This window comes from Rhinolophus hipposideros (assembly GCF_964194185.1).
Source record: "Rhinolophus hipposideros genome assembly, chromosome: X".
NCBI lineage: Eukaryota > Metazoa > Chordata > Mammalia > Chiroptera > Rhinolophidae > Rhinolophus > Rhinolophus hipposideros.
Window position 1 is genome coordinate 50,509,027 of NC_138046.1, and position 144,179 is coordinate 50,653,205.

The 144,179-nt window shown below is 36.9% G+C and overlaps 1 protein-coding gene across 5 annotated transcripts; it reads left to right on the forward strand.

The window, feature by feature from the left end:
• Positions 1–34,525: 34,525 nt before the first annotated feature.
• RBM41 (RNA binding motif protein 41) lies at positions 34,526–103,073 on the forward strand (the record flags this gene model as incomplete). 5 transcript variants are annotated; one of them, XM_081044026.1, is made up of 8 exons in its annotated part: positions 34,526–34,569; positions 45,141–45,257; positions 45,651–45,843; positions 46,117–46,321; positions 48,111–48,182; positions 75,466–75,869; positions 98,936–99,083; positions 100,691–103,073. In XM_081044026.1, the coding sequence occupies 8 exons, from the start codon at positions 34,562–34,564 to the stop codon at positions 100,855–100,857; spliced, it is 1,314 nt and encodes a 437-aa protein (XP_080900152.1). In that variant the 3' UTR covers positions 100,858–103,073. The 5 variants fall into 5 exon arrangements, with proteins under 5 accessions (XP_080900152.1, XP_080900154.1, XP_080900153.1 ...); XM_081044028.1 differs by having other exon boundaries at positions 99,008–99,083; positions 100,691–102,690; XM_081044030.1 differs by lacking the exon at positions 34,526–34,569 and adding an exon at positions 34,844–34,983.
• Positions 103,074–144,179: the final 41,106 nt, after the last annotated feature.

The following is a 144,179-nucleotide window of genomic DNA, read 5'->3' on the forward strand; positions in this document are numbered from 1 at the left end:
ATTGTAAAAATTTACATTTTCAAGCATTGGGTCAATTTATATTACTATTGGCTGTATATGAATGTATCTATTTTCCCCACACACTTGACGACTGAGTATTACCATTTATTAAAAATTGCTGATTTGGAAATCTTGCCATTCACTACATCATGGATGGACTTTGAGGGCATTATGCTTGGTGAAGTAAGTCAGACAGAGAAAGACAAGTACTGTATGGTCTCACTTATATGTGGAATTTAAAGACAAAAACAAACCACGCTCATAGTTAAGAGAACAGATTGGTGGTTGTTAGAGGTGGAGGGTAGGAGTGGGTGAAGGGGGTCAAAAGGTATAAATTTCAAGCTATAAAACAAATAAGTCATGGGGATGTAATTTACAGCACAGTGACTATAGTTAATAATACTGTATTGCATGTTTGAAAATTGCTAAGATTATAGATCTTAAAGTCCTCATCACAAGAAAAAAAATTGTAACTATGTATGGTGATGGATGTTAACTAGACTTATTGTGGTGATCATTTCACAATAGATACAAATATCAAATTATTATGGTGTAGACATGAAACTAATGTTATATGTCAATTGTGCCTCAATAAAAATTGCTGATTTGGTGGACTAAAGGTAATATTTAAACTTTTTTATATGACGTTCTTGATTTGTGAAATGTCTCATTATTCTTATTTTTGTGCTGTAGTAGTCAGTTTCTTATTGAATTGTAGAAATAGATTCTTGACAGTTGTAAAATAATTAGATGCAATGAACATTACAAATATGAAATAGCAAAAAAAAGTTGTTAATATTTAATACAGCCTCAGTCCATTTCTTACCAGAAGAAATGAAAAGTCACTTCCTTCTTTCAAGTTTTTAGTTTATTTTTTGTTTATCACAGCAGAATAATCATAGTCTAAAAATCTTGTTTGTGTTTTTAGCTCCAGCAGATGTGCAGAATTCTGAATGCTCATTTGTACTCTCTGCAGTGGATTAACAAGAATTCCGGTAGGAGTTTATTTGTATACCAAGCTATCTGTATTGAAAGTAGAAAACGTGTTACACGTCAGGTTTTGGGCACCATAATCACATTCAAATAAGAGCTCAGTTGTAGGGGTGTTGCTTAAATCATGGTATGTATACATTAGTTCTAAAGAACTATAATAGCTGATTTTTTATAAAATGAAACACAGAAGGATAAACTAGAAACTAATGAAAATAGAGGATGTATAGGAATGGGGTAGAAGAGATAGGGATAGAAACAGGATTTCTCTGAGTATACCTTTTAATACAGTTTTGACGTTTGGGCTATATAAATGTTTAAATACTCAAACATTAGAATTAAGCCACAAATAATGGGAAGAAAGACAAATGCTAAAATTGGATATCAACTGAAGCCAAATAAACTTGTGTAAGTTAGAACATCATGCAGTTCAGATAACATTTGAACATCGTGTTCCTGATGCTGCGTCCTTACTAGGATGTAATCTTAAAGATAAAAAGAACTGCAAAGAAATATTGAACTTTCTTAATAGGTTTATTGTTAGTTTCAGAATTATGTTACATACTATAATATTACTACCATTTTATTATTTATATTGTAGGATAAAGCAAATGTATATTAGTGATTACAGAAACCAAAATTTTCATTGAAAGATAAAAGATACATATTTTTCCTTTCCTTCTTTTATATTTGTATTATACATTTGAATTGTAGTATGAACTCCTATTTCCTTGTTCTATACATGGAAAGGGCCAAGAAGCAATGAAAGATACCCCAGTAGCCATGAGCGCACCTAGCACCTAGATCTTGGTTTCTAAATACCGTTCCCATTAAAAGGAACAGGGCTTCCTGGGGAAATATTTGATCCCAGTTCTTAGGCAGGGAAAGTATAGGGTGAGTTTGGGACTTCTAATGCAAGAAAACAAAAATTGTTCAAAGACTAATGAGGTTACACCAGGACACAAGATTGTGCTTGAATGGGCTCCTATTGGTCAAATTAAGATGTTTTGAACATCAAAAAGAATAATGACAGTAATGTATTGTAATATACTTGTATGTGTGTGGGGGGAAACCCATGAGTCCACAGTGATACCAGAAAAAAGAGAGAGAAATGTGAGGTGCAAGGAAAAGTCTTTATAGAAGCATGTCAACTAATAATTATAGAAGGAATGATAGAATTAGAGAACCACCATTAAAAAAATTTCAACAGAACACTTTTGTTAAGCTTATCCTGATCTTGAATTCTTTGCCTCATTTATAAAATGTTTCAACTGTCAGTCATTTCTTGGCAGAAAAAAAAAATGCTCTCAGGAAATGGACCAAATATACATTACAAGTTATTGAGTTATTTAAAAAGACAGTTTTATTGATACATAATTTACATTACATAAATTTCACCCATTTTAATTGTATAATTTAATAAGGAAGTCACTATTTTGCAATCCTAGCATATTGATTGATTCAGGAAAGAGTCACCAATGAATACTAAAACCATTGAATTTAAGATCATTGGGGAACAGGATATTTACATGGTGTCAGAAGTATCTCTCCACAAATTACTTAAAAGTTCTAAAGGAGAAAAAGTACCTTTATAACAGAGCTGTCTGACAAGTACCACTTTAATCAAGTGATAAAATTTAATATCACCAATAGTGGGATAACTTGACACTATGAGCCTATTGATAAGAATTACACAATATCACATATGTAGTATTCTTATCAAAAATGTTTAACCTAAATCTAAACATAAGAAAATAATCAGACATTTTATGTGTGATACGTTCTGAAAGGTAATGTAGTATTCTAATAAAAATGTTTAATTGAGTCAAATCACAAGAAAATAATCAGTTTATGTGTGAGACATTCTGAAATATAATTGACTTGTACTCTTCAAAAGGCAGTCATGGGAAACAAAAAAAAAATCAAAAAAAATTAAGGGGATTGTCTTAGAGTAAAAGGGATATAATAATCAAGTCTACCATGTTAAATTTGATTAGATACTGGATCAAAACCAAGAAGACATTATTTATAATAATTGGGGAAACTTAAATATGGACTTTATAGTAAGTGATGTTAAGGATTTTTATTTTCCTACATGTGTTATTGTGGTTATGTATGGAAATGTTTTTTATTCTTGGAAGCTGCATGCTATATTACTTAGAGAAGTGTCATGTCTGTAGTTTTCTTTCAAGTGGTTCAGCCAAAACCATTTGTGAAGAGAAAGAGATTGAACAATTTGTAGCAAAATGGTAACAGTGGGCTAATCTAGGTAAAAGGTGTACAAGTTTGTGATTTTTACAATTCTCTCAAATTTTCTATAGATTTAAAATAAAAGTTGGGGCAAAATCATTTTTATAGACTTTGCCTAAATATGGAATTTAATGAGGCATAAATAATTGAGACAAATGGGGGCTAGTTAGCCACTCAAAGTTACTATTTTTAAAGATGTGGTATGAAAATTATACAAATTTTTGTATGGTATTCTAGATTCCTCATTCTCTACATTAATATATGTCATCAACCATGAACTTCTTCAGCTTTTCCTTCTAGACCTCCCTATATCACCATCCATCTTTACTTCCTTCTCTCCTGTGTTAGAGGAAAAAAAATGTCCTGTTCATTTCTAAACTGTGTTTTGAATCATCAGAGGGAGATTAAATTCTATATTGCTTTAGTATTAATTAGCTGAGGGGGAGAGGTTTCTAAGTCAGATAGATACAGGTTCAAGTCAAGGCATTACCTCTTAATAAGAGTTGTGTGACCTAACTGTTACTTAATCTAAGTCTATATACTCATTTTAAAAATGAGGGATAATATTTACCTTTAGGGATTTTATAAAGATTAAAACAAGCAGTGTTGTACTTTCCTTGAGCAGTGGCTGGCCGATGGTTGGTGGTTAGTAAATTATAGTGGCAGAACTGGTTATCAGAGTTTACTTTGTGTAGTAGAGAGAGAGAGAGAGAGACAGAGACAGAGACAGAGAAGGGTCAAATGGTTCAAAGGTAGCTATTAAATTGGGTCTAAAGAAGGCAATTTTAGGTTAATTATCATTGAACACCACTTACCTAAAGAAATTGTAAAAACAATTGAGATGTGGGAGACTACCAGTGGTTGGCAGTGAGAAATGAAATTACACAAAGTTTGACTGAGCTATCTGTTGAATATTTTCCTGCAATGAGCAATGCTTCTTGGGTGGAGTTGGAGGGGGAGGCATGTCAAAATGTAATTAGGGCTGTAATAAAAGATTATAGTGATTTTTTTCTCCTTTGTCAAAAATGAAATCTCAAGGCTTTTGGGCAGTGTTTTCTTACTAATAAAATTAAGGTTGTTAGCTTGGCAAATAATTTATATAAATGAAAAAACTGTGTCCCAAAGAGGTTAAATGACTTCTCTAGGAACATACAGATAATCAGTAGCAGAGCTAGGATGAGAATCCAAATTTCTTAATTACCGGAACAGTATTCTTTCTAATGGTATGCTCTTAAAAGAATTCTAATGTAGGCATCATTGGATATAAAAACAAATCATTTATTTATGTATGTATTTATTTATGTATTTATTTTAGTTAGTTTCAAGTGTACAAAACAATGTAATAGTTAGACATTTACACCCTTCACAAAGTGATAACCCCTTCCCCAATCTACTACCCCTCTGACATGGTACACAGCTGTTACACTTCCATTGACTCTATTCCCTGTGCTGTACTCCACATCCTATAATGATATATGTATTAAATTATAGTTGACATTCATTATTTTTCAGCTTCAGCTTTAGGTGTGCCATACAATATGGATAGACATAAAAACAAATCTTAATCATGTACCTAACAGTAGATGACGAGGGTATGATAATGGTAGTACTTTGGGTGGGATGTAAGTTCTAGGTGTCTGGGTAAACTTCTCAGTCAACACTGTAAAACGAGTAAGACAATGGAGCGTAATGATGACTGGAAGCTACTTTTCTGCTAAAAATTCAATTGAGCTAGAGAGGCAATGAGATCTCCTATAGGTTCTCAACTGAGACAAGGGAGGCCATGATGAAGAATAGGAAAGGCCTGGGAATTCTTCATACTGTGGGCTCCTTTTTGCTGTTCCCACACAAGGAAACTTCCCTTTTCATATCAGGAAATTACGTGATCAAGTAATGGACAGTGTCAGGGTTTAATGATCGTGTCTAAGATATAGACACGTGTCTCTCTCTCTCTCTCTCTCTCTCTCTCTCTATCTATATATCATATATATGATATATATATGTATATATATATATATATACTGTTGGGGTGGTTTATTTTGCTTTGTAATAATTAATGGAATCAGGTCTATTGGCATGGTCTGTGGTCTAAAGTTCAATTTTTCAATGAGTCCATTTATTCACATCTAAATAACAATTATAAAAAACTAATACGTGTGTTATCTTAACAATAGAAATAATATTTCTATTTAATTTTTAAAGATTTTTATTAAAATAGAGCTAGCATACGATATTATATAATATTAAGTTTCAGGTATACACCATAGTTATTCAACATTTATTTATATACCTAAAGAAGTGATCACCATGATAAGTCCAGCAATCATCTGACACTGTACTATGCTATCACAATATTATTGACTATATTCCCTATACTGTACATTACATCCCCCTGACTTACTTGTTTTATACCTGGCGATTTGAAACTTTCGTTCACCTCCACCTTTTTTCCCTTTTTTAACTTTTCAGTTACACTTGGCATTCAATATTATTTTATATTAATATCAAGTGTACAGCATAGTGATTAGACATTTATATAATTGAAGAAGTGAATCCCCCTGACTAGTCTTCTACCCACCAGGCACTATATATATAGTGGTTACTATATTCACTATGCTTAACTTTATAGTCCCATGTCTATTTTCTAACTACCAATTTGTACTTCTTAATGTCTTCACCTTTTTCACCTTTCCTCCAATCCCCTCCCATCTTTTACCCCAATAAATATGGTACGCATCTGACACCATACATAGTTATTACAATATTATTGACTATATTCCTTATGCTATGCCCTACGTCTCCATGACTACTTTGTTACAACTAATTTGTAATTCTCAATCAATTCCCCTTTTCCACCCATGCCCCTAACTTCCCTCCCATCCAGCAACCATCAAAATGTTCTCAGTAGCTATAAGTCTGCCTCTGCCCTGCTTGTTGGTTTATTTTGTTCTTTGGATTTCACACATAAGCGAAATCACACTGCATCTATCTTTCCTCTGTATATATCTACCACCTCCCTCTTTATCCATTCTTCCATCGACAGACACCCAGGCTGCCTCCAGATCTTGGCCTTTGTAAACAATGCTGCAATGAACATATGGATGCACACGTCTTCTTGAAGTAGCATTTTGGGTTTCTTTGGATAAATACCCAGAAGTGGGGTTACTGGGTCTTTCTTTGTCTTTTGTTATAGCCTTTGTTTTAAAGTCTATTTTATCTGATATAAGTATTGCTACATTAGTTCTTAGTTTGTTTCCATTTACACGAAATATCATTTCCATCCATTTACTTTCAGTCTATGTGTGTCTTTCGATCTGAAGTGGGTCTCTTGTAGGCAGTATATGTAAGGGTCTTGTTTTCTTATCCATTCAGCCACCCGATCTTTTGATTGGAGCATTTATACCATTTGCATTATGGTAATTGATAGATATGTAGTTATTGCCATTTTATTATTCATTTTTATTTTTTTTGTCTTAAGAAAGTCCCTCTAACATTCCTTGTATATTAGTTTGATGGTGATGAACTCCTTTAGCTTTCTCTTGTCGGTGAAGCTCTTTATCTGTCCTTTAATTCTAAATGATAGCTTCGCTGGGTAGAATAATCTTGGATGTCGATCCTTGCTTTTCATCACTTTAAATATTTCCTGCCAATCCTTTCTGGGCTGTAGTGTCTGTTGAGAAAGCAGCTGATATAGTCTTATGGGAGCTCTCTCGTAGGTTACTACCTGCTTTTGTATTGCTGCTTTTAAGATTCTCTCTTTGTTTTTAACCTTTGATATTTTAATTATGTTGTGTCTTGGTGTGGGCCTGTTTGGGTTCATCTTGTTTGGGACTCTCTGTGGTTCCTGGGCTTGTATGTCTGTTTTCTTTGTCAGTTTAGGGAACTTTTCTGTTATTATTTCTTCACATAAGTTTTCAGTTCCTTGTTGTCTCTCTTTTTCTGGTACCCCTATGGTATGCTTGATGTTGTCCCAGAGGCCCCTTAAACTATCCTCATTTCTTTGGATTCTTTTTTCTTTTTGCTGTTATGATTTGGTGTTCTCTGTCACCTTATCATTCATTCAAATTGCTGTTTTGATCCTCTGCTTCATCTAATCTACTATTGATTCCCTGTAATGTATTATTCATTTCCATTACTGTAGTCTTTATTTATTCTTTTTTTTGGGGGGGAATGAGAAAGTTTGTATAACTATGGTTACAGCAGAATTTTAAAAGATAAGAGACAATACCACAAACACTTTAAAACTAATCCATCTGTAACTACATATGAAATTGCATAATTTCTAGAAAAATATAGCTTTGCAAAACTTACTGAAACAAAAATGGGGGAACCAGATGTTATCTAGCAGAAAAATAGATTGCAAGTTACTGGACAAATGGACACTATTTGGCTATTATTGATAAAAATCAGTGATCCATGTTAATATATTATAATTTGCACCACTAAATCACACTATACTCTAAAACAACTCTACATGAGTTCAGTAATGCAGTGAAAATAATCTCTTATATATATGTGGAAAAAATATAGAACAGCTTTACGACTTGAGGGTAGGAAACTTTTTTAATGAAAAAAGCAGTACACACTAATCATAACGTAAATTGATGGATTGACTCGACTGCATGCAGTCTTTTTTTAAATCAAAAAACATAAAAAAGAGTGAAAAAAGGGAAAAATTACATATATGAACTGGGAATAGTTATTGGCAAATCAAAGGATCAGTATCTAGGACATAGAAAGGAGTCTTATAAATCAATAAGTAAATGACAAACTGTAGGAAAGGGTAAAGATACAAATAGTCACATCTCATAAAAGGATAAACAAATTTTGTGTTAAGTTAGGAAAAGATTGCTCTCTGTCATTAATAATCAAGGAAATACAAATTAAGGCCCAAGTAAGCCACAGTTTTATATTACATTACAAAAATTTTTGGCTTAAAATACAAAGTTTTGGGAGAATGTGGAATGGAACAATAGTAATATATACTCAATATTTGTAGGAAATAAATTTCAAGAACCCATTTTTGGAAAACAACTTTTCTGTATCCTGTGATGTTGATAGGCACACAGCCTTTGATACTGTCATCCTAGTTATATATATCCTAGGCTATCTTCTATATGGTTATACCCAGAGATGTGAAACAGAGTGTTCCTAAGTGCATTGTTCATAAAAGCCAAAACCGAATTAATGCAAATGTCCATTAGTTGCACAATGAAGAAATAAATCATAGCATTATCTCATACTTCAATTTAGTAGTGAGAATTAATTGAACTACAACTACAAGCAACAAAAATGGATACATCTTGGAAATAAATATTCAGTGAAAAGGACGTAGTTAAAGAAAGAGAAGGATAATACTATTTTTATAAAATTAAAAAAACAATCAAAATTAGCTATACTCCATAAAGAGAAATATGTGTGAGGCAAAATATACACACCCACACAAGCAGTGTTTGGGGAGTAATAGGACATTTAGGGTAGGAATTCTGCACCAATATACAGCTAACATCAGTAATACTAATAATGTTCCAATCATGTTTTTTTATGTTGGTTGGTGGACTTATGTCCATGGGAATTTAATCAATCAATTCCTGTACATCATCCGAAAATTTTCTGGTAAAATTTTAAATGTATTCCTTTCCTTCTGTGTGTGTGTATATATGTGTGTTGTGTGAATGTGTGTTTTTGTTTTATATTATATACACAAGTTAGGTAAAAGCATTAAATAAATAAATGTTATGTCAGTTACAAAATATATCTATTAATATGGAAATTATTCATACTTTGTTAAAATAGTTTACAAAACAATATACACAGCATCATTCTGTTCTGTGAAAATTTATAAAAATGTATATGTGTAAAGTAAACTTTGAGAGAAAACATGAAATATTTTGTTTCTTATTTTGGGGGATTTGGGGATTGTTTTATGCTATTTTTAATTTTTTTACTGCTTTCAATTTATTTTTCCTCACATAATGTGGATTAATTCTAAAATAAGAAAAAAGGACATAAATATAAAATTTTGTATGTAAGAAAAAGATTAATCCTAGTCAAAAGAATTTTAAGCAATACAATGGAGGAACTGAGGCTAGAAACTAGGCTCAGGACTGTCTTAGAGAATTTGATTTTAAAAAATTATTTTTTATTAGTTTCATGTGTAAAAAACACTGTAATAGTTAGACATTTATCATTTATACACCTCAAAAAGTGATAACCTCCCTCCCCCAATCTACTACCCCTCTGATATTGCATACAGCCATTATATTTCCACTATCTCTATTCCTTATGTTGTACTCCACTTCTTGTGAATATATATGTACATATATATATATATATATATATATATATATATATATGCATGCATAATTATAGTTGACATTCGTTATTATTCAGCTTCAGGTGTACCACACAATAATCAGGCATCTACAGCATCCCTGAAGTGGTCTCCCTAATAAGACAAGTGTCCATCGGATACCCTATAAAACCTTTACAACATTGTTGATTATATTCCCTAAATTGACTTTCATATCCCCGTGGCAATCTTGTGGTTACCGATTGTGCTTTTTAATCTCCTCACCTTCTCCCTTATCCCTATCCCCCCATCGAGCAACCCTCAGTTTTTCCTCTATGTCTCTGAGACTGTTTCTGATTAGTTTGTTCATTGATTCTATTCTTTAGATTCCACATATAAGTGAGATCATATGGTATTTGTCTTTCTCTGTCTGACGTATTTCACTTAGCATAATGTTCTCTAGGTCCATCCATGTTGTTGCAAATGGTAAGATTTCATTTTTCTTTATGTCCGAGTAATACTCCATTGTATAAATGTACCACAGTTTCTTGATCCAGTCATCTACCAATGGGCATTTCGGTTGTTTCCATGTCTTGGCTATTGTGAATAGCACTGGAATAAACGTAGGGGTGCATACAATTTTTCAAATTAGCATTTAGGAATTGTCTAGATAGATACCCAAGAGTGGAATTGCTGGGTCATAAGGTAGTTCCATTTTCAGTTTTTTGAGATACCTCCATACTGTTTTCCATAGTGGCTGCACCAATCTGCAATCCCACCAACAGTGCACAAGGGTTCCCTTTTCTCCACATCCTTGCCAGCACTTGTTGTTTGTTGATTTATTGATGATAGCCATTTTGACTGGGGTGAGGTGGTATCTCATTGTGGTTTTTATTTGCATTTCTCTAATGGTTAGTGAGGTTGAGCATTTTTTCATATGTCTGTTTGCCAGCTGTATGTCCTCTTTAGAAAAATGTCTCCTCTTGTCCTCTGCCCATTTTTTAATTGGATTGTTTGATTTTTTTTGGTGTTGAGTTTAATGAGTTGTTTTTTATGAATTTTGGATATTAACCCTTTATCAGATTGACAAATATCTTTTCCCATTCAGTACACTCCCTTTTTGTTTTATTGATGTTTTCCTAAGCTGTAAAAAAACTTGTTAGTTTGACGTAATCCCATATGTTTATTTTTTCTCTTACTTCCCTTGCCCAAAGAGATATAACAGTAAAAATCTTCCTCTGGGTAATGTCTGTAAAGTTTCTTCTATATTTTCTTCTAAGAGTTTTATGGTTTCATATCTTACATTGAAGTCTTTCATCCATTTTGAATTTATTTTTGTATATGGTGTAAGGAGATGGTCCACCTTCGGGTTTTTTTTGCATGTGTCTGTACAGGTTTCCCATCACCATTGATTGAATAGACTGTCTTTACCTCAACATAAATTCTTGCTTCCATTATCATAGATTAAATGATCATATAGGCATGGATTTCTTTCTGAGCTCTCTATTCCTTTCCATTGATCTATGTGTCTGTTTTTATGTCAGTACCATGCTGTGTTGATTACTATAGTCTTGTTGTATAATTTGATGTCAGGTACCATGATACCTCCCTTATTCTTATTTCTCAAGATTGGCGAGGCTGTCTAGGGTCTTTTATGGTTCCATATAAATTTTAGGATTACATTTTCTATTTCTGTGAAAAATGTACTTGGTAGTTTGATAGGAATTGCGTTGAATCTCTATATTGCCTTAGGCAGTATGAAAATGTTAACGATATTAATTCTTCCAATCCATTAGCATGGTATGTGTTTCCATCTATTTGTATGTTTAAGTTCTCTCTTCAAGCTGTTATAATTTTCTGAGTACAGGTCTTTTACTTCTTTGGTTAAATTTATTCCTAGGTATTTCATAATCTTTGCAGCAAGTGTAAATGGGAGGGTTTCCTTAATTTCTCCTCCTGATATTTTATTATTGGTATATACAAATGCAACTGATTTCTGAATATTAATTTTGTATCTACTTTACTAAATTTATTTATCAGTTCTAGTAGTTTTTGGTGGAGTCTTTGGCGTTCTCTCTGTATAGTATCATGTCATCTGCATATAATGACAGTTTTACTTACTCCTTACCAATTTGGATTCCTTTCATTTCTTTTTCTTGTCTGATTGCTATGACGAGAACTGCCAGAACTATTCTGAATAGAGGGGGAGAAAGTGGGCAACCTTGCCTTGCTCCTGATCTTAAGGGGAATGATTTTAGCTTTTCCCAATTGAGTATGATGTTAGCTGTCAGTTTATCATATAGGGTCTTTATTATGTTGAGATATGGTCCCTCTATTGCCACTTTCTTAAGAGTTTTTATCATAAATGGCTGCTGGATTTTGTCAAATGCTTTTTCTGTATCTATTGATATGATCATATGGTTTTTATTTTTCATTTTGTTAATGTGGTGTATCACATCAATTAATTTGCAGATGTTGAACCACCCTTGCATGCCAAGAATGAATCCCTCTTAATCATGGTGTATGATCTTTTTAATGTATTACTGAATTCTGTTCACTAATATTTTGTTGAGGATTTTTGCATCTGTGTTCATTAGGGATATCGACCTGTAGTTTTCTTTTTTTGTGGTGTCTTTGTCTGATTTGGGGATCAGGGTGATAGTGGTCTCATAAAAAGTCTTTGAGAGACTTTCCTTCTTCTGGATTTTTGGAATAGCTTGAGGACAATAGGTGATAATTTTTTTTTCAATGTTTTGTAAAATTCCACTGTAAAACCATCTCATCCAGGGCTTTTGTTTGTTGTGAGCTTGTTGACTACTCCTTCAATTGTCCTGGTAGTTATCAGTCTATTCAGGTTATCTGTTTCTTCTTGAGTTAGCCTTGGAAGGTTTTATACTTCTAGAAAATTGTGCATTTCTTCCACATTGTCTAATTTGTTGGTATATAGTTGCTCATAGTAATTTCTTAATTTTTTTTGTATTTCTGTAGTGTGTGTGGTCACTTCTCCTCTTTCATTTCTGATATTATTAATTTGGGCCCTCTCTCTTTTTTTTTTTTTTTTGATGAGTCTGGCTAAAGGTTTGTCGATTTTGTTTATCTTCTTGAAAAACCAATTCTTGGATTCATTGATCTTTGGTATTGTTATTTTGGTCTCTGTTTCATTTATTTTTACTCTCATCTTTATTATCTCCTTCCTTGTACTCCCTTTGGACTTGTTTTGCAGTTATTTTTCCAGATCCCTTAAGTATAAGGAAAACCTGTTGATTTGTGATTTTTATTATTTCTTTGGGTAGGCCTGCATTGTTATGAATTTCCCTCTTAGGACTGCTTTTGCTGAATCTCATAGATTTGGGGTCGTGTTTTCATTTTCGTTTGTCTCGAGGTATCTTTTGATTTCTTCCTTGGTCTCATTGTTCACCCATTCATTATTTAGTAACATGTTATTCAGCCTCCATGTATTTGTGTGTCTTCCAATTTTTTTTCCTGTAGTCGATTTCTAATTTCATAGCACTGTGGTCAGAGAAGACACTTGGTATGATTTCAATTTTCTTAAATTTGTTGAGACTTGTTTTGTGGCCTAACATGTGGTCTGTCTTAGAAAACGTTCCATGTTCACTTAGAAGGACGTGTATTCTGCAGCTTTGGGGTGAAATGCTCTGAAAATATCGATTATGTACAACTGGTCCAATGTGTCCTTTAAGGCCCCTGTTTCCGTATTTATTTTCCGTCTGGAAGACCTGTCCCTTATTTTCAGTGGTGTGTTGAAGTCCCCTACTATGATAGTGTTACTGTTGATCTCTGTCTTATGTCAGTCAATATCTGTTTTATGTATTTTGGTGCTCCTGTTTTGGGCGCATGGATATTTACTAGGGTTATGTCCTCTTGTTGGATCGATCCCTTTATTATTATATAGTGCCCATCTTTGTCTTTTAATATATTCTTCCTTTTAAAGTCTATTTTGTCAGATATAAGTATTGCTACTCCAGATTTTTTCTCATTTCCATTTGCATGAAATATCTTACTCCAACCCTTCACATTCAGCCTGTGTATGTCTTTTGATCTGAGGTAAGTCCATCGTATACATCATGTGTTTTCTTGTCCATTCAACCACCCTATGTCTTTTGATTGGAGCATTTATTCCATTTACGTTTAAAGTGATTATTGATAGGTACATAGTTATTGCCATTTTGTTATTTGTATTTATGATCTTCAATAGTTAGATTGTTTTCATCTTCTGTTTACAGAAGCCCTTTTAACGTTTCCTGCATTGCTGGCTTGGTGGTAATGAATTCCTTTAGCTTATTATTTACTGGGAAGCTCTTTATCTTACCTTCAATTTTAAACGATAGCCTAGCTGGATAAAGCAATCTAGGTTGTAGGCGTTTGTTTTTCATCACTTTTAGTACCTCCTGCCACTCCCTCTTGGCCTGCAAAGTTTCTGTAGAGAAATAATTTGATAGTCTTATAGGAGTTCCCTTGTATGTTACCCATTGTCTTTCTCTTGCTGCTTTTAGGATTTTTCTCTTTGTCTTTAACCTTTGCCATTTTACCTAGAATGTGTCTTGGTGTGGGCTTGTTTGGATTCATCTTGGTTGGAACTCTCTGCACTTCCTGGGCTTGTATGTTGGTTTCCTTCACCAGGTTAGGGAAGTTTTCAGTCATTATTACTTCAAATATGTTCTCAATCCCTTGCTCCCTCTCTTCACCTTCTGGTATTCCTATGATATGCATGTTATTGCATGCACTTCATGTTATCCCAGAAGTCTCCAAAACCATTTTCATTGTTTGTTTTCTCTTTTTGTTGTTCCGCTTGGGTGATCTCTGCTTACTTGTCTTTTAAATTGCTGATTCGATCGTCTGCCTCATTTAACCTGCTGGTAATTCCTTCAAGTGTGTTCTTTATTTCAGTTATTGTATTCTTTAGTTCTAACTGGTTGTTCTTTATGAGTTCTTTATCCTTCTTTATATCATCAGTAAGCTCCTTAAACATTCTTATCATCAGTGTTCTGAATTCTGTCTCTGATAGGTTGGTTATCTCTATTTCATTTGGTTCCCATTCTGGAGGTTTCTTCTGTTCTTTTATTTGGGGCATGTTTCTTTGCTTCCCCGTTCTGGCTGACTCTCTGTGTTTGCTTTGATGTATTAGGTAGATCCCCCAGGGTTCTTGGTTTTTGCTGGGTTACCTTATGTAGTATGTGTCCTTTATACTTGACTTGCACCACTTCCCTATTCTCCTGTGTGTGGGCTCCAAAGGTGACCCTTGTGTTGTGTGCATTCTGTTAAAGTTGGTCTTTAATTGCTTTTGGCTTTTCAGTAGATGGGATTGCCTCCTAGGCTGACTAGTTGTAAGCACTGGCTGTACCCACAGTGGATGTGCTGCTGCGTGAGGGATGACTGCTCAGATAAGGCTTGGCCCCTATGGACTCTTGTACCTGTAGAGAATTCTCTTTGGGTGTGTCACTTGTAGGTCAAACCTGGGAATACTCTGATTTGGTCTGGAGTTGGCTTCTGGGTGTGTTGAATCTTGTGCCTCTTGGACTGGGCCCTGGTGTAGGGCATTTCAGAACAAAACAAATCCACAACCACAAGAGCAACAACAACAACAAAGAAAAAAACAGATATACTCACATATAAAAACAACTGATAACCCACACTCAACACAGGAAAAATATCAAAGGAAAAAAAAAAGCAGCGCCGGTCTTGGCTTACTCCCACCAAACAATCTCCAGGTGGTCCTCTGCTGTACAAAGCCTCCTCTGTGTCATGTGGAGGCAAAGATGGCTACCTGTCACCCAAAGGGTCTCTGGCCCTGCAGTTTTAGATGAGTGGTGCTATGGGATGTGGATAGTAATTTTTACAAAGTCAGTGCAGTTTCTGCTCTTGCCTGCACATAACCCATACTGAGAGCACCACAGCCAGCCACTGGGAAGTGGGTTTATTCCCTTTGCCCAGGTCTCCTGAGTTTTAGGGCACTTCTTCAGTCGGGGGTGTGGAAGACGCAAGATTTCTGAGCTGCTGAAAGTCCAGAGGTGCCTCTGCCACCTGCTGTTGACCTCTGCGTGTGTCTCTATAGCTATAATTGTCCTGCACTGCAGCCCAGAAAAGGTGTGGGCTGGGATGAGAAGTGTCTTCCATCCTTTATTCTCTAGGTCACAGCTGTGAAGTGGCTTTTTCTAGGTCCTGAGCACTATAGCTCCTCTGTAATCTGATGCTGCTCTTGAGTTCAGGGACCAGCTTGAGACTCTGGAAGGGCGAATATAGGATTGCTGTGGGAGAATAGGGGGAGGGGCCCAGGTATGGAGTTTGCCTTTTGTCTTTTTTGTCTGACCTAGGGCCCAGCTGGAGATCTCAGCTGAGGTTACTGTCTCCAAGCCGGATATGCTGCTCTTTCAGCAGGAGAGATCAGCTGTGGGACACACAGAAAGAGCCCACCACCTGGCTCTTGTGATCTCCGTTCTGTGTCCTGAGGCCCCTGTGTCCCAGCAGCCACAGATGCGGGCTGCGTCTCTGCACTGCTCACTTCCCTTTTTCCCTGCTCGTCCTGTTTGCCCACCTTCCAGTGATCCTCCTACGAGGCTCTTAGCTGTTCTGTGTGATGAGCAGAGAGTCCTTTGATAGGTTATTGATGTTCAATTTGTGGTAAGTTCCAGAGGAGAACTCAAGAAGACCACCTCGCTACTGCCATTCCTATGACGTCAGTTACTGAGAATTGGATTTTGAACTAGTCTTTATATATGACTGGTTCTTTTTTAGGTTTTCTATCTCCATTTTTATGTTTCCTGTCTCTGTTGATGTTCAGCCTGAGATCATCGAACATCCTTACAATCAGTGTTTTGAACTCTGCATCTGGTAGATTGCTTGTCTCCATTTTGTTTAGTTCTTTTTCTGGAGCTTTGTTCTGTTCTTTTATTTGGGACATGTTTCTTTGTCTCCCTATTTTGGCTGCCTCCCTGTATTTGTTTCTATGTATTAGGTAGGGCTGTTGGGTCTTCCAGTCTTAGGAGCATGGCCTTATGTAGTAGGTGTCCTGTGGGCCCAGTGGCACAGTCTCCCAGGTCACCTGAGCTGGGTACTCCAGATGTGTCCCTTGTGTAGGTGTGTGTACCCTCCTGTTGTAGTTGAGCCTTGGATGCTGTTTGTATATCAGTGAGAGGGATTGACCCTCCATCTGATTCGTTGTGAGGACTGGCTGTGACTACAGGTGGAAGAGCTGTTGTGTAGGGGATGACCCTATGGAGCAGGAATCATTTTAGCAGGTTTCTGGTGCCTGGCCAGTCTTCCCTTTGGGTGTGTAGTCCTTGGAGGCAGCCAAGTGATGCTCCAGCTCAGTCCAAAGCTGGCCACCTGGCGTACCAGCCTCCAGGCCTCCTAGCAGGGGCTCTTCTGCAGACCAAGTTAAGCCACAGTCTGTGCCCTGCCCAGGGTCACCTGGAATGAGCCACAAAGCAATCCACAAATGACTGCCAACTCTGCTGGTCTTGGAGGTGCCTGGGAGAGGCCAAGCTCGGCATCAAGGCTGCTACCACCAATGCAAGGCTTGAGGCTACTCAGCAAATGGTACAGGGCATGTCTATGCTAGATGCTGCTTGTTTGGTGTTTGTGAACCTTTGAAAGATTTTAGGAAAATCCACAGCATGACCCAAGACAGGCTGTTTGTAGGGAAAAGCCATTGTAAATGGCCTGGGTGTGCCCAAAAGTTGGGTGGGGTGGAGTCTCAGGGAATCAGCCGTGTGGGGAAACTGTGTTATACAGGTTGATGGCACTCAGATATGGCACCCCCCCCTGCACCTCACTGTGCAGGCTGGGTGGTAGGAGGGTTTAACAAAGAAACAATGGATTCTGCTAGCACTTTTGTCTGGGAGAAAGCTGCCCCTCCAGCCATCTCCCTGAAGCCAGACAACTCAGTTCGTCCCCATATGTTCCAGGTTCCTTTCCAGCTGCTGCCCCAGTGTTGGAGTTCAGAACTTGTGAGTCCATCAGTAAGTAAATCCCTGAGTGGGACACTTGCGATTCTAGCTGGGCTTCATGTCACATATCCACAATCTCCCCTGGTTTTCACAGCTAGAAGTTATGGAGACTTCTCTCCTTGGCACTAGAACCTTGGGCTGGGGTTCCTGGTGTGGGGCTGGGATCCTTCCCTCCTCAGGGGAGGTGAGGGGACCTCCACAGCCAAGGAATCCCTCCTGATTTTTAATGGTGACACACAGGTATGGAACGAGTCCATTCTGCATCTCTGCCCCTCCTACCAGTCTCAAGGTGCCTTTTGTATGTCCTTAGTTGTCGGACTGACTTTCAGCTAGACTTCAGGCAATTCTCAATGATGGTCGTTTGATAGTTTACTTATAATTTTGATGTGGTCATGAAAGGAGGCAAGCACAGCATTTACCTATTATGCCATCTTGACTGGAAAATGTATAACTTTTTTACTAAAGAGAAATCTCTAACTTATATAGTATTTTTGAAAATGATTTTAAAGTTAAAATCTGTGTTTTAAAAGGTTTCTGAGAAATATTTTTATGGTTTAATATCCTTCACATTGCTGCACATTTTTTGTATCATAAAACATAGCAACTGTTGTGCTAACTGGATCACATATTTAACTTAAACAATTAACTTATCTTTAAAGGTGATTTGAAATCATACATTGTACTTTCAATACTAAAATGTAACACTGTCCAATCAACTTGTCAATATCCATGAGTAAGTTACAGAGAATCAGACCCCTTTCTTCCTCTAACCTACATAGAACCAACTGTGATGGGACTGAAATAGAAAGGGATCAGAGATAACTACATGAGTATTAAATTAGGGAGTCTCTGAACATGTGCTTATATTGACCAGTTTTCAAATTTGATATTTACCCATTGTTTAACATTATCTATTTCCACTTTTCCTCATGATTAGTATACATAATCGAGAGTTCAGAGTAACTATAGTCAAATATCAGTTCACTCTCTTGTCTTTCTCTTTGTGAAACTTTACAGCATTACTTCAAGGTTGGCTTGATGGTAATGCTGCAGTCACATATCTGTCTTCTGAGTTGGCAGTCACTGAAACTGCAGCAACTCCAACTCATCTGGGACAAGTTATAACAGAGTTGGCCATCAATCTGAGCTAATTTGTTATTCATCTTAAGTATGTGGAATGACTTATCTTAGAGGAGGGTGGTAAGGGTGATGGATAGGCATTTTTTGTTTCTTCATGTACCAAACCATTTAGTCCAGTAGTATTTATCAAACACTACAATAAAGGGATGGGCAGTGGCAAATCTTACCCTTGCCCTTATTTGAAAGTTCCCTGAGTATTTTCATGGCATTTTTCTTCTTTCATGAACTGTCCCAAAACCTTCACAACTAAAGTATATTTCATCCATATTCAGTGCAATCTCTAATGGGTTAGAACCCCATAATTAATAGCTGCTCACAACAGTTTGACTGCTATTTAGGGCAGAAAATAATCCTTAGAATAACTAAAAGGCCATAAGGAATTTTGTGATATTCCCCAAGGAAAGTCCCATTACTACTGGTCTGTGAAATTATTATTATTATTATTATTATTATTATTGACATAAAACATTCTTAGTCATCCAGTGTGATATAACTAATACTTGGATAAAATGCCTTCAGGATAATTTTAGAGAAGCAGCTTTTTGTTATATGTCATAATCATACTTTATTTTTACCCAATGTTAGTATTTATTGTTTGAGGGAATTATTTGAAATTGGATATTTTAGGGTTAGGTATTATTTTCTAATATTTTTTGAAATTGAGGAATATTTCACATATAACATACTAGTTTCAGGTGTACAGCACAATGTTTCAGTATTTATATACATTGGAAAATGATCACCACAGTAAGTCTAGTTTAGTTAACATCTGTCACTTTACACAGTTACAAATGGTATTCTTTTGTGATGAAAACTTTTTAAGATTCTACTCTCTTGATAATTTTCAAATATGTATCACAGTATTATTAACTATAGTCACCATGCTGTAATTTTAAAGAAGCTTTGGTCCATTAATGAATAAAAATATTTAAAATATTTTTATTAATTGCTTTCAGCCTTCACGTATCTGTATAATATCAAATGCTGAGATGCCAAAATATGCCTTTGAATTCCATTTAAAGTGTCTTCTTTCTCTTTCATCTTGTAGAATAGAATCTGATTTACTGATTGAGGTGGTTTCTTTTATCTCTTTTTCTTAAATTCTTTGGGAAATCTTGGTGACAGTGGTTGATTGGTGAGGTCATCTCTTGTGTTCTGGAGTATAATGTTCCACTTCAGACATTTGAGAGGCGAATGCTCTTGATCTGCCAGAGAAGTGGCAACACACAAAGACTCACTTTAAGGGTCTCTTAAGCTCAACAGAGACAAATACTCACTTGCGTCTCCCCATTGCAGTTAATTGAAAGGTAGTTTATATCTTTCCATTGTTTAATGAGCTACCTGCTCATCTCTGCTCCCCTTTACAGACAAAATAGATTCATTGTTACACCATTGTTGCTTGATTCTAAAGAATTTCTTGTAGGTTAGATTAGGGTACTAAGATTAAAAATGATCAAGTCTTCAGCTCCTGTTAGGAAAGAATGTGTGATGCTTAACATTTGCAGAGCTCCACTTCCCAAACTTTCTTTTCTATACATAAATCCAGATTTGAAGTACACTCAATACATCTGCAAAATTAGATTCCTCACTGTCCGGGGCCGGCCTACCCGGACCCGCCCAGACATGCCCGGACATGTTTGCACCTGGTTGCCCCTGGGCCAAGCTTAAGTTTCGATTCTGTTGTTTAAGTTTAAGTTTCGATTTCTCAGCCAGCCCGCCATGACGAAGCACCCTCTGATTGGTCGGTCCCCATATTGGGAGACCAGGAGTTTCTTTGATGTGCCTAAATCTATATATACAAGCTGTTACCTTCAATAAAGAGAGACTTGATCAGATTCCTGTCTTGTCTCCATTTCTCGCGTACCCCTTTTCCCCCGAGCCCCTATTTCTCCCCCAGGTCTTCCGTTGTCGATCCTGCAGGTCGGGACAACGTGGCGCCCAACGTGGGGCCTGGGTACGAGAAAATCCCTAGAGGGAGAGGACGCCTCATCAAGGCCAGCGAATCGAAAGTAAACCGTTCTGCCGCCGCGGGAGCCTGCCGCGCCGAGACAGAAGGTAAGAGGATAAGCGTCCGAAATGGGACAGGAATTAAGTCATCATGAGGTCTATGTTAAGCCAGTTAAAAGATGCACTCAGGACGCGAGGAGTAAAGGTTAAGAGTCAGGATCTTTTTAAGTTTTTTGACTTTGTTAAGGAGACATGCCCTTGGTTTCCTCAGGAAGGCACCATTGACTGTAGACGATAGAGGAGAGTAGGGGATGCACTTAATGATTATTATAAGGTCTTTGGACCTGAAAAAATTCCTGTAACCGCCTTCTCATATTGGAATTTAATTAGTGAAATGATAGGAAAAAGGGAATGTTGTCCGGAGATTGAAAACGCTATTCATCACACTAATTGCTAAAGGAAGACCCCGGAAACGATCCCGGTGAAACCTCGGTCAAAGCTGAGGAAGACCTGATCTCCTTAGAAAGTGAAACAGAGGGGGCAAAAGCCAACCCTCGTCCTAGTAAAGATACCCCGCCAGTGGATGTTAGACCCAAACTTTACCCCCCTTTAAAGACCATCGCTAATGATTCAGAGGAGGAAGTAAAGAGGTCAGGGGCATACAAGACTAAAACAAACTTACAGGATTCCTCCTCTTCTGATGATGAAAAGAGACAAAACAGACATTCCCATAAGACAAAAATCCGTAGACAACAAAATAAAGAGAAGAGGAGAGATAAGCAATCGCCTCAGATATTCCTAGCACGGGAGGTAGATCCCGACCCTTCTGAGGTAGATTGGGATGATTTGGCTGATAGAGCGGCAAAAAATCATGACCCTGACTGGCTGCTCCGCCCTCCCTCCTACAATGAGGCTTCTGCCCGCCTGCGGCCCCGATGGATCCTAATCGAGATCTAAAAACCCAGATTGTAGCCTTGGAAGAAAGGGTCCGCCTCCAAGCCAAGCGCCAGTCCTTAGTGGCACAGCTGAGAGGGATGAATCTAAAAGATCATAACAATGCTAGACAGGTCACAGCCTGTAATCAGGCCATCACCATCCTGCCTCCTTTTGTACCCCCTACACCCGATGCCCCTGTCTCGAACATCTTTGAGAGACAGTCCTGCACGCTGGGAGGCGTCGACGCCTTCCCGGTTGTTGAAGCTCAAGATGCTCAGGGACAGCCCCAACGCTACCACCAACCATAACTACCAGCACCTGAAGGAATTAAAATCAGCCGTCTCTCAGTACGGTGCCAGTGCCCCTTTTACCCTTACCATTTTAGACTCTATTGCTCAACAATGGCTGACTCCCCAATGGCTAAGATTGGCAGACCTTAGTAAAGGCTGTACTCGCTGGAGGTGACCACCTTCTGTGGAGAACAGAGTTCCAAGACCTTTGCCGAGATTTAGCCCGAGCCAATGCTAGGGCAGGCACCCCCTGGACTTTTTAAATGCTCAGTGGTACTGGAATTTATGCCACCATGAATGCCCAGCTTCAGGCTGACCCAGGGCTTTTTGCACAAATCTCATCTGCAGCCACGAGGGCCTGGAGAAAACTCCCCTCCAAGGAGAACGCTGGAGTTTCTCTTGTTAAGATTAGACAGGGATCCAACGAGGCCTTCTCTGATTTCGTTGATAGATTACAGACTGTGGCAGAGCGGTCCCTCGGCACCACCGCTGCCGCCATGGACTTGGTCCGAGAGCTGGCTTTTGAAAATGCTAACCCGGCTTGCCAAGCCGCTATCAGGCCTTTCAAAAAGAGAACAACTGATGTAACTGAGTTTGTTCGTATTTGCTCTGAGATTGATCCTTCTTACCAACAAGGGCTTGCCATGGCAGCTGCATTTAGCGGCCAATCGGTCACAGAGTACATAAAAAATAAGACAGAAACTAAGAGGCTGTTACAAGTGTGGAAAACTGGGTCATTATTCTAAAGAATGACCATCAAATAATGAATCTTCCCCTGATACGGCCCCCAGTAAGCTCCCTGGCCTCTGCCCTCGATGCAAGCGGGGAAAACATTGGGCTCGAGATTGTAAATCCAAGACCGACGCCCAAGGTCAGCCTTTGCCAAAGCAGTCGGGAAACGGGAGGAGGGGCCAGCCTCAGGCCCCGAAACAAGCTTATGGGGCAGTCAGCTTTATTCCAGCAACACCCAACAATCCTTTTCAGGACTTAGTAGAGCAACCCCAGGGAGCGCAGGACTGGACCTCTGTTCCACCTCCCACACAGTATTAACCCCCGAAATGGGAACACAAGCCTTAAACACAGGCGTATATGGTCCCTTACCACCTGAAACATTTGGATTAATTCTAGGAAGGAGCAGTGTTACCATGAGAGGCCTCCAAATTTACCCAGGAGTTATTGATAATGATTACACTGGGGAAATTAAGATCATGGCTAAAGCTGACAGTAATATTCTCTCTATCCCACGTGGGGAAAGAATTGCCCAGCTAGTCTTGTTGCCTTTGGTCAAGACTGCCCACAAAAGCCAACGGCCCAAAAGAGAAACAGGTAGTTTTGGGTCATCTGATGTCTATTGGATACAACCAATTACAAGTCAAAAGCCCTCTTTGATATTATGGCTAGATGATAAACCCTTCACTGGTCTAATAGACACAGGGGCTGATGTAACTATTATTAGATCAGAGGATTGGCCCTCCCATTGGCCCACCTCAGAGACATTAACTAATTTGAGAGGAATTGGACAAAGTAGCAATCCTCGACAAAGTTCCAAATATCTCGTTTGGAAAGATAAAGAAGGCAATTCAGGTCTCATAAAGCCCTTTATCATTCCTCAACTGCCCGTCAATCTCTGGGGTAGAGACTAGCTTTCCCAAATGAAAGTTATGATGTGTAGTCCCAATGAAGTTGTTACTGCACAAATGCTAGCACAGGGGTTCCCTGGTAAGGGCCAGGGTCTGCGAAACTCTTACACCACACAATAATCCTTCATTCCAAATCCCATAATCGTCCCAAAGCAACCGATGCATACCATCACCCAAATGACCAAGGTGTGGTACATACAAGTCTCACAAGATAAGATTATCCCATGAGCCTAACAGGAGGGGCGAGATGCTATTGTTCTAATGAGTCCATTACACCTGAGGGTAAAGGACAACAGTTGAGGCATGTGTCAGCAGCTTCTCAGAAGAGGAGGGGCACAGCTACCTCCTAACTTTACATTAGCTCATGGAGGTCCTAGGGGGGTCCTGTCTGGCTTAGGTTGTTTCTCCCGTGAGAAATCTTACCCGTCTTTGATTGCAGACCCTGCTTACAAGGACCAAACATGGAGACTTAGGGTAGCATAAACTCAACCCCAATGAGGGACAATCCCACAGGGTCACCTTTCCCTAAGGAAAGATTGGAGGGGACAGACTGCTAGGTTGCTGTGTGACTACAACTTACAATCTGCTTAACACCTCTAATTCGGCCCTTGCAGAAGAGTGCTGGCTTTGCATGCAGATGGGGTACCCTGTTCCCCTTGCCATACCCAGCCTCCCTGGAAACTATTCCATAAACGACAGTTGCCCACTCTCTGCCCCTCTTTTAGTCCAACCGGTCCAGTTCCATAACTCCACTTGCTTTAGTTACCCCACCTCTAATGATTCCTTTACGCTTGATGTAGGGTTCGTAGCTTTCACTAACTGCATAAAAACAATCAATATATCTATGTCCTTGTGTGCTCCTAATGGTTCAGTTTTTGTCTGTGGAAATAATAGAGCTTATTCGCAGCTACCTCGCAACTGGACAGGATTATGTGTATTAGCCTCCCTTCTACCTGACATAGACATCATCCCTGGGGAAGAGCCAGTCCCGATTCCAGCCATAGATCACATGTTTGGGAGATCCAAACGGGCTGTGCAAATTATCCCCTTGCTTGTGGGCCTGGGAGTTAGTACAGCTGTAGCCTCTGGGACTGCTGGCCTGGGGGTCTCCTTAACCCAGTACACCAAAATATCTAGACAACTTATCTCAGAGATCCAGACCTTATCTAGTACCGTTCAGGACCTTCAAGACCAGGTAGATTCCTTAGCAGAAGTAACCTTACAAAATAGAAGAGGTTTAGATCTATTAACTGCCGAACAGGGAGGCATCTGTTTAGCATTACAGGAGAAATGCTGTTTCTACGTGAATAAATCCGGGATCATCAGAGACAAGATCAGACAGCTGCAAGATGACCTAGAGCGAAGAAGAAAAGAATTGGCTGCCAATCCACTATGGACGGGATTGAATGGACTATTGCCATATCTCCTCCCCTTTTTGGGCCCGTTACTATCCCTATTGCTGATTGCCTCGCTTGGGCCTTTTTTATTTAACAAACTTATAGGCTTCATTAAACAACAGATCGAAGCCATCCAGGCCAAACCCATACAGGTCCATTACCACCGTTTGGAAATGAGAAACAAGGGTGGCTCATATTTGTCATTGAATGATATATGATAAGACCCCCTTCCCCTGTGAGATGGACTGGACAGTCAACGACGGGTATGACCAGGAGTCGGGTTCACGGTGATGTCTGGTGACAGGGTCACATAAATGCTAAGAGTCATGGTTGACTCACTGCTCACCCCACATCCTGGCAACCTAAGACAGACGCAGTCCCCGAGGGGCCATCTCTCTATTCCTCAAAACAAAATAAAAAAGGAGGACCTGTCCGGGGCCGGCCTGCCCGGACCCGCCCAGACATGCCCGGACATGTTTGCACCTGGTTGCCCCTGGGCCAAGCTTAAGTTTCGATTCTGTTGTTTAAATTTCGATTTCTCAGCCAGCCCGCCATGACGAAGCACCCTCTGATTGGTCGGTCCCCATATTGGGAGACCAGAAGTTTCTTTGATGTGCCTAAATCTATATATACAAGCTGTTACCTTCAATAAAGAGAGACTTGATCAGATTCCTGTCTTGTCTCCATTTCTCGCGTACCCCTTTTCCCCCGAGCCCCTATTTCTCCCCCAGGTCTTCCGTTGTCGATCCTGCAGGTCGGGACACCTCACTAATCTAACTGATGCACATTTTGTGCTCAAGTGAATTTCCTCAAGTTGGAGAGCCTCTCCAGATGAATTATATGTAACATGACTTAAATCACTCACAAATAGCAGAATTTATATGGTTTGTGAGATATACAGATTGCTCCCTAAAGCAATTTTCTTCCTGTTAATGACTAAAAACTGTAAATATACTGGAGCCTTGCTATAATGCTGTTTTTGGGTCCAGTGCTGTATGATCACCTCACAGCTAAAATGGCCTGATAATATTTCAGCAATGAAATCTCCTCAGATGGGATTAAGATAGGTCTGCCTTATTTTGAGCACTTTAGTGTTTGAAGGGACAACAAATAGGGTTATGCTGTAGTGCCAAGTATTAGCTCAGCATAATACTTTTTATTTAAAATTTTCACAGCATTTGACAAACCTCTGCACTGTAATAGAAAAAGCACTCTCAGATGACAGTCTCAAGATAATAGTCTAGGTATCAATTTAATTAGCTTTGGCCTTTGGTGATATTGGATGACAAAGTCAAGAAGTCAAAGGTGACACCTAGGTTTATGAGCTGAATATTTTGGGTGTTGCCTTTAACCTCTACAAGAAATTCAAAAGACATACTTGAAAAATTTACTATTTACAACATACTGGTTACCCAATAAATTCTTTTTTTAAATTAAAGTTTATTGGGGTGACAACTGTTAGTAAAGTTACATAGATTCTCAACTTTTTCTGTCTGATTTCCCTCAGCATAATAATCTCAAGATCCATCCATGTTGTCACAAATGGCACTATTTCATCTTTTCTTATGGCAGAATAGTATTCCATTTGTGTATATACACCACAACTTCTTTATCCAATCATCTATTGAGGGACACTTTGGTTGTTTCCATGTCTTGTCCACCATAAATAAAGCTGCAATGAACATTAGAGCACGTGTATCTTTACGCATAAATATTTTCAGATTTTTTGGGTAGATACCCAGGAGAGGGATTGCTGGGTTATATGGTAATTCTGTTTTTATTTTTTTGAGGAATCCCCAAACTGTCTTTCATAGCGGCTGCACCAATCTGCATTCCCACCAACAGTATATGAGGTTTCTTTTTTCTAGGGGCGTAATATTTAAGAAATCTTTTAAATATGCCAACGTGCAGCCTTAACCAATAGCTGTTTAACTAAAGCTATAGGATTATGCAAACATCAGACAATCCCGTATTTCCATTACCCCAGAAAGCTCCCTCTTACCATTTGTGGTTAATTGCCATTCCTACTCTGAACCCCAGGCAACCACTAATCTATTTTCTGTCCTTATAGATTTGCCTTTTCTAGAATGTTTATATAAATGGAATCATGTTATGTGTGGTTTTTTTGTGTCTGGCTTCATTTTTTCAAGGTTCATCTATGATGTAACATGTTTCAGTACTTCATTCCTTTTTATTGCTGTGTCGAATTCTAGTGTGTGGACTGGACTACATTCTGTTTTTCCATTTAGTCAGTTGGTTGACATTTGTATTTTATTTTCCAAATATAGTTTTAGCTCTTACATGTAGGTCGATAATCCACCTTGAGTTTTTTTTTGTTTGTTTTTTTGCATAGTTAGAAGTAGGGGTTCAACTTCATTTGCATGTAGATATCCAGTTTTCCCCATACCATTTGTTGAAAAAGACTGTGTTTTCCCCCACTGAATTGCTTGGCAATTATTTTTGACATTTGTCAAAAATAAATTGACCATAAATACAAGATTTTTGTTTCTGGACCTTCTTTCTGTCCTATTGATCTCTTTGGCTATCTTTTGCCACTACCACACTGTTTCTGTTACTGTAGCTTTGTGTAAGTTTTAAAATCGGGTAGTGTAATTCGTGCAATTTATTATTTTTCAAGATTGTTTTAGCTACTCTGGATTCTTTGCCTTTCCATGTAAATTTTAAAGTTTGTGTATTTTTACAAAAACAGCCTGCTGGAATTTTCATTGAATTAGGATTACATTGAATTTGTGGAGAATTGCCATCTCAATACTATTGAGACTTTCAATCCATGAACATGGAATATCTTTTCATTTATTTAGATCTTCTTTAGTTTCTCTCAGCAATGTTTTGTAGTTTCAGTGTACAGGTTTTATACTTCATTTGGTAAGCATATTCCTAAATTTATAAATTCTTATTGATGCCATTGTGAAGGGAATTTTCTTAATTAGATTTTCATATTGTTCAGTACAATTATTTTTGAATGTCAAAATGTGTATGGCATGTTTCTCTCCAAATTTTGACTGTTTAGTAGCATTTTATTTCTAGTATGATATATAATTTAATAGGCTTGCAGGAACCAGTTACAGATACATATCATGGATCTAGAACTCTGGGCAGTTAGTTGCCTAGGTACAGTTTTTGCCTTTAAAGAATAAAACTAACAAATTTAAAGAATGTTAATAAAGAAATTGTCCTGGGAATTCAATTAGAAGACATGACAAAATGTTTATAGTAATACAGCTCTCTTAATAATGCTGACTTGTGTTTCTTGACATTTTATTGATTCTTGAATTTTTTTATAAATGTAGTACTTTGCATTTAATATGCATCAATCAGCAAATTAAGTAGATTGTGCTTATGTTAATTCTTCTGGACTCAAGTTAATGGTTTGTTGCAGTGCTTATTTGTGCTTCTATCACATTGAAAATGTTGTGTAGGAGGGGAAATTGCACCCTGCAGTTAGTTTTTACAACAAAAAGTAGATATATTTTGCCAGGCTCAATGTATAGTTTTTCTAGCTTTTCAGGAGACAACTATTATTTAAATCACCTGCTTGTAAGGTGTGATCTTTAAATGTCTGTATGTCATAAGATAGAATGAGGTATTATACTTTAGAAACTGAATAACATTGGGGCTTTTCCAATTGGATGAAGAAAATTAAAATATATTGTTTCAAATTTTCAGTTTTTCTCTTATAAAGTTTTCCTTAAATCTTTGGCACCAGTTATTGCTTATCAACTAGTGAGCATTAATGAACACTAGAATAAATTACCAAGTTTATTTGTGTACATTAATGGAAAAACACATTATCATACTTATTTCAACAGTTTATTTTTACTATAGAAAGTTACTCTTTTATTTGTTAAACTTAATGGTGTTTTGTGTTGCTCTGACCCTGAGCAAATTTAAGGACCAACAAGTTAAATAAATCATTAGAATGGAACAGAAATGTGAATGAATATACTCAGTGTACTAATTTGCTTATAGGCCAGCAAAGACCTACAAATATCTATGCCCTCGATTTAATGATCATCCTGTATGACACTCTCAGGCTATAATGAGTAAAGAGCAGTTAACACTTCAACAAATGTCATGTAGACTGCTATTTGCCTGAAAACTAGGGAGAGCAAATCGAGACCAGTCTTGTCCACTGTTTTCATAGTTTTCCAATAGATGGATGCTTTTTTCCTTCTGTATTTTATAATACTTAAAGCTGTAAAAATCAATATGTAAAGTTTTATAGATTATATGTTGAAGGGAGAATGTAAGTTATTATGTTCCTGGGATTTTTTGACCTCAGATTAATGATGCGTTACTTTTTCCCCCTATAGGCAAGCTGCAAAGGAAGATAGAAGAGGTAACACAGGTTTTCAAGGATTGTCTTTTCAAGTAGCAGGAACACATTATCAGGATTGTTTTTGATTGAATGACCGTATCTTTAGCATGTTGTTTTTTGGGTTATTCATTACCTATAAGTTTTGATAACATTAAATAGAGTAGTAGTCACAGTTGGTATTTACTCTTTGGTTGCAATAAAGTGTGCATTTGTTTAGGGTTTCTTTTCCATTTAAATATTGTGTTGTTGAGAATTATACTATAGTTTGGGTTTTAGCATTAGCAAATCAAAACTATATTAGCCTTTCTGTGTAGACAGCAGCCTATTAGATGTTGACTCTGTGTAATTTGTGTCTTACTTTCCTAGATTCCATACTCTACCACCAGCACACATCATCCTTCTCATTCCAACCAGATCATAGAGAAATTCTCACCAAAAATGAAATGCCAACTAGTCTTTGCTGGTTGCCTGTTACGTACCGTAGTAGTGCTACATACTATAAAGCCTCTTTCCTCAAAGGAACTTACTGTCTAGTTTGAGATATAATCAATGTATGTCTATATAAAAACAATATAGACAATACAAGGAAGTGTGTTACAAACTACACAAAGTGTGTTATAGAAATTCAAAGATGGAAAGGAAAGTTAGAGTGGGTTTGGAACTTGAATTAAGTCATTTTTAAAAGGGCAAGTTTCAGTCAATTTATTTTTGATGTACAGTTGTCCTGGTGTTTTACTTGGTTTTAGCATATGATTTGTGTGTGTGTGTGTGTGTGTGTGTGTGTGTGTGTGTTCACTGGAGGAGCACTTTTTTATTAAATTTACTGGGGTGACAGTGGTTAGTATAATTACCTAGGTTTCAAGTTTACATTTCTATTAGGTTGGTGCAAAAGTAATTGCGGTTTAAAAGGTTAAAAATAATTGCAAAGGTTTAAAAAAACCGCAATTACTTTTGCACCAGCCTAATATAATACATCATCTATATATCACATTGTGTGCTCACTAAGCATATGATTTATAGTTTGTTTTTGTGTATTTATTTTTCAAGTAAAAGCCATGTTCTTAGCCTAATCTCTTATGTTTCATGTTTCACCTAAGTCATAAATAAAAGTGATGTTCTAAAAAGTAAAAATATAACACCAAAATAAACTCTTTGAAAGGTTTTTAGTGACTAGTGTTTACTAGTCACTAGAATTAGAATTACTGAGCTGAATTTCTGTTGTACTGACCACAGCTGATCATCCTGAGGGGTACATATTAAAAGAAGAAAATATTTTTTAAATGAGTATTAGTGATTTTCATCACCTTATGACTAAACTAAATATCAGAATTTAAATGGCCTCTTTTTTTCTTACCCCAAATTCTCGAAGTAGCAGCTTCATATCAAGTAAGTTTTTGTTACCACTGAAAAGTGTAGAATACAAAAATAATCCATAGATCATTTAATTTTATGATTTCTGTAGGTAAACGTCTTTTGGGTAAAATCTTGAATAATCTTTATTTTTGAGTCTAGTATTATTACTATTATACCCTAGATAAAGACATTTTCCCTATTGTTTTTAGAGATCTAACTCCTGTAAAGTAGTCTATGCATAAGTTAAGTTCCACATTCAGTTAAAAAATATACTGTATTGGAGAAAACACTGGATTTAGTCTTGTCCCTGTCTAGTGAACTAGACAATTACATTTAGACATCATCTATTGTTTATAACATGAAAGAATTGGACAATATTAAGGTTTTCCAAACTGAAAGAAATGAGTTTTCATTCTGTGGAAGTTTTGTGATTATTTTACGTCTTTACTTTTACAGTAAGTGCTTACTGTAAAATTCTTTAGTATAATAAAGAAAGAGGAGACTACGGTATTCCTATTGACTTTGCACTGAGAGTTCTAGTGTGTTTTTCTTTCCTATTGTTTTTCCCCCAGGATATAAAAGTGGTCAGTGGATGCAAGTGGCTTCCAAATCAATATAGTAACACTACAAAATTTACTGGTATATCTCTGAGGTTCCTTCTGACTCTGGTTCAACATGACCATGTTGAGTAAATTTTAACAGAAAGTTGAGAAATAACCTATTTTTTTTTTTGGATCATTTCAAGGCAAGATTTATATTAGGTACTGGAATCTTGAGTCCCTCCTAACCATTGTTAAAGACTAGCTAACGTATTAGCTGAAGGAGAATTCTTAAATTTGTCGTGTTGACACTTTCCCCATGCTTATCTACTCATTTTTTGTCATTTGAAAAGTATGCTATATTTATTTTCTATAAAAGCATCTATGCTATTTTATTTGGGGAATATGAAATACGTGCACAGTTGTTTATACTTCATATTAGACAAGTGATGCTATCCCATCTCAAGAAAAGATTTTGGCTTTAACATCTTCCACATCTGGAAATTATAATTGCTTCATAATGTATTCATCAGAAGTGTGCTGTGAACAAAGTACCTAAAAAGGACAAACCCTGAAAATATATCTATGTTAAGGAGGAGCTTCTGGCTTAATTAAACTAACTTTGTTAAATTATCAGAAAGACAAATGCGGCATATTTTTCAGTTTGTCATAAATTATTCTAGGGGTGAAATTCTGAAATTACTTCATGGTAATATCTCTGTGCTCATGAGTAACATCTAGAAATCTCAAAGCTTTTTATATACTGTCTGATGTCCTTTTAAAGCAGAGAGAGGGATGCTGTGGGAAATGGAATAGTTATTATTCCACAGTTAATAAGTTTGCCTGAGCTAGAAATAGCCTGGTTTTTCTTCTAATGCAGTTTTCTGAATGTTTTTCCCCTCAGTACCTACCTCTAGGGATGGCTACAGTCATGCACAGGTACATAGAGTAATATTTCCTTATGACCTTGCTTTTCCAGTTGCAATTTTAGCCTATGTGAATATATATTTTTAGCTATTCATTCCCCACTCATCCCACCTAGTGGGTTTGTAATATAGTATATACCACTTCAGTACCAATAGGCTGTATGTTTCATTAGAAGTTGTATACAAGTCTGGTGTGGTGGACAGTGTAGTTTTGTTTCACTCTTTGCCACCTTCCCAGGGGACAAACACACTAGCAATTTTGGTGTATTTTTTCCATTTCATTATTGATGACTGTTTCAATTGGACATTTTGGTTGAGTGGCAGAATTCAGCCCCACCACTGTATAGGACTTATCTGGTGCAGGCTATGATATGACCCACACTGATACTTTGCATGAGATTTTCAATCTGTTGGAAGTTCTTAGGATAAGAAGTGCAAAGTCTTCCAGTAGCTGCTCTTTGTTTTTAACCTCTAACTTATGCATGGCAATATGGCCAGTTTGAATAAGTCTGAACCTACTGGATAACCTTGGAATATTTGCTCATAGATGACCACCCTATTAAGTGACTTTAAAACTGTACTTTTGTATAGTACTTTACAGTGACCCTATTCTGAGGTATTATTTTCATTTTACAGATGAGGAAACTGGCCTAGACCAGTTAGAGGAGCTTACTGACTTTCACATAGTCTTGTAACTTACCAAAGCAAAAGTTCAAGTCCAGATTACCTATTATGCTATATTGTCAATAACCGGGAACTGAGAAATCTCAAACATTGTGATCCCCCCCAAACACATGATCTTTTTATTCTTTGGCTTTTTGTGATATAAAAAGGATTCCCTGTCATTTTTAAAAAAAGATTGACTAGGTTATATAATAACGTAATTCGAAATTCAAAGAATGCAAAAAAGATACACAGTGAAGAGTTTTTCCCACCCTTGTTCCTCACCATCCATTTTCCCTACCTGAAGTCATTCACTTACCACCAGAGGCATTTTATGCATATATGAGAAAACATATTTCTCCCTCTTTTACTCAAACGAAAGCATACTATATAAATCATTTTGTACCTTGCTATCAAAATAAATACATTTTAGAGATTGTTCAGTAGCACTCCATAGAGAACTTTCCCAGTCATCTCTGGGACTGCTGCATAGTTTTCCTTTGAATGGATGTATCACATTCATGGATATTTAAGTTATTTGCAGTATTTTGTTATTATAAAGAACAAAGTGGATATATATATACACAGTGCAGTGGATATATATACACATGTACATACTTGAGGATGCATCATATTGAGGATACCATTCATACACATTAAATTACTGTGCTAAAGGGAATGTGCATTTATGATTTCAGATGTATCCTCAGGTTACATTCCATAGAGGTACCAATGTATGTTCCTACCAGCGTTGTACTGAGAGTGCCTATTTCCCCACAATCTCAACAAAACAAGTGTGTTGTCAAACTTGTGGACCTTTACCAATCTGGTAGGTGAAAAATGTTATTTTAGTGTGCTTTTTAAAATAAACCTTTTTTTAAAGAACAGTTTTAGATTTACAGAAAAGATGCATAGTATGGAATTCCATATGCCTCCACTCAGTTCCCTTAGTGTTAACATCTTAACCTGTCTCTGGTATTTTGTCACAGCTAATCAACCTCATTATTAACTAAAGTGCATAGTTTATTCATGTTTCCGTTTTTTTTCTTTTACCTAGGGCCCCTTTTCTGTTCCAGGATCCCATCCAGGATACTACATTTCATTTTGTCATCACCATGTTTCTTTCGGCTGAGACTTATGTTTTTTACGACCTTGACAATTTTGAGGAGTCCAGGTCAGGTGTTTTATAGTCAGTGTACTTTGAGATTTCCATCTCACTTATGAGATTAAACATCTTTCTTTTCAAATACTTAAGGATATTTCTATTTGCACTTCTGGGAACTAGGAGTCCATGCTCTTAATCGCTATGCTGTACGTCTCTCTTGATTCACCGTAATTATCCGTAAAACGTTCATGGGCCTGAATACGTATGGATTTCTGATTCTTACGACATAAATGTCTTGTAAGTAAGCCTCTGTTACAGATAGAGGAGAACCATTGTTATAAGTGAGGTCATCAAACTTGTGTCTGATCACTCTGGCTACACCGCAGAGGATGGACCAAAGGCTCCACTTGAAATGACAGGAGGTTAGTAAGTCTGAAAACAGAAGCAGAGCTGATGGGGACACAACTGAAGGAAATTGGAGGCGCCAGAATTTGGTGATACTGGATGAGAGAGTCAAGAAGTCAAAGGTGACAACTAGGTTTATGAGCTGGATATTTTGGGTGCTGCCTTTAACCTCTACAAGAAACTCGAGAGAAATACTTGAAAAATTTACAACATACCGGCTACTGAATACGTACTTTCTCTTTCAGTATTTTTAGTTCTGCGCTACTACAATTCCCAGAGCCGCGCGCTCCACCACAATCCCCTTCGAATCTACCGCGCAGAGTTCTGGGAGTTGAAGTCCACGGCCTATTTACCCAAGTTAGAAATAGGGGCCTGTGGAAACATGAAGAGGTAAGGGTTTGTCTGAGAACAGGCGGCGAAGGAAGCTCTGTTCTACCATTTAACTTTTAAAATGGCTTGTATTACTTTGTGTTTGGGTTATGTCATGTTGTCGGGATGCGGTTTCGTGGGAGCGGGAAGACAAAGGAGGAGGGAGGAGGGGAGACAGGCTAGACAGGCCTGCAAGGGGAAGTTTAGGAAGGGCTGCCGCCGCTGCGGGTTCCCGTAGGAATGCCCTTCCAGCCCAGCCATCTAGGCCACGGCGCCGGTCCCGGGAGCTGGACAGATGCTGTGGCTTCTTTATGTTTCAGACAGACCCACCCAGGTGAAAGGCTCTTGGCGGACAGATGCCCTGCGCCGGAGAAACCCAGGCCAGCTCCTCCTCGTTCCCCTCATCTCCACCCTGTTCTCAGAAAAGGGCTGTGGGTGGGCGCCTTTATTTGCAGTTTTTGTGTATTAAAGGAGACTTGCTCAGGCCCCAAAAGCATGTAGCGCGTTCAGATCTTAAGGTAAGCAAGTATGCTTTGTTTCTACAAATTTAGAAGTCAAGTACGTACAATACCTATTCGGTGTATTACAGGAAAAGAATAGCACTGCTGCAAGCAGTTCCCCCTACTGGTTCTGCAGGAAATGGCAGTTTTAACTTGGGTCATTGTTGAAGGCAAGCTTCCCAATTATTGATAGCACACAAAGCGTTTTTAAAGGATCCTTATTAAAGTAGTTTTGTATTTTCCCTGCAAGTAGAATAATTTCTCTGGAATAGGGCGGTGGGTGGGCTCTATTAAAATTCTTACTGACACTGCTGTCTTGCACTGTCAGTTTCTGCATCTTTTAAAAACTGTTTTCTGATTTTCCCTGCCTCAAAATGACTCTTAAAAAATGTTTCTTATGATATGTTTCACACATGAAAAATTATGTATATATATCTATATCTATATCTATATCTATATCTATATCTATATCTATATCTATATATACTTTAAAGAATGATAATAGACCTACTACAAGCTTTAGAATTGGAACATTACCAGTACCTTAGAAGTCCCCAGTGCTTCTTGATTGCTTCTCCTCCCCCCTTCCCCCTGAGGGGACCACTATCCAGAATTTTGTGGTAAACATTCCTTTGCTTCTTTTAAAAAAAAATCATTTTACCACTTAGGAATTTATCCATAAACAAAATATTGCTCGTTTTATCCATTGTTCAACTTTATATAAATGGACACATATGAATTTTTCTGGGACTTGCTTTTTTTCACTCAACATTTCTTTTTGAGATTCATGTGTACTGATTTATTTAGGTATGGTTTATGTATTTCAAAGCCACTTTAAACTTAGGAAGAACTTTCAGAATTCTAAATAATAAAACTAAGATACATAAAAGGGATGTTTTAAAACCCTAGGCCTAAAGATACTTAAAGTTTTCCTGAAATACTTCTTAGTCTTTCTAGGGCATGAGAAGCTTGCTTGTATTTACCGGGGGCACTTTTCCTAGGCCCCAATAGTAAAGGCCTATTTTATAAGAAAAATCATTTTAATATTTATTTTCCTCGTGGAGTTAGCTTACATTTTTTGTTGTTTTTGTCTTTTATAATCTGTTGCCTACTTAAATGGCCTTGCTATTTCTTTAAACTCTAGTAAGAGTTTTCAATTATTTAGAGTTAGTTAGCTCATGTTACTAGCATTACCTAGATTTCCACCTAGGCTATAAAATGTTGTGACCCTTTTCATATTTGTTTCTGTGCTCTCTCCTTTGGAGATCTCCTGTTTCACAGCTTCAGACCCTGACAATACAGATGACTTGAGATTTACATGTTCAGCCTGAAACTCTCATCTATGCAACAATTCTCACATCTCTCACTTTTCTTTTAGTCAATATCACTTATACTGTCACCTCAGACTCAATAAGTCTTTGAAGTATTCCTGGTACTACATGGTGGTGTTTTCAGTTGTAATAAGTAGTTAACTCAACATGACTAAAACAATACTGACTTTCCCTTTCCCAAACCATTTATTTCATTTGGAGCTTCCTCTTTCCCTCATTGGTACCCTCGTTCTCTCAGTTTCATAGCTTGAATTCAGGGTTATCTTTGACTTCTCCCTTACCCCTACCTTACCTCCTTATGCTTGATACATTTAAATAGTTTTCCACCTAGTTCTTCTGGTTTCCTTCCTATTAATCCACAAGGCATGTTATACCCACATTCTTTTTCCTAAACCATGACTTGTACCGTGTCACTTAGCTACCTAATAAATTACATTCTAATACCTATATATTAAGGTTCAGGCTCCTTAGTTGGTATATTTAAGGCCATTCACAGTCTGAGTCTTAATTATCCCTCCAAGGTTATCTCCCAGTCCTCTCATACATGAATGCCAGCTAAATTGAACTTCTCATTGTCCCCCAAAACATCTCCTTATACTTGCTCTCCCTGTTCTTTCCTTCATCACACCCAGTCTTTCAAATGCCAGTTTAAGAATTACCTTTCCGAAGTCTTCATTTACCGCCTAGCTCCCAATTCGCTCTTCTGTAAACTCCTGCTGATTTGGCATAAGAGGTCAGACAGTTAAGTTCGCGAACTCATCCTAGAAAAGGTGCTACGTACCTCATTGCTGAATATCACTATGGTCACCTTCAAAGTACTCCCCTTGGGAAGCTACGCACGGACGCCAGCGCCTAGTCCATCCTTCAAAGCAATTTTGGAACTCTCTGGAATGGCCATCAGAGCTGTCGTCGTATTACCCTTGATGTCCTGAATGTCATAAAAATGTCTTCTTTTCAATATTTCCTTTACGTTCGGGTAAAGAAAGAAGTCATTGGGAGCCAGATCAGGTGAGTAGGGAGGGTGTTCCAATATAGTTGGTTATCTATGTACTGGCTAAAAACTTCCTCACAGACAGTCCTGTGAGCTGGTGCATTGTTGTGATGCAAGAGCCATGAATTATTGCTGAAAAGTTCAGATCGTCTAACTTTTTCATGCAGCCTTTTTAAATAGCAAACTTGGTAAACTGTCCATTTGGTACAAATTTGTAGTGAATAATCCCTCTGATATCAAAAAAGTTAGCAACGTCATTGCAACAAAGTTCGCAAACTTAATTGTCAGACCTCGTATGCTTCTCTGTATTGTTCTCTCCTCTCCTCCCCACTCTTACCCTCCCCTGCCCTCTCTCTCCCACCCACCTTCCTGCGATGCACACACAAATAACACATATACACATATATATTCCCTCTCCCTAAGTAAATTTCAAGCTGTTTGAGGATAGGGACAATGTCTTTTTTATGCTATATATATATTTTTTTATTAGTTTCAGGTGCACAAGACAAAGTAATACTTAGACGTTTATCATTCATATCCCTCACACTGTGTGAACGCCTCCCCCCCCATCCACTATCCCTCTGACATCGCACAGAGCCATTACATTTCCACTGTCTATTCCTAATGCTATACTCCCCTTCTTGTAAGTGTATACATACATATATACATATATATAAAATTATACTTGGCATTCATTATTGTTCAGCTTCAGGTGTACAGTGCAGTGATCAAGCATCTACATCATCCCTGACATGATCTCCCAAATGGGACACGTGTCCATCAGAAACCCTACAAAATCTTTGCAACATTATTGATTACGTTCCCCAAATTAATTTTCAAAACCCCGTAGCCATCTTGTGGTTACCGACTGTTTTCTAATCCCCTCACCTTCCCCCTTATCCCCACCGCCCCGCCCATCTAGCAACCCTAAGTTTTTCCTCTTTGTCTCCAAAACTGTTTCTGATTTGTTCATTCACTTATTCTTTTCTTTAGAGTCCGCATATAAGTGAGATCATATGGTATTTGTCTTTCTCTGTCTGACTTATTTCACTTAACATAATGTTCTCTAGGTCCATCCATGTTGTTGCAGATGGTAAGATTTCTTTCTTCTTTATGGCTGAGTAATACTCCATTGTATAAATGTACCACAGTTTCTTAATCCAGTCATCTACCAATGGGCATTTCGGTTGTTTCCATGTCTTGGCTATTGCATATAATGCAGCAATAAACATAGGGGTGCATAAAGTTTTTTGAATTAGAGTATTGGATTTCTCCGGATAGATACCTAGGAATGGAATGGCTGGGTCATAAGGTAGTTCCATTTTCAGAGTTTTGAAATACCTATATACTGTTTTCCATAGTGGCTGCACCAATCCGCAATCTCACCAACAGTGCACAAGCATTCCCTTTTCTCCACATCCGCGCCAGCACTTGTTGTTTGTTGATTTATTGATGATAGCCATTTTGACTGGGGTGAGGTGGTATCTCATTGAGGTTTTTATATGCATTTCTCTGATGGTTAGTGAGATTGAACATTTCTTCCTATGTCTGTTCGCCGTCTGTATGTCCTTTTTAGAAAAATGTCTCTTCATGTCCTTTACCCATTTTTTAATTGGTTTTTTTGATTTTTTGGAGTTGAGTTGGGTGAGTTTTTTATAAATTTGTGATGTTAACCCCTTATCAAATATATCATTGGCAAATATCTTTTCTCATTCAGTAGGATCCCATTTTGTTTTATTGATGGTTTCCTTTGCTGTGAAAAAACTTTTTAGTTTGATGTAATCCCACATGTTTATATTGTCTCCTCTTACTTCCCTCGCACGAGGGGATATATCAGTAAAAATCTTACTCCGGGTAATGTCTGAAGTTTCTTCTTATATTTTCTTCTAGGTATTTTATGGTTTCAGATCTTACATTTAAGTCTTTAAGCCATTTTGAATTTGTTTTTGTATATGGTATAAGGAGGTGGTCCAGCCTCATTTTTTTGCATGCGTGTGTCCAAGTTTCCCAGCACCATTTATTGAATAGACGGTCTTTACCCCACCGTACATTCTTGCCTCCATTGTCGTAGGTTAAATGGCCATATAGGCATGGATTTATTTCTGGACTCTCTATTCTGTTCCATTGATCTATGTGTCTGTTTTTATGCCAGTACTATGCTGTTTTGATTACTGTAGCCTTGTAGTATAATTTGGTTTCGGGTATGGTTATACCTCCCACTTTTTTCTCATTTCTCAAGATTGCTGAGGCTATCCGGGGTCTTTTATGGTCCCATAATTTTTAGGATTATATGTTCTATTTCTGTGAAAAACGTCATTGGTAGTTTGATAGGAATTGCGCTGAACATGTATATTGCCTTAGTCAGTATGGACATTTTAACTATATTCTTCCTTTCCATGAACATGGTATGTGTTTCCATCTATTTGTTTGCATCTTCTTTCATTTCTTTCTTCAGTGTCTTATAATTTTCTGAGTACAGATCTTTTACTTCTTTGGTTAAATTTATTCCCAGGTATTTTATAGTCTTTGGAGCAATTGTAAATGGGATTGCTTTTTTAACTTCTTTTTCTGATGTTTTATTATTGGTATATACAAATGCAACAGATTTCTGAATATTAATTTTGTATCCTCCTACTTTACTAAATTCTTCTATCAACTTTAATAGTTTCTTGGTGGAGTCTTTAGGGTTCTCTCTGTAGAGTATCATATCATCTGCATATAATGACAATTTTACTTTCTCCTTACCAATTTAGATGCCTTTTATTTCTTTTTGTCTGATTGCTGTGGCTAGAACTTCCAGCACTATGTTGAATAGAAGTGGAGAAAGTGGGCAATCTTGCCTTGTTCCTGATCTTAGGGGGAACGGTTTTAGCTTTTCCCCATTGAGTATGATGTTAGCTGTGGGTTTATCATGTTAGCTGTGGCCTTTATATATTGCGATATGATCCCTCTATTCCCACTTTCTTCAGGGTTTTTATCATAAATGGCTGCTGGATTTTATCAAATGCTTTTTCTGCATATATTGATATGATCATGTGATTTTTATTTTTCATTTTGTTAATGTGGTGTATCACATTAATTGATTTGTAGATGTTGAACTACCCTGGCATACCAGGGATGAATCCCACTTGATCGTGGTGTATAATCTTTTTAATGTATTGCTGAACTCTGTTCGCTAATATTTTGTTGAGGATTTTTGCATCTATGTTCATTAGCGATATCGGCCTGTAGTTTTCTTTTTTTGTGGTTTCTTTTTCTGATTTTGAGATCAGGGTGATAGTGGCTTCGTGAAAAGTGTTTGGGAGTCTTCCCTCCTTCTGGATTTTTTGGAAGAGCTTGAGGAGAATAGGTGATAATTCGTTTTTGAACATTTTGTAAAATTCACCTATAAAGCCATCTGATCCAGGGCTTTTGTTTGTTGGGAGATCGTTGATTACTGATTCAGTTTCCCTGGTGGTAATCAGTCCATTCAGGTTTTCTGTTTCTTCTTGATTAGCCTTGGAAGGTTGTACGCCTCTAGAAAATTGTTCATTTCTTCCAGATTGTCAAATTTGTTAGCATATAGTTGCTCATAGTAATTTCTTAAATTTTTTTGTATTTCTGTGGTATCTGTTGTCACTTCTCCTCTTTTATTTCTGATTTTATTAATTTGGGTCCTCTCTCTTTTTTTTTAATGAGTCTGGCTAAAGGTTTGTCAATTTTGTTTATCTTCTCTAAGAACCAACTCTTGGATTCATTGATCTTTTGTATTGTTTTCCTGGTTTCAATTTCATTTATTTCTGCTCTGATCTTTATTATCTCCTTCCTTGTGCTCCCTTTGGGCTTATTTTGCTGTTCTTTTTCCAGATCCCTTAAGTGTGAAGATAAACTGTTGATTCGTGATTTTTCTTGTTTCTTTAGGTAGGCCTGCAATGCTATGAATTTCCCTCTTAGGACTGCTTTCGTGGCATCCCATAGATTTTGGGTTGTCGTGTTTTCATTTCCGTTTGTCTCGAGATATCTTTTGATTTCTTCCTTGATCTCCTGCTTGACCCATTCATTATTTAGTAACATGTTATTCAGCCTCCATGAATTGGTGTTTCTTCCAGTTTTTTCCCTGTAGTTCATTTCTCATTTCATAGCACTGTGGTCAGAGAAGACAATTGGTATTATTTCAATTTTCTTAAATTCATCACGACTTGTTCTGTGGCTTAACATATGATCTATCTTGGAAAATGTTCCATGTGCGCTTGAGAAGAACGTGTATTTTGCAGTATTGGGGTGAAATGCTCTGAAAATATCGATTAAATCCAAGTGGTTCAATGTATTATTCTGTGTGGAAGACTTGTCCCTTGTTGTCAGAGGTGTTTTGAAGTCCCCTACTATGATAGTGTTACTGTTGATCTCTGTCTTTATGTCAGTCAATATCTGTTTTATATATTTAGGTGCTCCTGTGTTGTGTGCATAGATGTTTACTAGGGTTATGTCCTCTTGTTGGATCGATCCCTTTATTATTATATAGTGCCCATCTTTGTCTTTTAATATGTTCTTCATTTTAAAGTCTATTTTGTCAGATATAAGTATTGCAACTCCAGATTTTTTCTCATTTCCATTTGCATGAAATATCTTACTCCAACCCTTCACTTTCAGCCTGTGTGTGTTTTGATCTGAGGTGAGTCTTTTGTATACAACATATAGAAGGGTCTTGCTTTCTTATCCACTCAGCCACCCTATGTCTCTCGGTTGGAGCATTTAATCCGTTTACATTTAAAGTGATTATTTGTATGTACATAGTTATTGCCATTTTTAAATTTGCAGTTAGATTGTTTTCATCTTTCTTTTATTTACAGAAGTCCTTTTAGTATTTCTTGCAATGCTGGCTTGGTGGTAATAAATTCCTTTAGCTTATTCTTTTCTGGGAAGCTCTTCATCTCTCCATCAACTTTAAATGATAGCCTTTCTGGGTAAAGCAATCTAGGTTGTAGGCCTTTGTTTTCCATCACTTTGAGTATCTCCTACCACTCCCTCCTGGCTTTCAATGTTTCTGTAGAAAAGTCATTTGATAGTCTTATGGGAGTTCCCTTGTATGTAACCCTCTGTCTTTCTCTTGCTGCTTTTAGGATTCTCTCTTTGGCTTTAAGGTTTGCCATTTTAACTATAATGTGTCTTGGTGTGGACCTGTTTCGGTTTATCCTGGTTGGAACTCTCTGCATTTCCTGGGCTTGTATGTTGGTTTCCTTCATCAGATTAGGGAAGTTTTCGGACATTATTACTTCAAATATATTCTCAATCCCTTGCTTCGTCTCTTCACGTTCTGGTATTCCTATGATGTGCATGTTGTTGCACTTGATGTTATCCCAGAGGTCTCTTAAACCATCTTCATTGTTTTTTTTATTCTTTTTTCTTTCTGTTGTTGTGTTTGGGTGATCTCTGCTAACTTGTCTTCTATGTCACTGATTCGATCCTCTGCTTCATGTAACCTGCTGTTAATTCCTTCAAGTGAGTTCTTAATTTCGGTAATTGTGTTCTTTAGTTCTAACTGGTTGTTCGTTATGATTTCTCTATCCTTCTTTATGTCTTCTCTAAGCTCCTTAAACATTCTTAACACCAGTGTTCTGAACTCTGTCTCTGATAGATTGGTTCCACTTCTGGAGGTTTCTTCTGTTCTTTTATTTGGGACATGTTTGTTTGTTTCCCCATTCTGGCTGACTCTCTGTGTTTGCTTTGATGTATTAGGTAGATCATCTAGAGTTCTTAGTTCTTGCTGAGTTATGTTATGTAGTATGTGTTCTTTATATTTGACTTGCACTACTTCGTTCTTCTCCTCTGCGTGTGCTGCAAAGGTGACTCTTGTGTTTTGTATATTGTCCTGTTAAAGAAGATCTTTAATTGCTTTTTGCTTGTTGAGTAGGTGGGGTTAACTACTAGGGTGACTAGTTGGCTCTGCCCTCTGCAGGGTGTTTTGCTGAGTGACGGTTGACCACTTAAATGTGGTTTGGCCTCTATGTGCTCTTGTGCCTGTAGAGAATTCCCCCTGGGTGAACTTTTAGGTCAAACCCAGTAATACTCTGGTTTTGTCTGGAGTTGGCCTCTGGATATGTTGAATCTTGTGCCTCTTAAGGTGGGCCCTGGTAGGGCAATTTCAGTACAAAGCAGGTCACCAAGCACAACAACAACAACAACAAAGAAAAAATCAAATACATTCACATGTAAAAACAATCGACAACCCCCATTCAACACAGGCAACAATATCAAAGATATAAAGACAAAGCAAAACAAAACAAAGCAAAACAAAAAAAGCAGTGCCAGTCTTGGCTGAAGCCCACCAAGTAATCTCCAGGTTCTCCTCTGCTGTACCAAAGAGTCCCATGCGTAGTGTGCGGGCAGAGCCGGTCACTTGGTGCCCAGAGTGACGTTGGGACTGCAGATTTAGATGCGTGGGGGTAAGGGGTCTGGATGGTCGTTTTCACAAAGTCAGTGCAGTTTCTGCCCTTGCCTGCACATATGCACACTGAGAGTAACACCACCAGCCCTGTGTCCAGTTCTCCTGAGTCTTAGGGCACTTCTTCTGTGTGTGTGTGTGTGTGTGTGTGTGTGCGTGTGTGTGTGTGTGTGGCAGGCGGGAGATTTCTGAGCTCCTGAAAGCTGGGAGCTGCTTCTGCCGCTTACTGCTGATCCCCGGGAGTGCCTCCGCAGATGTAATTGCCTGTCCTAGGCATTCCAGAAAGGGTAGGGGCTGGGGATGGAGGGGTCTTCTCTCTCCCAGCCCAGCTGTGTCACAGTCCTCCTGCAGGCCAGAAAAGGTGGTGGCTGGGCCTGGAGGAGTCTCTACTCTCCTAGCCCAGCAAAAATTGCACTCTTCCCATCCTCTTCCCTGAGTCAGAGCTGCACGCCAGTCTTCCCAGAGCCTGAGCACTAAGGCTCCTCTGTAATCTGATACTACTCTTCAGTTCATGACGTCTGGAAGGGGTGGGGGTAAGATTTGAAGGGGCGGGGAGGGGCCCAAGTACGGAGTTTGTATCCTTTGTCCGGCCTATGGCCCAACTGGAGGACCCAGCTGAGGTTATTGCCTCAAATGCTGGGTATGCTGCCCCCTCGGTAGAGATCAGCTGTGGGACATAGGGAAAGAGCCCACCTCCTGGCTTTTGTGTTCTCTGTTCCATCCTGGGATCCCCTGCATCTCTGCAGCTGCTGATGCCAGCCACGTTTCCACCGCCGCAGATGTGGGCCAGTCTCCACAGCCGAAGGTGCGGGCAGTGTCTCCACTCTGCTCCCTTCCCTCTTCCCCTGCTCGCCCAATTTGCCCACCTGCAAGTAATCCTTGCACGAGTCACTTAGCTGTTCTGCGTGATGAGCAGAGAGTCCTTTGATGGGTTATATGTCCCGTTTGTGATAAGATCCGGAGGAAAACTCAAAAAGTGCTCTGGGCTGCCACCATTCCTATGACATCACTCGGGAATATGTCTTGAATATGTGACTCAGTTAGTACCTTACACAGTGTATTGTGTTTAAGTAGGTATTTAATAAATGTTTGCTGAATGATAAAGGGCAACCAATTGTTCAAGAATGGTCGTTGAACAAATGGGGAACTAATGATAGATAATATAGGTAAAGAATATATTTGGAGATTTCACTGTCTCTTCTACTTCTGTGTATATTCTCTTTTTAATTAAAATTTGTTGGGGTGACAATGGTCAACAAAATATATAGATTTCAGGTGTGCAATTCTGTAATACATCATCTATATGTATTTACCACCCAGAGTCAGTTCTCCTTCCATATCTACTGCAGGGTGAACAGCTGTGTGAAGAGTGATGAGCATGTCTTGGAAGAGTTGGAAACGGAAGGGGAGAGGCAGCTAAAAAGCCTCCTTCAGCATCAACTTGATACCGCTGTCTCCATTGAGGAGTAGGTATTGATTTTGCCAAAAGGTAGAGTATCATAGACCCTTATCTCCAGGTGACAGACCCCTGTTTACTTGCCTCTCCTTCCACTGTTTTTCTCCAAAAGCAGAAACCATTTGCATCTTTTTTACTGGTAAAGCTTCAGTACCTAGCACACTGTCTGATGCACAGTAGGTACTCGAGAAATAAAGACTTGATTCCGTCGTTTCTTAGTCCTGGATGGTGGTGGGACTGTTGGCGGAGTTCCATATTGTTCCAGTGGTGCTTCAGCCTAGAAATAGGATGTGAGAGAAAAATTGCCGAGGAGTTTCGTTGTGCCTCTTTTAATTGTGAGCCCCATTTCTGTGAGTTGTGGTAACTTGAAGATGTTCTGACTCTCTTCTCATGTGTTTTGCAGATGTGTGTCTAAGAAAGAGAGCTTTGCTCCTGGTACTATGTACAAGCCCTTTGGGAAAGAAGCAGCCGGAACTATGACTTTGTCCCAGTTCCAGATACTGCATGAGAAGGACCAGGAAACTGCTTCTCTCAGGGAACTAGGGCTCAATGAAACAGAAATCTTGATCTGGAAGAGCCATGCTTCAGGTGAAAAGGTGAGTGGGGCAATTTTTTTTCTCTGGACAGTCAAGGGCGAGATCTCTTCATTTGGCAGAGAACCTTTTAATTTTTAGTTCTCACAAAACTGAGCTTTGCGTCTGAATCTTTGGTTTCTAGGATAGAGACCACGGTAAAAGAGAAGTTGTCGCTTGCGTGTATAAATGCTCATTTCTGGGCCCTGATCATCTTCTTTCTTACTTGAAGCATCATACCATCACTTTCAGGGTATGTCCCCTATGATATATGCCATCTCATTTCTCTGGTTTCAGAGGACAAAACTGAGGGCAACCCCTGAAGCAATACAGAATCGTCTTCAAGATATTGAAGAAAGGATCTCGGAGCGTCAGCGCATTCTTTGCCTGCCACAGAGATTTGCAAAGAGCAAACAGCTGACCCGGCGAGAAATGGAAATAGAAAACTCCTTATTTCAGGGAGCTGATCGTCACTCCTTCCTTAAGGCTCTTTATTACCAAGGTATGTGGTCACCACTGACTTTGATATGTTCTTTCACTGAGAGATTTAACATCAGGGCACTAAATATGAAGAGTTAGTAAAGAGAGTAGAGGAAAGACGAACTATCACTACTCTTGAGGAATGTATAGTCCTGTGAGAGAGGCAGATATGTTGAGAGTTAGTTGCAGTTCATCATGGAAATGATTATTATAGAGATGCAAATAAAATGCTGAGAGAGCACTGAACATAGAGCACCTAAGTCTAGTTGGAGAGTCAGGAGTTGACATTTGTACTGAGTCTTGACGGATCAACGGACATTTGTCAGGTAAATAAGGGGGAGAGGGCGTTACAGATAATGGGTGAATAGGAACAGGATTTGAAAGGACCTGGTGTGTCTAGGGAACAATGAAAAGTTCATTATGGTGACGGTGGTATAAGACATGGCAGGGGATGACGGGAGATGACACTGGAAAGGTAGGTGAGGCTAGATTACAAAAGGTCTTTAGGCTGAAGTATAAATTAGCACAAAATACATAGATAAATGGTCTGTGTCTTAACCAGAAAGAATGAGTTTAACAGATAAGTTTTGCTAGACACTTTGGAAAGTGCACAGAAGTTTAAGAAATGATTCCTGACTTTGCGCCAATTACAGTCTGATTGGAGAAAGAAACATGGTATTTAGTAACAATGCTACGTACAGTTATTAAGTGCTGTAGGAGTTCAGAGGAGGGACAGGCCACTGTGCATTGCCATGGCTGAAGGAGGCCTCTCAGAGGAGGTAAGATTTAAATGCTTTTTTAATACTGCCTTTTCTTTAGGGAGGAGAGGGAAAGGCATTTCAGTTGCAGCAGATGGTGTGAGCAATATGGTGCGTTTGGGGGTGTTGTGATAGACGAGGTAGCTAAAAATTTTGACCTTTCTTTGGTGGGTAGTATAGACCTATACAGTTAGTTATTTGGTTAGTTACTTTGGCTATGGTTAAAGGTTTTTGAGCCAGGAGTAACATGATGAAAGTGATATTTGAACATAATTAAGATGGTGACCAAGAAACGGGATGAGAGCGGAAGAACTGGAAGCAGGGAGAACGACGTAGGAGGTATTACAGTCATTTAGGCATGAAGGTCTGGGCTAGGATGATGGCGGTGGATTTGGAAAGGGAGGTAGGTATGGTTATGAGACAGTGCAAAGGAAGAGTTGGGAAAACTTGTTGACTGAGACTGAAGGAGGAGGGTCAGTGAGAAGAGTGTGTCAGAGGCAGTCCAGGTGTTTCAAGGCTGTGTGACTTAACACTTGGCAAAATGAAGGACACTTTTATGGGGAAATTTTGATGAAAGGTGATGAGTTTGAGTTTAAACAAGTTGAATTTGTGAGAATGGCAGGATCATGAAATGCAGATATTGAAGAGGCAGTTAGAAATGCAGCAGTGACGCTTGGGGGAAGAGGTCAGAATGTGATCTACAGACTTGGGAATCACCTATGCTGAGATGAGAGGACTAGCCTTTTATGCAGAGACATTACAGCATACTGATTAAGAACACAGGTTGTGGAGGCAGACTGCCTAGAAAATCCTGGTTCCCCACTTACTAGCTGTCCGATTTGGGGCAAGTTACCCCCGATGCTTCAGTCTCTTTCTAAAATGAGAATGCTAATAGTACTGGCTGTATGGCAGGGTCCTTAGGAAGAGTAAGTGAGGTCATCCCTGTGAGTCACTTAGAGCAGTGCTTGGTATTTGGGGTGGCGGTGGGGGCGGGTGGTGTGTGAATCTGTTCTGTTTCCTATCTTTGAAACTCCTTGCTTTAAACCTTCACAGCATACCACAAAAAGACAAGTGCAGACAAGTACATGACCTCAATGAAGAGGAAGATAAAATTAGGCACAAAAGGCAAGTCGAGAGTTTTCTTACAGTGTTAGATTTAGGAATGTGACCTAGGGCCCCAGACTTCTAACTTGAGTGCTTATTTAATTCCATATCCAGTATATGACAATGTTTATAGGAAATGATCCAGAGGGAGCATATTATTCTGATATAGACTATTAAAGAGAGAAGTTAGTAGAAGTTGTAAAGTTTTTACATTTAGTGTTACTGATTTTTTTCTCTGTATTTTTAAGTTATTATACCAGACATAAAACAACCTTAATAGTTTTTAGATCATATTTCACAACTAATTCTGGATATTTCTATTAATCAGTAAAGTGTAACTATTTATGATGATGATGATGATATATAGCTAATATTTTCTTTTATTTTTTAAATGAACTTACAACAAAATTGCCTGATTTTTGGGGGGGTGTACAATTCTGTGATTGTAAATCATGGAGATTCATTTAATCACCACCACAATCGGGATAGAGAACAGCTCCATCACCCTAAAACTTCTTCATACCGTCCATTGATAGTCACCCCCACCTCCATCCGTAATCTCCAGCAATCACTGATCTGTTTCCCATCAGTGTAGTTTTGTTTTGTAGAGAATGTCATACAAATGTAATCACACAACATGTAATCTTTTAAGATTGGCTTCTTTCATTCAACATAATGCCTTTGAGATTCATCCAAGTCATGTGTATCAGTAATTCATTCATTTTCCTTGGTAGTGTTCCATTGTGTGGATGTTCCAAAGTTTGTTTATCCATTCACCCATTGAAGTGCATTTGGGCTGTTTCCAGGTTATGGTGATTATGAATAATACTGATATGAACATTCTTGTACAGGTTTTTGTGTGAACATCAAATTTTTATTTCTCTAAGGTAAATATCTAGCAGTGGGATTACTGGGTCAGATGGTAAGTGTTTGTTTCACTTTATAAGAAACTGCCAAACCATTTTCCAGAGTGGCTGAATCATTTTGCATTCCCACCAGCAATGTATGAGAGTTCCAGTCGCTCTACATCTTTGTCAGCATTTGGTATTGTTGGCATTTATTTTAGTTATCCTATTAGCTGTGACGTGGTATCTCATTATAGTTTTAATTTGCATTTCCTTAGTGGCTAATGATGTTGAACATCTTTTCATATGCTTATTTGCCATCCTTATATCCTGTTTGCTGTAGTGTCTGTTTAAATCTTTGCTGTTTTTTAATTGGGTTGTTTATTTTCTTCCTGGTGACTTTTGAGAATTCTTTATATATTCCAAACGCAATTCTTTGTTGCATATCTGATTTGTGAATATTTAATCCCAGTCTGCAGCTTGTCTTCTCATTCTCTTAACACTGTCTTTTGCAGAGCAGTCTTTTTTATTGTGGTAAAATATACCTAACATAAAATTGACCATTTTAAACATTTTTTTAAGCGTTTAGTTCTGTGGCATTAAGTATATTCACGTTGTTCTGCAACTATCACCAACATCCATCTCCAGAACTTTTTCATCTTCCCAAACGGAAACTCTGTCCCCATTAAACACTTAACTCTCTACTTTTCCCTCTCCCCAGGCCCTGGCAACCACCATTCTATTTTCTGTCTCTCTGAATATGCCCCTTCTAGGTACCTCGTATAACTGGAATCATACAGTATTTGTCTTTTTCTGTCTGGCTTATTTTGTTTGGCATCATGTCTTCAGGATCATCCGTGTTGTAGCATGTGTCAGAATTTCCTTTTTAAGGCTGAATAATATTCTCTTGTATGTATCTACCACAGTCTGTTTACACTTTCATCTTTCAGTGGACACTTGTGTTGCTTCTACCTTTTGACTATTGTGAATAACACTGCTATAAACCTGTATGTACAGGTATCTGTTCAAGTCCTGCCTTTCAGTTCTTTAGCGTGTATACCCAGAAGTGGAATTGCCAGGTCATGTGGTAATACTGTTTAATCTTTTGAGAAACCACCATGCTGGTTTCCATAGAAACTAATACCATTTTACATTCCCACCAGCAATGCACAAGGATTGCAATTTCTTTTTCTTTTTATTAATTAAACTTTATTGGGGTGACAATTGTTAGTAAAGTTACATAGGTTTTAGGTGTACACTTCTGTAATGCATCATGTATATATCACATTATGTGTTCACCACCCAGAGTCAATTCTCATTCCATCACCATATATTGATTCCAATTTCTCCATACCCTTGCCAACGTTTATTTTCTTTTATTAGTTATATATATATATGGTCATATGGGTGTGAAGTGGTATCTCACTGTGGTTTTGATTTGCATTTCCCTAATGATTAGTGATGCTGAGCATCTTTTCATGTACTTTTTGGCCATTTATATATCTTCTTTGGAGATATGTCTATTTAAGTCTTTTGTCCATTTTTTCAAAGGGTTGTTTGTTTATTTATTGTTGAGTTGTAGGAGTTCTTTATATATTCTGGATATTGATCCCTCATCAAATATATGATTTGCAAATATTTTCTCCCATTCGACGGGTTGCCTTCTCACTCTGTTGATAATGTCCTTTGATTCACAAAAGCTTTTATTTTTTTTATGAAGCCAATTTGTCAATTTTTTCTTTTGTTACCTGGCCTTTTGCTGTCGTATACAATAAATTATTGCCAAATCTAATGTCATAAAGCTTTTCACCTATGTTATCTTCTGAGAGTTTTAGCTCTTCCATTTAGGTCTTTTGTCCATTTTGAATTAATTTTTGTATATGGTATAAGGTAAGGATCCAACTTAATTTTTTGCATGTTAATACTTAGTTTTTTCTAGTACTACTTGTTAAAAAGACTGTCCTTCCCATTGAATGGTCTTAGCACCCTTTCTGAAAATTATTTGACCATTAATGCGAGAGTCTATTTCTAGATTCTCCATTCTATTCCGTTGATATATATGTCTGTCTTTATACCAGTACTGCACTGTTTTAATTGCTATGGATTTGTAGTAAGTTTTCAAATCAGGAAGTGTAAGACCTCCACTTGGTTCTTCTTTTTCAAGATTGTTTTCACCATTTGGAGTCCCTTGAGATATCATATGAATTTTAGCATGGATTTTTCTATTTCTGCAAAAAATATCATTGAGATTTTAAAAGGAATTGTATTGACTCTGTAAATCACTCTGGGTAGTACTGACATCTTAACGATAGATATCAAGTCTTCAATCCATGAACACGGAATGTCTTTGCATTTATTTGTGTCTAATTTTTCTCAATGACATTTTATAGTTTTCAGTGTACAAGTTTTTTGCCGTAGTGCAAATGTTTTCAATTTTGATATAGTCCAGTTTGTCTATTTTTTCTTTCATGGATCATGGGTTGTGTTTTTTCATGTCTAAGAACTTTGTCTAACACCAGATTATGAAAAATAATTTTCTTTGTTTTCTTCTAACAGTTGTGTAGTTTTATATTTTACACTTAGATCTATGATCCATTTTGACTTTATGTTTATATAAGGTGTGAGGTTTAAGTTAAAGGTTCACTTTTTTGCCTTTGAATGTCCAATTCCAGCAATAATTGTTGAAGAGTATTCTTTCTCCATTTACTTCTCTTTGCATTTTTGTCAGAAATCAATTGACCATATATGTGTGTGTGTGTGTGTGTGTGTGTGTGTGTGTGTTAACAATTCACATCATAATTAATGGTGAAAGACTGAAAAATTTCCCCCAATGTCAGGAATAAGACAGGGTTGTCCACTCTCGCCACTTCCATTCACAGTGGAATGAAATTGGAAGTCAATAATAGGACATTTAGGAAATTTGCAGATATGTGGAAATTAAACAGCACTCTACTGAATAACCAATGGATCAAAAAAAGTCACAAGGAACATTAGAAAATACTTTGAGATGAATAAAAATAAAACTTGGCGTATTATAACTTATGAAATGCCATAAAAGCAGTATTTAAGGGGATTTTTTAAAAATTAAAGTTTATTGGGGTGACAATTGTTAGTAAATTTAAAGGTGTAAATGCCCATATTATTAAAGAAGAAAGATCTCAAATTGATAACCCAAACTTCTACTTTAAGAAACTAAAAATTTGTCCAAACCCATAGAATGTACAATGAGAATGTACAAAGAGAGAACTGTAATGTAAATTATAGGCTGGGTAATTATGATGTGTCAATGTAAGTTCATTATTTGTAACAGATGTACCACTCTTGACAGGAGATACTGATAATGGGGGAGACTGCATGTGTAGGGATAGGGGAGTGTTTGGGAAGTCTCTATACCTTCCCTTCAGTTTTGCTGTAAACCTTTAACTGCTCTTAAAAAAATTAAAATTAAAAAAAGAAACTACAAAAAGAATAGCAAACTAAACCCACATCAAGCTGAAAGAAGGAGATTAATAAAGGTTAGAGTCAAAAATAAATGAAATAGAGAATTAAAAAATAGAGAAAATCAAACCAAAGTTTGGTTGTTTGGAAAGATCAACAAAATTCACGTCCTTTAGCTAGACTTACGAAGGAAAAAAGAGAAGATTCAACTTTCTTATACCTTGCTCTACTTTATTCTTTTTTGCGTTGAATATCTTTTTCCATCCTTTTACTTTCAACCTTTTTTAAAACTAAACTGTGGACAGCAACTAATTAGATCAGGTTTTCTTTTTTTTTTTTTGATCCATTCTTCCAATTAAGCAGAGTGTAGGATTTATATCTGCCATTTGCTATTCATTTTATATGTCTTGTATCTTTTTTATTCCTCTATTCATTTATTCCTTCATGTTAAATAGGTGTTTCCAGTATTCCACATTAATTAACTTGTCGTTTCTTTCACTATTTTTTTTTTTTTTTAGTTATTCTCTTAGTAGTTGCCCTGGGGATTATAATTAACATCTTAGCTTAAACACATTAGTTTGCATTAATACCGACTTAATTTCAAATATTCAAAAACTTTGTTCCTTTTTCGTTCTGTTCTCACCTTCCTCCTCTGTATGCTTATTGTCATACAAATCACATCTTTGTATATTTTAAGCCCATCAACAGTTTCATAATTATGGCGTTATGCAATTATCTTTTGTCTCTTAAGTCAGATAGGACAAGAAAAAGAGTTACAAAGACAAAAACATATATACTGTCTTTTATATTTACCTATGTAGTCAATTTTACCAGTGCTCTTTCTTGGTGTGTATGTGAGCTACTGTATAGTATCCATTTATTTCTGCCTGAAGACTCCCTATTGTTTTTCTCATAGGGCAGGTCTTCTCGTAATGAATTCTCTCAGATTGTGTTTATCTTGGCTTGTTTTAATTTCTCTTTTAGTTTTACAGCTTTTTGCCTGTCATTGAGTTTTTTTGGTTGGCATTCTTTCTTTTAGCACATCAACTATGTCCTCTCACTGCCTCTGTTGTTTTTTTCTTCATTCTTTTTTCTTTCTTCTTCTTAGATTGAGTAATCTTCCTCAGATAAGGTAGTCAACATATCTCCAAGTTTGCTGATTCTTGCTTCTATCAGCTCAGATCTTCTATTGAGCTTCTCTAGTGCATTTTTCATTTCAGTAGTGTATTTTTCAATTCCAGAATTTGTTTGGTTCTTTGTTATAATTTTTTTATCTTTTTATTCCTTATTTGGTAAGGCATTCTGGCACATCCTTTAGTTTTTTATGCATGATTTCCTTTTATTGTCTGAAGAACTTACAATAACTCTTGTAAAGTTTTGTCTGAGAAGTCAAATATGCTTCCTCAGGATAGTTTCTATCAAATTTTGTATATGGGCCATACTTTTTTATTTATATTGTGGGATTTTTTTGTGTGTTTCGTTCTTGTTTTTTTTGCAGTATCTTCATCTTAGCTCAGACTGCTGTAACGAAGTATTGTAGACTGGGTGATTTATAAACAACAGATTTATTTCTCACAGTTCTGGAGGCAGAGGCTAGAAGTCTGAGATCAGGGTTCCAGCACGATCAGGTTCTGGTGAGAGTCCTCTCCTGGGTTGCAGACTGCTGACTTCTTGTTGGATTCTCACATAGCGGAGAGCAGAGAGGGAAAGCAAGCTCCCTGATGACTGTTCGGAGCGTGCTAATCCCATTCCTGAGGTGGAGCTCCACCCTCATGACCTCATCTCATCCTAATGACCTCTCAGGTCCCTACCTCCCATTACCGTCACATTGAAGGGTAGGGTTTTGTTTTGTTGTTGTTGTTGTTATTGTTTTTAAAGCACCATCTTTCTCCCCACCAATTTATTTATTTATTTATTTTCCCCTTCTTCCGCCTCTCCTGGCACTCTGGTTCAAGCCGTTGTTTCTCAGTCTGGTTGTGTCGGGCACAGCTCCCTGGCTCATGCTGGTATTATGAGCCCTACGCTCCCCACAGCTGAGGCAGTCGGTCACCGGTTGTCAGTTGGATGCTCACAGCAGCTCTCGCCAGCTGCCGGTTACTCATGAATGCTGCCGGCCATTCACACTGGCCACCAGCCACTCATGGCAGCACACGATAGCCCGGCACACGGTAGCCCGCAGCAGCACCCAGCAGCCTGTGGCAGCTCACAGCTGCCCCTGGTTGCCCAGCTCCAGGGAGAGCTGTTGTTCACAATCTTAGCTGTAGAGGGCGCAGCTCACTGGCCCATGTGAGAATCCAACCGGCGACCTCTGCGTTAGGAGTACAGTGCTCCAGCCACCTGAGCCACCAGGCCAGCCCGAGGGGTAGGGTTTTAACATATGAATTTGGGAAGGGGTCACAAATATACAGTTTTCTAATTTTTTTGTTGAAAATTAGCCATTTAAAATAATACAATGTGACAACTCTGAAAATCAATCAACCCCCACCCACCCAGAGTTTGTTGTTGTTGCTATTTATTTGTTTAGTGACTTTACTGGACTGAGTCTATAAATTTTTAATTCTTTGTCATGTGTAGCCACTGAAGTCTCAGTTCAGTTAGCATAGTGGTCTGTTAATGACTGGAGTTTTCCTTAAGTGCCTTCAACCAAAAAGTCTCCCAGCCTTTGCCAAGGGGCCGTGTGTGTGTGTGTGTGTGTGTGTGTGTGTGTGTGTGTGTGTGTATGTTTGGTCACTCAATACTCTGGCAGTTTTCAGCTCTGCCTTAGACTTCACTTCCTGCTTGCGCAGACCCTCACAGTCAGCCAGAGGAGAGAGATTAATGACTTCTCGGGCCCTAACTTTCCTGGGCATATACACAGCACTGTACCTATCCGTTACCTTCTAGAGTCCCAGGAATATGTGTGAACTCAAAGCCTGCTATGAACATCTTGTTCTGCATTTTTTTTCTTTTTCATTAAGTTGTGGTAGGAACTTACCATGAGATTTACCTCTTAAACTTTTAAGTGTACAATACAGTATTGTTAACTATAGGTGTAATATTATAGGGCAAATCTCTGGAGTTCAGTCATCGTGCGTAACTGAAACTTTATAACTAGTGAGTAGTAACTCCCCATTTTCCCCTTCCGCCAGCCCCTGGCAACCATCATTATATTCTCTGCTTCTATGTGTTTGATTATTTTTGTACCTTATATAAGTTGTGTCATGTAGTATCTATCCTTTTGTGACTGGCTTATTTCACCTAGCATAATGTCCTCAAAGGTCACATATAGCAGGATTTCCTTCTTTTTTAAGGCTGAATAATATCCCATGGTATGGATATACCACTTTTCTTTATTCATCCGTCAATGGATGTTTGGTTGTTTCAATATCTTGGCTGTCGTGAACAATACTGCAATGAATATGTGAGTGCAGATATCTCTTGGAGACCTTGATTTCAATTATTTTGGATAAATGCTTATAAGTGGGATTGCTTTATCATATGGCATTTCTATTTTTAATCTTTTGTGGAACCTCCATACTTTTTGAAAATTATTTATTTTTTTTCAGTTACAGTTGACATTCAGTATTATTTTATACTAATTTCAGGTGTACATCATAGTGGTTAGACAATTATATAATTTATGCAGTGATCCCCACAATTAGTCTAGTACCCATCAAGCACTATACATAGTTGTTGCAACATTGTTGACTATATTCTTTATGTTGTACTTTACATCCCTGTGACTATTTTGTACGTACTAATTGGTACTTCTTAAGGCTTTCCCCTTTTTCACCCAGTTCCCCAACCCCCCTCCATACTGTTTTTCAAAGCAGTCACACCATTTTACATCCCTACCAAAAGTGTACAAGAGTTCCAGGTTTCCCAGATCCTTACTAAGACTTCCTTTTTTATTCCCATTGTGGTTTTGATTTGCATTCTTTGATCATTAGTAATGGTAAGCACCTTTTTATATACCTTTTGGCTATTTCTGTATGTTTTGTGGAGAAACATTTACAGTAGTACCTCGGTTTTCGAACATCTCCATTGACGAACATTTCAGTTTACGAATGCCATAATCCTGGAAGTAAATGCTTCAGTTTGGAGTTCGAACATTTCACGCGGCTTCCGCTGATTGCAAGATCCTGAGGCCTAGCTGTCGGCTGTTTTCAAATATTTCAGAACTCGAAAGGTCTTCTGGAACAGATTACATTCAAAAACCGAGGTATCACTGTATTCAAATACTTTGCCCACTTTTTAATCAGGTTTTGTTTTTTATGCCATTGAGCTGTAGGAGTTCCATATGTGTTTCAGATATTAACTCCTTATCAGATATAAGGTTTGCAGATATTTTGTCCCATTCTGCAGGTTGTCTTATTGCTCTATTGTTTGTTTCTTTTGTTATGCAGAAGCTTTTTAGTTTAATATAGTCCTACTACCTCTTTTTGCTTTTGTTTTACATGCTTTTGAGGTTATATCCAAGAAATCATTGCCAGTACCAGTGTCAAGAGGCCTTTCCCCTGTTTTCCTCTAGGACTTTTAGAGTTTCAGGTCTTAATTTTAAGTCTTTAATCCATTTTGAAATGATTTTCTGTGAGTGGTGTAAAATAAGGGTCCAATTTCATTATTTTGCATGTGGATATCCAGTTCTCCATGCTGGCACCCTTGTCAAAGGTCAGTTGACCATATATGTGTGGCTTATTTCTGGTTCTCTATTGTGTTCCACTTGTCTATATGTCTGACTTTAAGCCAGTACCATACTGTTTTAATTGCTGCATCTTTGTAATATGTGTGAAATCAGGAAGTATGATGCTCATTCCCTATATTTTCTTTTAAACTTTTTTGTCAGCCTCTTGTTAGCCACAACTGATAATGTCATTCCAAGCAGCTGCAATGTTAATCCCCATTGATTTGTTTTGAACAAATGCCCAAGGGATGGGCTTTTCCCACAGGGTGAGATATGAACCAAGTGAAAAACACCCTCAAATGGAGCTTTTCGTTGAGGTGCTGATGAAGGAAATTTCTGTGAGTACTGGGATCGTGTCTTACAAAGAATGGAAGCATGGACCAAGGAGAGGCGAGGAGTTGCAAAAGAAGATAGTTTATTAAAAGTAAAGAGTTGCAGCTCTCGAAGGACAGGGTGTCCCAGACTGGGGTGCCCAAAGTGGGACAAAAAGGCTTTCATTTTTATATCTTCCCTTGTCTGCTTGGAGAAGGGAGTTGGCGCCTTCTAATGGAATTCTTCTATCAGGGTTTTTGTTTTGTTTGTTTGTTTTTGTTTTTTGCCCATCCTGAAGGGATTAACAAAATAACCCATTCCCATCTATCAGATCTGTTCCCTTTGGCCAAAAGGGATTTATGAGATAAAGGCCCCGTTACATTTTGTCTTGGAGTGAATGAGCCATTTCAGAACAGGGAGTGTCAGGATATGGCTGTCTTTGTTTATTTCACCAGGGACCTTCCTGTCTACCTAACCACAAGCTAACTAACCTATCTCAGTGCTAGACAGGTCAAACAGTGACAGTTCTCTTAGGTTGGGGTTTTGAGGGAGCTCCAGAACTGCTCTGCTTCCTCTGTCATCAGTTAGGCTACTGTTTTTTACCACAACCATAGTTTCGAGATTATTGGTTTACAAGGCTACTGCAAAGGTGGAGAGAGGGAGGGAAATGGGATTATGGAAAGTTGAAATGCAGCAAATTTTCCTATTAGTATTGACACTTGGCTATTTTTCTTGAATAATTGTTCCTCATATTGTTGCAAACCTTTATTTAATTTCCAGACTTATCAAAAGTTTGATTTTGATAATATTTGCCAGTGTTCTTTCTGCTTTTATGGAGTAGCAGATTTTCAGAGGTCCTTACTCCAACATTCCAGAACTATTTTTTCTCCATTTTACTTTTATCCTATGTTATATTTGAAAGTGAATTTCATATTTTGTTTAAAAAAGTGAGTTTCTCATGGAATGTAGTTAGGTCATTTTTTTCATTTCTGTATTGAGTTATCATTTACATACCATAAAACTCACTCATTTTAAATGTACAATTGAGCGATTTGCAGTAAATTTACAGAGTTGGTCAGCCATCACAAAAGTCCGGTTTTAAAACATTTACATCACCCCAGAGATTGCTCTCAGTCCATTTCCACTCCCAACCCAGGCGGCTACTCACCTACACTCTGTCCTTATGGATTCACCTATCCTGGACATTGTGTATAAGTTGAATTGTATAATATGTGGTCTTCTTTAAATTCACACAATGTTTTAATTATGTTTAGAACTAGCACTTTTCCCAGTACTGAGCGATTTCGTGTGCCAGCTGAGCACATCTTCAGTAGTCAGCCAGGCAGTTTACAATTTCATTAGCCTTCACTTTCTCTTTGCTCAGAGACTCAAGATTAGTCAGACGTGAGAGCTTAAGACTTTTCTTGAGCATTCACAAACCTCTAGCCATGTGGACGTCCCTATGCATGTGTGTGGCCTGCTAGATTCCTAGAAATAATATTGGAGCTTTTCAGAGCCTCCTAAGGACATTTCATTTCCCAGGATTTCCTTCCAAGCTTTTTGGTTAACCTATTGTTTGCCTCAACTCAGCAACTGCCTCTGATTGTTTTTGACAAGAGTTGTGCGGGGAATCCCTCTCCTGGGTATCTACCCAAAGAATTTGAAATCATTTATACATAAAGACACGTGTGCTCCAATGTTCATTGCAGCTTTGTTTACGGTGGCCGAGACATAGAAACAACCAAAATGTCCTTCGATAGGTGAATGGATAAAGAAGTTGTGGTATATATACACAATGGAGTACTATTCGGCGTTAAGGAAAGATGATATAGGAACATTTGTGACAACATAGATGGAATCTTGAGAGTATAATACTAAGCGAAATAAGTCAGACAGAAAAAGCAGAGAGCCCTATGATTTCACTGATATGTGGTATATAAACCAAAAACAAGACAAGCAAATGAGAAACAAAAACTCATAGACACAGACAATAGTTTAGTGGTTACCAGAGGGTGAGGGGGGTGGGGGGAGGGAGATGAGGGTAAGGGGGATCAACTATATGGTGATGGAAGGAGAACTGACTCTGGGTGGTGAACACACAATGGGATTTATAGATGATGTAATACAGAACTGTACACCTGAAATTATGTAATTTCATTAACAATTGTCACCCCAATAAATAAATTTTAAAAAAATAAAAATAAATAAAAAAATGAAATAAATAAAAATAAATAAATAAATAAATAAATAAAAGAGTTGTGCGGAGAAAGGCTGGGTGAGCTTTGAGTCAGGCCAGATGAAAATAGCATTGCTTATGGGATCGTCCAGGGAACCAGAAGACAGGTCAAGTAATAAAAATTCTCTGCGAATGGTGCTTTGAAGGAGCTCCAATCCCATTCTTCCTTCTCCAGTGGCTGCCAGGCTGCTGGTTTCTACTATGATTTGAGGAGGTTGGTTTTCAAGGTTACCACAGACCTGGGAGAGAAAGATGCAAAAAGGGCACGTTAAAATGCCACAAAACTTAGTATTCTTACTGAGATTCACCTCAGTAATAAATCTTGATTTTTCTTTTCTTGAGTAAATGTTCCCCAGATTGTTGCAAGCCTTTGGTTAATTTCCAGAGTTCTGAAAAAGTTGGTTCTGACAGTTTCTGCCAGTATTGGTCATTGCTTTTATGGAGGAGAGAATTTTAAGGGGTCCTTATTCTGCCACCTTCACTGATGTCACCTCTCTGATGGCATCTCCTGAAGCTTAAAAGTTTGTGATTTTGATGAAGTCTTACTAATATTGTTTAAATAGTCACTTCTACTTTCAACCCTGTGACTACGGTTTCTTTCTAACCCAAGGTCGGCAAGATTTTCTCCAATGTGTTCTTCCAGAAGATTTATACTTTTAGCTCATACCTTATGCTTTTAGCTCATTTAGGTCTATGAACCATTTTGAATTACTTCCTGAATTACATATATGGTGCAAGGTTAGGGCTACATTAATCTCTTTGTATATGGATGTCCAACTGTCTTGGTACCTTTATTTGAAAAGACTGTCCTTTTTAATTATTAATTAAATGTCTTTTTTTACTCATTCTGTTTACTTTTCAGCAATTTGATTAGGCTGTGTCTGGGCATGGGTCTTTTGTTATTACAAATTCTGGGCTTCTTATCTATTCCACCTGCTGCCATGTACCTTTCACAGTCTTCAAATGCTCCAGACATTCTCTCTAGATTTTATAACTGTATTCAGTGAGAGGTACAGGGTGAAGTGTGCTTACTTCATCTTACCCAGAAACAGAAGTCCTAATGGCTAATAGTTTTTGAAGGCCTATTTGTGCCAGTCCTTGTGCTAATAAGCATTTTGCACATTAACTCATTTAAACCTTACAATATCCCTATGAGATAGTGGTAGTATTATACCCATTTTACAGATAACAGTTGAGCTTCTGAGGGGATAAGTTACTTTCTCAAGGTCGGTTATTAAATGGCTATGCTAGGACTTAAATTTAGGTCTGTTCTTATATGTGTGATATTGATCATGTCACTTGCATATGTGATTTGAAAATACTTTTGGTTTATTAAATGTGATTTTACTATATCTTGAGATAAATGTTTTGGGGCGAGTAACACATTTCCCGTTTTCTAACCTTAAAACAACATATATTACCTCTAGAAATATACTTCCTCTGGAATCTTAAACTCCAGTATATTACTCTGTGACCACAACCTTTTTCTAATCCTTTTGGTTCTCAGAACTCTCTTAACACACATTATACCATCTCTTCAACCCTGTTGAAATCTTCCAATTCCTTGACCTTTTACTTTTCTTCCAATCTGTCATTCCGTTCTTGTCTTCTTTTCCTTCCACATCTCACTTAGACTCCACCATCCATTATTTATCCGTGTTCTTGCCAATAAATCATTCTCCTTGCTTTCTTGTCTATGAATCATACCCACCCAGCAAAACCTCAATTCTGAATCAATCCAACTAATTGCCTTCTTTATTTCTGCATGATGGCTTTTGAGCACTACTAGAAAAAAATCAGATAACTGTTGATTAGCGCCTCTACAAGTTTCTCATTTCTGGTATTGTCTAGAGCCTTCTTCCGTGTTCAGCAATCTCTCGCCTAGTTCCTAGTCAGCTCTCTGTTTCATCCCTTACAAGTACTATTTGAGATCTTCATTACTCTTTCTTATTCTACTGTTTCACCATTTTTAGCAGTCTTTCTTCCTACTTCAAAGGAAACACTGCCATCCGCAAGAACCTTCTTCCACTTTCTGCCTGACGCTGCTAATGCTGCATCCTAACCCTCATTTTTTTCCATCCCAATTCAGTGCTAAGAAAGTCCTTATTGCCCAAGGTTAATCTTCATACGTTTGTTCTGGATCTTGTTCCTCTTCTTTCCCCAGGGACCTCAGTCAGTGATCCTCCATATTGCTTCTTTCCTTTCAGGATTTTAACATGATTTTGTACTGTTTTCTATTTTCCATGGTGTGCATACACCTACCATGAACTATCTTTAAAAAATGATAAAAACAAAAAATTCCCTTCAATTGTTTAGCAAACAGTAGATTTAGATCCTCTCACTTCACTATCTACAATAAGTATCAATTTAAAAAATGAAATGTAAAAATTGAAGCCCCCCAAAAGAATAGGATTAAGTACATGTTAATATTTTTGATATCCAAACGGGAAAAGGTGTTTTTTCCAATCTTTAATGAAAATTTTCAAATACACAAAAAAGCTGAAATAATTTTATCACAAACATCCATTATATCACCGACTACATTCTACCATTAATAGTCTATTTTATCATATATCTGTCTGTCCCTCTATCCATCTGTCAACCTATCTTACTTTATTAATGTATTTAAAATAAATTGTCAATGTAAATACATGCCTCCCCCTAAATATACCAGTATGCATCTTGTTACTTAGAATTAAATACTTACATTTTTCTTTGATGTAAAATTTGCATGCAGTCAATGTGTATACCTTTGTAGTGATGTGTTGGTAAATGTTTAACAGCCAGCTTTCCTGGAGGAATAAAAAGGCTCTGATTTGTATCATTTGCCAGTTTTTATGGTTTATACACTCCTACCTTGGCTGATTTTAATTTACCAATGTGTTATCACCGAATATGGAGTTGGGAAAAGAGGTGCAAATCATTAACCCATCTGCAGCATACCACTACATGAGGTGTAACCTAACTTTTTCCATCACTGCAGAAAGTTCCATCATACTTGTTAGTAATTCCCGCCCCTACCCTCCCAGAGATGACTAGTATTTTAATTTTTTTCACTATAGATTGGTTTTGCCTATTTTAGAACTTCAGCTAACTGAAACCATACACTGTGCATTCTTTGTGTAATGCTGCTTCAACTCAGCATGACCTTTTTGAGATTCATATCGTGTGTATCAATAGTTTTTCTTTATCCCTATAACAAAATTTCTTGAGAGAGTTTTCTATAATCACTATTATTTTTTCTAGGGCTGCCATAACAAATTACTACAAATCTAATGGCTTAGAACAATAGAACTTTATCTTTTCACAGTTGATAAAAGTCTGAAATGAATGTGTTAGCAGGGCCATGCACTTTCTGAAGGCTCTAGAAGAAGATCCTTCCTTGTCTCTTAGCTTCTAGTAGTTGCCAGCATTCCTTGGTGTTGTAGATGCGTCATTCCAGTCTCTGCCTTCATTCTCACATGGCAGTCTCCTTCTTTGTCTGTGTCTCTGTCTTCAAATGGCCTTATAAGGACACCAGTCTTGGGTTCAGTACCCATCCTAATCCAGGATGACCTCATCTTAACTAATTACATCTGCAAAGACCCTATTTCCAAATAAAGTCACATTCTGAGGCTTTGAATGAATATGGATTTTGAAGGTATGCTATGCTATTCAACCTAGTGCAGTCCTCCCTCTGTCTGGTCTCCAAAAATTCATATCCATCTCACATGTAAAATACATTCATCGCATCACAACATCCCCCCAAATCTTAACCTATTCCAACATGAAGTCTAAGTCCCAAATCTCATCTAAATATCAAGTCAAAAAGTCCCAAGTCTTATTATCTGAAGCAACTAAATGGGGTGTCCGTGAGGCTGTGAGTGTGTTCCATCCTAGGGCAAAATTCTTCTCTATCCAGAGACCTGTGAAACTCGACAAGTTATCTGCATCCAAAATACAGCGGTGAGACTGGCATAGGATAGGCATTCCCATTCTGAAAGAGCTAAAAAGGAAGGAATGCAGGGGTTACTGTTCTAAAGCAAGTTAGCAGCCTAGCACAGCAAATTCTGTTAGGTCTGTTAGCAAATTCAAGGTCTAAGAATAGTGAATGATCTGGGCTCAGTGCTCTGTCCTCTGTCCTCTTCTCTGGGCCCTCTGGTACAGCTCCACCTTCTCAACCTTGCATAGTAGCTGCAGCCCCATCCTCTCTGGCTTTTGCATCAATGGGTTTGCTCTCGGAGTCATGCTTCCTTCATTTTGTCCTGTCTGTGTCACTTTCACACCAGGCTGGCATTGTTTCTGCTGGTAAAAATTCTCAAAAACCTGTCTGTCTTATGTATGTCAAGAGATTCAAACCATTAGCTATGATTGCTCTCCACAGATCCTTTCTGGATAGCCCCTTCTCTCTTTTCCTGGCTTCTACTAAGATGGTTGCTTGGATCCATGAGTCACACACCTAATTTCTTCAGTGAAAGTTTATCTATCCACACCACTGGCCCTGTTTCCAGAGCACATTATCTTAGATGGACTGAAAATTCTCCAGATCATCGAATGCTGGTTCCTTTGTAAACAGATCTTTCCTCAATTTATTTCTTTCCTCTCTCATTTTATTATAAGCATCTGAGAGAAACCAGGCTGCATCTTCCACACTTTTTTTGGAAATCTCCTCAGCTAAATATCCAAGTTTATCACCTATGAGTTATACTTTCCACACAAAAACAGAACTCAATTTAGTCAAGTTTCTGCCACTTTATGACAAAGATCGCCTTTCTTCCAGTGTCCAGTAACATATTCATCATTTCCTTCTAAGGCCTCACCAGAATAAATTTTAATGTTCAACTCTCTAGCAACATTCTGTTCATGATGATATACATATTCTCTAAGATGATAAAGGCTTTCTCTACTGTCCTCTTTCCTTCCTTCTGAGCACTCACCAGAACCACCAGTATGAATATCCTTACTTCTACCAACACTCTCTTCAAAGCAATCAACATTTTGCTGTCAGGCAGTTCAGAAAGTCTTCCAGCCTCTACCCATTACCCAATTCCAAAGCCACTTCCCCATTTTTAGGTATTTGTTACAGCGGCACCTCATTTCCCAATACAAAATCTGTATTAGTTTACTAGTCTTTAGTAAAGTGCTATTTTCTTCAGCTTTCTATTTTAAAACATTTCAAATATGGAGAAAAATTGAAATAATAGTACACCCACATCCTTCACCTGCATTTCCCAACTGTTGGTATTTTGCCACATTTACTTTACCTCTGTCCTCCTCTACAGGAGAAGGTGTGTAGTTTGTTTATTTCTAAACTATTTGAAAGTAAGTTTCATACATTAAGAGAGTTACTCCTAAATACTTCATTATGTATCTCCTAAGAATGTAGATATTCTCCTATATAATCACAGTATTATGATCACTCTTAAAATATTAAACATTCCTACACTAATATTATCTACTATACAGGTTATAATTAAATTTCTCAATTTCAAATCCAGGATGCAATCAGGGATTACACGTTGCATTTAGTTTCCTTTAGAACAGTTCCACTGTCTCTGTGTCTGTCTTTCTATCTTTCAAGACATTGATATTTTTCAGGAGTCTGTGTCTGTGTTGTTTGTTTCATTGTGGTTTTAATTTCATTTTCTTGATAGCTTATAAGGTTGGAGACCTCACATTTATTGACCATTTGGATAGCCTCCTTTATGAAATGGCTACTTGATTCTTTTGCCCACTTAGCAAATGTGGAAATGTCTGTTTCCTCCCTGAATGTTTTTGCATCTGTCTGTATCTGTATCCAGATGGAGTCTTGGTTCAGAGGTCACTTTTGGCATGTATCAAAGCAATAGCTTAGCCCCAAAGCCCTGAGATGTGGCAGAGCTCAGTGCTACTACTTACTTTCAGTACCGTGACAAAGAGAGAGCTAGGAAAGTGTTATGGTTGTATGTCCTGAATATTCTATCGCCAAATCGCTTCTCTAATCTTACATGTATTTCTTATAAGTTTATACAAGTTCTTTATTATTGTGGATACTTATCCTTTGTTGGTTATATGTGTTGAAAATGTCTATTTCCATGCTGTGGCTTATCATTTCACTGCCTTTATGGTGTCTTAATAAATAAGTTATTCATTTTTATGTAATAAAATGTATTAATTTTTTCCTTTTTACTTAGTGCTTTATGTGCTTTGCTTAATAAAACCTTTCCCATATAAGCTCAAGAAGATTGTGTTCTTTATTCTAAAAGCTTTATGTTCTTTTTTTCTTTCACACTTACCGTGTTTCCCGAAAATAAGACCTAGCCAGACGATCAGTTCTCATGCATCTTTTGGAACAAAAATCAATGTAAGACCCGGTATTATATTATATTTATTATATTATATATTATATTATATTAATTACATTACATTACATTATATTTATTACATTACATTACATTACATTACATCACTACATCACATCACATCACAAAGACCCGGTCTTATATTATAGTAAAATAAGACCATGTCTTATATTAATTCTTGCTCCAAAAGACTCATTAGAGCTGATTGTCCAGCTAGGTCTTATTTTCAGGGAAACACAGTATATCTTTAATCCACCTGGAATTGATTTATGTGTATGGTATGAAGTGGGGTTTTACTTTCTCTCTCTCTCTTTCTGGATAGAGCACCCTCTATTCCAACACTATATTTTGAAAATGTTGTCACTGAACTGTTACTGTGTTGCTAGCTCTGTCATGTATCAGATGTTCATGTACACGTGGATGTTTTTCTGTGTTCTCTCTTTTGTTCTTTTGATCTGTTTTGGCTATTGCAAAATCAGTATCACACAGTTTTAGTTTTTTAAATGTCTTGATATCTGGTATAGCAGAAGAACAATTTCTTCTTTCTTGTTCTTCAAGTGTTTTGTCTACTTTTGACATTTTGCTTTATCATGGAAATTTTAGAATCAGCTTGTCACACATACAATCTCTCTCTGTTTCTATCTCTGTCTATCCCTCCCTCCGTCCCTCCTCTCTCTTGCTCTCCTGTGATTTTGATTGAGTGTCCATTGAGTATTTAAATCAATTGAGAACAATTGACATAGCATTTGCAATATGAATCTTCAAATGTGAATATGGTATACCTTTTCATTCATTTAATTATTCTTCAATATTTTCACTATTCTCTATTCCTTCTAACATTTTGTGAGACTGAATATTTTTTCTCAATTTTAAAACAGCTTTATTGAGGTATGTAATTTACATACGATGAAATTCGCCTATTGTAAGTGTTCAATTAGATGATTTTCAGTTAAGTTATTTAATACTACGGTCATCACTACAATCCAATTTTAGGACATTTCCATCTTCCTTGAGTCTGTTTGCAGTAAATCACTCCCATGTCTACCCAAGCCCGTCTCTATAAATTTGTTGTTTCTAGATAGTTCATGTAAATGGAATCTTACAATATGCGATCTTTGGAATCTGATTCTTTCAGGTAGCAGAATACTTTTGAAGTTTGTACATGTTGTGGCAGGTATCAGCAATTCATTACTTTCTATTACTAAATAGTTCTCCGTTGTATACGAGTAGATATAACACATTTTGTTTATTTCTTCACCCCTTGATGACATTTGGGTTGTTTCCACTTTTTGGCTATTATGAATAATGCTGTGAACATTGATGGCCAGGTTTTTGTGTAGATATGTTTTCATTTCTCTTGATTGAATGGAATTTCTGGGTCATGTGGTAACTATATGAGGTTGGACAATTAAGTTCGTGAATTTGTTGCAACGATGTTGCGAACTTTTTTTTGATATCAGAGGGATTATTCATTATGAATTTGTACCAACTGGACAAATATTTAACCAAGTTTGCTATTTACAAATGTTGAAACGGCTGCATGAAAAAGTTAGACGACCTGAACTTTTTGCCAACAATTTGTGGCTCTTGCATCACGACAATGCACCAGCTCACACGGCACTGTCTGTGAGGGAGTTTTTAGCCAGTGAACAAATAACTGTATTGGAACACCCTCCCTACTCACCTGATCTGGCCCCCAGTGACTTCTTTCTTTACCCGAAGGTAAAGGAAATATTGAAAGGAAGACATTTTGATGAAATTCAGGACATCAAGGGTAATATGATGACAGCTCTGAGGGCCCTTCCAGAAAGAGTTCCAAAATTGCTTTGAAGGGTGGACTAGGAGCTGGCATCGGTGCATAGCTTCCCAAGGGGAGTACTTCAAAGGTGACCATAGTGGTATTCAGCAGTGAGGTATGTAGCACTTTTTCTAGGATGAGTTTGCAAACTTAATTGTCTGACCTCGTATATAATAACCTTTGGAGGAGCTACCCAACTTCTCCAGTGTGGTTACACCATTTTACTCTCATCAGCAATGTGTGAGCATTTCTGTTGCTCTCCATCATTGTTATCACTTGCTATTATTGCCTGTTTTTTTTATTGCAGCCATTCTAGTGGGTATGTACTGATCTCATTGTGGTTTTAATTTGAATTTGTATAATAACAAATAATCTTGGATACTTTTTCATGTGTTTATTAGCCATTCATATGTCTTCTTTGATGAAATGTCTATTCAAGTATTTTACCCATTTTTTGATTGAATGGTTTGTTTTCTTAGAATTGGGTCGTAAGAGTTCTTTATGTATTCTGAATAAAAGGCATTATACGATAGAATATGATTTGTAAATATTTTCTTCCAGTCTGTAGCTTGTCTTTTATTTTTACTTTCTTAATGGTATCTTTAATTTTAATGAAGTTGAATTTATCAATTTGTTCCTTTATGACTTGTGCTTTTGGTATCATGTCTAAGAAATCTTTGCTGAATTCAAAGTCCCAAAGGTATGATCCTGTGTTTTCTTCTAGAATAGTTATAGTTTTAGGTCTTACAGTTAGATCTGTTATCCACGTTGAGTTAATTTGTATGTGTGAGATAAAGGTCAAAGTTCATATTTTTGTAATTGGATATCTGATTGTTCCAATACTATTTATTTTAAAGACTATTATTTCCCCATTGAATTGTCTTGGCAACTTTGTGGAAAAATAAATTGACCACAAAGGTAATGATTTATTTCTGGACACTTGTTTTATTTACATTGATCTATATGCCTATCTTTATGTTCTGAATCTCTTTATTGTAAGTTTTGAAATTGGGTAGTGTAACTTCTCCAACTTTGTTCCTCTTTTTCAAAATTGCTTTGTTTATTCTATGTCCTCTGTATTTCCATGTAAATTTAAGAAGCTGCTTGTCAATTTTTCTACAAAGAAGCCTGCTGGAGTTTGATAAGAATTGTGTTGAATCTATAACTCAATTTGGGGGAAATTTCCATTTTAATAATATTGAATATTCTAGTCCACGAACATAGAATGTTTCTTCCTTTATTTAGATCTTCTGTAATTTATTTCAGCAGTGTTTTATAGCTTTCGGTTTATAAATATTATACTTTATGAATTTCTAAATGATGTATTCGTTTTGATGCTCTTGTGGATAGAGTTGTTTCCTTATTTCATTTTCGTTTCTTTTTTTGATTTTTGGTTTTCAAAAACAGTTGACATTCAATATTATGTTAGTTTCAGGTGTATAGCATAGTGGTTAGACATTTATATAACTTACGAATTGATCTGCCTGATAAGTCCTCATTTCATTTTCTGATTGTTGTATGCAAGTATATAGACATACAATTGATTATTGTATATTGATCTTGTATTCTGTAACTAAATTCTTTTATTAGTTTTTGTAGTTTTATTGTAAACAACTTAGGATTTTCTACATAGACAATTGTGTTGCCTATGAATAAAGACAGTTTTACTCTTCCTTTCCAATTTGGAGGTCTTCTTTCTTGTGCCTCCTTGCACTGTCCAGAACCTTCAGTACAATGTTGAATGGAAGTGGTGAGAGCAGACATCTTTGTCTTATTCCCAGACTTAGGGGGAAAACGTTCAGTTTTCAACCATTAACTATGATCTTAGCTCTAGTTGTTGTTTTGTTTTTTGTTTTTTAACATGCTCTTTAGCAGTGTATTACTGCCTTATGGGTACTGTAACTTGTTACCATAAACTTAGCGGCTTAAAGCAATACAGAGTTCTTCTCTTACAGTTCTAGAGGTTGGAAGTCCTAAAAATCAGTTAGTCCACAGGGCTCCATTTCTTCTGGAGTTCTCTAGAGGAACCTTCGCCGGCTTCTAGACCGCCAGTATTCATTAGCTCATGGCCCCTTCTTCACGTTAGTTCAACCTCTATTTCCATCACTACCTCTGCTCCTCTGCTTCTGACTCTCCTGCCTCCTTCTTATATAAGGGCCCTTATGATCATATTTGGCCTACCTACATAATGCGAGACAATCTCCCCATCTCAAGATCTGTATCTTAATTCCATCTGCAGAGTCCCTTTTGCCATGTAACATTTTCACAGATTCCAGGGATTGAGATGTAGACATCTTTGGTGTGGGGGCATTATTCAACTTACCATGCTTGAGACTATGTTCTCTTCTATTTCTAGTTAGTTGTGGGTGTTGGATGTTGTTTATTGCTCTCTTCGCATCTTCTGTGGTGATCATGTGGTTTAAGGTCTTAATTTAGTAATATAATGTATTATATTAATAGGTTTTAGATGGCAAACCAATCTTTCATTCTTAGGATGAACCCCACTTATATGTGAATAATCATTTTTATATGTTTTGGGGTTAGGCTTGCTAATATTTTGTTAAAGATTTTTGTGTCTGTTTTCACGAGGGATATTGGTTTGTGGTTTTCCTTTGCTTGTGATGTCTTTGTTTAGCTTTGGTTTCTGTCTAATACTGACATCATAGAATAAGTTGGAAAATGTTCTCTCCTCCTCTATTTTCTGTAAGTGTTTGTGCAGGATTGACACTATTTCTTTAAATATTTTGTAGAATTCACGAATGAAGTCACCTGGATTTGGACTTTCTTTGTGGGCAGTTTGTTGATTACTAATTCATCCTCTACTTATTCATCTCTTCTCTTCTTGAGTCTGCTTTGGTAATTTGTATCTTTCTCTGAATTTGTCCATTCATCTAAGTTTTCTAATTGGTTGGCCTGAAGTTATTTATAATATTACCTTAAAATTGTTTCTACTCCTATAGGGTCAGTAATGATACCTCTTAAGTTTGTTTTAATTTGGTCACTTTTGCCTTCTCTTATTTTCTTGGTCGGTCTAGTTAAGGGTTTGCCATTTTGTTAACGTTTTCAGCTTTAAGTCTCATTGATTTTTCTGTTTTCTATTGTACTGGTTTATTCCCTAATCTTTATTATTTTCTTCCTTCTGCTTGCTTTGGTTTTGTTTGCTCTTTTTCTAGTTTCCTCAGTTGGAAGCTCAGGTTATAGATTTGAAACCATTATTCTTTTCTGATACAGGCTTTTGAAGCTACAAATTTCTCTCTGAGATTTGTTTTAGCTGCATCCATAAATTTTGATATGTTGTATTTCATTTAGTTCGAAATATTTTTAAATTTCCTTTGTGAGTTTTTTTTTACCTAGGGGCTATTTTGAAGTGTGTTGCCTTATTTCCAAATATTTATGTTTTCCCATCTATCTCTCAGTAGTGGATCTCTGATGTGATTGCATGTGGTCAGAGAAATACATTGTATGATTTCAGACTTTAAAATTTTTTTTAGACATATGCCCACATTGGGGCCTTCACTCTAATATGAGCATGGTGGATTCCCTCACATTCTTTAAGTCTTCTCTTAAATATCATCATCTCAATGAGACCTACCCAGACCAACATTAAAATTGCAACTGCTAATACTACCACCCCCTGGGCGGTGAGACCTTATACTGCTGTATTTTTTTTCTGTTTCGTAGCAATTATAACCTTCTCACATAACTTTCTAATATAATTCACTTAACTCTATGAAGGTAGGGATCTTTGTTTTATTTATTCATGTATCTCAAGAACCTAGAGTAGTGGCTGGATCATAATAGTCACTGAATAAATATTTTTGAGTGTAAACATTAGGATTCATCCACTTGGTCATGCATACCCTTTTTGTTCACTTTCACTGGAATGTAGTATTATTACATAAACTTAAAGTACAATTTTATAATTGATTCTTTCTTGATGGACACTTGTATTTTAGCTAGTTTCAGGCTATTATAAATAGCACTGATCTAAAGGTTTTTATTGTTGTATCCTGGGGCACATATGCCCAGTTTTTTCTAGAGTATGTGTGTAGGTGTGGAATTAATGGGTCATAATATGAGCATATAGTCCACGGTAGTAAATAACGTCATAATGGTTTGCACTATGGTTGCACATTCCTACCAGCAATGTATGAGGGATTCATTTACTCCATAATCTCACTGATGTATGATATTGGCATTCTTTTTAATTTTTTGCCAATATGGCAGTTTTCTATTAGTATCTCACCTTCTTCTTAATTAACATTTCCCTGAATTCTAATATGGTTGAGTAATTTTCCATATATTTATTAGCCATGTGTATTTCCTCTTTTGCAAGGCACCTTTTCAACTTTTGCCCATTTTCCTAATGGTTGTGTTCTTTATCAGTTATTTGGGCAGCAAATATCTTTTCCCATTCCAAACTTTTCTACCTCTTTATGATATTTTTGAAGAACAGAAGTTTTTTTTTATTTTATTTTAATGTAGTTGAATTTGTCAACATTTACCTTTAATGTTTAGTCCTTTTGGGACTTAAGAAATCCTTCCATAGTTATTCTTATACCTTGCTGGTGGAAATGTAGAATAGTACAACTCTTATAGAATGGAATTTAGTGCTATGTAGAAAAGTTACATACACATTCGACCCTTTGTCTCAGCAAAGCCACCGGTTGGAATCTATTTCAAAGATGTACTGGGAAAATACAAAATCCTTTATGCACAAGGCTGTTTGTCAGGACATTATTTATAACAGCAAAAACGACTAGATACTGACCAGTGTGCATCAGTAGGGAGTACTTGATCAAACTGTGGTACATCTACATAATGGAGTATTACACGGCTATGAGAAGGAACGGGAAGAGCTCTACCTAATAATAATGGTGTTATCTCCAGTATGTATTATTATTAAGTGCAGAAAAGTAAGTTGTAGAACAGTGCTTGTACTAAGTTACTGTTCAGGTAGGAAGGAGTGTATCTAATGAAATACACACACACACACACACACACACACGTTACGTATGTGTACATATTTACTTAAATTTCAAAAAAATGGAATCATAAAGCCAAAACCTAATAAAATTATTATTTATGGGGAAGGAAATAAATGAGAATGAAGAGGACGGAGATAGAAGTGAGACTTCTGTTAAGGTTTTGCACGATTTAAAAAATTTAATCAAAAAGGGAATTAAAATCAATCCCTAAACTTCATGAACAACCTGATACAGATGAACCTATGAATAAAGTTGGTAGCATAACCATACAGAGAGAACAATTATTTTAAATGAATTTAAAACAATATTTGTACATTCATAATGGGATATATTTAAGGACAACAGTAACTGCAAAGAAATATAAAACTGTATTCAGTGTGTGTTTTGTTTTCCTGATAGTCATATTAGTATTGTTATTGACATTTTAAAATTCTATAAATATATTGTAGGAAAAAGCTAATAAATAATTTTGTTAATATTAGGTGTCAATATTTTAAGCATATGTAAAAAAAGATACAAGTCTAAAATCAAGGAATTTGAGTAAAAACCTTATAATCTTGAATTTGAAGTGGAAATACCAGTATGAACTCAAGATTTATTTTTCTCTTTAAAAATTTTTTTAGTTTTTTTTAATAAACCCTGCTTTAACATTTTTTATATACATATTTTTTATTTTTCAATTACAGTTGACATATTCATTTCAGGTGGACAGCACAGTGATTATACATGTATATAACTCACGAAGTGATCCCCTGATAAATCCAGTACCCATCTGACACTATACATAGTTATTACAATGCTACTGACTACATTGCCCATGGTATACTCTACATCCCCATGACTATAACTATCAATTTGTACTTCTTAATGCCCTCCCCCTTTTACCCATCCCCTCCCCACAATCTGGCAACCATCAAAATGCTCTCTGTATCTATGAGCATGTTTCTGTTTTGTTTGTTCATTTATCCTGTTCTCTAGATTCCACATATAAGTGAAATCATGTGACATTTGTCATTCTCTGTCTGACTTACTCCACTTAGCACAATACTCTCTAAGTCCATTTCAGTGGACAAAATTTCCTAGTTTTGTCCTCTAAAAAGGCATAGAAGCAAAATAACTCAACAACAGTAAATACACCTAACAACACATTGTGCTTTCTAAATACTAAAAGGAACCAGGGGTTCCTTGGAGAAATATTCCAGGTTTGAGTCAGGAAATGTGCAGGATGAGCTATGGACAACTTGCTGTGCCAGAAAACTGAAAAGTAACACAGAGCTAATTTGAAGGGACTCTCACTACTGGTCCTAAGTGGAATAATTTGACCACAAAAAAAGAATAATGAGTACATTTAATTGAAACAAGTCAAATATAGCAAAATACATGATCTCACAATTTAAAATAATCGTTGTCACCATTGGACATTTCTGAGGTACCAACTCATTACTCTCATAGTAGGTAAATAAATGGGAAAGAAATTAAGCATTTTTCCTGTCTTTCCTGTATGAACTGTATATAGGGAAACTAAATAGTTGATGATGGTAAGTTCATTATAGAATTCCAGATAATAAATACAAAAGCAATAATGGAATTAATAAATACAAAAGAAATAATAGAATTAGGGAGTTCCATTTCACAACTCTTAATAAATTGATAGATCTAGGCAGTGGTCATCAACGGATGTAAAACCCATTAGGTGAAAGGTGAATTGAAAAACTTCATAATGGAGAGATCAAACTAACACCACCTGAATCCACTGATCAATTTCAGCATCATTAAAAATGGAACCACCAAACGTTATGTGCCTTATGATGGAGTAGGAAGTACACATGTGTCTATGGAGGATTCTTGCCTAAAAATATTGAGCCTGTATGTAATCAAACCTAGATAGGTACTAGCCAATGCAACTTGCTACAATGATGTAAATGGTCTTTTCTTTTCTGCTTGATATGGTATCCACTAGCCACACGTAGCTGTTGAGTATTTGAAATGTGACTAGTTTAACTGAGGAACTGACATTTAAAAGATTAATTTAAATAGATTTGTGTGGTCAGTGGGTACTGTATTCGATAAACTATTTCTAGATAGTTCTAGATTTAACTGCCAGATTGTAAGGAATGGAGGAGATTGAGGACAAGTTAAGCAATACCATGAAGAGCAATCAGTCAAATACATTTGTTCTGTGAACAAACAATGTGGTTCCTCTAATAAATCCATGGTATTGGGGGGAAATGGGTTGGAGGGGTGGGAAAGAAGGGCCACTGTTTTAAAGTAAAAAAGTCTTAAGAGATATCACAGCCAAAGGCTGATTTAGATCCTAAATAGAACAACCAAGTGTTAAAAGATATCTTTGAGATAATCAGGGCCATTTGAATATGAACTTGGTATTAGATAATACTAAAGAATTATTAGTAATTTTGTAAAGTGTGATAAGGTCATACAGGTTACATTTTCCAATGTACTTATCATTTAGGTGTATGTACTTGCATGACCCTGAGAGTGAGCACCTCCTTAAATTTTGCACCCCAAGTGCCTCACTTGCCTCACCATAGTTTCAGCCTTGTTTGGTTGTCGTTTGTCGCAGGTTTTAAACGCCTGGCCCCAGCAGAATTTCTATATCTGAGATCCAAGATTTAACTTTTATTAATTGTCAAAGATTGTATTGGTAGGCTTTGTAGAACTTCCCTATCTCTTTGTCTTGATCCAGATGAACCCCAAAAGAAGAACAAAGGTGATCCCATGAACAACCTGGAAAGTTTTTACCAAGAGATGATAATGAAAAAACGTCTTGAAGAGTTCCAACTTATGAGAGGTGAACCCTTTGCTTCCCACTCACTGGTCTCAGCTACATCAGTGGGAGATAGTGGCACAGCTGAGAACCCGTCATTACTCCAGGACAAGGGAAAACAGGCAGCACAGGGTAAAGGTCCCAGTCTCCATGTGGCAAAAGTTATTGATAATTCACCTGAGCAGTGTTGGACTGGGCCTAAGAAGCTGACGCAGCCAGTAGGATTTGTCCCAGAAGATGAGATCCAGAGAAATCGTTTGTCAGAGGAAGAGATCCGAAAAATTCCTATGTTTTCTTCATATAATCCAGGGGAGCCAAACAAGGTATAGGCTAAACCAAGAAAAAAACGGGTTGTTTTCATTTTAATTTACCTCTACCTAAAGTAATACTTTTAAATTTGCTTTGATTATATCAAAGAATTATGACGTAGGCATAGTGATTGTACTTTTTTGTTGGCCTTGACTATTCTTTCTCTGCATACTATGTAAGTAGTATTTCCTGTGATGTTCTTTGTGGGTTTTTGAGGTCCTAAGCTACCCTTAACATTTTGAAGAAATCTTGAAGAGACTCTAGTTCATACCTACTAGAAGCCCTAAATTGAAGGACAAGTAACCTCCAATTTCCTAGGGAAGTAATAAATTAAGTAGTATTCCTAGGACCACCATATCTGGTAGCCATGGTGCCTCTGGAATTAGTCAATAAATAATCAACTGCCTGGTTGTGAATACGGTTTCCTGTTATCACATGAGTTTTCTCTTCAGAATGCTGCACCTGGCTTTCATATGACATATGACTTAAGTTGCTAGTAGCTAAGCAGCAAAGTGAAAGCACAGGGCTTCTAAATTTTGAGAAGTTGGCAAATGTTTAAGTAAAGTTGTAAATAATCCTTGGTTTATATTTTTACTTCATAGCTATATATTCATAAACAACATATAATTTAACCTATTGTGAAACTGCATAGATGAAATCATGCTGTACATATCTTTCTACAACTTGCTTTTTTGACTCAATATACATAATGTTTTTGAAATTTACTTCTAGTGATAGAAGGAACTATGTAGTATTCCATTGCAGAAATATAGTAAATATAATTCATTTATTAATTCTCCTGAAGATTTTTCTTTTCATTTTTTGCTATTATGGACAATTCTGCAATAAGCAGTATTGCACAATTAGTCGGTTATAACCGGCATTTTTTTTTTTTAAGGAGTGCGCAGCTCACAATGGCCCATGCGGGGATCGAACTGGCACCCTTCGCTCTAACCAAATGAGCTAACCGGCCACCCCATAATCAGCAATTTTCTAATGAAATGAAATAGAATAGAAAATATCAAACTGTGTTCCATAGAGTAAGAATAATTAATGTTTCTTGAAGTTTTTGGTTTGTGAGCATGCCTGTGTGCATGGTGGTGGGAGGGCTGTATGTGTATGGGCCAGAATGTAATATGCACTTCTTCGTGTAGATCTTAGTAAAAAAAAATTGGAAGAATATTGCTCTGTTGCAATGATTTTCAAATGTTAGTGTGCACCAGAATCACCTGGCAGGCTTGTTAAAACACATTGCTGGGCTCCACCCCCCAGAATTCTTTATTCAGTAGATCTGGAGTACGGCCTGAGAATTTGCATTTTCAACAAGTTCCCAGGAGATGCTGTTGTTACTGGTCTGAGAGTGACATTTTAAGAATGACTATTCTACTTTGCATGCCTAGGAATGGAATTACTATGATACAGGGTATGTATATCTTCAACTCCATGTCCAGGGTTTCAGAGATCTCTTTCACATCTTCACCAAGACTTTGTAGACTTTTTTCATTTTTGCCAGTCTAATGTATTTGAAAGGTATCTCATTGTTTTAATTTGCATGTTCCTGATTTCCAGTGAAATTATACATGTATTCACACATTTATTAGCCTTTCAAGAACCTTCTGTGAGTTGCCTGTTCCTTTCTGTCCATTATTTAAGTTTTTCACATTATTTATAGAGATACTGTTTAAATTCTGAATACAAACCCTTGTTGCTTATTTAGCAAATATATTTTCCCAGTAGGTGGCTTATTTTTTTTAACATTTCTTCTGATGTCTTGTGTTAAGCAGAAGTTTCATTTTAATGTAATCATAGCATTCGTATTTTATTTGATGGTTTGTGCTTTTTGAGTCATTTTAAGGAAATCCTTCCCTATAAATCAATAAGAAAACACAAACAGCCAAATAAAAATGGTCAGAAGCTATGAATAGGCAACACACAGAGGAGAAAACATGAATGGCCAGTTAACTTATGAAGTCTCATTAGTAACCAGAAAAATGCAAAATAAAACTACTATGAGATACCATTTAATACCCAGGATGTTGGCATACATTTAAAGGCCTGACAATGCCAAGTATTGGTGAACGTATGGAATAGTAAGAACTCTAATATACTTCTGGCTGAATATAAATGGGTATAACCACTTTCAAGAACGTCGTGGCAATATCTACTAGAATGGGAGATGCCCACACAGGAAAAGTCAACAACCCCACTCCTACCTTTCCCAGAGGAACTCTTACATGTGCACATTCGGAGATGTTCAAAGGATGCTCATTGTGGCATTATTTGTTAACAACATACATGTTCATTAGTAAGAGAATGGATAAAGTGTGGTATGTTTGTAAAATAGAATACTATACAGTAGAGAAAATGAATAAAATATAACTACTGGTATCAACCTGGATGTAACTCCCAAACATAATGTTGAATGAAAAAAACCAGTTGCAAATTCTGGTTTCAACTTCAACATGAAAAGTGTTTGGAAGTCACCACTCTGTCTTACAACAAGAAAAACAGCCCAAAAACTAAAAATCAACGACTTTTTCTTGGACCCATCAGAGAATTGAAGTTCCAGAGCAAACTGCAACCCTGAAATCTGGAGAGAGGCAATTACAGAGAATCACAGCTCAGATCTGCTTATTAAGAGTGGAAAACACTGGAGCCATAACTGGTAGCAATACCTAAGTGGTAACTTTGACAAATTGCTTGAGGCACAGTGTAGATTAGTGTTTGAATAACAAACTCTTAGAGGCTGCCATCTATGAGGGCCCCACATTTTCATGACTTTTACCTCCAGGAACCCCGCTAGGTTCTCAAGTTGAAGAGCCAAGAAAAACATCTCCTGTTCCTGGCATGGGGAGGGGAAAAGGAATCATTTTGAAAAACACACAGAGCTTCTACCTAACAAAGGGCTATCCAGCAAGTGAAACAACTTTAACAAAGCCTTCTCCAGTGTGGGAAAAGGGAAATTATGTGACTTCAGGCTCCTCTAGCCTTCCTGTCTCATCTAAGAGAGAAGAGAAAAAATGCTGTGGAACACTTGTGAAGGGTACAGGCTGGGGACACAGGCAAGCTGAAAGACTGAGAATTATAGGATTGTAGAATGTCTCCCCTCACCCCACAGCTTACCACCACCTCAACAGGGCTTCCACATAATAATTACAACTGAACAACCTGCAAAGCTCAGAATCCATTTAAGAAGTTTTTAGGGAAACCCAAAGAAAATGGGAGACAAAAACAAGGACCTGAGAGGAAATGAAAACCAGTGACACCTCCAGCTAGATAAAACATTAAACACAGACCAACTCCTGGCCTGATTAACATAAAACCTCACACTAACGGCCTGTTTACTACCTCAGTTCCTATTACATTATACATCAAGTCTGGCTTTCAACAAAAAAGAATTATAAGGAATGCTTAAAACAAACAAAAACAGTCTCAAGAGACAAAACAAGCATCAGAACCAAACTCAGACATGACACAGGTTTTGGAATGGTCATATATATAGAATTTGAAATAACTATGATTAATATGCTAAAGAGTCTATTGGAAATCGTATACAACATGCAAATACAGATGGTTAATGTAAGCAGAGAGGTAGAAACTCTAAGAATCAAAAGTAGATGCCAGAAGTTAAAAGCACTACAATAGAAATGATTCCTTTGAGAGTCTCATCAGTAGACTGGATACGGCCAAGGAAAAATCAATAAGCTTGAAGACATGTCAATAGAAATGTCACACACTGAAATGCAAAGAGAAAGAAGACTGTAAAAAATGGAACAGACTATCCAAGAACTATGGGAAAATTTCAAAAGGTATAACATACACATTACTGGAATACCAGAAGGATAAGAGAGAGAGGAGCAGAAGAAATATTTGAAGCAAGGATGGCTGAGAATTTTCCAAAATTAATGACAGATACCAGATCACTAATCCAGGATCTGAGAAGAGAACACTAAGCAGAATACTGTGTTTCCCCGAAAATAAGGCCTAACCAGAAAATAAGCCCTAGCATGATTTTTCAGGATGACATCCCCTGAACATAAGCCCTCATGCGACTTTTGGAGCAAAAATTAATGTAAGACCCGGTCTTATTTTCGAGGAAACACGGTAACTACCAAGAAATTACACCTAAGCATATCTTGTTCAAACACAGAAACTTGTGTTTGAGAAGAGAAAGATAAAATCTTGAAAACAGCCAGAGGAAAACAACACTTTACCTATAGAGAAACAAAGCTAAGAACTGCATTGGACTTCTCATGAGAAACCATGCAAGCAAAAAGAGAGTGGAGTGAAATATCTAAAGTATTGGGGTTGGGGGACCCACCTACCTGGAATTCTGTATCCAGCAGAAGGATCCTTCCAAAGTAAAGGAAAATTAAAGACTTTTATCAAACAAAAACTGAGGGAATTTGTTGCCAGTAAATCTGTCTTGCAAGAAATGTTTTTTTAAAAATAGTTCTTCAGAGAAAAGGAAAATGATATTGGTTAGAAAATCAGATCTCTATAAAGAAAGGAAGAGAATAGAAGAAGGAATATGTGAAAGTAAAATCTTTCATTTTCTTATTTTAAGTGATCTAAAAGAAAACTATTCAAAGTAATAGCAATGTGTTAGGTAATTTTAGCATATGGATAAGTGAAATGAATGGCAGGAATGTTATAAGGGACAGAAGGGGGATTGGTATTCAGTATATATAACTAAGTTATAAGGTCTCTGCACTATCTGTGAAATGACATAGGGTTAATTGACAGTGGAATTAGATTACTTGTAAATGTGTATTGCAAACTCTAAGGCAACCACTAAAAATTATAAAAAGTATAATTGATATGATTAGAGAGGGGTGAAAATGGAATCATATAAAATGATACTCATTCTCTACAATCTTTTCCAGAAACCAGAAGCAGTTGGGAGCACTTTCTGACTCAATATGAGAGCCAGCCTCAGCTTAATACCAAAACCAGATAAAGACATATTACAATAAAGAAAAACTACAAACCAATCTCTCTCATGAGCATAGATGCAAAAATCTTAAATATTAGGAAAATCAAAATGTTTTATTGAAATTTTGACTGAAAAAAATAAAGCTGGTCCAACATTTCAAAATCAATTAATGTCATTAACCATGTCAACAGGCTAAAGGAAAAAAAAATCATCATTACTTCAATTGACATAGAAAAAGCACTGGCAAAATTGAACACCCACTAATGACAAAAACTCTCAGCAAACGAGGAATACAGGGGAACATCCTCAACTTGATAAAGAATATCTACAACCCACCAGCTAAATTCATACTTAATTGTGAGAAACCGGATGTTTTCCACTTCAATCAGAAACAATGCAAGAATATCCACTCTCCCCACTTTTTTTTTGATATTGTACTAGAAATGCTAGCTAGTGAAATAAAAACAAGAAAATAAAATAAAAAGCACACAAATTGGAAAGGAAAAAAATAAAAATGTCTTTGTTCAGATTACATGTAGGTCTATGTAGAAAACCCCAAACATTCAACAACAACAACCTAAAACAACTCCTGGAATTAATAAGTGAGTTTAACAAGGTTGGAGGATACAAGGTTTATATATAAAAGTCATTTTTTTTCCTGTATACCAAGAAATGAACACTTGCAGTTGAAATAAAAAACACTATTTACCACAAAATAGTGAAATAGTTAGGTATAAATCTAACAAAATATGTACAGAATCTATATGCAGAAACTATATAAAAGCCTGCTGAAAAATTAAAGATCTAAATAAATGCAGAGCTGTCCCATGTTTAGGGATTGGAAGACAATATTGTTAACATGTCATTTCTTCCCATTGGTGGTATATAAATTCCACAGTCCCAACAAAATCCCAGCAAGCTATTTTGTGGATATAGACAAACTGATTCTGCGTTTATATGGAAAGACAAACGGTTCAGAATATCTAACACAATACTGAAGAAGAAGAAGAAGAAAGACACAACTCTGACTGACACAACTCAACTTCAAGATTTACTATAATCAAGTACTGTGGTGTTGGTGGAAAAAAAAAAGACACATTGATCAATTATACAAAATATAGACTCCAGAAATAGATTCACACAAATATAGTGAACTGATTTTTGACAAGGGAGCAAAGGCAATTCAATGGAGAAAGGATAGTCTTTTCATCAAATTGTGCTGGAATAACTGGTTATCCACATGCAAAAGTAAATGAATCTAAACACAGATTTTACATTCTTCAAAAAAAATTAACTCCAAATGGATTATAGATCTAAATATAAAACACTAAACCATAAAATTCCTGGAAGAAAACAGGAGGAAATCTAAGGGACCTTGTGTTTGGTGATGTATTTATAGATATAGCAACATTTATAGATACAACAGCAAAAGTGTGGTTTATGAGAGAAAAAATTTAATGTATCAGACTTTGTTAAAATTATAAACTTCTGCTATGTGAAAGATACTTTTAAGAGAATAAAAAAGCCACAGATTAGAAGAAAATATTTGCAAAACACATGTCTAATAAAGGACTTCTATCCAAAACCTGCAAAGAACTTTTGAAACTCAACAGTAGTAAAACAAAGTACTCAAAAATTGGGCCAAAACAAAAACAAATGAAACATGAAAGAAGTTATATACGTGTATATCATGATATACGTATATATACCTGTCAAATAAGCATATGAAAAGGAGCTCATCATTTGTCATCAAGGAATTGCAATATAAAACAATGATGAGATGTCATTATACACCTATTAGAATGGCTAAAATTCCCAATAAAATTCACAGTACCAAATGCTATTGAGGATTCTGAGCAACAGGAACTCTTTTTCATTGATGGTGAGAATACAAAAAGCTACACTACAACCTCTTCGGAAGATAGTTTGACAGTCTCTTACAAAGCTAAACATGGTTTTACCATAAGATCCAGTAATTGTGCTTCCTGTTATTTACTCCAAATTGACTTGAAAACCTATATTCATACAAAGGCAGCATGTGAATGCTCGTAGCAGTTTTATTCATAATGGGCAAAAACTTGCAATCAAGATGTTTTTCTATAGATAAATGGATACATTCACTTGTGCTACATCTATATAATGGAATATAATTCAGCAATGAAAAAAATCACAAAAGGACATAGAGGGACTATAAATGCATATTAATAAGTGAAAGAAGCCAGTATGAAAAGACAGCATATTATATGATTCCAAATATGTGACATTCAGAAAACACAAAACTACAGCAACAGTAAATGATCAATGGTTGCCAAGAATTTGGGGGGAGTGAGGAAGAGAGGAATAGGTGTAGCACAAAGGATTTTTAGGGCAGTACAATTATTTGGTATGATACTATAATAGTGGATGCAAGACATGTATTTGTCAAAGTCCATAAAACTACAGCATGAAGAGTGACCATTAATGTATATACATATTAAAATCATTTAGGAGATGGAGGAACCCTAGGAAAGAATGCAAACTGACAGGAGAATCCCACTGTGTTATAAATAAATGAAGCTACCTCAGTGAAAGTACTGGGGAAAAGGTGCTGACCTAAAGTATCTTTGGAAACAGACCGGCACTTAATCACTGTACTCTATCTGATAAGGTTGTGTCCCATGGAGGTATTGGTTCTGATATTGATATACACGTATAATGAAATAGAATAATAAAGTCAACATATGGCAGATGGTGGGAGCCAGGTTTCCCACTATTGGAATTTACAGATAAGCAAAAGGAGGAAGCTAGAATGATCCATGTGACAGTGGTTTAGAGTTGGAGACATCAGTGTGATCTCATGCTTAACTTAATGTGTAGATGATTACATATAGAAATATTTATAGATATGTGTATATACACAAGTTACCTTAAACATATTTTTCTTCTCTGTCAGCTGAGAACGTCTAAATGGAATGACATTCCAGTAGCAACAAGCATGTTCAGCACCCAGATCTTAGTTTCTCATACCATTCTCTAATAAAGGAACCCAGGCTCTACAGAGAAATGGCTGATTCTACTACTGGAGCAGGAAATATACACGAGCCTTGGGCATTTTGTAGTGCCAGAAAATTAGGAAGTGCTAAAAGCAACAGATAAAAACATTGTTAGGTGTATTTCGAAGGATCACAGGAGCCAACTGAAAGAGTTTCCAGTGACCAAAGCTGGAACAATTTATGCAACAAACTAAATAATATTGGAATGTAACCCAAAGTATGGAAGAAATACCTACCGTATTTCCCCCAAAATAAGACCTAACCCATGCTAGGGAAAATAAGCCCTAGCATGATTTTTCAGGATGACATCCCCTGAACGTAAGCCATAATGTGTCTTTTGGAGCAAAAATTAATATCAGACCCGGTTTTATTTTCAGGGAAACATGGTATGAGTCCATACTGAAGATAAATAAGACAATTGAGTAAATTGATAAATGGGGGAGAGGAGACAAATCTCACATGCAGATGAATTCTAAGTATTTTATGTAGAGGCTCCACCTCAAGGAGGGGGAGCTTAACTCCCCACCCCTTAGTTTCCAGCTACTTATAGTGACTTCTTTCCAAAGAGTACAGTATGGAAAGGCAGAAAAACACGAGTAATGTTACAGTGTAGAAAACTAACAGTGCCTCAGCCAGATGCTTAAGGCCAACATCAACAGTCATCAGGCATGTCGATGGTAGGTGTGTGTGGTACAATATGATCTAAATTGCATTTTTCCTCTGTGGTCTTCCTCCCAATAATCATTGACCCCAATCTATCCATGAGAAAAACACCAGAAAAATTCTAGTAGTGGGGCACCCTACAAAATGCCTGATCAGTACTCCTCAAAACTGAAGATCTTTCCAAACAAAGAAAATCTGAGAAATGGCCACAGCCGAGAGGTGCCTAAAGATACATGACTAAATGTCCTCTGGTATCCTGGATGGGGTCCTGGAACAGAAAAAGGACATTAGGGAAAAACTAAGGAAATAAAAAAAAAAACAATAGACTTTAGTTAAGAATAATATGTCAATGTTATTTCATCTTTAACACATGTACCACAGTCATGTAAGGTGTTAATAGAGGAAACTGGGTGCAGGGTATATGAGAACTCTCTGTGCTTCTCAGTTTTTTTGTAAATCTGTAACTTTCTGTGTTCTAAAAATGAAATTTTTTTTAAAAAATTCAAACAGGTAGCTGAAGACGAATACATACAGTATAATGCCATTCATATAAAGTTAAAAAATGCAAAACAATACTGTGTGTTGCAGAGGGATACCAGGAAGAGCTCCATCCTCTATTGTCACTTGGATTTTCTGTTTTTCTGTTTCACAGAAATGGTTGTCTTGTTTTCACGCCTAGATGTATCTTTGTGTGTATCTTTTTATATACAGAGGGTCCCCCAAAAAATGTATACACATTTTAAGAAAGGAAAACTGTATTAAAATTGTAAAACTCAATATATACTGATAATAAAATATGAATAGAAGTCACGTTTGATTTCTGCAATTATAAGAGGTGCTCAAGGTGGTTACCATCAGTGTCTAGACACTTCTGATTACGGCGAACTACTGCTGCGCAGCGTTCACCAAAATGTCCCTTTGTATAGAGTTTTTGGCACCACTGGTGTGTACATATATAACTCCATATGTAGGTTGTAGATACATACATACGTACGTACTTGTATGTGTGTGTATATGTGTATGTATGGGGTTTTTTGGAGCAGAGAAAAGGCATCCAAGCAAGAAGTGACCGAGCTACCTCAACCAGTAATCCTCTTGAAATTTTTTTAAATGTTCTTATCAAAGGGAATAATGTTAGTCTGGATCTGTCCTACTTGATGAGAAACGGGCCATATGTTTCACGTACCCCTTTTATGGTATTTTAATTTTTTTTAAAGTTTACTGGGGTGACAATTGTTAGTAAAATTACATAGATGTCAGGTGTACAATTTTGTATTACATCATCTATAAATTCCATTGTGTGTTCACCACCCACAGTCACTTTTCCTTCCATCACCATATATTTGATAACCCTTACCTTCATCTCCCACCCCCTTCTCCACTTACCCTCTGGTAACCATTAAACTATTTTCTGTGTCTACGAGTTTTTGTTTCTCATTTGTTTGTCTTGTTCTTTTGTTGTTTTTGGTTTATATACCACATATCAGTGAAATCATATGGTTCTCTGCTTTTTCGGTCTGACTTACTTTGCTTAGCGTTATACTCTCAAGACCCAACCATATTGTCACAAATGGTCCTATTTCATCTTTTCTTACGGCCGAATAGTATTCCATTGTGTATATATACACCACAACTTCTTTATCCATTCATCTACTGAAGGACATTTTGGTTGTTTCCATGTCTTGGCCACCGTAAATAAAGCAGCAATGAACATTGGAGGACACCTGTCTTTATGGATAAATGTTTTTAGATTTTCTGGGTAGAAACCCAGGAGCAGGGATGCTGGGTCATGTGGTAATTCTATTCGTAATTTTTTGAGGAACCTCCACACTGCCTTCCATGGCGACTGCACAACCCTGCATTCCCACAACAGTGTATGAGGGTTCCTTTTTCTCTACAGCCTCTCCAACACTTGTTACTATTTGTCTTGTTGATGGTAGCCATTCTGACTAGGGAGAGGTGATATCTCATTGTGGTTTTTATTTGCATTTCTCTGATGATTGATGCATCAATCATCACTGATGCAGTGATGTTGAGCATTTTTTCATATGTCTATTTGCCACTTGTATGTCCTCTTGAGATAAATGTCTCTTCAGGTCCTCTGCCAATTTTTCAATTCAGTTGTTTGTTTTTTTGTTGTTGAGTTGCACGAGTACCTTGTATACTTTGCGTATTAGCCCTTTATCGGAGGCACTATTTGCAAAAACCTTCTCCCATTCAGTTGGTTGCCTCTTTATTTTATCGATGGTTTCTGTTGTTGTGCAGAAGCTTTTACGTATCATATAGTCCCATTCGTTTATTTTAGCTTTTACTTCCCTTGCGTTTGGAGTCAAATTCATAAAATACTCTTTGACCCCAAGGTCCATAAGTTTAGTACCTATGTTTTCTTCTATGCAGTTTATTGTGTCAGGTCTTATGCTTAAGTCTTTGATCCATTTTGAATTAATTTTGGTACATGGTGACAGATAGCAGTCCAGTTTCATTCTCTTGCACGTGGCTATCCAATTCTCCCAACACCATTTATTGAAGAGGCTGTCTTTCTCCATTGTATGTTTTTTGTTTCTTTGTCAAAAATTATCTATCCATATTTATGTGGTTTTATTTCTTGGTTCTCACTTCTATTCCATTGGTCTATGTGTCTGTTTTTCTGCCAATACCATGCTGTTTTGATTATTGTAGCCCTGTAGTACAAGCTAAAGTCGGGGAGTGTGATACCTCCAGTAACGTTCTTTTTTCTTACGATTGCTTTGGCTATTCGAGATATTTTGTGGTTCTAAACAAATCTGATGATTTTTGTTCTGTTTCTTTAAAAAATGCCGTTGGGATTTTGATGAGGATTGCATTAAATCTGTATATTGCTTTGGTTAATATGGCTATTTTAACTATGTTGATTCTTCCAATCCATGAGCATGGAATGTCTTTCCATTTGTTTGTGTCTTCTTCAATTTCTTTTAAAAATGTCTTATAGTTTTCAGCATATAGGTCTTTCACATGCTTCGTTAAGTTTATTCCTAGATATTTATTCTTTTTGCTGCAATTGCAAAAGGAATTGTTTTTTGTATTTCTTTTTCTGAGATTTCATTGTTAGTATATAGGAGTGCAATGGACTTTTGTACATTGATTTTGTAGCCAGCAACTTTACTGTATTAGTTCATTGTTCCTAATAGCTTTTTGGTGGAGTCTTTAGGGTTTTCTATATATAGCATTATGTCATCTGCAAAGAGTGACAATTTAACTTCTTCATTCCCGATTTGAATGCCTTTTATTTCTTTCTCTTCCCTGATTGCTCTGGCAAGGACTTCCAACACTGTGTTGAAAAGCAGATGTGATAGGGGACAGCCCTGTCGTGTTCCTGAACATAGAGCAAAGGGCTTTAGTTTTTCACCATTAATTATGAGATTAGCTTAAGGTTTGTCATGTATGGCCTTTATTGTGTTAAGGTATTTTCCTTCTATGCCTATTAAGTATTTTAATCATAAATGGGTTTTGTATCTTGTCAAATGCTTTTTCTGTATCAATTGATATAATCATATGATTGCTGTCCTTTATTTTATGTGATGTATTACATTGATGGATTTGAGGATGTTGAACCAACCTTGTGCTCCGGGGATGAACCCCACTTGGTTGTAATGAATAATATTTTTAATGCATTGTTGTATTCGATTTGCTAGAATTTTGTTTAGGAATTGTGCATCTGTATTCATCAGAGATAATTGGTCTGTAGTTTTCTTTTTTTGTGTTGTACTTACCAGGTTTTGGTATCAGGGTAATGTTGGCCTCATAAAGTGAGTTGGGGAGCACTGTCTCTTCTTCAATTTTTTGGAAGAGTTTCAGCAGGATTGGTATTAGATCCTCTTTGAAGGTTTGGTAGAATTCACTAGTGAAGCCATCTGGTCCCGGACTTTTGCTTTTGGGAAGGTTTTCGATAACTGATTCAATTTCGTTACTGGTGATTGGTCTGTTTAGATTTTCCAGTTCTCATGGTTCAACTTAGGCCTGTAATGATATAAATTTCCCTCTTAAAACTGCTTTCGCTGCATCCCAAAAATTTTGGTAGGATGTATTTTCATTGTCATTTGTTTCTATGTATCTTTAGATCTCTCCTCTAATTTCTTCTTTGACACGGTTGTTCTGTAAAAGTATGTTGTTTAATCTCCATGTATTTGTGGTTTTTCCTGCTTTCTTTTCGCAGTTGATATCCAATTTCAAAGCCTTGTGATCAGAGAATATACTTAGTATGATTTCAATCTTCTTAAATTTTCTGAGGCTGATTTTGTGTCCTAATATATGGTCTATCCTTGAGAATGTTCCATGTATACTCGAAAAGAATGTATAGTCTTATGTTTTAGGATGAATTGCTCTATATATGTCAATTGTGTCCATTTCATCTAATGTGTCTTTTAGAGCTACTATTTCGTTATTTATTTTCTGTCTGGATGATCTATCACAGCTTTCAATGATGTATTATTTAAGTACCCTAGTATAATTGTGTTTTGGTCAATTTCGCCTTTTAGTTCTGTTAGTAGTTGCTTGGTATATTTCGGTGCTTCTGATTGGGGGCATAAATATTGATGACTGTTATGTCTTCTTGTTGTGTAGTCCCCTTTACGATTATGAAATGTCCATCTTTGTCTGTTGTTACCTTTTTTACCCTGAAGTCTGTTTCATCTAATGTCAGTATGGTTACACCTGATGTTCTCTGGATACCATTTGCGTGGAGTGTCAATGTCCACCCTTTCACTTTGAGTCTATGCTTGTCCTTGTAGCTGAGATGTGTCTCTTGGAGACAGCATATGGTTGGGTTTAGTTTTTTGATCTAATCTGCCACTCTGTCCCTTTTTATTGGTCAGTTCCATCCATTTATATTTAGGGTGATTATTGATATGTGAGGATTTCCTGTTATTGTGTCTTTCGTATTCTGGTAAGGCTGTGTCTCCATTGTTTCTTTGCCTTTTTGTTGTTGTCTGTTAATTCTGTGTAGAGGTATTCTATGATGTTTCCCTCTGTTTCTTCTTTTATTACCCTATGTATTTTAGTTCTGGATTTTTTTTGAGTGGTTACCCTTAAGTTTTTGTAAAAGAAAGTTTGATATTTAGAGTATTCCATTTTCTTCAGCATGCTTTCTTTCTCCATTCCTATATTTTGGTTCAGGCCTTTACTCTCCCCCTTTTTATGTTTTGGTTGCCACAAATTGTCCCTGTTGATGGTGGTCGAATAGCATCCTTTAGTATTTCTTGTAGCGCAGGTCGTGTATTAGAAAATTCCCTCAGCTTCTGTATGTCTGGAAAGGTCTTTATTCCTCCTTCCTATCTAAAGGATATCTTTGCTGGATATATTATTCTTTGCTCATAATTTCTTTCTTTCAGTAGTTTGAATATTTGGTTGCACTCCCTCTGGCTTGTAGAGTTTCTTCTGAAAATCTGACGATAATCTAATGGGCTTTCCTTTGTAGGTTACCGTCTTCTTTTCCCTGGCTGCCTTTTGGATTCTTACTTTGTGATTGATTTTAGACAGCTTTAATACAATGTGCCTTGGAGAAGGCCTGTTGGGATTGAGGTAATTAGGTGTTTATTTGCTTCTTGGATTCGAGGATCCAGTTCTGTCCACATGTTTGGGACGTTCTCATCGACAATTTTTTAAAATATATTCTCTGTCCCCTTCTCTCTTTCTTCTCCTTCTGGTATGCCCATTATTCTTATATTGCTCTTTCTGATGGAGTCAGAAAGTTCTTGTAGAGTTCTTTCATTTCTTTTAAGTCTCAATTCTCTTTCTTCTTCCATTCGTGTAATTTCCAGGTTTCTATCTTCGATGTCACTGATTCTTTCCTCCATCTGGTCAACTGTACTACCTAAGCTGTTTATTTCATTCTTAATTTCTTCTATTGAATTCTTAATCTCCAGAAATTCTATTTGGTTCTTGTTTTAAATTTCAATCTCTTTCATGAAAGGCTCTTGTTGTTCTTTGATTGTGTTCTGAGTTCATTAAACTGCCTTTCTGTGTTTTCTTGAATCTCGTTGAGTTTTTTCACAACTGCAATCTTGAATTCTCTGTCATTTAAGTCACATATTTCCATATCTTTAAGTTCCTTTTCTGGAGGCTTTTCACTTTCTTTCTGAGCTGTCCTGTTGCCTTGGTTATTCATGGCAATTACTAATTTATTATTTTTCACTTCCTAGACATCTACAGGAGTGGCTTCTGCAACAGGTTGATAGGAAGATGTCTTTCTTTTATTTTCCAGTACTTGTTGGTAGAATGTTTTATTTTCTCTCCGACTGCAGCTTTTTCCTCTCTCACACGGTAGTGCTATATTTTCTCTGCACTATTCCAGCTTCTCACACAGTGGGGGGATTCTCTGGGAGACGGGCTTCTCTTCTGTTAATAGTTCACCTGAGTCACAAGGCACAGTGTGCGTGTGGGTATGCGGAGAGGTTTTGAAGTTCCAAAGCTTTTCCTGCACCTGTTTCAGAGTCTGTGTGTTTCAGCAGTTCTGTTTACTCCTGCAGGGATCCACCTAGATATTTGGGGCCAGGGGCGGGGTGAGTTGTGAGAGGTGGCCCAGAGCAATGACAGCGACCACCACCACAGCCAATCCTGCTTCCACAGCTCCCTTCCCTTTGCCGGAACTAGTTGCGCTGCGAATCTGTGTCTGTGGTCCATAGTTCTCAGAGCGGCAAATATTCTGTTCTTTTGATCTGACACTGCTACTGTTCTGCTTCTAGCACCGGGCAGGTGGGGGCGGGGCGAGATCTGGTAGTGTAGGTAGGGGCCAGCTAGTCTCAGTGCCTATGGTTTCCGTTCTTTGCCTGGCAGTGAGGGCTTAAACCGCCGTTTTCAGCCTTCTTCTCTCAGACTTTTCTGCGAGGTCTCTGCTGTGAGCATTGGGTTCAGCCGTGTTATGTGCTGTTCCCTCAGCCCTGTGGGCCTTATCGGAGCCCTAGCAGTCCGAGTTCTTCCCTCTCCTACAGCTGTGGTAGTTCCAGGATGCAGGGAGCTTGGAGCACTGAGCTAGGTCTGCGTCCTGCGCCCGTTCGGCTCCTTCTCCGCACTTCTCCCTTCCCTCCTCCCCCACTTGCGTGATTTGCCCACCCTTAGGTGAATTCAGTAGTGGGCCTCTTCATCTTGCCTGTCTGCTGTGCAGGGTGTCCTTTGTGGAGTTATAGTTGTTCCATTTGTTGTAAATTCTAGGGGAGATTTACAGAGGCTCACCTCACGCCACCATTTTGACAGGACCTAATTCTGGTATTTTAATTTGATGATGCTTTCATAATGAGTATTTCAGAGCCAAAACTCTAGGTCACCTTAAATTACTTAAATGAATCACAAGTCTGTTAATTCTGTGTCCTTGCCTTTAACATAAAAGTATAGTTAATTGCTAAATATGTGAATATTGAGCTTCTAAAGACTTTGAGACATAAATAATCTGCTGCTTATTACAATGTTTAATATATTTATTCATACGCTATAGTGGTTAAGTCATTTAAATGGGCTCTATTTTCTCGCTCTTTGCTTTTGCTGCACCAGTCTGAATTTTTTCAAGTTTCTTTACAATGTTAAAGGATTTAACTTATGCTAGTGATTATATAGAGATCTCTTTTTTCTCCTCATCTATTTTATTATAGTAAAATACTCAAAACCTGAGATGTACCATCTTAAAAAAATTTTATGTGTTCATTCTTAACTATAGGCATATGTTGTACAGCAGATCTCTAGAACCTTTTCATCTTGTGTGACAGAACTTTATACCCATTGAACAGCAACTCCCCATTTTCCCCTTCCCGAAGCCTCTGGCAACAACCATTCTAGTTTCTGCTTCCATGAGTTTGACTACTGTAGATACTACATATAAGTGAAATGGTACAGTACCATATTTCCCCGAAAATAAGACCTAGCCGGACCATGAGCTCTAATACGTCTTTTGGAGCAAAAATTAATATAAGACCCGATCTTATTTTAATATAAGACCAGGTGTAATATAATATAATATAATATAATATAATATAATATAATATGACATAAATGGGTCATATGGTATGATATAATATATATAATATAATATAATATAATAAACATAAATGGGTCATATTAATTTTTGCTCCAAAAGACGCATTAGTGCTGATGGTCCAGCTAGGTCTTATTTTCGGGGAAACACTGTATTTGTCCATTTGTGACTGGCTTATTTCACTTAGCATAATGCCCTCAAGGTTTGTCCATGTTATGGCATATGACATGATTTCCTTTTTCTGGCTGAATAATATTCCATTGCATGTTATACCCCATTTTCTTTATCCATTCATCTGTGTTGTTTACATCTCTTCACTGTTGTGAACATGTGAGTTCAGATATCTCTTTGAGATCCGGATTTTAATTCTTTTGGATAAATACCAAGAAGTAGGATTGCTGGATCATATGGTAGTTCTGTTTTGTTTTTTTTTAATTTTTTGAGGTTTCTCCATACTGTTTGCCACAGTGGCTGTACCATTTTGCAATCCCTTCAGCAGTGCACCAGGGTTCCCTTTTCTCCACATCCTTGTCTGCACTTGTTTTCTGTATGTGTTCTTTGAGGAAATACCTATTTACAACTTGTGCCCATATTTTAAATTGGGTTATTTGTCTTTTTTGCTATAGAGTTGGAGTTCCTTATATATTTTGTATATTAACCTCTGATCAGATACATGATTTCCAAGTATTTTCTCCAATTTCGTAGGTTGCCTTTCCACTGCTGAGTTTTTCTTTTGCTGTGCAGAAGCATTTTAGTTTATGTTGTACTACTTCATTTTTGCTTTTGTTGCCTGTGCTTCTGATGTAATACCCAGGAAGTCATTGCCAATACCAATGTTAAGAAGCTTTTCCCCTATGTTTTCTTCTGGGAGTTTTAGACTTTCAGTTTTATGTGTAAGTTTTTAATCCATTTTGAATAGATTTTTGTGTATGATATAAACTAAGAGTCTAATTTTATTCTTTTGCATATGGATATCACCTTTCCTCAATACTGTTTGTTGAAGGGACTGTCCTTTCCCCATTGTGTAGCCATCCTTGTCAATCATTTGACTGTATATGTGTGGGTTTATCTCTGGGCTCTCTCATCTGTTCCATTGGTCTATTTCTGTCTTTATGCCAGTGTCATACTTTTCTGATTACTGTAGATTTTTAGTATGTTCTGAAATTAAGAAGTGTGAGGCCTCCAATTTTTTTCTCATTTCTCAAGATTGCTTTGGCTATTGGGGTCTCTGTATGAATTTTAGGATATTTTTCTTCTATAAAAATACTGTTGGGATTTTGATAGGAATTACGTTAAATCTGTAGATTACTTTGGTTCACAGGGATATTTTAACAATATTGTCTTCCAATCCATGAACATGGAACATCTTTGCATTTATTTCTCTCTTTAATTTCTTTGAGCAATGTTTTGTGATTTTTCAATGTACTAGTCCTTCACCTCTTTGGTTACTTTTTTTAAATTGATGTATCATTGATATACAAAAAGCTGTAAATATTTAATGTGTGCATCTTCATGAGTTTGAAGATATACACTGTGAAACTGTCACCATATACAGTGCCCTAAGCTTAACCATTACTTGCAGAAATTTCCTCCCTCCCTCTTTTTTTTTTTGATAAGAACATTTAACATAAGATCTACCCTCTTAACAAAATTTTGAGTAACCAATACAGTATCGTTAACTATATGCATTATGCTGCACTGTAGCTCTGTAGGACTTACTCACCTTTTTTAATTGAAACCATCTACCCCCTGATGAATCTTTGCGATCATCCCAGCCCCTGGTAAATATTCTACTCTCTACATCTATGAATTTGACTATTTTAGATTCCTGATATAAGTGGAATCATGTAGTATCTGTTGTTCTATGTCTATTTTATTTCACTTAGCATGTCTTCTAAGTTCATCTGTGTTGTAGCGAATGGCAAGATTTTTCTTTTTGAAGGCTGAACATTATTCTATTGTATGTATACACCACATTTTCTTTGTCCATTCATCTGTCAGTGGACATTTAGGTTGTTTCCATATCTTTGCTATTGTAAATAATGCTGCAGTGAACAAAGGAATGCAGATATTTCTTCCAGATCCGGATTCCAGTTCCTCTGGATATAAACCCAGAAGTGGGATTACTGGATTATATGGTAGTTCTTGTTTTAATTTTTTGAGGAACCTCCATACTGTTTTCCATAGTGGTTGTACCAATTTACATTCTCACCAACAGTGTGCAAGGGTTAAAAATGCTTCACATCCTCACTAACACCTTTTTTTTTATATTAAGCCATTCTAACAGGCATGAGGTGATATCCCATTGAGGTTTTGATTTGTATTTCTCTGATGATCAGTGATCTTTTCACACACCTGTTGGCAATTTGTATGTCTTTTTTGAAGAAATATCTATTCAGGTCTTTTGCCCACATTTTAAATTAGGGGTTGGGGGGCATTTGAGTTATAGGATTTCCTTATATTTTTTAGATATTAACCCTTTATCAGATAGATGATTTGCAAATGTTTCACTCATTCTATAGGTTGCCTTTTCACTGCTGGTTGTTTCCTTTGCTGCAGAATTTTAGTTGATCTAACCCCATTTGTCTGTTTTTCCTTTCATCACTTGTGCTTTTGATGTCATATCCAAGAAATCAGGCCAACGTCGATGTTAAGAAACATTTTCCTTATGTTTTCTTCTGGAAGTTTTAGAGTTTCAGGTTTTATTTTTAAGTCTTTAATCCATTTTGAATTGATTTTTGCGTATAGTGTAAGATAAGCATCCAATTTCATTATTTTGCACTGGATATCCAGTTTTCCCAACACCATTTATTGAAGAGACTATCTTTTCTCCATTGTGTGTTCTCGACCCCTTGTTGAAGATCAATTTACCATAAATGTGTGATTTATTTCTGGGCTGTCTATTCTGTTCCACTGGTCAATATGTTGTTTTTATGCCAGTACCACACTGTTTTGATAACTGTAGTTTGAAATCAGGAAATGTGATGCCTGCCGATTTGTTCTTCTTCCTCAAGATTGCTTTGTCTATTTGGGGTCTCTTGTGGTTGCATATGAATTTTATGATTTCTTTTTTCCTATAAATTGCCATTTGGACTTTGATAAGAATTGCATTAAGTCTGTAGATCGCTTTGGGTAGTATGGACATTTTAACACCATTAATACTTCCAATCCATGAAGACAGAATATCTTTCCATTTATTGTGCCTTTTTCAATTTTTTTCATCAGTGTTTCAGTTTTCTTTGTATAAGTCTTCTAGCTTCTTGGTCAGGTTTATTTCTAAGTACATTATTCTTTTTGATGCTATTGTAAATGTGATTGTTTTCTTGAATGTTGATTTTGTATCCTGCAACTTTATTGAATTTGTTTATTAATTTTAACAGTTTTGTTGTGAAGTCTTTAAAGTTTCTACACATAGGATTATGTCATATACAAACAGAGATAATTCTACTTCTTCCTTTCCAATCTGGGTGCCTTTTATTTTTCTTGCCTAATTGCTCTCTTTAGGACTTCTAGTACTATATTGAATAGAAGTGAAAAGAATGGCCATCCTTGCCTTATTCCTGATCTTAGAGAAAAAGCTTTTAAGTTTTTTACCGCTGAGTTTGAAGTTAGCTGTGCGCTTTTCATATATGGCCTTTATTATGTTGAGGTAAACTCTTATTCCTAGTTTGTTGAGCATTTTTATCATGAAAAGTTGGATTTTGTCTAATGCCTTTTCTGCATCTATTGATATGATCGTGTGATTTTTATCCTTCATTCTGTTAATGTGGTGTGTCACACTGATTCATTTTCACAAGTTGAATCATCTTTATGTCCCAGGAATAAATACCACTTGGTCATGCTATACGACCCTCTTCATGTGCTTTTAAATTCAGTTTACTAGTTTTCTGTTGACGATTTTTGCATGTGTATTCATCAGGTATAGTGGCCTGTAGTTTTCTTTTCTCTTAATGTCTTGTTCTGTCTGCTTTTGCCAGAGTAAAGCTGGCCTCATAAAATTAGTTTGGGAGTGTTCCCTCCTCTTCAATATTTTGGAAGAGTTTGAGAAGGATTGGCATTAATTCTTCTTTAAATGTTTGGTAGAATTCACACATGAAGCCATCTGGTCCTGGGATTTTCTTTGTTGAGAGGTTTTTGATTACTGATTGAATCTCATTATTAGTTATAAATCTGTTCATATTTTCTATTTCTACACGATTTAGTCTTAGAGTAGGTTGTATCTTTCCAAGAATTTTTCATTTTCTTCTAGATTAACCATTTTGTTGGTACCAATTGTTCCCAGTAGTCTCGTATAATTCTTTTTATTTCTGTGAAATCAGTTGTAACGTCCTCTCTTTCACTTGTGATTTTATTTGCGTCTTCTCTCTTTTATTCTTAGTCTAGCTAAAGGTAATCAATTTTGTTGATCTTTTTTAAAAAAAAAAACAACCCTTAGTTTAGTTGATTTTTAATTTTTTTGTAATCTCTCTTTTGTTTCTTTCTGCTCTAATCTTTATTGTTTCTTTCCTTCTGCTAACTTTTGGCTTAGTTTTTCTTTTTCTAGTTCCTTGAGGTATAAAGTTGTTTGTTTGAGATCTTTTTTAATGTAGGCATTTATTGCTATAAACCTCCCTCTTAGTACTGCTCTTGCTGTATGCCATAAATTTTGGTATGTTGTGGTTTTATTTTTGTCTCAAGGTATTTTCTAATTTCCCTTTTGATTCCTTCTCTAAGTCATTGGTTGATCAAGAATGTGTTGTTTAATTTGCTCATGTTTGTAAATTTTCTAGTTTTCCTTCTGCTATCAGAAGCAAGGTATTGAAGTCTTCTAGTATTATTGTGGTGCTATCTCTCCCTTCAGTTCTCTCAATGTTTGCTTCATATATTTAGGTGATCCGATGTTGGATGCGTATATATTTATAGTTGCTATATCTTCCTGGTGAATTGATCATTTTTATCATTATATAATGTCTTTTTTTTCTTTTTTGTCTCTTGTGATGGTTTTTGACTTAAAATCTATTTTGTCTGGTACCCCTGCTCTCTTTTGATTACCATATGAATGGAATATCTTTTTCTATCCTTCAATTTTCAGCCTATGTGTGGCCTTAAGTCTAAAATGAGTTTCTTGTAGATAGCATATTGGATCTTGTTTTTCATTCATTCAGCCACTGTATGTCCTTGATTAAGGATTTTAATCCATTTACATGTAAAGTAATTATCAAGAGGGAAGGACTTAATATTGCCACTTATTAGTTTTCTGTCTTGTAGCTCTTTTGTTTCTCTTTTTCTCTCTTAATATCTACTTTTGTGTTTCATTGATCTCCCCCACCCCCCAGTGATGTGCTTTTTTTTTTTCCTGTATCTTCTATAGGTATTTTTTTTTTATGGTTACAGTGGGGCTTAACTTAAAACATTTTAGAGTTACAACAGTGTATTTTAAGCCGATTAGAACTTAAGTTCAATCACATTTAAGAGCTCCTTTTTTAATTTTCTTGAATGCTCTTTCTTTAAACTAGCATCCCGTTCTAATAGAATATTATCTCTTATTTCTCTGAGGGTATTTGTGATGGTTTTTAAAGGTTGTTATTTTTTTCTTCTTGCATGGTCTCTGTTTTCTCCTGTTTGCTTTCATTTCTGTTTTTTTTTTCCATTCTCTGTCTTTCACGTTAGAGGCTTTCCTCAGGTACCTGATAATCCATGATCATATTTATGAGTGTGGGCCAAAAACAGATTGAAAGGATTGAGTACATGAGTGGTCCTTGTTGACTTTGAGCTTCACTTTAAAGTCGTCGGGCTGATCCATTTGTTGGAGAAATTTCCCTCCCAAATCAGTATTTTCAGATCTTTCCTCTTGAGACTAATCAGGTTCTTTAGAGAAGATACTCACAAACTCTTACGTGGAAGGGTACCACCAGCACCGTAGGAGCCAACTGGGGGAAAATGTCTAGGGTGTCCTCAGGATTCAGTATGCATTGTTTATCTTAATCTCTTTGCTTTCAGAAATAGTATTCACACCTTCGACTGTGTCTGACATTCCCCATATTCAGAGAGTGAACCTCCAGTACTCACCAGGACTGGGAGTGGCTTTTACCCAGTAGAATATTGTAGGGGATGACATTTTAAGGTCTAGTTGGTTTATAAACAGCTTTCAATTTACCTACCTTATCTTAACCCCATCCCTTTACATCTGTTTCCAGAGATACCTGACGTATACTCAGCCAATTATTTTCCGTCTTCCAGAATATTGTTGTTATTGCCTATTTTCCTTGTTCTTCCTGACCTTGTGGGTTTGTTTAAAAAACAAAAAAAAAATCAATCCCTACAGTTTTTGAGTGTAAGCTGGAGGGAATGAAATTAGATACATGTGTTCAGTCTGCCATCTTTATCTGAAAGTAACTAATTCTAACCACTGTGAAATGGTTGCCTTACATCCCTCATGTGATATTTCTGTTGATCTTCGGTTTATGTTAGGTATTATACTTGAAGAACCTTAGCCCTCAAGTGACGGAAAGAGATCTTGTCTCATTATTTGCTCGGTTCCAGGAGAAAAAAGGACCTCCAATTCAATTCCGAATGATGACTGGACGAATGAAGGGGCAGGCTTTCATCACCTTCCCCAGTAAGTAGCTTCATCTGTATAATTACCCAATTGTAGCATCAGCATTAGAGACTACTTATACCCTCTCTAATTTAGATATAGTCCTTTGATTTCTCTGTAGTACATGAGACGCATGTGCTTGAACAAGAAGAAGGGAAGAGAAGTAAGCAAAATATGTTTTTAGTATTCCTCCATCATCCCTTCTGTTCTTCCTCTCTTCCACTGACTATGCATGACCACCTTACCCTATTGTCCTCAATTTTCCCCAGTCTTGGCACTTTCTTCTTACTTTATCAAAATTTACTTTGCCCTTGCTCACAGTAATACTTGTAGCCCAAGTTATATTATTAGTATATTCGTATTCTGATCAGAACACTTATACTTGTCTTATACCCTATTCCTTTAGGACTAAGAGACCACAAGCTAACATGCTAATTCACTAGTAATTCATAATTAACTCATGGATCATACATTCTTTTCACTATTGTTTGTATCATAATATACGATTTCAGTATCCTAATCCAAAGGGAGCATTAATATAGGAATTTCAGTTTCTATTGCACAGCAGACTATCTTTTTTTTCTTTTTGGTGGAGTCTGGGTAGGAGCTCTACCTTTCATTATCCCTAAACTATCATTAGTTATGAACAACCGAGTAATCTATGTATAGGCAAGAGCATTTACACATGAACAGTGCCAAACTCCATTCTTGGTACAGTATTATACCATCTTTCCTATCTTATTCTAGGTTTGTAGATCATCTACACTAGTGTTTTTCAGTCTTTTCAAGTGTGAAGACCCTTTTTTAAACTTTAAAAAATATTCCATAGACTCTCCCACATTGATCCATTGCTTGAAAAACTATGTATAATAAAAAGATTTTATAAACTAAGTACTTTTAAATGAATAGTTGTTTTGCTAATCATAATAGCAGCTAACCACATATGAAAATTTGTATTACGTACATAAGTGTGATGTAAATTGGTTCAGTCTAAAGATATCGCTTGTCTACTTATAGCTTCACAGACTCTGGGCAATAATTCCACTCCTTCCTCATTTCCCACATCAAGGCTCTGACACCCATAAGTGGAGTACTACTGCTGTACACTATATACTCGCACACCTCAAGTTTCCATATGCCTACAAGGATTATTAAATTTATTTATCCCAGTGAAGGCTCCTACATCCACTTTCCTATCAAAAGAAAAAAGAAGCAAAATGTCCTTAAGGCGATGATAATTTCTTTTATTTGTGTTGCCCATTTTGAAAATGATTTTATTTTCACGATATCTATAATCTGTTACCTCAGATAGAGGCATATGTATTATTAGTTATAGTTTAGCCTTCTTTAGCACAATATCTAGATTCTTGTTTCTTTACTTATATCTTTGAATTAGGAGGCACTCTCAAACATCCATTTTAAGTTTTTCTTGTCATTATTCTTAGCCATTAGTTTAATTTTGCTGAGTTACACAAACTTGAGATTATGGTAAAGCTAATAAAATCTAATCAATATTTGGCCTTACAGCCTACATTTAACTCCAAGGAAAAACAACATAAACTAAACTTAGAATAGAATTGAATTATTAAGCCCTGTTTAAATTGATGTTTCTTTTCTTTCTCTTTTAGATAAGGAGATAGCATGGCAAGCATTGCATCTAGTAAACGGATATAAACTACATGGGAAAATATTGGTGATAGAGTTTGGAAAGAACAAAAAGGAACGGTCAGATCTCCAGGCTGCTTCTCTGATATCACCTGCAACAGAAAGCACTGCAGAAATCAGTGGTAGCTAGAGGATATACGATTAGAGTCCTGGGAGGTCTTTCTTGCATCAGAATCTTGGTTCTAGGAATTCCTTATAGATAGCAATTTGTTTAGAATTGAAGAAGAGAAACTTAACTAAGGGGGAGAACAATCTAATTAAGATAATCCCTTTCAGCTTTTGGAGACAATTGGTAGAAAACATTTTCTATAATCAAAGATGACATAGGACAGACAATATGCTGAGTCTGAAGGGTAGGGTACAAAGAGTATCATTTTCTCAGGACACATGACAAATGATTATTTCCAAGGATTTTTTAAATCATTATAATTTATCTAGGGTTTTAAATATTATTCCCTAGAGATAACTGTCTTTCCAAGACTGCCTCCTATATACAGAACTAAAAAAACCTAAACGTTGAAATATTTATTTTTCAGAGTCCATTTGTCTCTAATTTTATTCACCTAGTAAACCAGTGACCAGGACCCCCAGACCTAAACATTAATAAATGCTATTAAATGAGAACTATCAGCAGTAACAGTAAGTAGTTTCATAAGTTAGTACACATATTTGATGAATTCTTCTCCATTAAGTTATCAGTGTCTTCAAAAAGCCATATATTTTTCTAATGAAAGCATTTAGATCTAAATATTGATGTTCTCATGGTCATTTAAGCTAGCTACCATTGAGTAACTGAATTCAAAGCAATAAATATTAAATACGCATCTAATGTGTGTTAGATATTAGATATATGAATTTTAGAAGGGGAACATACTAGCAACAATTATTAAAGGGGGATGGGAGGAAAGAGTTATCTAGAAAAGAGGCAGCCAGCCCCAAATCCCCCAGTTGTTTCTGGTTGCTAAAGAATAGAAAGACAATATGGCATAGAGGAAGTAGTACAAGCTTTGGAGTCACTCCTGTGTTTGAACTTCACAGCTACACTGACCACTCCATAACCTTGGCAAGTCACTTAATCTGAGCCTCCGTTTTCTCATCTATAAAATGAGGATTATAATACTACTTACCTCATTGAGTTATGAAGATTAAATGAGATGATATTGTCCAGAATGAAGAACAGAAAGAAAAAAAGAATAAAGGAAATTGAACAGAATATAGGTCTATTAAGTATTCCAACATACTTGTAATGGGTGTACCAGAAAAAGAAGAGAAAGGTGCAACATATATTCCAATAAATAATGGCTGTAAACATCCCTAATTTGATGAGAAATATTATCTATACATCCAAGAATCTCAGCGAACCCCAAGGTGGATAAGCAAGAAGAAATCCACAGACACATCATAATAAAAATGCTAAAACCCAAAGACAGAGAAAATCTTGAAAGCAACACAAGAAGCATCACTTTCAAGGGAACCCCAATGAAATGAACAGCTGACTTTTCATCAGAAACAATGGAGGTGGCAGTAGGATAACATTCAAAGTGCTCAAAGAAAACAAGTGCTAATATAGACACCTACATCCAGTAAATCTGTTTTTCAAAAATGAAGATGAAATATATTTACACATTATCAAAAACTGGGAAAATTTATTGCTGGCAGACCTGATTTATTGGAAACATTAAAGGATGTTCTTCAGGTGGAAAGCAAGTGACCTCAGACAATAATTTGAATCTACACGTACAAAAACAGCACGGGTAAAGGTAATTATAAGGAGTTTAAATGCATTTTTACTTCTCTTAATTGATTTAAAAAGCAATTTTATGAAATAATATGTATATAGTTGCATTTTGGGGCCTATAACATAAAACTGTAATATAGTTGGCAATAACAGGACAAAGGAGGTGGGTGGAAGCAAAACTATTACACTAAAGAAGTGACTCTAGATGGTAACTCAAACCCACAGAAACAAATGAAGAAAACAAGAAATACAAAATAAGGTTAATATTGAAAAGCTATAAATATATACTTGCTCTTCTTTATTCTCTCAGCTTCTTTAAAATAACAAAATTATATTAAGTAATAAGTATAACAATGCATTGTTGGATTTATAATGTAAAAATAATACATAACAATAATATAAAGAAATAGGGAAAGTAATAGGTTTATTTAGGAATAAGGTTTTTATATCATTGGAATTTAGTTAGTATATATCTGAAGCCAATTCAGTTCAGATGTGCATGATAAACCTTAGAGCAACCACTAAGGAAATAAATGAATATATATAGTGGAAATATTATTAAAGAAATTTAAACATTACATTAGAAAATTTTCAATGTAAAGCAATGCAAAAGGAATGGAGAAACAAAAACAACTTGACATATAGAAAACAAACACTAAAATGGCACTCATAAATACACCTCTGAATAAAAATAAATACAAGTGAATTAAACAATGCAATCAAAAGACAGGGATTGTCAAACTGGAAAAGAAAAACCAACAAGATTTACCTCTATGCTATTTATTTCAGTCACACTTTAAATTCAAAGATACAAACAGATTGAAGATAAAAGGATAGAAAAAAATATCCAGCAAATGGCAACTATAAGAAAGCTGGAGTGACTGTACTAATTTCTGACAAAATAGACTTTAAAACAATGTCACTAGAGATAAAGAGTGACATCTTGTAATGATGAAGAATCAATACATCAGAAAGAAAAAATTATAAACATATATGCACCTAACAACAGCACCAAAATACATGACTCAAAAACTAAACTAAATAAAGTGAGAAATGTAAAAGTCTACATACAATAAGAATTGGGGGATTCAGTGCTCTATTTTCAATAATTGATGGAATAACCAGACAGAAGATAAACAAGGAATTTGAAGACTTGAACAATACTAAATTATGTAGACCTCAGATATCTATAGAATACTACCCAGCAAGAGCAGGATACACATTCTTCTCAAGGGAACGTGAAACATTTCCAGAATAGACCATAAAACAAACCTCAATAAATGAAACTAACAAATACCGAGTTTCCCCGAAAATAAGATGTAGCTGGACAAGCAGCTCTAATGCGTCTTTTGGAGCAAAAATTAATATATGACCCAGTCTTATTTTACTATACTATAAGACCGGGTCTTATATAATATAAGACCAGATCATATATTAATTTTTGCTCCAAAAACACATTAGAGCTGATTGTCCAGCTACGTCTTATTTTCGGGGAAACATGGTATGAATTAGACACACTTTTAAATGACCAGTGGGTCAAAGAAGAAATCACAGGAAACTAGGAAATATTTTGAGGTGAATGAAAAGACACAACAACCAAGATTATGGGATGCAACTAAACCCATGTTTAGAGAGAAAATTATAAGAAAAATGCTTACATTTTAAAGAAATCACATATCAATAACCTCACTTTACACCTTAAGACACTGGAAAAAAGAGAAGCAAACTAAACCTAGAGCAAGCAGAAGGAAGCACATTTTTAAATTAAATTTAAAGTAAATGACATAGAGAATAGAGAAATAGTAAAGTCAAGGAAAACAAAGTTATTCTATAAAAAGAGCAACAAAAGTGACAAACTTTTTGCTAGATTGACCAGGAAAAAAAGAAAACTCATATTACTAGAATCAGAAATGAAGGAGGAAACATTACTATCAACCTTGTAAGAATAAAAAGGATTATGAGGGAACACTATGAGCAATTGTATACCAATAAATAAAATACACAAACTACTTAAACCAATGGGGGGGGAACATCTAAAAAGACCTATGAGAGGTTAATTAGTAATTATTTAAAATACACATAAAGCCCATGCTCAAATGGCTTCCTGGATGAATTCTCGTAAACATTAAAGAAGAATTAATACAAATTCTTCACAAACTCTTCCAAAAACAGAGGAAGGAACACTTCTGACATACAGGTATGCTAAAACATGAAAAGCCCTGAAAACATGCTAAATAAAATAACAAGTCACAAAAGATTATATATCATATGATTCCATTTATATGAAGTGTCCAGAATTGGCAAATATGTAGAGACAAAAAGTGGATTAGTGGTTGTTTAGGGCTGGGTGTGATAGCTGGGTGTGATAGCTGAAGTGTATGAGGTTTCTTTAGGTAAATGAGGTCATCATTTAGGTTTGATGAAAATGTTCTAAAATTGATTGTGGTGATAATTGTACAACTATGAATATACTACAAACGATGACTGTAAACTTAAATGGGTAAATTCTATAGAATGTGAATTGTATCTCAAAGCCACACATACACACACAAAAAAAATTGAATACAACCCAAGTGTCCATCAGTAGGACAATGGATGAATAAATTATGGCACATCCATTTAGTGGAACACTATACAGCCATTAAAATAATTGGGTATATCTATGAATAATACATTCTGACCTGTACAGTGTCCAGGATTTTGTGTTAAGTTAAAAAAACAAGAAATATGTACTGTTGATCTTTGAACAACATGGGTTTGAACTATGCAGGTCCACTAGTACATGGATTTTTTTCAATAAATACCTGTACTGTTTTCAATCTTTGGTTGGGAGTCTGCGGAAGCAGAGGGCCAACTATATGCTTAATCTATACCATTTTATATAAGAGATTTGAGCATCTGCAGACTTTAGTATCTGCATGGGTCCTGGAACAAAGCTCCTACAGATACCAAGAGACAACTAAGTTTCTAGGAAGTCAAAAGTTACATGTGGATTTCTAACTGAGTGGGGGTTCAGTGCTTCTGACCCCCATGTTTTTCAAGGGTCAACTGTATAATGTGAATACATTTTGTTAAACAAGCATTGGTATATATATGGGTGTGTGTGTGTGTGTGTGTGTGTGTGTGTGTGTGTGTGTGAATAAATTTAGGAAAAAGCTGGGAAATATACATACCAAATTGTAAACCTTTTAGAGGTGGGATTAGATTGGCTGGAAGGGACTTTTGCTGTATTAATTTTTTAAAGTAGTGTAGTTTGAGGTGATTTTTACTATTTTCGGTATTTTTTAATTAAGATTTAAAAAAAAAAATAGTCTGCCAATGATGGCTTCCAGAATATTTGTCAGGCCTACTCTGAGGATATCATCGACCTATACTCAGGACAAACTCCTATTCCTTTGATATACTGCTCACTTAGGATTAACTCTCCAATTTTAAATATAACTTAAGGGACAAGAAGTAAGTTATCCTGTTATAACCTCTTGCACATGTTACCCAGGCGCATACTTCTAACCTGGAATTTTCAGAAGGACCTTCTTCCTATTGGGTGGAAAATCTCACCTCTGCCCTTTACTAAACCTATGGACCACTAACAGAGGAAAATAAAAATGGAGCATGACTCTCAACTATGGTGCATAGATAAACTGTGGTTACATCCATACAATGGAATCCTATTCAGCAATAAATGTGATGAACTACATATGATACATGCAACAACTTGGATGAATCTCAAATGCATTTTGCTAAGTAAAAGAAACCAAACTCAAAATGCTACTTACTGTTTGATTCCATTTATATGATATTCTGGAAAAGAAAACTATAGGAACAGAGAACAAATCAGTGGATACCAGGGGTTAAAAATGGGAGACTAATTACAAAATGGTACCACAAGAAATTTGTTTTACTAGTGGAAATTTTCTGTATCTTTATTATAGTTACATAAGTGTGTCTGTTTGTCAAAGCTCCTAGAATTGTACACCAAAAAGGATAAATTTTACTGTGTGTAAACTTTTTAATAAATGTAATTTTCAATGGAGGAAAGAAAGTTTTTCAAAGTCATTTCCATAATGTATTGTTCCTGTTCTGTGGTCTTTTGATGACTGTTGAAGACTTAAAGCCACTTGGCTACTATTCCTTATTTTCTGTCTCCAGGTCAGCAGAAATCATCACTTAAAAACATCCCGTATACACATACACACAAACCTACCATTAAAAAACTCAACAGAAACAGGAAAACAATTTGCTACACACAAGGAGATAATTTCCTTAACATACAATGTATATAACTTTCTAATATACAAAAGTCAATAATCCAATTAAAAAGTAGGTAAATAAAAAGAAAGTTTATAGAAACTGAAATATAAATGACTGATAAACTAAGAAAAATGCTCAGAGTAGTAATACACATTAGGACAACAAGCTCTCTTTAAAAAAAAGAAAACCTTTTAGATTTATTTAAAACGTCACAAAATTGTAAGAGTTCCCATATATTCTTCATCCACCTTTCCCTCATGTTATCATCGTACATAATCATAGTTCAATTATCAAAACCAGGAAAATAATGTTGATACAGTAGTGTTAATTTACAGACCTTATTTGATATTTTTTTCCAATTTGTCCCACTAATGTCCTTATATGATCAGTCCAGGATCCCACATTGCATTTTGTTATGTGTCCTTCTATTCCTATCTGTGACAGTTATGTCTTTGTTTTTGATGACCTTGACAATTTTGAAGAGTACTGGTTACTTACTTTGTGAAATTCCAAAATTGGGGCTTGTCTGATGATTTTCTGTAATTATATTGAGGTTATGCACTTTTGGGAAGAATACCTCAGAAGTGATGTGCCTTTTTTAGTACAATTAGGAAATACTTGCTGATAAGTCTTAATACTGGTGATGTTAACCTCTGTTGTCAAATAGTTAAGGTGGTGTCTGCTGTGCTTCTTCACTCTAAAGTTACTGTTTTCCTCTTTATAATTAATAAATATCTTGTAGGAAGATACATTGAGACCATTCAGTATTCTGTTTCTCATGTTTCCCCCACTAGTATTAGCATTCATCAGTGGTTCTTGATGTTGACAGTCACTATTGTGATGTTTACCTAATGGTGATTTTCTATTTCTTTCATTCCTTCTATATTTATTAACTGAAATTCTGTAAGGAAGATGCCCCATCTCCCCCGTTTATGTACTCATTTATTTATATCAGCACGGACTAATGTGTTTAGTTTATTCTATGACTTATAACCTAATACCATCATTATTTTGTTGCTCAAATTGTTCCAGCTTTGGCCATTGGGAGCATCTATGTCATTTTGACCTATTTACATTTTTTGACTACTTCTTTATTTCCTGGCACCACACGGTGTTCCAGGATCTTGTATTTTTCCTATGCCAGTTGTAGAGTCAACCATTCTACATGGAGCCCTCGTGCCTTTTATTGGAAAAAAAAATGATATTTACTCCTAGAAACCAAGACCTGGCCACTAGGTGTTATCTTTTTTATAACCTGTCAGAAAATCAAATATAAAGATTGTTACTACCAAATGTTTCCAAAGTACGGGAAATACAAGTTGTGATAAAAAACTATGGGGGATGTTTAAATTTGAAAAAAATTATTACACTGAAAGACACATTGCCGGATTAGAGGCTAAGATGGCAGAATAGACGGGCGCTATGCCAACTGCCTCCCAGGATCACTCCAAAATTACAAATAATGTATATAACATTCAACATCAGAATTCATCTGAACACTAGCTGAACAGAATCTCTAAATTAAGGATTTAAAGAAGAGGCCACCACATCGAAACTGGTAGGAGGGCCAGAGATGTGAGGCAGGGGAACCCCACGAAGACTTGGTGAGGGCCACTGACCACAACCTGTGGTAACCTGGGTGGCTGCCCCATGCACCTAGAGCTGCGTTGCCAGGGGCACCCTGGGCCCCTGGTGCCTGGGCCCCACTTCTACAGGCCATAAAGGGTTTTTGCAGCAGTGGATAGATAGCCCACAGCAACTTGTGAGGATTTTGGGGGGTGAGCACAGCCCCAGAGCTCATGGCAACCAATTGAGGGCAGCTCACTGCAAGCCTTAGAGGGAAGCCAGCGCAGGACATGCTGGGCCCTTCCCCTCCTCACAGCTGGTGCACCAGAGAGAATTGCTGAGCAAGCGGCCTACAGATTAAAGCCGGCAGAGAGCCTTTTTCTGGGGGTCGGGGGTCTTTTAGTCCTCAGCTTTTCCCCCCTTTAAAAAAATGTTTTTACTATTACTGTTTTTTTACCTTTCTCTTTTTATCCTTTTGTTTTCTTTTTTTCTCTTTCACCTTTTTGTTCCTGTTTCTTCTTTTTCTAGTGTCTGTTTTCTTTTTGTTGTTTCTTTTGTTTCCCAGGTTTGTTTGTCTTGCTATTGCTTTGGTTACTGTTTTTCTGTCTTGTTCTGTTTTTGTCTCTTTCACATATTTTTGTTTCTCCTGTCTGATCATTGATACCGAGGTTTTGTGGGGGTGTATTTGTAATTTGGTATTGTTGGTTTGCCTTGCTTTGTTTTTGTTTTGCAAAGTGGACGTGGGCCTAGCACTGGTCCAGGAGCTGAAACTACAAAGAATTTGTATAAACCACTGACCACAGCTGTTACACCACTTCGCCCATCTACAGCTGCATTGCCGGGAGCATTCTGGGTGCCTGGGTGACTGAACCCACCCCTACAAACTCTGAAAAAGCTTTTTTTTTCCACAAAAGCAGATGATCCGCAGAGCCCTGGGGTCATCTTTGTGGTATTCAGTGACCCCAAATGTGTGCCACAGACACTCGGGAACAGCTCTTCGGAATTTGTGAGCTTGAGGTGGAGGCTGGCTGTAGTGCCCTTGGGACACTATACAAGGGGGTCACAAGCCAGGTATTGGCATAAGATCTGAATCTGCATTAACATCTTAAAAACCACCAATCGTCTCGTAACTCACTTGAAATCCATCCTGCCCAGCTAGTGCTGCATCGCAAGGGCACCCTCAACACTGGGTCAAATAGCCAAACGCCCCTAAAGAGTCCCTTTCAATAGTCGGGCCTTATGGGCAACTGTCAGGTGACATCAGGACTAGGGGGCTCTGGGCCTTTTGCTAAACTGCCTCAGGACCAATATTGGGGCATCCAGCCTCAATTAACAGAGAACACCCCCATGTGACTCCAGGTCCAGCACAGGCAGCAGCCAACCACATACAGCTTTGAGGCACCTACCAGGTAGCCATGGCTTGCTAACAGGGCTGAAACAGCCCTGAGTGGGAGCCCTGCCCAAGAGACACCAAAACCAATAACACCCACAGGCAAGTGACAGACCAAACCAGAGCACTACTTGGTTGAACCTACAAGTGGCACTCTCAAAGGAAATTTTCCACAGGCAAAAGAGCCCACAGAGGCCAAGCTTCCTCTGAGGGGGTCAACTTCCACAGAGCAACGCATACACTGTGAGCAGAGCTAATTATCCCAGCTAATCAGCCTGAGGGTCAATCCCATCCTCAGACAAGCCAAAAGCAATTAAAGATCAACTACTACAGCGACATCTCTAGAACACATTGGACAGGAGAATAGGGAGACTATGCAATCTGAATATAAAGGACACATACTACATAAGACCACCCAGCAATGACTGAGAGATAAACGTGATGTACCTAACACATTGAAGCAATCACAGAGGAACAGCCAGAATGAGGAAACAAAGAAACATGTCCCAAATAAAAGATCAGAAGGAACCTCTAGAAATGGAACTAAATGAATCAGAGGCATCCAACTTATCAGAAACAGAGTTTAGAACACTGATGGTAAGAATGTTTAAGTAACTTAGAACATAAAGAAGGATAGAGAAATCATAAAAAACAACCAGTTGGAAATAAAGAATACAACAACTGAAATGAAGAACGCACTCAAAGGAATCACCAGTAGATTAGATGAAGCAGAAGATCAGATCACTGATTTAGAAGACAAGATAGCAGAAATCACCTAATCGTAACAACAAAAAGAAAAAAGAAAAAAAATCAATGAAAATAGGTTGAGACCTGTGGGACAACATCAAGCACAACAACATTCACATCAAAGGAATACCAGAAGGAGAAGAAGGGAACGAGAACATATTTGAAGAAATAATGACTTGAAAACTTCCCCAACCTGGTGAAGGAAATCGACATACAAGCCCAGGAAGTGCAGAGAGTTCCAAACAAGATGAACCCAAACAGGCCCACACCAATACACATTGTAGTTCAAATGACAAAGGTTAAAGACAGAGAATCCTAAAAACAACAAGAGAAAGACAGTGGGTTTCATACAAGGGAACTCCTGCCATGTTTCCTCGAAAATAAGACCTAACAAGAAAATAAGCCCTAGCATGATTTTTCAGGATGACATCCCCTGAACATAAGTCGTAATATGTCTTTTGGAGCAAAGTTAATATAAAACCCGGTCTTACTTTCTAGGAAACACGGTATAAGACTATCAGCTGAGTTTTCTACAGAAACTCTGCAGGCCAGAAGGGAGTGGCAGGAAATATTCAAAGTGACGAAAAACAAAGGCCTACAACCAAAATTGCTTTACCCAGCAAGAATATCACTTAAAATTGAAGGAGAGATAAAGAGCTTCACAGAAAAGCATAAGCTAAAGGAATTCGTTGCCACCAAATCAGCACTGCAGGAAATGTTAAAAGGGCTTTTCTAAACAGAAAAAAGGGAAAAACAAATTAGCAAAGGAAGATCAGAAATACAAATAACAAAATGGCAATAAATATATACCTATAAAAAATCACTTTAAATGTGAATGGGCTAAATGCTCCAATCAAAAGACATAGAATGGTTGAGTTGATAAGAAAACAGGACCCATGTGTATGCTGTTTACAAGAGACTCATCTCAGATCAAAAGACACACAGACTGAAAAGGGATAAAATAAGATATTTCACACAAATGGAAATGAGAAAAAAACTGGGGTAGCAATACTTATTTCAGACAAAATAGACTTAAAATGAAGACTCCAAAAAAAGACAAAGAAGGTCATGACATAATTATAAAGGGATTGACCCAACAAGAGGACATAACCTTAGTAAACATCTAAGCACCCAATATAGGAGCTCCTAACTATATAAAACAATTTATGACTGACAAAGTTAGAGATCAACAGTAGCACTATCCTAGTAGAGGACTTCAACACCCCATTGTCACCAATGGACAGATCCTATAGACAGAAAATCAACACGGAAACAGTGGCCTTAATTGACACTTTAGACCAGTTGGACTTAACTGATATTTTTAGAGTATTTCACCCCAAACCGGCAGAATATACATTCTTCTCAAGTGCACATGGAACATTTTCCAAGATAAACTACATGCTAGGCCAAAAATCAATTCTCAATAAATTTAAGAAGATTGAAATCATATCAAGTATCTTCTCTGACCATAATGCTATGAAACTAGAAATCAATTATAAGAAAAAATCTGGAAAACACTCAAATACGTGGAGGCTGAATAACATGTTACTAAATAACGAGTGGGTCAATAAAGAGATCAAGGAAGAAATCAAAAGATACCTTGAGACAAAAAAAAAAATGGAAACACAATTACTCCAAATCTATGGGATGCAGAAAAGCAGTCCTAAGATGCAAATCCATAGCAATGCAGGCATAGTTGAATAAACAAGAAAAATCTCAAGTCAACATGCTGTCTTTACACCTAAGGGAACTGGATAAAGAACAACAAAACAAGCCCAAAGGGAGTACAAGAAAGGAAATAAAGATCAGAGCAGAAATAAATGAAATAGAGACCAAATAAATAAAATACAAAACATCAATGAAACCAAGAGCTGTTTTTTTGAAAAGATAAACAAATTGACAAACCCTTAGCCAGACTCACCAAGAAGAAGAGAGAGAGGACCCAGATTAATAAAATCAGAAATGAAAGAGGAGAAGTGACAAGAGATACCACAGAAATACAGAAAATTTTAAGGAAATACTATGAGCAACTATATGCCAACAAATTAGACAATGAAAGAAATGCATAAATTTCTAGAAACATACAATCTTCCAAGACTGAATAAAAAAGAAACAGAAACTCTGAACAGACTTATTATTAGCAAAGAAATTGAATCAGATATCAACAAGCTCCCAACAAGCAAAAGTCCTGGACCAGATGGCTTCACAGGTTAATTTCACAAAACATTCAAAAAAGAATTAACACCTATTCTCCTCAAACTATTCCAAAAAATCCAGAAAAAGGGAAGGCTCCCAAGCACATTTTACGAGGCCGTTATTACTCTGATCCCAAAACGAGATAGAGACATTACAAAAACAGAAAACTACAGGCTGATAACCCTAATGAACATAGGTGCAAAAATCCTCAACAAAATACTAGCAAACTGGATTCAGCAACACATTAAAAAGATCATACACCACGATCAAGTGGGATTCATTCATAGCATGCAAGGTTGGTATAATATCCTCAAATCAATGAATGTGATACACCACAATAACAAAATGAAGAATAAAAATCATATGATCATATCAATAGTTGCAGGAAAAGCACTTGACAAAATCCAGCAGCCATTTATGATAAAAACTCTTAGCAAAGTGGGAATAGAGGGATCATATCTCAATATGATCACAATAAAGGCCATATGTGATACACCCACAGCTAACATCACACTCAATGGGGAAAGGCTAAAACCTTTCCCCTTAAGATGAGGAACAAGACAAGGCTCCCCACTCTCACCACTTTTATTCAATATACTTCTGGAAGTTCTAGCCTCAGCAATCAGACAAGAAAAATAAATAAAAGACATCCAAATAGGAAAGGAAGAAGTAAAAGTGTCATTATATGCAGATAACATGATACTATATAGAGAGAACCCCAAAGACTCCACCCAAAAAACTATTAGAAGTGATAAATAAATTTAGTAAAGTAGCAGGATACAAAATTAATATTCAGAATATTCAAAATTAATATTCAGAAATCGGTTGCATTTGTATACACCAATAATAAACTATCAGAAGAAGAAATCAAGAAATCAATCGCATTTACAGTTGCTTCAAAAATAATAAAATACCTAGGAATAAATTTAACCATGAATTAAAAGACCTGTACTCAGAAAATTATAAGACACTGAAGAGAGAAATCAAAGAAGATGAAAATAAATGGAAACACATACCATGTTCATGGGTAAAACAAAATTAATATGGTTAAAATGTCAATAACTACCTAAGGCAATATATAGATTCAACGTAATTCCTATCAAACTTCCAATGACATTTTCCTCAGAAATAGAACATATAATTTTAAAATTTGTATGGAACAATAAAAGAACCCAAATAGCCAGGGCAATCTTGAGAAATAAGAACAAAGCGGGAAGTATAATGCTACTCAACATCAAATCATACTACTAGGCTATAGTAATCAAAACAGTACACATAAACAAACATACACATACACATAAATCAAAACAAACACATAGATCAATGGAACAGAATAGAGAGCCCAGAAATTAATCCATTCACATATGGTCATTTAATCTATGACAATGGAAGCAAGAATATCCATTGGGGTAAAGACAGTCTATTTAACAAATTTTGCTGGGAAACCTGGACTGACATATGCAAAAAAACAAAACTGGACCACCTCCTTATGCTATATATGAGAACAAATTCAAATGGATTAAAGACTTATCTGCAAGACCCGAAACCATAAAACTCCTAAAAGAAAATATAGGGTGTAAATTTGCAGACATTGCCCTGAGTAATATTTTTACTGATATATCCCCTCGGGCAAAGGAAGTAAAAGAAAAAGTAAACATATGGGATTACGTCAAACTTAAAAGTTTTTTCACACCAAAGGAAACCATCAATAAAACAAAAAGGCAGCCTACTGAATGGGAGAAGATACTTGTCAATGATACATATGATAAAGGGTTAATATCCAAAATTTATAAAAGCTCAACACAAAAATAACAAGCGAACCAATTGAAAAATGGGCAGAGGACATGAAGAGACATTTCTCTAAAGAGGACATAAAGATGGCCAACAGACATACGAAAAAATGCTCAACCTCACTCATCATTGGAGAAATGCAAATAAAAACCACAATGAGATACCACCTCACTCCAGTCAGAATGGATATCATCAATAAATCAACAAACAACATATGCTGGCAAGGTTGCAAAGAAAAGGGAACCCTGATGCACTTCTGGTGGGATTGCAGATTGGTGCAGCCACTATGGAAATCAGTATAGAGATATCTCAAAAAACTGGAAATGGAACTACCTTATGACCCAAAAATTCCACTCTTAGGTATATCTATTCAGAGAAATTCAAATCACTAATTCGAAAAAAATTATGCACCCCTATGTTTATTGCAGCACTATTCACAATAGCCAGGGCATGGAAACAACTGAAATGCCCATCAGTAGATGACTGGATTAAGAAACTGTGGTACATTTATACAATGGAGTATTACTCAGCCATAAAGAATGAAATCTTACCATTTGCAATGATATTATGCTAAGTGAAATAAGTCAGACGGAGAAAGACAAATACCATATGATCTCACTTATATGTGGAATCTAAAGAATAGAATAAATGAACAAACTAATCAGAAACTGTCTCAGAGATATAGAGGGAAAACTGAGGGTTGCTAGATGGGAGGGGGCTGCGGATGAGGGAGAAGGCGAGGGGATTAGAAAGCACAGTTGGTAACCACAAGATTGCCATAGGGATACAAAAAAACAGTTTGGGGAATATAATCAATAATGTTGTAAAGATCTTATAGGACGTCTGATGGACACTTGTCTTATTAGGGAGACCACCTCAAGAACGGTGTAGGTGCCTGACCACTGCAGTGTACACCAGAAGCTGAAGCTGAATAATAATGAATGTCAACTATAATTTTATATATATATAGATAGATGTATAACGCTATCACGTTGTGAAGGGTATAAATGTCTATTACATTGTTTTGTACACTTGAAAATAATAATTTTAAAAACTTTGTTTTAGTTTTTTAATTCAAATTTTTATTTGTTTATGTTTGGATACTTGTTTTTTGTATTATAAAGGAATTTCAGCACTTATTTTTTAACATATTATGCTACAAGAAATTTTATGTAACAAGTAATTACAAAACACAGGAACAGATACAAGCAATTTTATGTACTGGTAACACATTTACATATTGTAATAGACATATATGGTGTCATAGGGGCAATAGATTGGGAGAGGGGAGTTACCACTTTGTGAGGGGTGAAATGTCTATTGCATTGTTTTGTACACCTGAAACTAATTTTTCAAACAAACTGATTAGAAAAGAAAAAAAAGAGACATTATACATGAAAGGAAATTCAAATGGTAACAAACACATATGCACATTTCAATATCATTAATACTCACAGCAATGTAAATTAAAACAGTAAAATAATACCAGTTTCACCCCATAAGACTACCAATAATCCAACATACATATATGAGGAACCATGTACAAAAACATTCTTTTTAGTATTGTTTACGATAAAAAATAATTGAAAAAATTAATGTTATAGTAGAATAGTCAAGGAAACTGCTTTTTAATGTATGCTGATTGGCATTGAAGTCTGGATCGATCAATTTAGAGCAGTAATGCACAAAATATACGTATGTAAAGTTCTAAATGCCACTATACAGTAAAATGTGTTAAGTTGTGAAATGTATACATGCTTCATTCAATTTTTATAGAATATTAAGATTTATACAAGGTCATTTGACAAATCTGTATGTATGTGTTGTTATATACCCACTACTTATGTAGGCTACTTAATATGAAATATTACAATTTGATACCTTCTCTGGAGTTATTTATCTTTTTATTAGAATTGCACCTTTTTTAATTGTGGTGTTCATCATTTTATATGTTGAATTACAATTGTTTTCATGGGCCTTATATGTCTGACAGTTGTGTCCTCCAACTCAATAAAGGGTTGCACTCAAAAAATAAAGATACATTGCCATTAATCCCCCTCAAAATACTCCCCCTCACTTCAAACACACTTATCCCATCATTCTTGCCACTTTCTAAAGCAGTTCTGGAAGTCCTCTTTCATGTGTGTCTCTAGTTGCACTGTCGTGGCTACCTGGATGTCTTAAATCGATTCAAAACACTTACGTTTGATGGTCATTTAACTTTGGGGAACAGCCAGAAGATGCAGGGTACCAGATTCAATAAATAAGGTGGATGAGGACACACCGTAATGTTTTCATTTGGCATAAATTGCCATACCAGCGGCGATGTGTGACATGGAGCATTGTCATGATGGTGGATGAAGTATTTTGAGGGGAATTAATGGCAATGTGTCTTTTACTGTAATAATTTTTTTTTTAATTTAAACCAGGGGTGTCCAAACATTTTCAACGTTTTTCACCAAGGGCCATATTTGGTAAGATACACAAACAGCCAGGCCACTCACTCCAGGTGAAGTACATATTGCCTCACCTGGTTTATATAAGTAAACTAAATGTATTTTTGGAAGTTGCTGCAGGCCAATAAAAAATGGATCGCGGGCCTCAGTTGGCCCGCGGGCCACAGTTTGGAAACCCCTGACTAAAACATTCACCATATTTTTTATCACACCTCGTAAATACTCGTTATACACTTTGGATGGGAATATAAATAAGCATAAACTTTTGGGAGGACATTTGAAAATATCTATTAAAATTATAACTGTGAAGATCTAGAAAATCTTCCAGAAATCCAACAGAAATACTTATACATATGCTCAAGGAAATATGTACAGACATGTTCATTGCAGCATTGTAATAGCAAAAACCTGGAAACAACTTAAAAGTTCATCAGTAGGGACTGATAAGTTAAAAAATTATTGTGATACAACCATACAATAAAATATGTTGGCACTGAAAGGAATGGGACAGATCTGTAGATATTGATGTGGACCTTGCTTCGCATTTCTTTTTTTCTTTTTTAATTTATTGGGGTGACAATTGTTAGTGAAATTACATAGATTTCAGGTGTACAATTCTGTATTACATCATCTATAAATCCCATTGTTTGTTCATAACCCAGAGTCAGTTCTCCTTCCATCACCATATAATTTGATCCCCCTTACCCTCATCTCCCTTCCCACAACCCCCTACCCTCTAGTAACTACTAAATTATTGTCTGTGTCTATGAGTTTTGTTTCCCATTTGTTTGTCTTGTTCTTTTGTTGTTTTTGGTTTATATACCACATATCAGTGAAATCATAGGGTTTTCTGCTTTTTCTGTCTGACTTATTTCGCTTAGAATTATACTCTCAAGATCCATCCATATTGTCACAAATGTTCCTATATCATCTTATCTTACTGCCGAATAGTATTCCATTGTGTATATATACCACAACTTCTTTATCCATTCATCTATCGAAGGAAATTTTGGTTGTTTCCATGTCTTGGCCACCGTAAACAAAGCTGCAATGAACATTGGAGCACACGTGTCTTTATGGATAAATGTTTTCAGATTTTTTTGGTAGATAACCAATAGAGGGATTGCTGGGTCATACGGTAATTCTATTCGTAATTTTTTAAGGAACCTCCACACTGCCTTCCATGGCGGGTGCACCAGTCTGCATTCCCACCAACAGAATATGAGGGTTCATTATTCTCCACAGACTCTCCAACACTTGTTACTATTTGTCGTGTTGATGATAGCCATTCTGACTGGGGTGATGTGATATCTCATTGTGGTTTTTATTTGCATTTCTCTGATGATTAGTGATATAGAGTATTCTTTCATATGTCTTTTTGCCATTTGTATGTCCTCTTTGGAGAAATGTCTCTTCAGGTTGTCTGCCCATCCTTCAATTGGGTTGTTTCTTTTTCTGTTGTTGAGCTTCATGAGTTCCTTGCATATTTTGGATACTAGCCCCCCATAGGAGGCACCTTTTGCAAAAATCTTCTTCCATCCAGTTGGTTACCTCTTTATGTTGTCAATGGTTGCTTTTGCTGTGCAGAACATTTTAAGTTTCATATAGTCCCATTTGTATATTTTAGCTTTTACTTCCCTTGCCATTGGAGTCAAATTCATAAAATGCTCCTTGAACCCAAAATCCATAAGTTTAGTACCTATGTTTTCTTCTATGCAATTTACTGTGTCAGGTCTTAAACTTAAGTCTTTGATCAATTTTGAATTAATTTTGGTACATGGTGACAGATAGCAGTCCAGTTTCATTCTTTTGCACGTAGCTATCCAATTCTGCCAGCACCATTTATTGAAGAGGCTGTCTTTCCTCCATTGTATGTTTTTTGCTTCTTTGTCAAAAATTATCTTTCCATATTTATGTGGTTTTATTTCTGGGTTCTCACATCTATTCCATTGGTCTATGTGTCTGTTTTTCTGCCAATACCATGCTGTTTTGATTATTGTAGCCCAGTAGTACAAGCTAAAGTCAGGGAGTGTGATAACTCCAGTAGTGTTCTTTTTTCATAAGATTGCTTTGGCTGTTCGGGGTCTTTTGTGGTTCCAAACAACTCTGATGATTTTTTGTTCTATTTCCTTAAAAAATTCCTTTGGGATTTTGATGGGGATTGCTTTAAATCTGTATATTGCTTTGGGTAATATGGACATTTTAACTACGTTGATTCTTCCAATCCATGAGCACAGAATGTCTTTCCATTTCTTTGTGTTTTCTTCAATTTCTTTCAAAAATGTCTTATAGTTTTCAGCATATAGGTCCTTCACATCCTAGGTTAAGTTTATTCCTAGGTATTTTATTCTTTTTGCTGAAATTGCAAAAGGAATTGTTTTTTGTATTTCTTTTTCTGAGATTTCATTATTAGTATCTAGGAATGCAACGGACATTTGTACGTTGATTTTGTAGCCAGCAACTTTACTGTGTTCGTTGATTGTTTCTAATAGCGTTTTGGTGGAGTCTTTAGGGTTTTCTATGCATAGAATCATGCCATCTGCAAAGAGTGATAATTTAACTTCTTCATTCCCAATTTGGATGCCTTTTATTTCTTTCTCTTGCCTGATTGCTCTGGCAAGGACTTCCAATACTATGTTGAAAAGCAGAGGTGATAGGGGACAGCCCTGTCGTGTTCCTGAACGTAGAGCAAATGGCTTCATTTTTTCGCCATTAATTATGAGATTATCTGAGGGCTTGTCATAGATGGCCTTTATTATGTGTTTTTTTTTGCCTTTATTATGTTAAGGTATTTTCCTTCTATACCCATTTTATTAAGTGTTTTAATCATAAATGGATGTTCTATCTTGTCAAATGCTTTTTCTGCATCAATTGATATAATCATATGATTTTTGTCCTTTATTTTGTTTATGTGATGTATCACATTGATGGATTTGCGGATGTTGAACCATCCTAGTTCTCTGGGGATGAACCCCACTTGGTCGTGGTGAATAATCTTTTTAATGGATTGTTGTATTCAATTTGCTAGAATATTGTTTAGAATTTTAGCATCTGTATTCATCAGAGATATTGGTCTATAGTTTTCTTTTTTTGTGTTGTCTTTACCAGGTTTTGGAATCAGGGAAATGTTGGCCTCATAAAATGAGTTAGGGATTACTGTCTCTTCTTCAATTTTTTGGAAGAGTTTGAGCAGGACTGATATTAGATCCTCTTTGAAGGTTTGGTAGAATTCACTAGTGAAGCCATGTGGTCCAGGACTTTTGCTTTTGGGAAGGTTTTGGATGACTGATTCAATTTCTTTACTGATGATCAGTCTGTTTAGATTTTCCAGTTCTTCATGGTTCAGCCTTGGAAGACTATATGTTTCTAAGAACTTATCCATTTCTTCTATGTTGTTGAATTTGGTGGCATATAGTCATTCATAGTATTCTTGGATGATACTTTGTATTTCTGTGGTGTCCGTGATAACTTCCACTTTTTCATTTCTGATTTTGTTAATTAGTTTCTTCTCTCTTTTTATCTTAGTGAGTCTAGCCAAGGGTTTGTCGATTTTGTTAATCTTTTCAAAGTCCCAGCTCTTTGCCACATTATTTTTTTCTATTGTCTTTTTGTTCTCTATTTCATTTAGTTCTGCTCTGATTTTTGTTACTTCCTTTCTTCTGCTGAACTTGGGTTTCATTTGTTCTTCTTTTTCTATTTCTTTAAAATGTAACATGAGGTCATTTATTTGGGATTTTTCTTGTTTCTTGAGATAGGCCTGTAATGATATAAATTTCCATCTTAAAACTGCTTTCGCGGCGTCCCCAAAATATTGGTAGGAAGTATTTTCATTGTCATTTGTTTCTATGTGTCTTTTGATCTCTCCTCTAATTTCGTTGACCCAGTCGTTCTTTAAAAGTATGTTGTTTAATCTCCATGTATTTGTATTTTTTCCTGCTTTCTTTTTGCAGTTGATATCCAACTTCAAAGCCTTGTGATGAGAGAATATGCTTGGTATGATTTCAATCTTCTTAAATTTGCTGAGGCTAATTTTATGTCCCAATATATGGTTTATCCTTGAGACTGTTCCATGTACACTGGAAAAAAATGTATAGTCTGATGTTTTAGGATGAAGTGCTGTATATATGTCAATTATGTACATTTCATCTAATGTGTCACTTAGGGCTGCTATTTCTTTATTTATTTTCTGTTTGGATGATCTAGCTGTCGATGATGTATTTAAGTCCCCTAGTATAATTGTGTTTTGGTCAATTTCTTCCTTTAGTTCTGTTAGTAGTTGCTTGGACTGTGTCTCTATTGTTTCTTTCCTTTTCGTTGTTGTCTATTAATTATGTGTGGTGGTATTCTATGATGTTTCCCTCTGTTTCTTCTTTTATTACAGTATATATTTCAGTTCTGGATTTTTTTTTCCAGTGGTTACCCTTAAGTTTATGTAAAAGAAAGTTTGATATTTAGAGTTTTCCACTTTCTTCAGCACGCTTACTTTCTCCATTCCCATATTCTGGTTCAGGCCTTTACTCTCCCCTTTTTAATGTTTTGGTTGCCACAAATTGTCCCTGTTGATGGTGGTCGAATAGCCTCCTCTAGTATTTCTTGTAGTGCAGGTCATGTATTAGAAAACGCCCTCAACTTCTGTATGTCTGGGAAGGTCTTTATTCCTTCTTCGTATCTAAAAGACATCTTTGCTGGATATTTCTCTCTTTCAATAGTTTGAATATTTGGTTCCACTCCGTCCTCACTTGTAGAGTTTCTGCTGAAAAATCTGATGATAATCTAATGGGCTTTCCTTTGTAGGTTACCGTCCTCTTTTCCCTGGCTGCCTTGAGGATTCTTTCTTTGTCGTTGGTTTTAGACAGCTTCAATAGAATGTGCCTTGGAGAAGGCCTGTTGGGATTGAGGTAATTAGGTGTTCTATTTGCTTCTTGTATTTGAGGATCCAGTTCTGTCCACAAGTTTGGGAAGTTCTCCTCTACAATTTGTTTGAATATATTTTCTGTTCCCTTCTCTCTTTCTTCTCCATCTGGTATGCCCATTATTCTTATACTTCTCTTTCTGGTGGACTCAAGAAGTTCTTGTAGAGTTCTTTCATTTCTTTTAAGTCTCAAGTCTCTTTCTTATTCCATCCATGTCATTTCCAGGTTTCTATCTTCGATGTCACTGATTCTTTCCTCCATCTGGTCAACTATACTACCTAAGCTGGCTATTTCATTCTTAATTTCTTCTATTGAGTTCTTAATCTCCAGGCATTCTATTTATTTCTTTTTTAAAATTTGAATCTGTTTCGTAAAAGGCTCTTGTTGTTTCATTGTGTTTCTTTGTTCATTAAATTGCCTTTCTGTGTTTTCTAGCATCTCGTTGAGTTTTTTCAGAACTGCAATCTTGAATTCTGTGTCATTTAAGTCACATATTTCCATATCTTCAATTGCCTTTTCTGGAGACTTTTCTCTTTCTTGCTGAGCTGTCTTGTTTCCTGGGTTATTCATAGCAATTACTGATTTATTATTTCTCTTCCTAGACATCTACAGGAGTGCCATCTGCAACAGGTTGATAGGAAGAGGTCTTTCTCTTGTTTTCCAGTAATTGTTTGTAGAATGTTTTATTTCTCTTCGACTGCAGTCTTTTTTTCTCTCTAATACTGTAGTGCTATGTTTTCTTTGCATTATTCCTGCTTCTCACACAGTGGGGGAATTCCCTGGGAGACGGGCTTCTCCTCTGTTAACATTTCGCCTGGATCTCAGGGCACAGTGTCTGTGACGGAATGCGGAGAGCTTCTGAAGTTCCAAAGCTCTTCCTGCACCAGATTCAGAGCCCGTGTGTTTTAGCAGTTCTGTTTCCTCCTGCAGGGATCCGCCCAGATAGGTGGAGACAGGGGCAGGGTGAGTTGTGAGACGTGGCCCAGAGCAATGGCGGCACCCACCACCACAACCCGTCCTGCTTCCACATCTCCCTCCCCTTTGCCACAACTAATTGGGCTGCAATTCTGTGTCTGAGGACCACATTTCTCAGAATAGCAAATGTTCTGTTTTATAGATCTGACACCGCTACAATTCCGCATCTAGCACAGGGCACGTGGTGGCATGGCACATTCTGGGATGGTAGGGCGGGGCAGCTAGTCTCAGTGCCTGACACTTCCGTTTTCTGTGGCAGTGAGGGCTTAAACCACCGTTTTCAGCCTTCTTCCCTCAGTCTTTTCTTCGAGGTCTGTGCCGTGAGCATTGGGTTCAGCGGTGTTATATGCTGTCCCCTCAGCCCAGTGGGCCATTAACGGAGCCCTAGCAGTCCAAGTTCTTCCCTCTCCTGTAGCTGTGGTAGTTCTGGGATGAAGCGAGCTCGGAGCACTGAGCTGGGTCTGCGTCCTGCATCCGCGCGGCTCCGTCTCTGCACTTCTCCCTTCCCTCCTCCCCCGCTAGCTCGATTCGCCCACTCTAGGTTAATTCAGTAGTGGGTTTCTTAGTCTTGCCTGTCTGCTGTGCAGGGAATCCTTTGTGGAGTTATAGTTGTTCGATTTGTTGTGAATTCCAGGGGAGATTTACAGAGGCTCACCTCACGCCGCCATTTTGATGATGTCTCAGGATCTGATGTTTTGACCTGTATATAATTGATGATACCCTCCACAGCAAGGGATGAAAGTACTGGTTCTTGGGTAGGAACTGAAGCAGTGTGCTGCAAACTTCTAGAAAATAAATGATTCATGAAGTATTTCCATCTGAAGTTTTCACAGTGTTTTGTTATAATTAGTTATTCTTACACTTAAACTTTCATGGCTAAATTGAAACTACCTCCAATAATGGGTTCAGTACTATCTGTAGATGCCAAAAGTATAGAACACTTTCCTTAATGAGAAATAGACTCTTGAGGCTGCCTCTAGAGACTTGGGTCTATGGTGGGGTTCAACTCTGTGGTCATTGCAATTTGTCAATGTTCCAAATAGGAATCAGACCTGGAGGAAAGGACAATGGACAAAATGCAAGCTAAAATGGCTGATTAAAGGAAAAACCAAGGGCTTCCCAGGAGAAACTACAGAATCTATCATCACAGGAATAAACATTTTGCTTGAAGAACAGCATACATGAGTATTGATTAATGGTATATTACATTATACCTTCTGCAAGGGCAATGCAAACATTTGGTTATACCTCACGAAGGCTATTGCCATGGTTATGAGAGTTTTATGTGATGACATTAGCCATGTGGGGTAGAAAATAACTATAGACATAGGAAGTAGTTTGGGGCTGAAGATGATTAAGGGCACCAGAGTTAAGTGTGAAACTTCTACTCTCTGCATTAAACAAAGAATGCTACCAGCACAGCAACTTCCCTGGAAGCCATTTAAAGTGAAATACTCCTGGAGTTGGTAAATGTAGCCTCCTTACTGTGCCCCAAATACTAGGATAAAATGCATTCCCAAAGAGACAAATCTTACTATTAGCCAATCAGCCATGTGCCCAGAATCCAGAAGAATGTGCAGGACAGGTTTCCTCTTGGGGGAGAACTGGAAGTAGCTTCTCCACACTATGCTGCTCATACTGCCTACTCCACCACAGGTGTGTTGAACCTTTGTCTTGATTCTTGGAGCCTTCATGTAGTCACCTTTCTCCTAGGAAACATCATCCCTCTTTGGAGTCATTGTCTCTTCCCTCAGTCCTTCACAGGGTCTTCTGCTCTTAAACTTCTTTGCCTTCCTCTTCTGAGCCCCTACATTTTGTTTCCTTCAACCTTTGACCCAGGTTATTTGTCATTTGTTCCATCTAGTTCTTTCATAGAAGATGGAAAAGTATTCAAATCCATGTGGATGGAGGTTGGGATGAAGGAAAGCCACCCCCATCAGTCTGGCACTTGAACATATCTCTTGTGAGTTATTATGCTGAAAGAGTCCCAGTCTCTTTAGTCTATTTACAATTGCATTTCAAATAACACCCGTATATTATCCTAATTTCTGTGTATTGGTGCCCATAACCCCACCTAACTATCACACCATTCTAAGAAAGATCAATTAAATCAAGAGACCTCAAAGAGTTTACTATAGTGAAATTATAATGTGAAAGTTATGTTGGCTGCAAGTAGTGTAATAAGCTCCCTGTCCACCCTCTACCCTCCACATACCAGTATCCATTTGTCTTCATCATAAACTATGAAAATGATTTTTTTTGGGTTTTTTATGTTTTGTTTCGTTTTATGTTTTTTTGTTTTAATCCTGAGGAGAGGAACCAAAAGAGATGAAGAAAAAGGATGGAGCTAATGATATAAGATGTATCCTGAGTGACCTCTTGTGGTTAGAAAAGGGTGAGCGAACTAGAAACTGCAGGGAGCATTCAAGAAAGGCTCTGAAACTCTGGGCACAAGCAAATCAGCTTTAGAACCAGGGCAACATAGTATAACACAGAATAGGGAAGACCATTCCTTTGCCCCTTCAAAGGAATTAATATTGGTTTGATATCCCAAAGATTAGGCATTTTAGAAGCACCTAGAGAGAGCCTACCTGACACTATAGGTGGTGTCTGTGGTGAGGCTTTTCTGAGAAGCTTTACACGCAGAAGATGTAGACAAGTGAGATCCAGAAAAGGAGCAGAGGTAGATGTCATCAAAATGGCAGCATGAGGTGAGCCTCTGGAAATCTCCCCTGGAATTTAAAACAAATTGAAAAACTATAACTCCACAAAGGGCTCCCTGCACAGCAGACAGGCAAGACGAAGAGTCTCACTACTGCATTCACCTAAAGGTGGGCAAATTGCGTCAGCAGGGGAGCACTGAAGGGAGATGGAGCCGTGTGGGCGCAGGACGCAGACCTAGCTCAGTGCTCCGAGCTCGATGTATCCCACTACTATTGCAGCTGTGGGAGAGGGAAGAACTTGGACTGCTAGGGCTCCATTTATGGCCCACAGGGCTGAAGGGACAGGATATAACATGGCTGAACTGAATGCTCATGGTAGAGACCTCAGAGCAAAGACAGAGCGAAGAAGTCTGAAAACCAAGGTTTAAGCCCTCACCACCTCAGAGAACTGAAGCTTTAGGCACTGAGACTAGCTGCCCCCTCCCTACCATCCCAGAGCTCACATGCCACAACCTGCCCAGTGCTAGAAGAGGAACAGTAGCAGTGTCAGATCAAAAGAACAGAATATTTGCAGTTCTGAGAACTGTGGTCCGCAGACAGAGATTCACAGCCCAGCTAGTTGTGGCAAAGGGGATGGAGCTTTGGAAGCAGGACCTGCTGTGGTGGTGGTCCCTGCCATTACTCTGGGCCACCTCTCACAACTAACCCTGTCCCTGTCCCCACATATCAGGGCAGATCCCTGCAGGAGTAAAGAGAAGTGCTGAAACACACAGGCTCTGAATCCGGTGCAGGAAGAACTTTGGAAATTCAGAAGCTCTCCACATCCCCACAGGGACACGGTGCCCTATGACCTAGGCAACTGTTAAAAGAGGAGAAGCCTGACTTCCAGGGAATCCCCCCATTGTGTGAAAAGCTGGAATACTGCAGAGAAAACATAACACTACAGTGTGAGAGAGAATAAAAGGCTGCAGTCGAAGAGAGAATAAAACATTCTACCAACAAGTACTAGAAAACAAAGAAACAAAAAAGAGCTCTTCCTATCAACCTGTTGCAAAAGCCTCCTGTAGATGTCTAGGAAGAGAAATAATAAATCAGTAATTGCCATGAATAACCAAGGAAACAAGACAGCTCAGAAAGAAAGTGAAAAGACTCCAGAAAAGGAACTTAAAGATATGGAAATATGTGACTTAAATGACAGAGAATTCAAGATTGCAGTTCTGAAAAAAACTCAACGAGATACAAGAAAACACAGAAAGGAAGATTAATGAACTCAGAAACACAATCAAAGAACAACATGAACATTTACCAAAGAGATTGAAATTTTAAAAAAGAACCAAATAGAATTTCTGGAGTTTAACTACTCAGTGGAAGAAATTAAGAATGAAATAACCAGCTTAGGTAGTAGAGTTGACCAGATGGATGAAGGAATGAGTGACATCAAAGATAGAAACCTGGAAATGACATGGATGGAAGAAGAAAGACACTTGAGACAAAAGAAATGAAAAAACTCTACAAGAACTTTCTGAGTCTATCAGAAAGAGCAAGATGGGGCCAGCCCATTGGCTAAGGTGGTTGGAGCTCCATGCTCCTAACTATGAAGGCTGCCGGTTCAATTCCCACATGGGCCAGTGGGCTCTCAACCAGAAGGTTGCCAGTTCAATTCCTTGAGTCCCACAAGGGATGGTGGGCTCTGCCCCCTGCAACTAAGATTGAACACAGCACCTTGATCTGAGCTGCCATTGAGCTCCCAGATGGCTCAGTTGGTTGGAGCACAGGCTCTCAACCACAAGGTTGCCAGTTCAATTCCTCGAGTCCCCCAAGGCATACTGGGCTGCGCCCCCTACAACTAGCAATGGCAACTGGAACTGGAGCTGAGCTGCGCCATCAGCAACTAAAACTGAATGGATAACAACTTGAAGCTGAACGGCACAGCCTACAACTAAAATAGAAAGGACAACAACTTGACTTGGAAAAAGTCCTGGAAGTAGTACACACTGTTCAATGAAGTCCTGTTCCCTTTCCCCAACAACAACAACAACAACAAAAATATTAATAATGAAAAATATCTTTAAAAAAAAGTAATTTAAAAAAGTCAAAGGTATTCAAACAAGATTTATAAAGGTATTCAAACAAGATTTATAAAAACTTTTTTAAAAAGAGCAATATAAGAATAATGGGCATACCTGAAGGAGAAGAAAGAGAGAAGGGAACAGAGAGTATATTCAAAGAAATAGTGGATGAGAAATTTCTAAACTTGTGGAAAGAACTGGACCCGCGAATCCAAGAAGCAAATAGAACACCTATATACCTCAACACCAACAGGCCTTCTCCAAGGCACATTGTATTGAAGGTGTCTAAAATCAACAACAAAGAAAGAATCTTCAAGGCAGCCAGGGAAAAGAAGATGGTAACCTACAAAGGAAAGCCCATTAGATTATCATCAGATTTCTCAGCAGAAAATCTACAAGTCAGGAGGGAGTGTAACCAAATGTTCAAACTATTGAAAAAGAGAAATTTTGAGCCAAGAATAATATACCCAGCAAAGATATCCTTTAGATATGAAGGAGGAATAAAGACCTTTCCAGACATACAGAAGCTGAGGGTATATTCTAATACACGACGTGCACTACAAGAAATACTAAATGAGGCTATTCGACCACCATTAACAGGGACAATTTGTGGCAACCAAAACATTAAAAGGTGGAGAGTAAAGGCCTGAACTGGAATATGGGAATGGAGAAAGTAAACGTGCTGAAGAAAATAGAATACTCTAACTATCAAACATTCTTTTACATAAACTTAAGGGAACCACTCAAAAATAATCCAGAACTGAAGTACATACTGTAATAAAACAAGAAACAGAGGGAAACATCACAGAATACCACCACGCAGACATAATAGACAACAACAAAAAGGCAAAGAAACAATGGAGACACAGTCTTACCAGAAAACAAAAGATAGAATGATAAGAAATCTTCACATATCAATAATCACCCTAAGTGTAAACGGAGTGAACTCACCAATAAAAAGGCACAGAGTAGCAGATTGGATAAAAAAACTAAACCCAACCATATGCTGTCTCCAAGAGACACATCTCAGCTACAAGGACAAGCATAGACTCAAAGTGAAAGGGTGGAAATTAACACTCCAAGAAAATGGTATCAAGAGAAAATCAGGTGTAGCCATACTGATATCAGATGAAACAGACTTCAGGGTGAAAAAGATAACAAGAGACAAAGATGGACATTTCATAATGGTAAAGGGGACTATACAACAAAAAGACATAAGAGTCATCAATATTTATGCCCCCAATCAGGGAGCACTAAAATATACAAAGCAAGTACTAAAAGAACTAAAGGGAGAAATTGACCAAAACACAATTATACAAAACACAAGTATACAATTATACTTAAATACATCATTGACAGCTATGTATACAGCATCCAAACAGAAAATAAATAACGAAATAGCAGCCCTAAATGACACATTAGGTGAAACAGACATAATTGTAATATATAGAGCACTTCATCCTGTAACATCAGACTACACATTCTTTCCTAGTGTACATGGAACATTCTCAAGGATAGACCATATATTGGGACATAAAAATAGGCCTCAGCAAATTTAAGAAGATTGAAATGATACCAAGCGTATTCTCTGATCACAAGACTTTGAAATTGGATATCAACTGCAAAAGGAAAACAGGAAGAAACACAAATACATGGAGATTAAACAACATACTTTGAAAGAACGACCAGGTCAAAGAAGAAATTAGCGAAGAGATCAAAACATACATAGAAACAAATGACAATGAAAATACATCCTACCAAAATGTTTGGGATGGAGCGAAAGCAGTTTTAAGAAAGAAATTTATGTCATTACAGGCCTTTCTCAAAAAACAACAAAAATTCCAAATAAATAACTTCATGTTACAACTTAAGAAGAACAAATGAAACCCAAGGTAAGCAGAAGAAAGGAAACAATAAAAATCAGAGCAGAACTGAATGAAACAGAGAACAAAAAGACAATAGAAAAAATTAATGTGACAAAGAGCTGGTTCTTTGAAAAGATTAACAAAATTGACAAAGCCTTGGCTAGACTCACTAAAATGAATAGAGAGAAAACGCTAATAAACAAAATCAGAAATGAAAAAGGGGAAGTTATCACGGACACCACAGAAATACAAAGGATCATCCAAGAATACTATGAAGGACTATATGCCACCAAATTCAATAACTTAGAAGAAATGGACAACTTCTTAGAAACATATAGCCTTCCTAGTCTGAACCATGAAGAAGTGCAAAACCTAAACAGACCGATCACCAGTAACGAAATTGAATCCGTAATCTAAATCCTTCCCAAAAGCAAAAGACCAGGACCAGATGGCTTCACTAGTGAATTCTACCAAACGTTCAAAAAGGATCTAAAAGCTGTCATACTCAAACTCTTACAAAAAATTGAAAAAGAGACAGTACTCCCTAACTCATTTTATGAAGCTAACATTATCCTGATACCAAAATCTGGTAAGGACAACACAGAAAAGAAAACTACAGACCAATATCTCTGATGAATACAGATGCTAAAATCCTAACCAAAACTCTAGCATATCGAATGCATCAATGCATTAAAAAGATTATTCCTCAGGACCCAGTGGGGTTCATCCCATGGGTACAAGGATGGCTCAACATCTACAAATCCATCAATGTGATATATCAGATAAACAAAATCAAGGACAAAAATAATATGATTATATCAATTGATGCAGATATAGCATTTGACAAAATACAACATCCATTTATGATTAAAACACTTAATAAAATAGGTATAGAAGAAAAATACCTTAACACAATGAAGGCCATATATGACAAGCCCTCAGCTAATCTCATAATTAACGGTGAAAAACTGAAGCCCTTTGCTCTATGCTCAGCAACACGACAAGGCTGTCCCCTATCACCTCTGCTTTTCAACATAGTGTTGGAAGTCCTTGCCAGAACAATCAGGCAAGAGAAAGAAACAAAACGCATCCAAATTGGGAATGAAGAAGTAAAATTATCACTCTTTGCAGATGACTTGATGCTATGCATAGAAAACAATAAAGACTCCATCAAAACGCTATTAGAAACAATCAACGAATACAGTAAAGTTGCTGGATGCAAAATCAACATACAAAAGTCCATTGCATTCCTATATACTAACAATAAAATCTCAGAAAAAGAAACACAAAAAACAACTCCTTTTGCAATTGCAGCAAAAAGAATAAAATACCTAGCAAAAAACTTAACCAAGGATGTAAAGGACCTATATGTTGGAAAGTATAAGACATTTTTGAAGAAATTGAAGAAGACACAAAGCAATGGAAAGACATTCCATGCTCATGGATTGGAAGAATCAACATAGTTAAAATGGCCATATTAACCAAAGCAATATACAGATTTAATTCAATCCCCCTCAAAATCCCAATGGCATTTTTTAAAGAAATAGAACAAACATCATCAGATTTGTTTGGAACCACAAACGACCCCGAATACCCAAAGCAATATTAAGAAAAAAGAACAATACTGGAGTTATTACATTCCCTGATTTTAGCTTGTACTACAGGGCTACAATAATCAAAACAGCATGGTGTTGGCAGAAAAACAGACACATAGACCAATGGAATAGAATTGAGAACCCAGAAATAAAGCCACATAAATATGGACAGATAATTTTTGACAAAGAAGCTAAACACATACAATGGAGGAAAGACAGCCTCTTCAATAAATGGTGTTGGGAGAATTGGATGGCCACATGTAAAAGAATGCAACTGGACTGCTATCTATCATCGTGTACCAAAATTAATTCAAAATGGATCAAAGACTTAAGCATAAGACCTGACACAATAAACTGCATAGAAGAAAACATAGGTACTAAACTTATGGACATTAGGTTTAAAGAGCATTATATGAATTTGACTCCAAAGGCAAGGGAAGTAAAAGCTAAAATAAACGAATGGGACTATATGAAACTTAAAAGCTTTTGCACAGCAAAAGAAACTGTCAACAAAATAAAGAGGCAACCCACTGAATAGGAGAAGATTTTTGCAAACAGGGCCTCCGATAAGTGGCTAACATCTCAAATATACAAGGAACTCGTGAAACTCAACAACAACAAAACAAACAACCCAATTGAAAAATGGTCAGAGGACCTGAAGGGACATTTCTCCAAAGAGGATATACAAATGGCAAATAGACATATGAAAAAAAGCTCAACATCACTAATCATCAGAGAAATGCAAATGAACACCACAATGATATATCACCTCACCCCAGTCAGAATGGCTATCATCAACAAGACAAATAGTAACAAGTGTTGGAGAGTCTGTGGAGAAAAAGTAATCCTCATACACTGTTGGTGGGAATACGGACTGGTGTAGCCATTATGGAAGGCAATGTGGAGGTTCCCAAAAAATTATGAATAAAGTTACCATATGACCCAGTAATCCCTCTCCTGGGTATCTACCCAAAAAATCTGAAAACATATATACATAAAGACACGTGTGTTCCAATCTTCATTGCAGCTTTGTTAACGGTGGCCAGGACATGGAAACAACCAAAATGTCCTTCAATAGATGAATGGATAATGAAGTTGTGGTATATATACACAATGGAATACTATTTGGCGGTAAGAAAAGATGATATAGGAACATTTGTGACAACATGGATGGATCTTGAGAGTATAATTGTAAGTGTAATAAGTCAGACAGAAAATGCAGAGAACCCTATGATTTCATTGATATGTGGTATATAAACCCAAAACAACAAAAGAACAAGACAAATAAATGAGAAACAAAAACTCATAGACATAGACAATAGTTTAGTGGTTACCAGAGGGCAAGGGGGTAGGGGGTGGGAGATGAGGATAAGGGGGATCAAATATATGGTGATGGATGGAGAACTGACTCTGGGTGGTGAACACACAATGGGATTTATAGATGAGTAATACAGAATTGTACACCTGAAATCTATGTAACATTACTAACAATTGTCACCCTAATAAACTTTAATTTGAAAGAAAAGAAAACTAAGATTGAAATTATACCAAGCATATTCTCTGATCACAAGGCTTTGAAATTGGATATCAACTGCAAAAAGAAAGCAGGAAAAACAGAAATACATGGAAATTAAACAACATATTTTTAAAGAACGACTGGCTCAAAGAAGAAATTTAGAGGAGAGATCAAAAGATACATAGAAACAAATGACAATGAAAATATATCCTACCAAAATTTTGGGATGCAGCAAAAGCAGTTTTAAGAGGTAAATTGATATCATTACAGGCCTATCTCAAGAAACAAGAAAAATCCCAAATAAATAACCTCATGTTAAACCTTGAAGAACTAGAAAAAGAACAAGTGAAACCCAAGGTCAGCAGAAGAAAGAAATAACAAAAATCAGAGCAGAACTAAATGAAATAGAGAACAAAAAGACAATAGAAAAAATTAATGTGGCAAAGAGCTGGGTCTTTGAAAAGATTAACAAAATTGACAAACCCCTGGCTAGACTCACTAAGATAAGAAGAGAGAAGACACTAATTAACAAAATCAGAAATGAAAAAGGGGAAGTTATCACGGATACCACAGAAATACAAAGGATCATGCAAGAATTCTATAAGGACTATATGCCACCAAATTCAATAACCTACAAGAAATGGACAAGTTCTTAGAGACATATAGCCTTCCAAGGCTGAACCATGAAGAACTGGAAAATCTAAACAGACCGATCACCAGTAACAAAATTGAATCAGTCATCCAAAACCTTCCCAAAAGCAAAAGTCCTGGACCACATGGCTTCACTAGTGAATTCTACCAAACCTTCAAACAGGATCTAATACCAATCCTGCTCCAACTCTTCCAAAAGATTGAATAAGAGACAGTACTCCCTAACTCATTTTATGAGGCCAACATTACCCTGATACCAAAACCTGGTAAGGACAACACAAAAAAAGAAAACTACAGAACAATATCGCTGATGAATACAGATGCAAAAATCCCAAACAAAATTCTAGCAATACGAATACAACAATGCATTAAAAAGATTATTCACCACACAAAAACAACAAAAGAACAAGACAAACAAATGAGAAACAAAAACTCAGAGACAGACAATAGTTTAGTGGTTACCAGAGGGTTAGGGGGGTGAGGGTTGGAAGACGAGCGTAAGGAGGATCAAATGTATGGTGATGGAAGGAGAACTGACTCTGGGTGGTGAACACACAATGGGATTTATAGATGATGTAATACAGAATTGTACACCTGAAATCTATGTAATTTCACTAACAATTGTCAGCCCAATAAATTAAAAAAAAAGAAAAAAAGAAAACAATGACTGAAGGTGAGTATCTTTTTCATTGTAAACCTTTCTGTTTTATTAATTTTTTATAATATATGCATACATTGCTTCTACATATTTATTCATAGTTAAGGAATTAGCTACCACATTACAAAACCAGCTCCACAACCTTGTATTGTTTCTCTTTTTGGCTCTTCTCATGTCTATTTTACAACTCTTAATTTCATATCTATTATTCCATTTTTAATTTGTCAGTTGTAGATATTATGATATATAATTACATTATTATTAGTCTATGAATGATGGTGATTTAAGTCACTAACTATCGCATCCAGCACAACACGGGCAGTGAGAGAACGAGAAGGGTCGGCGAAGGGTTGAGAAAGAAACAGAATTCAAGAAAGTTTTGAAACAAGGTCCAAGGGTCTCACAGCCTCAAAGGACTGAGAGCCCCGAATCGGGCCGCCTGTGACTTTTATTGATGCACATACAAGGAAGTAGGACTGTGTTCGTTAGGGGCTGTGAGTCGCATACTTCATACCCGAAAACTGGTTCAAACCAATCACCCTTGCCTTTTGAAAGTCCCATGATGTATAAATAATTATTGTTTGTACCTCTCCAGGGGACAAAACCTTTATGTTGAAATCTTATTGAGATGGAGAACTGATATTATCAGATCCCCAGCAGTTTTGGGAAGGAATACAGCCACAGAGGCAGAAGCTCTCCTTAGACCGGGGATGGTGGGGGTCTATGCCCATCTCTATCAACCCCGTGAGTTCTCCTGGTGGTCCCCACAGGACTGTGCCTGTCTTAGGTTGTTCTTTTCTTGAAGAATCTTACCTGTTCTTGGCTAGTCAGCCATCCTTTGGGGCCAAACAGAGAGATGCCATAAAGATGAAGCAATGTCCCTGAAAGGAATAGTCTCACAGACTCTTCTTTCTTTTTAGGGGTAGGAAGAGGGGACAGACAACAACTGACCTCATTCTTAAATTTAATGTTTTATTATTTTTGTTCTTTGTAAAGTAAATAATATACTTAAATTCTTATGTCATTTTTTCTTAATAGCATCTGTTAACTCCCACTCTGTGAAATGAAGTTATTGGCACCCAAGCTCTTACTTCACTCTCTTCTCCCTGTTACTAGCTTCCCTGCCCCAACCTATTGTCTTGGCAAAATAATAACATTATGTTCTGTTTTGTAACCAGATCAAGTTGTCCATGCTTTGTCTATAGGTTGATTCTAACATTTAAAAATCAAAGACATTACATTATGATGACTAACTAAATACTGAGCACTGCTAGGTCAAGAAGCTTGCTGGGTTATACTGTCTCTGCAGGCCCAATCTCAACCCCATGTCCAGTGCATCAGTTGCCCAAAATCATGCAACACACTTGGACAGCTTTCTGGATTTTCCTATAGTTTCTGGTTGCTTAATTCACTTTCAAAGAACCTGAAGAAAAGCCAAGAACTTTCAGGCCCTGGTCCTTAAATTTGGCTCAGTATCTTCCACAGAAATCCCTTCTATGTTTCTAATTTTATAAATTCTCAGCCAAGTGCTGATTCCAAGTATATTCTGTGGAGACTACTGATGTCAGTGTGGTTCCAAAATGTATGTCTTATCATCCCCACAGAGTAACTGCATGGCTTTGTGTGTCTGACTTGATGAAATGTCCTCAGTTCTTTGTTTGAAATTCACTTATTAATGGAGCCAACTCTATGACTCAGCAGTTTCCTAAGAGGCTTAGAGTCAGCCAGGACCCAGCAATAATAGCCCGTGTCCCTGAGTAAGTTGCTGGCCCTCCTTCTTCTTGCTCAAAGTTGAGCTTTTGGGCTTCTCAGGCTGGTCATATTTGTCATCCCTTTCCTAGTGCTTTATGTCAGCTGAATAAAGGCTGTTCTCTGTGGGCTTGTACCAATACCACAGGAAATAGGACTATGAGGCTTGGGACATCTGCATCCTGAGGACAAAAGAAATGATTTCTTTGAAAATTCATAGACACAGACAATAGTTTAGTGGTTACCAGAGGGAGAGGGGGGAAGGGATGGTAGATGAGGTTAACAGGGTAAAATATATGGTGATGGAAGGTGGACTGACTCTGGGTGGTGAACACACAATGTGATATACATATAGCTGATGTAATACAGAATTGTACACTTAAAACCTGTGGAATTTTACTAGCCATTGTCACCCCAATAGATTTTAATTAAAATTTGCTATGGGGATATGAAAGACAGTTTGGGGAATATAATTAACAATGTTGTAAAGATTTTGTAGGGTGTCAGATGAGCACTTGTCTTATTAGGGAGACTACTTCAGGGACAGTGTAGATGCCTGATCACTGCATTGTACACCTGAAGCTGAAGCTGAATAATATTGTATACCAACTATAGTTTTATATATAAATATATATATATATATATATATATATATTTATATATATATTTTATATATATATATATATATATATACACATATATACATATATATAGTGATAGGATGTGGAATTCATCATAGGAAATAGTCAATTGTATTGTAATATATGGAAATGTACATATATATATGCATATATATGATGTCAGAGCGGTAATAGATTGGGGGAAGGGGGCTATCACTTTGTGAGGGGTGTAAATGTCTATTGTATTGTTTTGTACACCTGAAACTAATAAAAATAATTGATTTCTTTGACTTATCCAATCATCATATCTTCCCCAAGTAGATGTGGACTATTTTTTTGCCCCTCCATAAAAACAATAATAAAACTGGCAAAAAGTGTCAGAATTGACTTTTTAAAAATATCTCAAAACAAAAAAACTCTCTCAGCAATATAGGGAGCACTTATTCAAGAAGAACAGCTGATTCTCAGGAAGAAGAGCAAGTTGCGTGGTGTTTTAACTTACTCAACTCCGATCCCCTACCATTCAGCTCAGGTTAGTCTTGAAAATAATAGCTTATACTACCAATACCAGAGGGAGAAGAATGTATTACTTTCACAAAAAATTAATATTCATCATAGCTAAAAAGTTTAAACAACCCAAATATCCATTAACTGATGAATAGAAAAGCAAAATGTGGTAGATTTTTACAATGGAATATTTTTCAGCCATGAAAAGGAATGAGGTACTGATGCATGAATTAACTTTGAAAGCATTATACTAAATGAAAGAACCCAGATCCAAAAGACTACATGTTGTATGATTCCATTTACATAAAATGTCCTGACTAGGCAAATCCTTAAGAACAGAAAGTAGATTAATGGTTTCTAGGGAATGAGGGGAGGGCGAATCGGGAGTAACTGCTAACAGGTAAGAAGTTTCTTTTTGGAATAATGGAAATGTTCTGGAATTAGACACTGGTGATGATTACATAACATTGTACACATCAAAATGGTGAATTTTCTGTTATTTCAATCTCACTTAAAATTGTTTATACACACACACATACACACACACACCTTGAGAAGATCTACAACTTCCCTATGCTTCCACTAACTGTAGTTTCATGTTTGATCAGCATCAGAATTCGTATTAAGGTTTTCGTAATTAGGGACATTGCCTGTGAAACTGATTAAGATGTTGGTATGTGGGAGAGCGGGTATCCTACTGCCTAGGGCAACCGGTTTGGGTCACATACAAACTATCATCACAGACTGTTTTCATTGGGCTCAAGGTTAATGTTAAGAGTTGTAAAGACCTTGGACACAGTCTTCCAAGGGGTATGGGAAGAGCCGGTCAGCTTCACACTTTGTTGAGGAACAAATAACATCTTGAATTCCATGAAAACACAGGGCCAAGAAAAACAATAATGATGCATATAAATGATTGAATTCTAAGTAGATTCCTGGTACTAGCTATGAAGTGGAAAGGAAGAAGAGGAAGTTGGCAATCTTGATTTAAAAGACGTCCTGGTTTTGTGGCCACAGCTATACGAGGTCAGACAATTAACTTAGCGAACTGTTTGCTACAGTGCTGTTAACTTTTTTTTATATCAAAGGGTTATTCATTATGAATTTCTACCAACTGGACAAGCAGTTAACCATGTGTACTGTTTGGAAGTGCTGAAAAGGCTGCGTGAAAAAGTTAGATGACCTAAATTTTTCACCAACAATTCATGGCTCTTGCATTATGACAATGCACAAACTAACATGGCACTCTCTGTGAGGGAGTTTTTAGTCAATAAACAAATAACTATACTAGAACACCCTGCCTACTCACCTGATCTGGCCTCCAATGACTTCTTTCTTTACCTGAAGATAAAGGAAATATTGACAGGAAGACATTTTTTTTAATTAATTAATTTATTTATTAGTTTCAGGTGTACAAAACAAGGTAATACTTAGACGTTCATCATTTATATCCCTCATACTGTGAACCCCCTCCCCCCATCCACTATCCCTCCGACCTCACACTGAACCATCACATTATATATATAAAATTATAGTTGGCATTCATTAATGTTTAGCTTCTGGTGTACAATGCCATGATCAGGTATCCACAGTATCCCTGAGGTGGTCTCCCAAATAGGACGCATGTCCATCGGATACCCAACAAAATCTTTACAACATTATAGAATACCTTCCCCAAATTAATTTTCAAAAAAACCCTGAGGCCATCTTGTGGTTACCAGCTGCTTCCAAATCCCTTCACCTTTCCTCTTATCCCCAACCCCCTCTCACACACCCATCTAACCACTCTCGGTTTTTTCTCTGCGTCCCCAAAACTGTCTCTGATTAGTTCATTCACATAGTCTTTTCTTTAGATTCCATATATAAGTGAGATCATATGGTACTTGTCTTTCTCTTTCTGACTTATTTCACTTAACATAATGTTCTCTAGATCCATCCATGTTGCTGCAAATGATAAGATTTCTTTCTTCTTTATGGCTGCGTAATACTCCATTGTGTAAATGTACCACAGCTTCTTAATCCAGTCATCTACCGATGGGCATTTCGGTTGTTTCCATATCTTGGCTATTGTGTAAAGTGCTGCAATAAACATAGGAGTGCATACAGGTTTTTGAATTGGAGTTTTGGAATTCTCCGGGTAGATGCCTAGGAGTGGAATTACTGGATCATAGGGTAGTTCCATTTTCAGATTCCTGAGATACCTCCATATTGTTTTCCATAGTGGCTGCACTAATCTGCAGTCCCACCAACAGTGTACTAGCGTTCCCTTTTCTCCACATCCGCGCCAGCATTTGTTGTTTGTTGATTTATTGATAATAGCCATTTTGACTGGAGTGAGGTGGTATCTCATTGTGGTTTTTATTTGCATTTCTCTGATGGTTAGTGAGGTTGAGCATTTCTTCATATGTCTTCTTGCCTTCTGTATGTCCTTTTTAGAGAAATGTCTCCCCAAGTCCTCTGCCCATTTTTTAATTGGGTTGTTTGTTTTTTTGGAGTTGAGTTGAGTAAGTTTTTTATAGATTTGTGATATTAATCCCTTATCAGATATATCATTGGCAAATATCTTTTCCCATACAGTAGGATCCCTTTTTGGGTTTTTTGTTTGTTTGTTTGTTTGTTTTTTTTTTTGTTGTTGTTGTTGGGAGCCCACTGGCCCATGTGGGAATCGAACCGGCAGCCTTCGGAGTTAGGAGTAGCCTTCGGAGTTAGGAGCACGGAGCTCCAACCGCCTGCGCCACCCGGCCAGCCCCCTTTTTATTTTATTGATGGTTTCCTTTGCTGTGAAGAAACTTTTTAGTTTGATGTAATCCCACATGTTTATTTTTTCTCTTACTTCGCTCGCGCGAGGGGATATATCAGTGAAAATCTTACTCCGGGTAATGTCCATGAAGTTTCTTCCTATATTTTCTTCAAGATATTTTATGGTTTCAGATCTTACATTTAAGTCTTTAAGCCATTTTGAATTTGTTTTTGTATATGGTGTAAGGAGGTGGTCCAGCTTCATTTTCTTGCATGTGTCTGTCCAGGTTTCCCAACACCACTTATTGAACAGACTGTCTTTACCCCATCGTACATTCTTGCTTCCATTGTCGTAGATTAGATGGGCATATAGGCATGGATTTACGTCTGGACTCTCTATTCTGTTCTATTGGTCTATGTATCTATTTTTATGCCAGTAATATGTTGTTTTGATTACTGTAGCCTTGTAGTATAGTTTGAAATCAGGTATCGTTATACCTCCCACTTTGTTCTTATTTCTCAAGATTGCTGAGGCTATCCGGGGTCTTTTATGGTCGACAGGAAGACATTTTGACGACATTCAGGACATCAAGTGTAATACGATGACATTCCAGAAAAAGAATGACCATTCCGGTGAGACGTCATCAAAATGGCAGCTTGAGGTGAGCCTCTGTAAATCTTCCCTCGATTTTACAACTAATCAAACAACTATAACTCAACAAAGGATTCCCTGCACAGCAGACAGGCAAGACTAAGACACCCACTACTGAATTAACCTAAAACTGGACGAATCACGCGAGTGGAGGAGGAGGGAAGGGAGAAATGCTGAGACAGAGCTCCGCGGTTGTAGTACTCAGACCTAGCTCACTGCTACGAGCTCTCTGCATCCCGGAACTACCGCAGCTACAGGAGAGGGAAGAACCCAGATGGCTAGGGCTCTGTTAATGGCCCACAGGGCTGAGGGGACAGCATATAACACAGTTGAAGCCAAGGCTCACGGCAGACACCTCGGAGAAAACATTGAGGGAAGAAGGCTGAAAATGGTGGTTTAAGCCCTCACTGCAGCAGAGAATGCAAGCCCTAGGAACTGAGACTAGCTGCCCCCTCCCTACACTACCAGAGCTCACCCCACCCCCACCTGCTCGGTGCTAGAAGCGGAACAGTAGCAGTGTTAGATCAAAAGAACAGCATATTTGCTGTTCTCAGAACTGTGCACCACAGACATAGATTCACAGACCAACTAGTTCCGGCAAAGGGAAGGGAGCTGTGGAAGCAAGACAGGCTATGGTGGTGGTCGCTGCCATAGCTGTGGGCCACCTCTCACAATTCACCCACCCCTGGCCCCACCTATCTGGGCAGATCCCTGCAGGAGTAAACAAAACTGCTGAAACATACGGGCTCTGAATCTGGTGGAGGAAGAGCTTTGGAACTTCAACAGCTCTCCGCATACCGACATGGACACTGCTCCCTGTGACCCAGGCAAACTATGAACAGAGGAGAAGCCCATCTCCCAGGGATCCCCCCATTGTGTGAGAAGCTGGAATCATGGAGAGAAAACATAGCACTACTGTGTGAGAGAAAAAAAATGGCTGCAGTTGGAGAGAAAATAAAACATTCTACCAACACATAATGAAAAATGAAAGAAAGACCTCTTTCTATCAACCGGTTGCAGAACCCACTCCTGTAGATGTCTAGGAAAAGAAATAATAAATCAGTAATTGCCATGAATAACCAAGGAAACAAGACAGCTCAGAAAGAAAGTGAAAAGTCTCCAGAAAAGGAACTTACAGATATGGAAATATGTGACTTAAATGACAGAGAATTAAAGATTACAGTTCTGAAATAACTCAATGAGGTGAAAGAAAACACAGAAAGGCAATTTAATGAACTCAAAAACACAATCAAAGAAAAACATGACCATTTTATGAAAGAGATTGAAATTTCGAAAAAGAACCAAATGGAATTTCTGGAGATTAAGAATTCAATAGAAGAAATTAAGAATGAAATAACCAGCTTAGCTACTAGAGTTGACCAGATGGAGGAAAGAATCAGTGACATCGAAGACAGAAACCTGGAAATTACAAAGATGGAAGAAGAAAGAGAATTGAGACTTCAAAGAAATGAAAGAAATCTACACGAACTGTCTGACTCCATCAGAAAGAGCAATATAACAATAATGGGCATAACTGAAGGAGAAGAAAGAGAGAAGGGAACAGAGAATATATTCAAACAAATTGTTGATGAAAATTTCCCAAACTTGTGGACAGAACTGTATCCTCGAATCCAAGAAGCAAATAGAACACCTAATTACCTCAACACCAATAGGCCTTCGCCAAGGCACATTGTATTGAAGCTGTGTAAAATCAATTACAAAGAAAGAATCCTCAAGGCAGCCAAGGAAAAGAAGACGGTAACCTACAAAGGAAAGCCCATTAGATTATCATCAGATTTTTCAGCAGAAACTCTACAAGCCAGGAGGGAGTGGAACCAAATATTCAAACTATTGAAAGAGAAATTATGAGCCAAGAATAATATATCCAGCAAAGATATCCTTTATATATGAAGGAGGAATGAAGACTTTTCCAGACATACAGAAGCTGAGGGAATTTTCTAATTCACGACCTGCACTACGAGAAATACTAAAGGAGGCTATTCGTCCACCATTAACAGGGACAATTTGTGGCAACTAAAACATAAAAAGGGGGAGAGTAAAGACATGAACTGTAATATGGGATTGGAGAAAGTAAGCGTGCTGAAGAAAATAAAATACTCTAAATATCAAACATTCTTTTACATAAACTTAAGGGTAACCACTCAAAAAAATCCAGAACTGTAATATATACTGTAAAAAAAAAGAAGAAGGGAAACATCAGAGGGAAACATCATAGAATACCACCACACAGAAATAATAGACAACAACAAAAAGGTAAAGACACAATTGAGACACAGCCTTACCAGAAAACTAATGATAGAATGACAGGAAATCCTCACGTATCAATAATCACCCTAAGTGTAAATGGACTGAACTCAACAATAAAAAGTCACAGAGTAGCAGATTGGATCAAAAAACTAAACCCAACCGTATGCTTTCTCCAAGAGACACATCTCAGCTACAAGGACAAGCACAGACTCAAAGTGAAAGTGTGGAAATTGACACTCCAAGCAAATGGTAACCAGGGAAAATCAGGTGTAGCCATACTGATATCAGATGAAACAGACTTCAGGGTGAAAAAGGGAACAAAAGACAAATATGGACATTACATAATCGTAAAGGGGACTATACAAAAAGAGACATAACAGTCATCAATATTTATGCCCCCAATCAGGGAGCAACGAAATATACCAAGCAACTACTAACAGAACTAAAGGGAGAAATTGACCAAAACACAATTATACTAGGGGACTGAAATACATCATTGACAGCTATGGATGGATCATCCAAACAGAAAATAAATAACGAAATAGCAGCCCTAAATCACACATTAGATGAAATGGACATAATTGACATATATACAGCACTTCATCCTAAAACATCAAACTATACATTCTTTTCGAGTGTACATGGAACATTCTCAAGGATAGACCATATATCGGGACATAAAATCAACCTCAGCAAATTTAAGAAGAGTGAAATGATAGCAAGCATATTCTCTGATCACAAGGCTTTGAAATTGAATATCAATTGCAAAATGAAAGCAGGAAAAAACACAAATACATGGAGATTAAACAACATACTTTTAAAGAACGACCGAGTCAAAGAAGAAATTAGCAAAGAGATCAAAAGATACATAGAAAAAAATGAAAATGAGAATACATCCTACCAAAATTATGGGGATGTAGAAAAACAGTTTTAAGAGGGAAATTTATATCATTACAGGCATATCTCAAGAAACAAGAGAAATTCCAAATAAATAACCTCATGTTACACCTTGAAGAACTAGAAAAAGAAGACCAAATGAAACCCAAGGTCAGCAGAAGAAAGAAATAACAAAAATCAGAGCAGAACTAAATGAAATAGAGAACAAAACAATAGAAAAAATTAATGTGGCAAAGAGCTCTTTCTTTGAAAAGGTTACCAAAATTGACAGACCCTTGGCTAGACAAACTAAGATAAAAAGAGAGAAGACACTAATTAACAAAATCAGAAATGAAAAAGCGGAAGTTATCACGGACACCACAGAAATACAAAGGATCATCCAAGAATACTATGAATGACTATATGCCACCAAATTCAACAAGCTAGAAGAAATGGACAAGTTCTTAGAAACATATATAGCCTTCCAAGGCTGAACCGTGAAGAACTGGAAATCTAAACAGACCGATCACCAGTAACGAAATTGAATCAGTCATCCAAAACCTTTCCAAAAGCAAAAGTCCGGGACCAGATGGCTTCACTAGTGAATTCTACCAAACCTTCAAAGAGAATCTATTACTAATCCTGGTCAAACTCTTCCAAAATATTGAAGAAGAGACAGTATTCCCAAAATCATTTTATGAGACCAACATTACCCTGATACCAAAACCTGGTAAGGACAACACACAAAAAAAAACTATAGACCAGTATCTCTGATGAATAAAAATGCAAAAATACTAAACAAAATTCTAGCAAATCGAATACAACAATGCATTAAAAAGATTATTCATAACGACCAAGTGGGGTTCATCCCCGGGGCACAAAGTTGGTTCAACATCCGCAAATTCATCAATGTGATACATCACATAAACAAAATAAAGGACAGAAATCATATGATTATATCAATTGATGCAGAAATAGCATTTGACAATACACAACATCCA